This window comes from Drosophila teissieri, chromosome X (genome assembly GCF_016746235.2).
Source record: "Drosophila teissieri strain GT53w chromosome X, Prin_Dtei_1.1, whole genome shotgun sequence".
In the NCBI taxonomy this organism is placed as follows: domain Eukaryota; kingdom Metazoa; phylum Arthropoda; class Insecta; order Diptera; family Drosophilidae; genus Drosophila; species Drosophila teissieri.
The window spans coordinates 4,675,139-4,799,269 of NC_053034.1; the positions used below are offsets into that span (position 1 = coordinate 4,675,139).

Here is a 124,131-nt window from a genome sequence, read left to right on the forward strand (position 1 = left end):
TGGGGGTGTCTCTTAAATGGTTTTCCTTCACATCATCAAATTCGACTAAATTGCATTTTCGGCTGGCTGTTCGAACTGCGATTGGAAACTACTACTTCAGCGCGGGTCTGAGGAATTGGCTCTACTCCTGCCATTGACAGGTGAAACCATCTACTCCATACTGCGAATTTTTGCACAAAAATCGACATAGTAAGTACTATCAAAAATTGCAGATCTGCGGATATAAGTAAGGACCTTATAATGCCAAGTTTGATTGATGCCAGTTCAATCAGAATGCCATTCAGCGCTGACAAAACTTATCTAATTAAAGGCAATGTGTGACCGAGTAGGGAAACTACACAGAAAGAAAATGAAATGTTCATATGGATATGTCACATATAAGCGTAAATACAAATAATAGCTTATTAGTTCGATAGATTGACCAAAATAATATATGCGAAATGTGATTCGTCTGCACTGAATGTTTGAATTCGATCTTATTGAACAGACATTTGCGTTTTCCGTGTACTTATACTCGGTGGCGCCGTTGTTGTTGCACTAATTGTTTTATGCATGGCAAAACGCCATAAGGTCATAAATACAATAAGTCAGCTTGGGGAAGATATACGAGCGATGGGGGGCGGAGGATTGGGAGGGGTTGGAGAGGTTGGAGGTCGCTTTCGGCTGGCAGCGACATCGGCTAAAGGCATTGGCTAAAGGCAAGGCGCTCATTAGGATAATTGCAGGCAATTAACTAAATTGCCGCCGCATTTGTCGCTCCTCGCTACTCGCGCATCCGAAAAGGAGCTCGGATCGGGGATTTGGATTGCGTTTCTCCGGCGCGCTGGCGGGGATGGGCGACACTTGGCGCTAACACAAATTATGGCTCATAATTCGCGCATGGGTAGTGTGACGACTATCTACCACCACCCGGCTACCCAATCCATCCCATTCGAAATTTGAAACAGTTTTGGCCTTTGTATGCCACAACACGCCGCAGCTCTTTGCCTCACCCTCACCCTCATCCTCAACGAGACACGAGACATTTTGCAGCCGCTTTAGTGCGTTTTAATTAGCTGCCATCGGGCCAGGTAGCGGTAAGGATATGGATAGACACTCAATGGAGCCGGAGAGGCGGCACGTTCCGGTGGCGACCGCCGTTCCGTCCGTGATTAGATGACCGCTGAATTGGTAATCAATGCTGCTACGCTCGACGGGCTTAATAAAAGCGTACGTGCCGCCCAGCTCTAAGACTTTTCGCACACACTTCGCCCTCGCAACGATGCACTTGAAGAAATACTAATGGACACATTTCAGAGTTGAAAGAACATAGATTTTGTGAAATATACCAAGTAGGTATATAGCAATATAGCAAAGTAGGTTACTCAGTGACAGAGCAACCTTACCAACATATGGATTTCGGAATTTAATTTCTCATTTCTCACAGTGCAGCTGGACGTGTCTGGTAATGAAATCATTTCCTTTTGCTCTTTTCAAGTTTTCACCAGGATTATCGGCCGCAACCGAGGGGCCAAGGCAAGCCGAATGGCAATCCCATTCGCAATCCCAGATACCAGTCACCAGTCAGTAGTTCCCGGAGTCCAAAATCTCACCTTGGGCTTCTGGTGCATGATCGCATTAAGTTCGGTTCGTGCCGAATGCTCCGTGTGTTTTTGTGTGTTCGTGCTCCACTTGCCAGCGATTGCCAGCGGAATGCCAAATTAGTCTTAGTGCTCCCACATCCCCCACAACGCCATCCCTCAAAGACAAAGGAGGAAATGTAATCCATAAGGCAGCCATCAGCAGCCATCGTACTCATTATGGATCTGCCAAGGAGTTTTCAACCCAAAATTGCCCAAAAACCCTCTTGTAAGAATCATACAAGTCTTAAATCCTGCAGCAAGGATTGCTGCAAGTAAAATAACCTCATCTCATTAATTGGTAACTCTTGAAAAAAGTGTTTCATTCACTTTATGTTTAATGTACTGGTAAACCATTTTAACATTGGATACATTTATCATCCATTTTTCGCAAAGAAATACCTTCGTTTATTAGTCAAATTCTTCGTATCTGAAAGTCTTTTGTGACAAACAGGAAAAGTTTGCAACTTTAATTAAAACAAAATGGCATGCCATGGCCGCATGCTATATGTTTAATTTCATTATGCGCTTTTGATTATTTTTGTTGGCTACAAATCAACCACATGGATGTGAAAACAAAAGTGGGTGGCATAAAGCGCTATGATGATGCCAGCTTAAGCCCGAAAAGCATCGATTTATCTGTTCTATTGGGCCGCAGGATGGTGTGATGGAGGCGGAGGAGGAGGAGCACCTACCACGATTCCACACACACGTCAGAGCGGAAGGACACCCCTTAACCCCTGACCTGCCGAGAGGGGGTGTGGAACCTATATACCGAACGCGTGAGTTGTACATAAAGTCGAGACCTACACCGATGTGGGTGGAGCCTCCGAATGGCCAGGATATATGTATTTGTGTGCGTGTGTGTGTGTGTGTGGGTGGGTGTCGCATGTGTGTGGGTGTCGCACTGATGTGTCCAATCAGAATCGAGGCACACACACATTCGCCAAAGTCGGGACTTTGGAGATCCCTCTTGCTCTCGTCCTTCTCTCTCTTTCAGTGCCGCAGGATATGTTTGTGTGAATGACAAAAAACACAACACACACACACACACACACACACACACACAGCCACAAATAAAAAAATTGAAGGAAAAAAGAAGGTAGCCGAGGGGGCCAAAAAAGAAGTGAAGGAAGAACGAAAAGAGAAACGAACTGGGGACCCAGTCAGCTAGAAATCAACAAAAGCCTGTCAGGATAATGGATATGGAAGAGGGGGGCTCGGCGGGCAAAAGCTGGGAAAGAAACGAAAAATTGTTAAGCAGCTGGAAAAACCAACAAGCGAATGTGGATAACACTGATGGCGATGCAGCTCAAGTGGCAGAAATGGAAATGGAGATGGAAATGCGAAGTGCAGTCAGCAGATGGAAACCAGGACTGTAAGGATAACACTCACATACACACACACATATGCACTCAGCTAGAGGTGGAATGGATCCTACTTGTCTGGCAACTTGAACTGCGGGAAAAAACTTGAAATGATTGGCCTCTCCATCGGATACAGTTGGGGTGCTATTCACTCGACTGAATATTTGCATATCCATCGCCCAATCAACTGATTTGGGCCTGGGCATAATTAACCACTTTTGGTAAAAAGTCATGCAAATATACTTAGCAGGAAATGCAGACCACATTTTAAATAGATTAGATAGAACAATGTGTTTAGTTTTATAACAAATTCCACTGTTTATTTAACGGGCTTACAATTTCTCCGTTCCGAACCTTTAGGACAGACTCCAATCTAAGGACGCCATTTGGTGCAGGACAACATCGTTTAGCGGCCACCTACATTAAAATCTCACCTTCCAGTGCAGCAAATGGCGCACTAAGGAATTCGGGCTTTGGTTATGACCCCCTTAAAATTTGTTAAGAGGGCAGGACACACACTCAAAAGAGCGTGCGAATTTTTGAAGGTGGATGTTTTTATTGCTTTTCGCAGATTTAGACTCATGTTGGGTATTTCAGCTGGGGTATTCAGCTCGTCCAAAAATCGTACAGCTTAAGGACTGAAATTTAAAAGTCTTGTAAGGAAGACTACCTTATCCATTTTAAAGTCATTATCCAATACCTAATCTAAGACCATTCTATATTATACAAATTTACATTTGTACCTGCATATTTGAAAATAGAATATATCTCTATAGACACACGCCTTGAAAAACGATTTAAACGAGTTTAAGCAATATTCTTGTTCAATCATTAAGAAGTGCGAAAATATAAATTTCGCCTAATGAAGAGCATTCGAAGTTCGCAGTGCTAGGCAGTTTGCCATTATTTTTCTTGGCTGCTTTCGCACTCTCTTCTGCAGCGAAGGGTGCGAACTTTGTCACTCCGTTAACGTCAAGGCCATGAATACATCACAGCGCCACTCACCACCCACCACCCACCGGCCCACCCACTGTCGCTACAATTCCAATTGGAGCCTTTCGTTCGAGTTGGAGTCTGCAATTGGGAGTTGGTTTTGCTGGGGGTATGGCATTTTTGAGGTGTTGTGCGGATTGCACAAATGCCATGTCTCCATGTTTACCATCATTTGAACCCGAAAAATATTTCACACCTATGCACACACGTACAGAGCGGGTTGATTTATACCCAGATATGCACAGTAGCAGCCAAGTTGTTAGCATTGCGAGTTTTTGAAACGTTATCGGTATTAGTTAATGTTAATTTATATATTTATCTAATATATATGACTTATATTTTTATTCGACAAAATATAATTCATTTACTTTTTTAGCGAAGTTACCCAGATGTGTGATGTACAATTTTGTATGTACATTTTATGCCAATTGTGAAAGGCAAATTTTAATACAACAGAGATATTCGAATGCTATTTACTTGACCTCTGCTGTATGTATGTGCTTCAGTGGATTGCTCGTTTGGCTGTCACTTTGCGCTGGCACTTTGCAGTTCGCAGCGCTCGTTGAAATTCATTATGGCAAGGCAAAGAGAAGCGCTTGTCATTGGCGGGGCGGGGCGGTGGGCGGACAAAAGGCGGCGTGACAAACGTAACGTAACGTAACGGAAGACACCAGACATGCCGACGGACAAACGGACGGACAGGCGAACGGACGGACACGTGTGACTGGAGCAGACATGCGAATGAAAAGGAAACGAACCACTGTTACCCATCACTACACTACACTGATTATGTTGTTATGACATTGGCCACTGAAAACCAGGCATACAACTTACACTGCGTACTGATTTTGATTCCTACTAAGGATTATAAAGATTCTTTCACTAAATAACTCCGAAACTTGTTCGCAAAACTGATATACCCCATCACAGTCATTCCGTCATATATTACGACAGTGCTGCTCCTTTTTGGAGCGGCTCCATGTCTAAATGTCGACGACAGGCCATTTTCTATAACTTATCTGATTTTAATTGCTTCAAACATGTGCGTGCCACATCATTGTCCTTTCTCCTGCACCCACACCCACACACACACTCACTCGCACATCTGTCTCTCTATCGTGTGTGCTTTATAAGCGTATATAAAAGTGTGGGCTAGTGAGTGTGTGAAAGTGTGTGTCTGGCATCCTTTTTGGCGCTGTCAACATTATTTCACGTTGGGAAAATCGGGGAACAGGAGCCGGGAAATAGTCGCCAAACGCTCACGTCGTCACTCCAGACAAGTTGATGACCTCCACTACCCAACTTATCCCCTCCCCTCCCCTCCCCAGCCTCCTTCAGTATCGCTTTTGTCCTCCTCCGGAGAAGTCTCGCATGTGAGCTTGTTTATCTCGCCAGCTCTCTAGCTGCTGGCTTCTTTTTATGAGCTTTGTCGGGCTTTGATGTTAATTACCCTGTAACAACGACGACGTCTTCCTCTGTCCACCCAAAGTCCCCTGCCCTGCCCAGCCTGCTCTTCAGTTGGTAAACAAAACAGCAGCTATTCCGCACTCCACTCCACTCCACAGATTTTTCTATCTATATGTATGCGCTTGTGTGCGAGTGTGGGCCACCGAGCTGCCCGAGATTATCTCCAAGGACCTATAAATCCAGTCATTAAAGTCAAAGTCACAAGACGCTGCTGCCTTATCAGCTGCAGGGGAAATTTCCAGCGAAAATCCCCACTCCAGCTTTGGTTTCATAATAAAATTAAGTAAAATTCTCAAACACACGAGCCAGCAAAGGGAACATCCTTTGTGGCAGTCTTTGGAACTCGCCCTCTTCTGCGCCCCCAAAACCCAAATGTCTTTATGGCATATGGTTGCACCTGTCCTGCCGTTTAAAGACAAATATTGAACTTGCGAAATGCACTCAGGAGTTTCCTTCGATGAGCTTGGAAAACGGCTTTATTAACCAATCATTTTGGCGAGACATCCAAATTGCAGCAGTTGAGACGATACAATGGAGATTGAATCGTGTTACTTTTCCTAGGGAAATTAAAACCACTTTGTGTTTCTTAGGAATGCTGTTAGACAATCGAACTAGGGATGCCAAATTTGGAACAGACCTTGGTGGCAGTGCTCTAAAACACTTGCGACCAATAGCACCCACTACATTGATCCCAATCCACGTTTTTTTTTTGTTGCCATGTGAGTGGCGTCAGCTGCCTTTGACCAAATAAAATCAGTGCCACGAAGACCCCGCAAATCTCTCGCCAAGCGATAGCTATCGACAGCAATCGAAATGAGTTAAGGACATGAGTTATTTATGGCTTTTAAGTGACAGCCAGATCTGCTCCGCATCCGAATTGGGCAAGCAGTGGGCCCCCAGATAGTGAAATCCCTATAGCATGCCATTCCCATCCTGAGCTGTCATCTTACATATGGAGATTTATTTCAGCTGCTAAGCGCATTTGTAAGCATTTTTAATAGAGTCCAAGTCCAGATAGCCGGGAATCGAACGATACGGTGGGGTGGTTCGTCTTCAGTAGGTTAAGTGGCCAAGTGGAGTGAAGTGGGTGCCCAAGCCTCCGGCAGTCAACAAATTTGGCTTAGATTCAACGCCGAGATTGCCGCATAACAAGATCTCCACGGACACTTTATAAACATAACCAATATCGGATGTTCGTTGGAAATAGAGCAGTTTTTAGAGTCAGCTTTAATAGGAATCTCTACAGATTTAATATCTATTTAAGTGTTCAACTTTTTTAGCTGCTGGGTGACTTTAATGCCGGAAAGGCATTTGGAATTAACTTGGTTAGTGGATGGAATGGAATGGAATGGCTTGGACGGGGTGTTACAGTAGCAGTTTTGATTTCACTAATTTGTCGTCGTGTTGACTGTCAAATTGGATGCCATGTGTGGGTGTCATTAATGCCAACCCCCGAGAATGAAGCGCGGATACACGGAGACACGGAGACACAGAGACGACTCATTAATGCCACTCATCAAAACTATAACGAATGTTGAAGGGTCCACCAACCCCCGGCCATCCCAAATCAGTCCGCAGCCCCACATCACCCACCAGCCCCTTCCCCGCCACCAAGTGCGTGAGAGACACATGAATATATCCTGGCACTATAAATTTGGGTTAGGTTTACCCCGAGAAACTGACACAGGCACAGACGGCGGCACAAAATGTGTGTTTTTGCGCTGATGACGCTGATGATGGCATTTGTCGCCGTTCTCTGGCCATTGCCATTGCCACTGCCATTCCATCTCCACTCCGTTGTCCTTCGGCTCGGCGCCCTCGTCCTTTTCGGGCCGTCAAATAGGCATTCAGCTATTTTCGCGTAAATTGCTGCTAATTTTGTTTATCGCAGGACAATTATCCAGGCGAACGAACTGACAAATGAGCCGCACACTTGCCGCCCCCAAACAAAACCCACTCACACGCACACAACTGACTGCCAAAAGGACATGTGTGTGTGTGCAGAGTCCTTTGTTTCGATGCTCCTGCCGTCAGGATGCCGATGCTCTACGTGAACGATTTTCAAATATTAATAACTTTCATAACCATTTCATACATATATCCTTGAAACTAGTCAACTCTGGCTTTTGAGCTACACAATGTATTTCTTGATTTTAACTATGGAATTGCAATTGCGTATTTGTCAAGTGGCCATGCAAGAGTGAACCTCCCCCGCCTCAACTTTGCACCCCTCCCCATTCGAGTTTCCACCAGCCGTTTAACACTAACTAAGCGGCTTACTTTCCCTGCGATTTTCTAATATAACAAAAGAAAAGCGCCCCGAAAAAAGAAAAGAAAACGATGAAGCGAGGAAAATAATGCCCTGTGTCCCTGGGAGCGACGAAAAAAAAAAAGGAATGTGGGTGGGTGGGTTTTGCTTGTTTGGTGGTTGCAGGGGCGACCAAGTTAAGAAATCAAACAGCTGACATAAATAACATTTTAATTTAAATACGGCAGGACACAACAATATTTTTTTGCCGTTAAGGTAAGCAGAAGGTACAACAATAACAACGATGGGGCAGCAAGGACAGCGGGCGAAAAAATACATATTTAAACAGGATCTCGCCTGAGAAGCAAACAAAATTAAACAGCGAAATGGGATGGGACAGGGATCGGGGGTTTGCGGGGTTCGCGGGGTTGGGGGGAAACGCAGTCAACAGTGGGGAAGTAAATTTTATTTTAAAATAAATTTATCGCCTTATCCGTTGTCCACGGCAGCCGCGGCAGGAATATCAGGAACAGAAACTGAAACAGGAACAGTGCCAGAGTCAAGTTTTCCAATACCCTGACGGAGGGTAACGCCAATTTCCCAGCGACTTCGCAATTCTCGTTCAAGGTAAGACTAGAAACCGTTTAGATGTTCTTGGGTTACTTGGGGTAGAATTTTGGGTGCGTTCCAACAAGTAACTTGAGATGATGATCATATCATATTTTCCACTGCCGTAGAGTATTCCATTGATCGGTGTATTCCTTTCAGAACACATCTTGTTTTGCTTCCTTTGGCTCTGGCTGCAGTGCCCCACAGCGGCGATTGCCGGACAGCCAAGGAACACATGAGACCGGAAGGTGGGCGGTGCTGGGGGGGCGGGGCAGTGGGCTAGCAACTGCCACCCGCTGGCAGCTGGACAAGGACGAGAACAAGGACGTTGGCGGGGACGAGGGCACCGACACGGATGTGGATTGCGGACGCGGATGCCGGAGCGGAGTCCCAGCACGAGAGCTTCATTTGAACGAAATGAAATCATAATGAGATTTTTGCGTTCGTTTTTTGTCGCCGCAGAGGGATGGGAATGAGAACGGCAATGGGAATGGGAATGGGATTGGGGATTGGAAATGGTAATGGGATGGCCTGCTTTGCTCTGGTTTGGGGGTAGTGCCAACCGACGGAAGCAGCAATTGCCATTGCCATGGCCATGGCATCGCATCGCATCGCGTAATGACAAAAATTCATAATTGGATAAAGAAGCAGACGTGTGCTGGGCCATCCATAAAATACAAGACCAGATTGAAATCCAACAGCTTGTAAAGTGAGCCACCAAATGGCCAATCAAACAGTGGAAATAGGTACCTATTCAGTTTAAGGTGTGTGAATGCGATGCATTCGATCTAACTGCTTGCTCATTACCATCAATTAAAGCGAAATCAAATATTTCGCCTTGTAGCTGTTGATTCCCTGACATGCCAGGCAATATTTGACGGTAAATCAAACCAAATGGCCGCCCATAAACCGCAATTTAATGGGACTCCCTGTCTCCTGGACTGCGTGCCCCCCTTTTTTTGGCCTTATGGCAATTGTGCACTTGATTGTTAGCGGCTTGTTGGGCAGCCAACAGGGCGGATCATCCCAGACCGCAATCCCCATACCCCCATACCCCCATACCGGCAGCCATATGGCCAACAATATGGTTGTTGGTTGCTAGCTGCTAGCTGCTCACTGCTCGCTGCTGGTTGTTGGCCAATTGTTGTGATTGTTGGCAATGCAAAATGCCAGGCATTCGAATGCACTGGCGCGTAATCCGCAGCCGGCAATCGAGAGAACGACTTGAGAATTCACTTGACTCGAAATGAAAGAATCTGAAAGGAGCACAGCGAAACAAATGGAAATAATATTAACGTGGGCCCCATGGCAAGGAAATGCCAGGCACCCCAGAGAAAAACAAAAACGGAAAAAACAGAGAAACAATAATCGCCCTCAAAAGCAACAATATATTGTTTCACCCAGAGATGAGCTCAATTATTTCGTAACAGGTAATTAAAAGCTATTTGAGATATTTTAGCTTAACAATTTTCGAAAGAGGCTCATTTCGAAATAGATCATTTGCAATATCGGATTAAAATTGCGATGTTCCGCCAATGTGGGTGCACTAGATTCGGACTAAACCAAGCTGAATAACTTGATTTGCGGGTGGCATTTCGCCTGTCTGCCGTTGGTAATTGTATTAGGTACACATGTGCTGGAATATCGGAGCGGAGTGTGGAGCATCAGCTGCCACAACTAATTAGACGGCGCCCACATGCATAGGCAAACTGCGTTAATGGAGTGCGTAATGGGTTAATTTTGGCCTGGCAATTCCGCACCCAACACCCACACACTCTCTTTTTGCAAGGCACCCATTTGCCCCCATTGCCAACCTCCCAGCCATGCCCATACGATTGCCATCCCATGTCGATACCCATCCCCGCGTCGTTAGCCGTCTGTCAATGTTTGCACTTTTGTTTAGCGGCAACGGACAGGAGGCTTGGGTGGCGTGGTGGTGGCGTGGTGGTGGCATGGCAGTGGATGGTGCTGCCTCCGGTTAAGCGTGGAACGTGTCGACGACACAGTCGGCGGGAAAACCAAAAGTCGGATTCAGATTCTCATTCGGCGACGGAGTCACCGCGTTGACGACAAGTTAATCACATCGTGTCCAATCAGGCGAGCTAATCCCTCTGACAGGCTTCGACATCCACATCCACATCCACACGCCTGAGCCCGACTCCGACTCCGACTCAGTAGCTGCTCTTTCCCTGATATTTTCTGGAGCATACACTAACCAGCGACGTGGTCAGGCGAATTTGGGCAAAGTCCATAGAAATTTAAGCGTCTGAGACCTTGGAAACTCTACATATCTACATATCGCTATGCAGATGGTTTTGAATAATCAACAATAACCAGTTACTTGATTAATCGGGGATGCACAGTGATACTGAGATCACTACCTCGCCAGTAAGTGTATTCAAACTTCTCGGTGGTTGGCCATTATCTCTCCCCGGTCTCTGATTATTATTACTATTATGGATGTAAACCTGGCAACATCTGCTGCATATCAATTTGTTGGCTCTGACTTGAAACGCTTAAACTGATCCATGTCAGGTCGCCTGGCCTAAGCCCACAGTCGAAGTTGCTTTTTTTTGTTTTTTTTTTTTTTTATCATATTTTGAGTTCTTGGACTTAGGCGACTAAGCCCGTTCCGGACATTGGCAATTTGCATTTCCCGATTCAACATCATCGACATTTCCTAGTGGCCAATTATCGCTTAAGCTCTCTGTTGTGCTTCTTTTTTGGATTTTGGGCGGCTTTAAAGTTGAGATGGGCATGGAAATCCTGACGGTGAGTGTGGGGTTGTGGGCGTTGGGAGTTGGAACTTGGCCTGTTTAAAAATTCGTTTAAATTCCATTGCCGAAAGTGGCTTGTCCCTTGTTGGCAAAGTCAAAAGCAAAGTGGGTAGAAGTAAAGGCTGGGAAAATATGCAGCAACCGCGAAATTGAAATTTTGGCTTCGCCTGCCGCGGCGGCTTCTTGGCATTGTTGGGAAAAATCGGCGATGGGATGAGTGCTCACCACCTGATCCTAAGTAAATACCAGGACAAGCCGGGCGGCAGCCAAAAAGGACACCCAGATATCCATGCATGTGACTGGATATTTATATTCCCTTTTCCCTCTTTTCCCTCTTTTCCGTTTTTTTTTTTGTTTTTGATATTATGCCTCGCGAGTTGGCTTTTCTTTTTAATTAAATGAAACCAGAGGAATTGACCCAAAACGCAGAATAAATAAATATTTAAGGAAGGGATGAGGGTTTTTCGTCTCGTCCGCCGGAGCATCTGTTGTTCCATGTTTGCCGCTTGTTTTTGTTAATAATTATTTCACTTTTTTTATCGATGGAGGTGGAAAGAATTCAAAAGATGCCGCATAGCCATTGTTTACTGTGGAAACAAAACCGAAACAAGGCACAGCAATCATATACAAAAAAGAGCGAAAAAAAAACAACAATAAATATTTCACCTTCAATAAATCATTTTCCATTTCGCTGTTGGGCAGCAAATCCCCTTTACACCTTCGCCCCAAAAAAAAGGGTTTCTTGTCAACCCCAAGAGCTTTCCCTCTTCCATACTTAACATTCAACAAAATTTAAATACAAAATTCGTGCAAATACAGAGTAAATTGCATGAAAAACGTGAAGGATTTTGGCGGAAGAATAAGAAATGGGTTTAGATCGATGTAAAATAGTGAAAAGCGAAGTAGTTTAAGTTCTTAATTTGATGCCTTGTAAGAAACATACTTCACTCGTTTAAATCAAAGTAAAGCAAGAAACATAATTGTAAACATCGTATTTTATTAAGGGGCTCGTATTAAGCGCATTGTAAACAGGTTTGGGGCATATTTTAAGGAAAACCTTGTCAGACAAGTCGGTCAACTGCCATAAAATACGTATACTCGTGCTTTGGTTGGATGGGAAAAATGAATTAGGTCCTCGAGCCAACGGCAGTCGCCACTGCCCATCGTCTACTTATATGCAGCCATATATAGTTGCTCGGTAGCACATATCAATTTGGTGTGGCTGGTTTGTTTGTTTGCCGGCTGATAAATTGGCACTCAAGTGGATTAAAATTGTTTGCAGCTAAATAAATCTGTGTGCCCGGTCTGGACATTTGTCAGGATGGCAAAAAGGTGGTGTCGTGGTGGTGCAGCACCGCATCATGTCTGTGTCGCATATTAGTTCCCCAAAAAAAAAAAAGGTAAAGCTCAAGTCAGGTTATGAATTAAAAAGGGTCTCCCGACGAAGGAAAAGTTATGAGCCATCCCGCTCTATTAGGAATTCGGCAGTTCTGTAATTTTTTAATTTTCTACCTCATCAGCAGCTCTCTTTCGTGGCAACTTCAAAGGGACCTATTAGCTCGATGGTATTTTTCGGAATGCAAAGGCATTTTTCAAATGCGCTTCTTCATATCGGGTCAGTTCGTCCCCCAGTCGCATTTTTATTCTGTTTCAACAACGTTCAAGTTTGCGCCTTTGTTTTGATTTATTTTTGTTTGGTGGGCTCGGCGGCGCATCGTCGAATATTTTATACGCGCATAAATATGCTTAGATGAGTTTGAAAAAATGTGAATTAGCATATTCGCTAATCGGTCATGCTCCCTCTCAATAGGCTTTCTCTACACTTGGAAAAAGCCAAGACGGTTGACATTTGAAATAACTTTTAAACAATTCCTAGCCATTCCATTCCGTTTGTACGACTCGAAAGCTTTAGCAAGTAAGTGGGGCTAAACTTATGGATTTTGCTTGTACTTTAGGACCGATTGGACCGACCCAAGGCCAAAATACGAACGTTATAACAACATTCCAAAGTGGGACGAACGTTATCTGCATCTGCTTAGAAATGCCATTAATACATTATAGTTGTAGTATCGTTCTCGTGTTCTCCACTAGATATGCCTTGTCATTGACAAGCCAATGTTGACCAAATTAAATCATTAAGACGGCAACAGTGGGTTAAGTCGAATTCAAAACCCAAAACAAATATCTGTATAACATCGATCACTTCAATATGACAGGGCAATAATAAATAAGAATAGATTATGAATACCTCTAACAAGAATAAAATTCCATTCCAAACAAGCATACAAATTCAAAGTATAATAAAATCAGAAATAATTAAATAAAGAGTCACTCACAGTTTCGTAATTTGTTGAAATTGTAGATACTTGTATGTAAGAGTATTTGCTATTCATTATGTTTTAGAACATGATCATTTTTAGTCCACGATTCATCAATCAACAACCTGCAAATAAGCAACGGAAATATAATATCATGATCAATTAGCATTTCACTAGCTAGAACCTCAATCACATCAATTCAAATGCAGTACACAGATGACTAAATGACACACCTCAAACCACGGTTTTCGGCTCGATTTGACCAAATTTGCGCAGTGTTCCAAAACGAAACCTAAACATCCGAAATTAATGTCGATGCTTGATGTTGTGCTGATGGCGACGTTGATGCTGATCACGCAGCTAAGTGGCAAGAAAGATATCGCTGCTGCACCTTGGCTTCTGCACACCCTTCCAGCTATAGTCATGGTTCCTGTAAATGGAAATACAAGAGTGATATATGTAAGAGACCGCTTTCCATGATAATTATACACAAAAACTTACGAAATAGGAAACAATAACGAGTAATTCAATTTGTACATCTGATTAATAGGTATTAAAAGGCATTCAACAAATAACAATAAGTACATACATATTGTACGCAGAGCTTTTTGATTGCTTACCATATTTAAAATACTCCGCTGAGGCTATGAAAATAAGCAGAATTAATGAGCTAAGAGACGGGCCGCTTAAAAAAAATTCGGCAAACAAGTTAGCTTCGGAAGCTGGCGCGCTGAGATTGCTGGCTTTATGATGGTGTTGTAATCTTAAAACTACGCGTGCTGTCCACCAGCGAAATCAGTCTGATCTCGGACTTCAAGCGCAGGAACACGATGTCAAAAAACGCTGGCCTTTGGTCGATTCGGGTTATTTTGTTGTGCATTTGCATCCAATGGAGCGATGGACGCAATTCGCAGTGTTTGCACGTGCGTTTATCCCACGGCGGATGGCTAATTGGACGCCATTTGACCACCCACAACGGCCGGCACATGCGGGCTTTTATGGGTGTCCCATATGCAGAGCCACCAATCGATGATCTTCGCTTTCGTCCGCCGGTGCCGAAAGCTCCTTGGGAGGGTGAACGATTAGCGGTCAAGGATGCACCCATCTGTCTGCAGCGAGATCCCTTCCGACGCGACATGATCCTGGAGGGTTCCGAGGATTGCCTCTATCTAAACGTTTACACGCCGGAGAGGCCGAAAACTAATGGATCTTTGCCTGTGATGGTGTGGTTCCATGGCGGCGGCTGGCAGTGTGGCTCCGGCATCAGCAGCTTCTACGGTCCTGATTTTCTGCTCGACCACGACATCGTCTTGGTTTCGGCCAACTTTCGATTGGGACCTTTGGGATTCCTTAGCACAGAGACGGTCGATTGTCCCGGTAACAATGGCTTAAAGGATCAACTGGAGGTGCTGCGCTGGGTTCGTGCAAACATAGCATCATTTGGTGGTGATCCAAATAGTGTTACGGTCTTTGGTGAGAGCGCTGGAGGTGCCAGTGTCACCTATCACATGCTGTCGGAAAAGTCGCGCGGCTTACTGCATCGTGGTATAGCCCAATCTGGCACCTATTTCAATCCCTGGGCACAGCCTGCGCATAAGGGAGTGGCCGCTGGAAGGGCAACCAAATTGGCCAACATAGTGGGCTGCGGCACCGCTGGAGAATGGCCGGAAAAACTGGAGTGTCTGAGGAAGAGCCCAGCCGAGGATATAGTGTCCTCCCTATACGACATGTTCGTAAGTATTTGTAGTCTGCAAAAGATTAAGGATTTATTACTAACAGGGAGACAATCTTGAAATTTAACGTAGTCATTTTCTTTTGTGTATGCAAGCTCTACACAAAACATGACATAGCCTACTTAAATACTTTTGTTACAATGAACAACAAAAAAACAAATATTGCCACCTGCAAGACTTTTGTGAAAAAGGCTGAGGTGGTATTGACCAAAAATGAGTACAATGCAGCCATTCAAGCTGTTATTAAACAAATAAGGTGAAGGGAAGGTTAAGCTTTACCTTTGACTTTTTATTGCAGGTCTGGGACTTTGATCCGATGATACCATTCCCGCCCGTGATCGAACCGGAGCACGATGGTGCCTTCCTCACAGTGGCACCTCGACAGGCGGCCAAGCCACATGGACTGGAACTTCCACTTATGGTGGGCGCCACCGCCGAGGAAGGTCTCCTGAAAACCGCCGCCCTGCTCAACCTGCCCCAACTGTTGGCGGAGTTTAAGTCTCAGTTCGAGCAGGTCCTGCCAGTCGTACTCAACTACGATCACCACGACGATTCTGTGCGACAGAGGATTACGCAGCGCATCGAAAGCTTCTACTTCAAGTCGGGCCATGATTACGATAAGGTCAACCACCAGAATTTGACCGACGTGAGTGGGGAATCGGGAATCTATATGAATTAAAAGTTCATGAAACTAATCGGCATTGCACAAACTACTTACCATTTCAGCTGATCTCGGACGGATGGTTTGTGGCCGGAATCGATGAGTACCTGCGCCTCCGGATGTCCCAAGAGGACGTGGCCCCCACTTATGTATACCTCTTCGATCACAAGGGAGCCGCCAGTTTTACGGAGATTTTCAAGGGCGGCCGGAACGAGTTCTACGGAGCGTGTCACGCAGAGGAGCTCCAGTATTTGTTCCCCATTGGGCGGGAGCTATTCGTGAGTGCGGTGCCGACGCAAAAGGATCTGGAGCTCCGCGAACTAATGCTCCATCTGTGGGTTAGCTTTGCGAAGACTGGGTATAAGCCATTTAGAACAACTTTGTGAGCCGAAACTAATAGCACTTTCTCCTCAGCAATCCAAATCCCACGAATGCCAGCATCCATCTGCCGAACTGGAGTCCCGCTTCCAGTTATCCAGTGGAATATGCCCGATTGGGCACCAAAGTGGAGGACTCCGCATCCATTTTCCGACTTGAAAACGAGTTGATGCAGCATCGCGCCGATTTTTGGAGGGACCTGCAGCCCCATTTGCCTGCCAGTCACGCCCACAACGAGCTGTAGTGGTCCCCCGAATCATTGTTCAATTCACATTTTGTCTCAATCACTTGATGTATTTCACCACAAGATATAAACCGGCCAAACTGTACTTAACTGTTTTGCACATTTACCGCCAACTTAACGGAATTTCAAAGCTGCCGGACGTGGCCAAGCTTAGGCGCTGCCAGACTTCTGGAAATGAGCACTTTGGCTAGTATGGTTTTAGTCTCGTTGATAGTGTGGCAGCGCTTCGCACGTCCTTGCCGCATCGGTGGAAAAACCTGAGAATGTGTAAACAAATCAATACAGAAAATAAAAGAGCTTCGCCCATATATAGAAAAGACAACAAAGGCTAGGACAGACTATGCTTCTAATATAAATTAAGGAAGTGAAGTCAAATTGGAATTAAAATAGAAACGAGTACGAAATTTTGAAAGAAACGCGAACGAACCCGTCTATCGATAGTCGCCCAGCTGATTGGGTGATTATTTATGGTCATAATATTGCTATCAGCGAAATTTCATTTGAATTTCATTAGATTAGTCATGTACGTCGTGGGCCAAAGTCTTGTGCGGTTATCTATATAAGTGATTGCGCCGCCGTGATTTGGGCTTTCCGTTTCAATTTCCTCTGCGAAAGAGCCGCAATACCACGTGCTATCTCGGCGCCCCCCGCGAATTCTTATTATTATTTGAGTATTCCGAGCCGATCCGGATTAGCCCGATAACGAGTTGGCCAAATAATCATCAAAGGCACGGGCTGTTAATGGATTTTCTGTTTACGCTCCGGAACGACACCATCCGACTACCCAGTGATAAGGCGGCTTCGCAACCGGCGCTTCGCAGTCCATATTTCCTATATTATTACTATATTACTATATAGTAGTGAGCCATGTCGTCGAACGGAATGGCTATTCCCGTCCTAAAGACCAATGGTCACGAGCGGCTGGCCTCGCTGGACAAAAGTATGCCGCCGGCATCGCCCACTCTGCCGAGTCCCACGATCCGCAGGAACAAAAGTGACGGAAAACTAATGGCGCAGGATGTGAAGGAGGCCAAGGTGAAGGTTATCTACACTGGCGGCACCATCGGCATGGTGCGCAACGAGCGGAATGGTAAGCCACCCACGGATCCCCAAATACGGAGATTCATTGGAACTTGAGAGAAACCAATGTCCTTTGCATTTCAATAGCGTTCTTGCAAAGAATCTAGAAACCACTGTCCAACTAGACAAGATAACATATTATATGTGTTAGTTTTACAAACAAGGAGAGTCCCGAAATAATAGCTAATAAACAGATAAGATAAATGATATAACAGCTTTGCAATGCACTTAAAAATATTTTATTTGACAAGAAATGAGAGTTGATATTGTTGAAAAGTAAACAACACAAATATATGCCATAATGCCCACAAATAGGCACTTAATATTGAAATCAAGTGGCAGTCAACAGATTGTTGATGCTTACAAATATTGGCTTATATTACTTATTTGTTTGGTATTACGTGTTCTTATCAGGTATTTTGGAAAACATTTCACACACTAGTAAACTACTTTGCGATGAAGTTTTGACTTCCAAAAATATTACTCCTTATTTTACCAAATTGCATAATTATTCCAGCGCTGGCCCCCATTCCCAATGCTCTGGTGCGCAGTATCCGGAAATATCCGAACATCCACGATGAGGAGTACGCGCTTCGCCGGTTTGGAACATCTGCATCGATGGCTCCACTGGTGCTGCCCATTGTTCAGGGAGTGGATCGCAGGGTTATCTACCAGATCACGGAGTATACACCGCTGCTGGACAGCAGCAATATGACAATGAACGATTGGGCGCGAATCGCTAGCGATATTCAGGTATGTACTTAGAACAAAAATGTACATTAAAAGTATTATTAATTCTTCTTGTTTTTGGTTAGCAATCGTACGAGTTCTTCGACGGTTTTGTGGTGCTCCATGGCACCGACACACTTTCCTACACAGCATCTGCGCTATCCTTCATGTTGGAGAATCTGGGCAAGACGGTGATCATCACGGGCTCCCAAATCCCGATCTTCGAGACGCGAACCGATGGCAAGGACAATTTTACGTCGGCCTTGATAATAGCCGGTAACTACATCATTCCGGAGGTGTGCGTCTTCTTTGGGCACAAGCTAATGCGCGGCAATCGAACGGTGAAGGTCAGTTCGAATGCCTTGGACGCATTCGATTCACCAAATGTTCCACCGCTGGCAAGGATCGGCATTGATGTGAACGTGGACTACCGCCTGATATTCCGACCCTGCAGTATTGAAAGGTTTTGCGTTCACTTGAATCTCGATGAGAACGTGGGCTTGTTGCGAATCTTTCCGAGCATTTCGCATTCCACATTCCGGGCATTCCTGGCGCCACCGATTCGCGGCGTAGTTCTGCAATCTTTCGGATCTGGAAATATACCATCGAACCGAACGGACCTCATCGATGAACTGCGTGCGGCCGGCGAACGAGGCGTTATCATCATCAATTGCACACAGTGTCCCAATGGCACAGTGGCGGAGATCTATGATACGGGCAAAGTGCTCTGCGATGTGGGTGTAATTCCCGGTTTCGATATGACTCCCGAGGCGGCACTGTCCAAACTGGCCTATGTCATCGGCAAGGAGGAGTGGTCACTTGAGGTGAAGAAGCAGGTAAGTTAGACCTATAATAAAACACATACATATGGGTTATTCACAATGTGCATATGCGTTTTAAGATGATGCAGTCAAACCTGAGGGGCGAACTGACCTCCTTAAAGGCTCCCAAGATGGAGGACTACGACTTGGTGGATGCAGTGGCTCGATCTCTGCACTTGTCCTCGCCTCAAGAACTAGACCAGCTGGGCGAAACGCTCTTTCCGGCCATGATCAACGCCGCTGTGGCCGAAGGCGATCCCAAGAAGATCAACAATTTGAAAGCCTATGGCGCCGACTTATCGGGAACGAATCATGACCAGCGAACGGCCTTGCATTTGGCATGTCAGCTGGGAAACGTGGAGATCGTAAAGTACCTGCTGCAGAATGGAGTATCCGTGCATGTGCGGGATCGCTATGATCGCACTCCGCTTCTGGAGGCTGTCTCCACCGATAGCCACGAGATCATCCAGCTGCTCATGAACTGTGGTGCCCATTTGACGGGATCTTCGCGAGCGATTGGCGAACAATTGTGTGCGGCAGCTGCTAGGGGATCGATGGTTAGATTGAAGTCCTACCAATTCGCCGGTGCTGATCTCGCCCAGTCGGATCCTTCGGGCAGGACGGCATTGCACGTGGCTGCACTGCATGGATTTCCGGAGGTGGTGCAATACGTCCTGCCCTACTTCGAGAATCCTCACGAAAAGGATATGTTGGGCCTGACCGCCTTGGATTATGCGGAGCGCGGTGGTCACGCGGCGGCTATAGAGGCCCTAAAAACATAGAAATCTCTTCCGAACCATAACTCGCTTTGTTCCTACAGCATGAAGAAAAAACATTGGAGACAAGAGTTTTTTCTTTAACAGAGTTTCGACCCTTTGTACTTAAGTGTTGCATCTAGTCTGATGGTTCCTTATTAACAGTTTTGAATAACTCACACATTAACAATGCTAGTTTTTATTTTTAAGTGTCCAAATTTTACCTAATCCTTGACCTGTTTTAATTTGTGTTTATTACTTATTTATCTATTGAATGCAATACTACTATTAGCCAAAACTAAAAGTTTACAAACTGAAAACAATTTAATGTATAAAACTAAACATCGAATATTGTAATCGGTTATATAAAAAGGTATATACAAAATAGTGTAATTTGTTGTATAAAATAAAATAAATTGAATTTTAAAGTTATGCCAAGTTTTTGAATTACCTCAGGGAAATAAGTATATGTGGATGCATTTTTTTTCCAAAAAAGTATACTTTCAACAAAGTGAATCCGGTCAAGCTTTTTTTTAATTTATAGGCCTTTTGAACCGCTAACAGAATATATAATAATAAGACATAGTTTAATGGAAACTTATAAATATATTTTATTGAATTTAACAAGTCTTTAGGAAATAAGTATATGTGTATTTTTCATTTGGTTCTCTTAATCTTATTAATTGTTTCTGTATTCAATTATTGCTTTTTATTTTAGTAATTTATATGCTTTCCCTTAGCCATAAGAAGCTTATGAATGCGATTTGGCATAGAGTCTGCTAAATTTTGGAGAGTTTCATTGCTTATTAGCTCCCACTCTGCAACCAAAACGTCTTTTAATTGTCTGATATTGTCAAACTGCCGTCCATTCTTATAAATTCTTGCTGAAAGAATTCCCCAGAGGTCCTCAATAGGGTTTAAGTCCGGACTAATCGCTGGCCACTCCAGAAGTGGTATAGATTTTGAAGAAAAAAAGGTTTTTGTAGCACGTGATGTATGGATTGGAGCGTTGTCCTGCTGAAAAGTCCAGTTATCGGCGTAAAGCTCCGTTGCAAAGTCTATTAATTCTTCTTCCAGCAACTGGGTATAGTATATCTCGGAGTTTGTTTTGGTTGGAATAAAACAAATGCGAGACTTTCCTGCATATCCAAAAGCAGCCCAAACCATCAGTGATCCGCCGCCAAAGTTCCTTTTGTGTCGTGTCTCTCGGGGATGTCGTAAATCACGCCAATACTTATGACACACATCTGGGCCATCCAAATTCCACTTTTTCTCATCCGAAAATATAACACTGCGGAATTCTTCGGTCCAAAATTTGTATTTTTCAGCAAATGACAAACGTGTGCTTATGTGACGTGGTAGTAGCATTGGTACAGGCACCCGAGAGCTATATTTAACTGTCTTATTTTCTGCCAAAAGCTGATGAACCCGTCTCCTAGACACTTTGAGCTTCAAATGGCGCTTAATGTCGTTACAAGACATTTGCTTGTTAACAGCTAGACGCTTAATCTCGCGCTTGCACCTCTCGTCGATGGTACTGGGTCTGCCACTTCGTTCGGCTTTTCCATAAGATTCCACGTTTTTTAAGAAATTTGCAACCGTATTTGGATGTCTCGAAACTCTGGAAGCTATTTCAGAAATTTTGGCGCCACTTTCGCTCAAACTCATAATCAGACCGCGCTCTTCGGCAGACAAGTGTGTTCCACGAGGCATTCTTAGAAAAAAACTGCATTTTTTATAGTGTTACATGCGATTAATTGATTACTTACATATTATTTTTGTGTAATTAATTTATTTTCTTTAGAATACAGTCAATTAACACCAATTTACTCGATCCAAATAACACGCTGATTGACAAATGCGCACAAGCTTTTGTGTTCACATATACTTATTTCCTAAGAAAAAAAATCGCGGCACACAATTTTTCTATAACGGTGCTACGAATTGTGAGCAAAGAAGAATTTTGCATTTGCATTGTAAGAACAGAAGGCAAGAGTAGAGTATTGCATAGCAATAATAGATTAAAAGCTACGATTATAGAAGATATAGGCTCATAAACAGTAAAAATAATCATACACATACATATACTTATTTCCCTGAGGTAGTTGGGTATATATCGATTAAAACGAAAGTGTTATCGAGCAATCTGTCATTCGATAACTTACCAGGGCAATATGACCCAATTCAGTTGTTGCGCAGCCCTGGTTTCGCATTGTTTTTACGCTGGCATTAATTAGAATTGGTAAATATATGTTTGTCAGCGTGCATATAAGAAAGCTCTTACGTTGCAATCTAGTGCTTAGTGGTTCGTAACTCAGAAACCAGCTTAAAATCAACAAGAGTTTGAAAAAACAGCAAACAAAACACACACGCAGGGATACACGCAGCCCCACTCACACAAACACACACACATACACATAAAGAGGTGCACACGTCAGTGCCACGAATTCCATAAAAAAGAACAACAAGATAACCAAAATTAAAACTATAGGCAGTTGGGACCGATCGGAAGCGGATGATATATGCTAGCTATATGGTAAACCCTCTCTCGTTCCAGTCAATGTCGATAGCTAGCGCTGCGCAGCCACCGTGGATATATAATCGGTCCTTCAGATAGCCAGTCCGCATATATATTCCCGATTCCTCGATTAGTGTTTTTGTTTGTTTCTCTCCCGTTTTTTGTTTGTTTTTTTTTTTGTTGCTGCGTTTGCTCCGGTACACTAGGATAGTTAGTAATATTTTGTATTTGAAACGACAATGGCGGAGGATTCGGCTGCTTTGGAGAGCTCCTACGACTTCTCCATCGTTCAGGTGGGTCTTACTTGGTGCTCCTTGTACGTACATGGATGTATACTGATCATGATCACTTGCAGCCCGACGATCACGAATATGGTGAGGCGGATATACGCTTGGCGGGCAGCTCCAACGATCTGTCCTTGTTACAGGTTGGTAAATCTGAGCAAATTCCAGGAGTAAAGCAGTATCCATTATAATATATTTAATCTACCCCACAGAATGTATCCGCCAGCTCAACGAGAGGCAGCGAAGGCAAGGGCCGTTTGGACAGCCTTAAAGAGAATCTGTACAAGCAGCAGGTGAGTTAAGAGTTGTGAGTTAGGTGATTCATTCAAACCTCTATATAACTTCAAATTGTTGCTTTCAGGAGCGCCTTACTGCCTTAAAAGAACGCGCCTTAAGGAAATCCCAGGATGGGCGACACAAGTCCAGCATGAGTGACTCCATGGAATCGCTTAAGACACTGGGTCAGAAGCTCACCGTGTTGAAGACGCGCTCCGGCGACTCCTCCACTCCACTGGTCACACCCACTAAGGACAACGACCCCGGGGATATCTCTCTACTCCAAACCAGTGGCAGCGAGAAGCTCCTGATGCTCACACAGCGCACGGAACAAAATCGTGCTTTGTTGGAACAGCGCAAGAGGGATCTGGCCAAGTCTCTTCTTTCGGTAAAGTCGAATATTGGCTATCAAACTACAACCGAGCTGGGCTCTTCCATGACGGACCTACGACAGGCAGCGTCTACCTCTAACCCTCCCGTTTCCCGTCACCGTTCTGCCTTGGACTTGGAGGCCCAAGGTCAGGAGGCCGTGGACGAAAGTCGGGTGAAGTTGCTCAGGAATCGTATGAAGTTGACGGAGCTTAAGCAGGGCCGTCAGGAACAGGAGCTGCAGGAACTGCGCACAGAACTGGCCAAGCGCGCTAATCTCATCGAGCAATTGGAACTTTCCGGTGCGGAATTACAGCGCACGCTCACCCAGCGAAACGAGGAGTTGGAGCAATTGCGTCTGGTCCAGGTTAAACCAGAAGTAAAGAAGGAGAACGAGATCGAGGTGCCGGAAGGTGATGACCTGAAGGAGCAGGAGAACTCCCGCCTCCAGGGAGAAGTTTTAGTGCTAAGAGAACGACTAACAGAGCTGGAAAACATCAACGACCTGTTAGAAACGACCCGCTGTGAACTTCAGGAAGAGCTGACCACGGCGCGCGAAAGGCAACGAGATCTGGAGCTGGAACAAGAGCAGGATAAGTCTTCCAGCAGTCTGCAATCGGAGGCAGCGTCCACCGATGCGCAGGTGAGCGCGGAGCTGGCCAAACAGCTTCAAGAACTCACCAACCAGCTAGCGGACCTACAATCAACTAATGAGGAGTTGCGTCAGGAAGTTGCTGCCCAAAAGAAGCTCCAGGTGAGCGATGACAGTGTTTCCCAGCGTCTCGAGGAACTGGAAGCCACCATAGCGGCGCAGCTTTTAGAGCTGGAGGAAAAGAAGTCGGCAGTGGCTGCCCAAAGCGAAGAACTCGCAGAAAAGACAACGGAACTCAATGTGCTCAATGTGAATCTGCGTCTGCTTGAGGAGAAACTGGCGCAAAGCAGTCGCAGTAAGCCCCTATTCCTGGATGACCATTTGGAGGACAGTGCTGCCAGCAAGCAGATGCATGAGGATCTGCAGCAACTGAAGCAGAAGCTGGACGAAACTAACAAGGCCAACATAAAGCTAAAGCTGAAATGCAAGCAGACGGAGAAGCAGCTTCAGAAATTCCAATCACAAGATGGTCAGCAGCAGTTGGTATCACTGGCAGCTGAAAACGAGGAACTGCAGCAGAGGATCGCCGTCCTCGAGGACGAGAAGGGTCAATGGCAGTTAGCCAACATGCAGGAGGATGATCGCCAGCCAGAGCAATTGCCGGAGTCCAACCCTTTGCAGCTGGAAACAATTCGTTTGCTGGAAGAGCAGAAATTGGAATTGCAACAGGCCCTGGAGGCCTTACTCAGTTCATCCAGTTCGGCGGAATCCATCGAAATAGTGGAGCGCCATCACTTAGAGTGCCTAGGCCAACGACGTCCAGCCAGCGAGGGCGACGCGCAGGAGCAGAAGCAAGTGCATCCGCCAGTGCCTAGTCACGTGAGCGAGCTCACTCAAACGGAACACACTGAGGAAGAGGATTCCTCCGGCGAAAGTCTTTCCCAGCTTAGAGAACGCCTTGAACTATTCACCCAGGAGCGCGGAGAGGTATTGGACAAGCTAGAGCAACTGTCCGCTGAGAATTCGCAACTCCAGGCAAGATTGGAGGAAAGTTCCAGTTCCCTGCAGCTGCTGCAGCGTGAACGAGAGAAGGATCTGCTCTCCTCCACGTCCACCTCTTCCAACCTTTCGCAGGAGCTCAGTTCAATGCAGCGTTCCTCCGAAGTGGTGGCAACACTGGACGCTGGCGAAGGAGGACCCGTGCTCTTTGAGAAATGCGAGAAATCCCTGAGCAAACTGAACTCTGAATTGGAGGCCTATCGCAAGGCAAACGATAGGCAGGCCAAGTTCAATGTGTCCAAGAAACTGGCCAAGGAGGCCAAGAACTGTCACACCCAGTTGAGTGAGCTTCTTCACAAGGTTAAGGAAGCGAGCACCGCGGTTGAAACTGTTACCGTTGTGGAGACCGTGGTGGCAGTAACCGCTCCCAATGGAAAAGCACTTGCGGAATACGAGCAGCTGAACGCACAGAACGCGGAACTCAAGGCGATAATCTCTCGCTTGCGCCAGGAATTGGATGAATTGAGGGAAAGCTATCCGGAAACAGAAGCGCCATTGGCCATAGTTGGTTCCGATTCTCAAAAAGAAGATGAGCTCCTCCAACTGCAGTCCCTGCTGGAGGACGCACGTTCCTTGCAGGCCGAGCAACGCCAGCAAATCGAGGAGCAGCTAGATCAAATCAGGGAGCTGCGTCAAACCGAAGCAGAACAGTTGCAATTGGTGGCCAGGCAGAGTGCCGAGATCACACAACTCCAGCTGCAATCAGAACAATTTGATCAGCTGCTCAATTCCAAGGAAATGACACATGAGAAGCAACTGGAGCAGCAAACAAGGATCCGTCGAGAGCTAGAAGGACGGGCCGAATCTCTGGAGGGCGAACTGAGTATCCTGCAGACTCTAGTTGCCGAGCAAAAGCAGCAACTCATCGAAAGTGTCAGCGAAAGTGAGCACGCTCTTAACCTTAAGATGCTTGAACTGCAATCCGCCCAAGAGGAGCTTCGCGAATTGAGAGCCAAAGAGGATCCGGATCAGCTCAGAGAGGCTCTGCGAGTTAGCAAAAGTCTAGCTGCCCAGCAGGTTAGTGAATTGGCTTCCAGCCAGGAGACTGTCGACGCTCTGAACCAGCAAATCCAGGAGTATCAAGGATTAGATCAAGCCCATAAGGAGGAGCAGCTCAAGAACCGCGAACTGCGCGAGAAACTCAAGAAGTATGCGCTTAACCTCAAGAAACGCACACAGGACAATGCCGATCTCGAGCAGAAGATCCAAGACCTTACTAGTCAACTCCAAGAACAGCAAGAGCTCTTCAAGCAGAAAGAAGAGGAGGAACGGGAACCCATCGTGGACACCCATCAAGTGGAGCAGTTGCAGCAACAGGTCAGCAAGCTTAACGAAGACCTGAAGGCCAAGATCCATGTCAACCTGGAAAATCGCGATGCCCTGCGTCAGTTAAAGCAGCAAATCCAAGAGCAGGAGCAACTAATCCAAGAACGTGATGCGGAGCTCCAAGAAGCCAATCTGGTAGGCAAGGAGCTGCGACGCGAGCGCCAAGAAGCCGAGCAGGAAGTCTTTCAAATGGGTCAGGAAAACGTCAGACTCAGGGAAGAAATCTCCAAGCTCCAGGAGAACATTCAAACTCTTGGACAGAGGGTAAACGAAGAACCCACGGCGGTCGAGGATTTGCGGCGTCAATTAGAGGCAAAATCAAAGAAGTTTGAAAAGTCCAAGGAGTTAATAAAGCTTCGCAATGCTACGATTCAATCGCTGCAGCGAGAACTACAGCAATTGCAACAGGACCAAGACAGCGAGGTGGAACATGTGCGAGCCAAGAGGGCCGCCCAAGAGCAACTGAGTCTAGAAAAGGATGCGGAGGTGAGTAATACATTTTCTGCCATATTCTTTGTGATGTCGCCGATTATAATCACCCAAAACAGATTACTGCTCTCCGACAAGAGATTCTTCAGCTGGAAAGCCAAAAGAGCAGGACTGCCGGTGAAGGCGATGATACCATTACCAAGACCTCACATCAACAATTGGAATCACAATCGGTAAGACAGCCCGTCATTTTGAACTCTGTAAACAGTTAATTCATAGACACAGATAACTTATTAAGACCTTCTAATTGCAACAAATCTAATTATTTTAGCAGCAACAAGCGGAATTCCTCCAAGTGGCAGAGAGGGAGCAACAGCACCTTCGTGTCCAGCTAACGACGGCCCAGGAGCAGCACTCTCTGTTGGCGCAGCAGTACGCCAGCGATAAGGCGAACTTTGAGATGACCATTGCCCGTCTGGAGACCCTTCACGAAGGTATTCAGGCCAAACTACAAGAGGATGCCTCTTACATTGAGTCGCTGGAGGCGCAGAATACGGAGCTGCAGGCCAGAAGCGCTGCTCTTGAGGAACAGGCCGCCAATCAAGCTAATCAACAAGCGGCGGCCCAGGATAAAGTGCAAATACTGGAGCAACAGTTGCAGAAACAGCGCGAGCTGGAGGAGCAGCAGACCCAACAGGATCAGCAGCTACAGGAGCGTTTGAATGAGCTTGGCCAAAGGGAGCAAGTTCAAAATCGCCAACTTGAGTTGGTCAGCAGCGATGCGGAGGAGAGCAGGCAGCATCTGGCTCGCCTGCGAGCAGACTACGAGGCCTTGCAGGCCAAACACGCTCAACTAACAGCAACCGCCCAGGCAGAAAGGGAACAGATGAGCAGCCACAGCCAGGAGGAGCTGGCCGATCTCCGACAGCAACTGGACGCCAAGGAGGCGGATCTGCACCGTCAGCGGCAGGTTTACGATGCCAAACTGGCAGCCAAGGCCACGGAGCTCGATGAACTCGAATGCGACCTCAATGGCCATGTGGAACGAGCTGCTGCCGATACGCGAGAGCTTGTTCAGCAGCTGGAGCGGTCCCAAGAGCTGGTAAACCAACGTACTGAGGAACTTCAGCGACTCAACGAAGAGTTCCAGGAGGTGGAACGCGAGAGATCCACTTTAAGTCGAGAAGTGACCCTGCTCCGTTTGCAGCATGACAGTGCCGAGCAAGATGTTTTGGAGCTCCAGGAACTGCGCATGCAGGCCATGCAGGATAAGACCGAAATGGACAACCTGCGCACCCAGATAGATTCTCTTTGCGCCAATCACAGCCAGGAGTTGCAGGCACTACAACAGCAAATCGCTGAGTTGGACACTCTGGGTCAGAATCAAACCGATGATCAGGTCTACATCGAAACGGAGAACAAACGGTTGGCAGAGCAGCTAAGCGAACTGCAAGCTCAACTGGCCAGGCAGCAGCAGCAACACCATCATCATCCTGCTGTTCAATCTCAGCAGCATCCGCCACCGGCATCTCTGTTCTTTGGTGGCGATGCTTTGGCCGCTCCTTCGCCCTTCGATGAGATTGCCCAACCGCTGAGGGTTTCTTCTCTAGCGGCAAGTGCAGCGCCACCCATTTCTCCACCACCTACAATCGAGGATCTTCAGCGAAACGTTTCTGATCTGGAGAAGCATGCGCAGGATTTGGAAACGAAGCTGCTGGCACGAAATCAGAATCTGGCAGAGCAGGAAGAGCGACGTTTGCAGTTGGAGCAGCGCCTTTCGGAAGTGGATCGCCTGCTAAGCGAACGGACTCGGCAGCTGGCCGACATTCAAACGGCCAACGAGGAACGTGATCGCTTGGCGGCGCTGGAGAAGCTTATCCAACCGGCGGCAGCGCCTACATTGGACATGTTCTTTGGCGTTCAAGCGGAGGAAACAGTGCCCGATGCCGTGAGTCACCATTTGGATTTGGGCCTGCCGCAAACGGAACCAGTGGAGGAACCACTGATTCAGCCCAAAAAGGCATATTTGTGCCAGCCAAAGCAAGAAATTCCAGAGCCAACTGCTCAATCCATTGATTGGGGTGTTGATGAAGATCCCTGGGCAAGTGCCGCCAACGAGGCTCCGCAAACCGATGTGGAACACCTGCATACGAGAATCGCCCAATTGGAGCTGCAGTTGTCCAATGCCGAGCAGCAAAAGACCGAACTCCAAACCAAAGCCGCCAAGCTGATGAAGCGCCTGAAGGAATACAAAACGAAGGCCACAACGACCGCCACGCCCACGGTGACAGTGGATAATGATCTGGACTCGACCATAATAGAGGAGCTGAAGCATCAGCTCCAGTTGCAAGAGTCCCGACTGAGCAAAGCGGAAGAACTAACGCAACAGCACGCCCTGGAAAAAGAGAAGCTAGCGAAGCGCATCGATGTCCTGACAGCAGGAAACGATCGTATGGCGGAAATGAAGGAGCGTCAGGACATGGATGTGCAGATGTACCAGGCTCGCATTCGGGAGCTCCAAGAAAAGCTTAGCCAACTTGATCAGTGGGGTGAGCCTACCACTACTGTCTCCTCTTCGTTAAGCGGCGATGAGGCGGCGAGGATTGAGAGCCTGCAGCAGGAGATCCAGCAACTGCGCCAACAAGTAATCGAACTGGAAGATTTACGCAGAGGCGATTTATCCGAACTGGAAGCACTGCGACAGAGTAGCGAAGGAAAACTTGCGAACCTCCAAGAAGACAACCAAAAATTGGAACTCCAGCAACTTCTCCAACAAGTAAGCGAACTGGAAGCCCTGCGCACACGCGACCAATCCGAATTGGAAGCACTGCGTCAGAGCAGCCAAGGTCACGATGAGGCTGCAAGGATTGCGACCTTGCAGCACGACAATCAACAACTGGAGCTCCAGCAGCTGCGCCAACAACTAAATGAACTTGAAACATTGCGCACACGCGATCAAGCCGAGTTAGAAGCACTGCGTCATAGTAACCAGGGTCACGATGAGGCGTCAAGGATTGCAGCACTGCAGCAGGAGAATCAACAACTGGAGCTTCAAACACTGCGCCAACAACTAATCGATCTGCAAGATCAGAGTAGTCAGGGTCAACAACTCTCGGTAGACATGGACTCCAGAAATGATGAGCAAATGGCTCAACTGCAGGAGAAAGAATCAGAGATTGTGCACTTAAAGCAACGCATCGAAGAGCTCATGCGCGAGGACCAAACAGAGAAGCTTGTCTTCGAGATCCTGACGAAAAATCAAGAGCTGCAGATGCTACGCATGCAGGTCAAGCAATTGGAGGAGGACAAGGAAGATCAGCAGGTGTCCGCTGCTTCTTCGACAGACGATGGAGAGACCGTTGAAAAGCTGAAAAACCAGTGTCAGCAACTCCAGCAAGAAAAATCTGACATGGAGGAGGAACTGCGTGTGCTTAACAATCATGTTCTTAGCAGCCTAGAGCTGGAGGATAGGATGAAGCAAACGCTGCTCCAGCTGGATACCAAAAACATTGAAATCACCGAGCTGCGTCGTTCTCTAGAAGTCCTGCAAAGCCAAAATCTTGGTCAGAATCCCGCTGCACAGCAAATACCCGATCTGTCAGCTATCAATCAGCAGTGGGAACAGTTGGTGGAGCAAAAGTGTGGCGAGGTGGCCAGCATATGGCAGGAGCATCTCTCTCAACGGGAAGCTGCCTTCAAGGCGCAACTCGAGGAGGTTACCCAGCAGCAGCAGAGAGAACTGCCACCAAGTCAGCAGTCCACGCAAGGCGATGCCACCAGCGACATAATGCTAAAGATGCAAAAGGCACTGGAAACGCAGGAAATGGAGATTGTGACACTCAAGGAACAGCTGGCAATTCGTTCAGCCGAGTACGCTCGTCTAGCCGCCCAATACGATCCGTTCCGGCTGCAGAATCGTGGAGGACCCAGTGGAAATCCTGCCTCGTCAACAGTCTCAGCTGGTGGACCACCATCCTTAACTGCCAACGAACCACTGCCCGAGTATGTGCTTAAAGCGGATCTAGACTACGCCCTCATGATGCTCCACCAGCGGGACATGCGAGTCGAGGAAATGATTGTGGAACTGGTGCAGTTGCTCGAGGAACGTGATCACCTGCAACTAAAGTTGTCCGACACGCTGCGTCAGTTGGAAACTGAGCGGAGTCGCGTTAGCGATGAACGTGAGTCGGATTGCCACCTCTGAGCATTTTTATTATACATATATGGACCAAATCCTAACTTTTGTTCTTCTCTATTCCATTGTGAAGCAGCAAGTGCCACGGCATCCTCATCAGCCGCCTCGAGCAGCAGTCCCAGCAAAATCAGCAGTGCTGGCAGCAACAGCGAGCTTCTGGGAACGACGAGTGCAGCGGGCAGTGACCTTAAGCAGAAGTGAGTGGTGTCCCACAGCATAAAGGAGCAAAGACTTGATATTATTATTTATCTTTTTTAAAGGCTAGCTGAGTTGCAGACGGTGAAGCATTCCAAGGACAAGGTCATCGTAGACGAGCGTGAGCAGCGCCTGCAGCAGATGCTTCAACTGCAGAAAGACATGGCCAAGCAGGGCTCGGGATCGCAATCAGGACCAGGAACAGGGACAGCAGCAGCAGCAGCCACGGCACCAACAGCAGCACCAGCACCAACACCAATAGGCGTGGATCTTTGTGAGTGGACGCTACTGAAACGTCAACAAGTCTCTTCCCTAACCGAATCCCCCGAATCCAATTCAAATTAACAGCTCAGTCGGGATTGCGTTCGCCATCGATGATGCTCATGGACTGGATACTGGGCAACAACAACAAGGAGGAGGAGGCAGGCCACCAAACCTCTGGCTAACCCATTTCCACTTCCCGGCGAGAGCGACCACGCATCCAGAAGCCTGGACTCCTACGACTAGCTCTTTAATTACAAATCATTAATTAAACTTTAATTCGGGCCTTCCTTGTGCGGACAATGGCGATTAGCGTTAGAGTTCTTTATACGATATTATGTACCTTGGCTAGCTGAAAAGCTCTCCACTTAACTGTTCGAGCCGTATTCCCGATTTGTTCCAAGCGCGTACGTTTTATGTTGTAGATATGTAAAAATTGTAAAAAACAAAACGAAATGAAACGAAGCTGAAGAAAAACCAGAAAACAGAAAACCCAACTAAAGAGAATTTAAGAACTAAACCAAATGTGTTTTTCTAGGGTATTCTCAACAAAAGCATAAATAACTGGTGATTTGAATGGATTTATAGCACAAACCAAGACGACGGATGTATAATAAGCAACCATTGCGTTTTCTTTTCGTTTTATTTAAATTTATTTCAAATGATATTTGATGTTTAATTAACAATGTTTCATTTTATTTTTCCATTGAGAAAAAAACACTTAGTTTTTAAGATTCATGCTGTAAATATTATAATAATTGTTGTTCTCTTGTGTGTGTGTGTGTGTGTGTGGGCTGTGATCTCCTGCATCTCGCGATATCCGCCAGCTGCGACATCTACATCGTTCTTTGATTTTGCGCCTATGCCTATTTTGCGATGAGACTTTCGTGTGTGTGTAAAGTGTTTGTTGGTTGATTTCAATTAAATAATGCAATTGATGTTGTTATGTATCGAAACAATTTTTGAATGTTATGTTCCGTTTCCACATTTTATTATTATTATGTTCATATATATTGTGGTTTGTTTTTGCTACAGCTGACATCAAGTACAATTTGCTTATGATTTGCTTGTCTTTATCATTTGTTTATTTTTATTTTCACTTCGCTTTTTATTTGTATTTAGTTTATTTTTCTGTATTTCTAGTTAAACATTTAAATACGAGTTTTTCCACATGCATATGAAAATACAGCGATCATGCATGTCGGTGAATATATATTCATGTATAAATCTATATACCCTTTCCAATGCTTTGCAAACTATATAAAAAAGTCGTAACCACGAACAATAGCAATGAAATGTGTTGGGAAATAATGGTGTGAAACAAGTTGCCTCGCCAGTTTGATGCCCGGACTCTAAAAATATTAGACTCGCGAGCAATTAGATGGCGCTACGGAAGGAACCAAGTGAGTGGGTGTGCCGGAACTATATCTATGGATCCACGGGTGCAGTGTAAACCATGAACAACACGCGTTTGTTTAGCTTCTAGTAAACGTTTTTTAAAAAAAAATGATTGATTTGCTTTGCACTTATTAGATCGTATATATCGGCGTGTCGGATACAGTTAATGGATTTTCTCAATTTCGGTGCCATTAGGCTGGAAATCGTTCAATTCGACCTTGGCAAACAACAAAAATTACGTAAAGGTTTGCTTATAGAAATTCAGTATATTCATATAATATATATATATATTATTATATATATATATAGCGTTCATTGAGTGGTGTGTGTGTGTGTGGGTGTAGTAGTGTAACCACTGAAATGACTAAAACGAAACTTAGTAAATGCAAATGCCAACCAAAACAATAATGATTCTATATAAAAAAGTATATATAGATCTCGTTTAGAGAGGGACAAACGGACAATGAGAAATAGAGATAGGACGAGGGGTGAGGTGAAGCAACTTTTCTTTTAGAGAGCGTCGGCCTTGCAGAGCATTTTGTTTTTCTTTTATTTCTTGAAGCTTTTCATTGATTGGTTTTCCATACAAGTGTTTCTTTTTAATTTTTGTTTGCATTTTGCTAAAGGTTCTTTTCTTGACAAATGCTTTTCTGTTTTCGATTTAAATTTGACATCTAGGTCTATGTGGTTGCAAAAAAATAAAGCAAATAAAAAATAAATTTTAAAAAAACTGAAGTTTATTCTCGCACTCAAGTAACAATTTGGTTTTCCATTAAGATTCGTCGAGAAGGTATAATTAATGATAATTTTGGTTATTCTTTGAAATACTTTACTTTTCCGGGTTGAAAATGCATCAAAAACGAATAAAAGAAGCATTTTAAACTAAAATTCTTAATTAATAATAGCGAAAAAATGCAATCGAAAATCTGAGCAATTATACGTATGGGATCTTAGCGGATTTTAAATATTTCTTGAGAGATTTTCCTCTTTGCGAAAATACAATTTTTACGTCTCTCCTATTTTTCCCTTTCTCTGCTGTTTTTTTTTTTAGTTCAGGGACCAAAAGTAATCATTCGTTATTATTCCTATTTTTAAGTATTGATTATTTTGTGAGAGATTCGTATTACTCAAAGTCCGGTTGCGATCATTCCCAGCGAAATCTTGTAAATACAGCTTAAAAATGTTGCGGATGCTTTACATTTAAATCATGTTAAAATTCGTATCAATATAACTGCAATCTGACTTTGAGCAATATTTTGAAGTTAAACAACAACTCTCACATCATAATCATTACTCTGAGCGATATTTGCTTCACTAACAAACAATGATTATTTTTGATTTTTATCATATCCGTATATATACGGTCCCCGGTTTAGTCAGCTTAACATTCGTCTCTGTGGATTGCTTCTTTTGCCGATTATGGATCTTAATGCTCCTGCTGCTGCTGTTGTTCTTTCGTTGTGGTTGCTGTTGTTAGTTGCTGCTGCTTTTGCTGTTGCTGTATGATGGTGTTGCCGCTGTTCTTGCTGTTACTGTTGCTGCACGTAGCATGTAGCATGTTGCTGGCGTTCGTTTATGGCATTCAGAGAAAGAATTTACCCAGCAGGAGGCTAACAATGGCCGCAGCAATGGCAATTGCAATGTAAAAGACCGGAATCTGCTTCTCAGCCAGGACTGGGGCATAGGGCTCATTCACCTGTTTGATGGCCGGCGAGCTCCGGTAACGTGTGACTTGATCCTGGAAAACGGTAAGAAATTAAAGTGCATTTAATAAAAGAATTCATAACATTGACTATAAATCTTCATGTCATTCTTTTAACTTACCTTCAAGTGAAGATTCTCTTTTCGTAGTTCGATGTTGATTTCACGCAGCTCCTTAATCTCTCCGGCCATTGCCTCCAAATTCTTTGACACATCGGGCAAATTGGATGGCTAAGGTTGGGTAATATTTGGTCGTTATTCATGATTATGATCGATCGAGGTGCCTGTTCGGCTTAACTTACCTTGTCCACAAAGCTTTCCAGCTTCGGCTTGCTCTCGAGCGCTTCGCCGCTGGCTGAGCTAGTATTGACCCCCGCGCTTCCGCCTCCGGCAACCCCGGTTCCGGCGGCAATGGTGCCACTACCGCTGGTGTTCTCAGCATTTGCCTCAGCGCGGGGCATCTCGAAAACGCACTTCAGTTTGGCGTCCATCAGCTGATCGGGCTCCAGTTCCTTCCACTGCGGGAGTAGAAGAAGACACGTTGATCAGAAAAAGTCCTATTCTAGTAGGATACAACTTACCAATTTATTTAAATCGGTTAGATCAGCATCGAAGGGTGCAATGACGCTCTGCACCATGAACTTGTGCTTGTTCTTCTCCTGCTGATCGTAGATGAATGGCTGGAGGCAGACTATGTACATGCGGACGGGGACGTACGTAATAGTAACGATATTATAGGGATTTAATTTGAGAAATACTCACTCTCCACCTGGGTCGATCGAAAGGGCATGATCTTGCCGATGTTTGGACGCACGCAGTAGCGCTTCGGGGCGGTTGTCTTGATCTTGAAGACCAGAGGCAGACCCTGGTTGCTGCGCAGAGTCATGATTGTGACAACGGGTCGGTTGAAGGGCCCTGTTTAAGGAAGAATAACAAAAGCAAGCCGTTGAAGTTAGGAGCTAGGATAACGATACATCAAAATATATGACTTATGAAAAAGTCTTATTTTATGATAAATATATAGCTTACATATTTCTCAATTTAGCGCTAAGCTTTCAATCTGAGCTAATGTTTCTTATTAGTTTCTGATTTCCCTATGATATCTATGATAGCTATGGGTTGAAATGATTTTCAAATAAAAGAGGCATTATCGCACTTTCAGGAATATCTGCAGACCTTATCGCCCTTTTTATTGAATGCACCCGATTAGTCACACTCTATTGGCGATAGCCCCACCCAACCGAGCCACCCAAGAGTCGCACTTTCCCTGCTTTTCCCACATTCCTACATTCCTACCTTCCCGATTTTCCCCACTCTCCCTGATTTTTGTGTCACGTCACGCTCATTGCGTCATTGGCCGAAGCAAGTTCAAATTAATTGAATTAAAAGCAAAACAAAATCGAAAATGGGCACAAATGCCGAATAGTAAAATGAATATCGGGTAGTCGTACTTTGAGTACCCTTCATATTGAAGTTGGATTCACTACCAAAATGCGAAACTTATTTTTGAGTTATGAAGTGTATTCTTATCTTTACAAACTCATATGGTGAATTACTTCTAATTAAATGGCATAATTTTAAAAGGCTAGTATTAATCAGAATGTTACTTTTGGATCTATTGGAAAGAGAACGCAAGGTCTTTCTAACTTTCCCAAATCGTTTTGTCCAACATTTTTAACGGACACTGGTGGAAAAAGCAAAACAAACCAGGAAAAAGGCAAAAACAAACGAAATACTATAAGGAATTTTCGTTTTTTTTTTTTTTTTTTTTTTTTTGTTTGTTTGTTAACATGGCGTGTGCGTGTTTTCCTTTGGTGTAAGTGTGTGTCAAGGAAATTTCATTAGACAAAGTCGCGTCATGCATGTGTTTTCCACCCCTCGCCACCCACACCCTTCGCGGTCTAACGCGAAACGTGGGCGAAGGGGGTTGCAAAAGAATGGGGCTAAGGCTCACTCACACACATACAAATATTAAAATATTTGCGCACAATGGAAGCAAAAGCTAAATACTTGACTAGTTAACTCAACTTTTACAATTAGATATTTTGAAGGGATAGAACGAAATGAGTGACAAAATACAAATGCAAGTAATACTTGTGCATTATTTCTGACCACAACCAACATGATTGGTCACTTAGGTAAACATTGCATTTTGCAATTGAGACTTTGATAAACCAAGAGCATACTTCGCAGAAAAATGAAATGTTTATGTACTGGAAAATGCAGCTTGGCAACAGGAGTTTAATAACAATGTGATGACTTTGCCACTTGTCGCACCCACTGTGCGAGCTCTTTCCCTGTCACATTGCATTGTTTTTGCCACTGCTGCTGTTGCTTTTTGGCCAAAATTCAAGGAGCGAAAGACAAGAAAAAATTAAAATGGCCCATGACAAGTTTTTGCGTATAAAAATATAATGCTAGCCAAAAACGCGAATCGAGCAAGCAAGAGTGAGAGGGATGGCGAGTGCAAGTGAGAAAGAGAGCGACGCCAGCTGCCGGCATCAAAAAATATAATACATTTAAGAGCTAAGAAAAACCGGAAAGAAGCAGAGCAGTGAAACACGTAGACCCCGAAAAGAACAATAAAAGGTGTCCAAAAATCGCATGTACAAGAACAACAAAAACAACGGAAATTATTGATAAGCGAAGCGAAAGAGATGGGTATAGAAAGCATTGAGAGAGGGAGATGAAATGTGTGCGTGAGAGAGAGAGAGAGAGAGAACAGGGGAACTTTGCAGTTTGCTCTTTGCAACAAATTGGAGGTGAATTGGCTTTTTTGGTCGATATGCAGCGACCTTCCCGCAAAAACGTTAAAATAACGTGCATAAACTTACCCACAAAACGCAACTCATGCTCTGGGGTAATGGTCATCGGAGGTTCAAAGAGTTCTGCATCGCTCATTGTGGATTTGATCATTTTTGTTGTTGCTGCTGCTGCTACTTCTGGTGTTGTTCTTGTCGTTGTTGAGAATTTCACTCTCTCCGCTTAGCGCCTCTCTTCGTTTTGATTTTATTTTTTGTGCGTCCTGTTTTTGCCTGGCTATTTGTTGTTCCTGTTTGCTGTCAAGAAAATTCACACGAAATTGTATTAGAATTCACACGCACGCAGAGATATGAGACACAGGCACACACAAGTACAATAAACGAGGGATTTAATTTTTTCGCTTACGTTTGCGTTTTTTAGACCAATATTTCAACAAAACTGCTGTTTTTCTGCCTGTTTCGTTTTACTTTACTCGCCTCTTTTTTTTCTTTCGTTTTTCGCCCGTTTCGCTCTCACAGGCGAAATATCGGTAAATTTATGCGACCACACACACACGCATGGACTAAAAAAAAGGAAGAGCGAGAGAGACTCACACGCACGCACGGTCTTTTACCAGAAAATGTCGAGAAAAAAAAACAACGATCAACGTGCGATTTCTTCACCGACTTGCAGATGCTTTTCTGTCTATTTGTTTGAGTTCTGTGGTTTTCCACGCTTCGGTTTATTCGCAAACTTCAGTTGAAAACGCAAAATGCAAAAAAAGCCAGATATTCTGCCAGCTAGTGATGTCAAAAAACACCGATGCATCGGCTATCGATATTTTTCGATTTTTTTTTTTGCTATAAGAGCAACGCTTAGGGACGTATCGATATTTTCAAAACATCGGTCGTTAAAATACCTTTAAAAATATTGTTTTTATGAATATTTCTTATGTCATATCATTTTTTTTTATTTAAGTAATTTCAAAATGTTATTAATAACAATTTGAACCATACTTTAAAGGACACGTATACATTTTAAATTCAACGACCTTTATTCCATATCACATCCATAATTCTGAACTTAATGCACCAAAACCTATACTAATTTAAGCCTTATCCAACAAGTTTTTAAAATAATGCGATTCGCATGCGCCACTTGAGCTTGAAATCGATAAATGTATATTATATCGAAGGCTTTGATTCTATTCGGTCGAAAATATAACATGCAAAACTATAAAAAATGTAATCTAAGGCATTTCGCTGTGCTGTCAAAGCATTTATTTAATGGACAACAAATTTTTGTTGTATTATTACATATGTTATGTACATAAAGTCGTCCTTTTAAAGGACATACAAAGTTGTAAAATAATTTGATAACAAATTATTACGGTGTTCAAGAATCACGAATGTAAGATTATACATTCAATCCTTTCACAAAATTCTTTTACATGTTAAACAAGCGACGGCGTTTCGATTTGGGTTAAGAATATGACTACCTTAAGTCATCTCCTTATCGCCCAAACACTTGGCTCCCTGCTGTTCCTGGAGATCTATGTCGAATCGCACACCAAACGCTTGACTAGATTGCTCCATAATCTCGCTGCGAATGCAGAATGGAGCTTTGGCCGCAACGGCCATCAAATGATCCCAATGCTGGCGCTTCGCGAACGTCTTATTGATTCTGGTGTGGTTCCGGAAGGCGATCAAATATTGTCGAAAAAGGAATTTGAAGGCCCTGAAAGCGGAGTCGCTGTTCGCCTTCACCACCGCATCGCTTAGTTCTCCCACAAGAGCGCAATCGGTGCGGTTAGTCAGGACCTTGGTAAAGAGTATGGTAGCCTCCGATGCAGTGGACTGAGTCAGCAATCTGACAAAACAGCGGTTGTTATTGAAGCTATCTTCAGTAAGGTGGACGATCCAAAAGTCCTTGTGCGTCAATTTGCTCACTAGATTCAAGACTCTCTGGCGGAATTCTGTGAAAGAGCAACAATTAGTAGGCTACGACTTGGATTTATATCTACCAGAACGCCTACCCTCGCCAAGGAATGTCAGATGGGACATACCGAGGCCCCAATACCGCACAGCCAATTCTAAAGTATTCACGCGGACCTCTTCAAAGGTGGCCAAGTCCCAGCGTAAGGCATCAATGGTCTTCATAACCTGCGAGATGAGCGGCCAGTGTTTCAAACGCCACTCTGGCAAACAGGCATGCATAAATATGTAGTGCTTGGCCATCTTGACCTCGTCTGCATCGTCTCCGGCCTCCGATTTCGGGTGCTCCTTTTTGAGTGAACTTAATTGTCGGTTGCCTTGAAAGTTTAGCTGCTTCTCGCTCACAGTAATCTGCAGGAGCACTCGAAAGATTATCTGCAGGCTGGGGAAATCCATGGACTTTGTAAACTTAGCCAAACCTTTGGCACAGGCCTCTAGGAACTTATTTTGCGTCTGCTGGAGCTGCTCCTCTCCGTAGGGACAGGTTCCGTCTTTCAAGCAAACGCGCATTTGCCGCGGTGATATGTACAAGCCGTTGAGGATCTGTCGGTGGCCATATAAGTAGAGTAGGAACCGCAAGGCATTCGGCTTTTGCAGCAGTTGCTCGTCCAGCAAGAACTCCTCGGCACAAGCGGAAATATGAAAGGCTGCAAGCTTGGGGCAAAACTGAGCAGCCAAGCGCCAGAACAGCTGCATGAAGCGAGTATGCGTTACGGCCAAGCGGGAGAAATCAACCCAAGTCTGTTTTGCGTTCTCATAGCAAAGTCCAAGAAATTCGTCTATCGGGAAGCTCTTGTTCATATCCAAACGATTAAAGAAGCGTATGCGACGCTCCTGGTGATCGGGTGCCTCAAAGTTAAAACCTTGGGTAACGTTTTGCTCATCGCGCAATAGCAGTACTTCGATCTTATCCGTAACATTTAATTGCATAAATAGGGGACGCAGTACCATGTTTAGCAGACCTTCCTCTTCGTCCGCTTCGTAGGACGTGGTCTCCTCCTGTTCGTTCATTTCATCGTCCTCCTGCTTTATTTCCGTAATGGATATGCCCTCGTCCTCGGGCACCATTTTCGACAGCACCACCTGACCCAAGTAACTGAGTATCATCTGGGCATGCTTCTTGGTGAGCAAATTTAAGTGATTTGCCATAGTTTCCAGGCACTCGTCGTTGCCAAAGGCTATGAAGCGGCTAAAAAGATTGTCCAGACCAGCGAGCGCCTGCTCATTGGTGACCTGATCGCCCAGATCGCCATCGAGAAAGGCCAACAATTCGCCGATTGTTAGCTCAGCAATGCGTTGCTCCAATGTTTTTGCTGCCTCCGCAAAGCTTTTCATCTGCGCACAGACCGAATGCTGCCTGAGCTCCTCATCCGATTGGACAAGTTTTAGCAATTCTGCTGCCTGGCTGCAGATTAGCTCCTGGTAGCTATACAACAAACGCTGTGATGGCATCTCAAGCCAGTGCATAAATGTGTCGACGCTGATAAGCTGAAAAATACGCTGCAGAGCGTCTAGCAGTATTAGGGCGAAGAGTCGCAGATCAGTTATGGGATCGTTTGAGTAGCTGGCACTAATGTCCACGCTCATCTGGCTGTAGATGGCAAAGCACTTCGGCTTCCCGCGCTTCTGGGGATCATTAAGAGTATCCATAAGGACTTCCAGCAGTTGCTCCATAACCTTAGCCAGGTAAATCCTGCGATTGGATGCACGCGGCAGCGTCTTGAGACGCCCGTCAGAGTCCAAGAGATGACGCTGCAGCATGCTGGCCATTTGACGTAACAGTCGCTTATTTTCTTCGGGCAAATTGTGATTGATAATTGCGCGACCGGCTGCCTTCAAGGCGGAAAAGAATGGTGGTAGCGCATCCAAGTAATCCGGATGAATGTGCGACAGAACCTCATTGAATGCCTCAAAATACTGGAAGGTGAGCCAGCGGGGTCCACAAGCAAGGAACTCCTCCAGCGGCTGCTGGACACCGCAAATAAGGGCTATCGCAATGGTTATGAACTGTGGAATAGCTGGCAGCTGGTTGCACAAATGGATGACATGGGCGCTCCACTGGGATTCGCCCAAGATCTGTTCGTTGGCGGTATTCAGCACCAGGTACACCAGTAGTCCACGCAAGTGGTTCATAGCAGCTGGACCATTTGGTCGTGCAACCTGATCGGAGTGCTTGGCATGTGGCACCTGGAGGATCAGGTCGTGCTCCAATAGTAGGCCCATCACTTCGTCGCAGATCTTCTTAATGTACTCTTCGTTTCCTGAGTACAAATAAAGTTCATATTTTGGCACTAACTTCTGGCACTCCACTTACCACTCCAGTAAATTATGTTTTTCAGGCTCTTGGCGTTCTGGGCGTAGTCGTGAAAGAACTTCCTCAGCTGGACAAACAACTGGCAATTGTCCAGCGGGTGCTCCTTCTCAGTTATCATGGTGCTGGCCCGGATTTTCGTAGTTTTGTCAAAATTGTTCCGAAAACGAATTCAATTAATGTGCGTCTTGTCATCAAGTGACTATCGAAAATCGATAGCTAGCCGGTGAGAATCGATAAGCTTCCGTGCTAAGAATTTTTGAAAATGTCTGTGGATAATAAACCGACTTGTTCATTGTACGCTATGATTTGATGCTTAAACTTTATTTATACAATTTTTGATTATTAATGTTATTAATGATCTTAGCCGTTTGCCGCCAATTCAAACATCAGCTGTTCGGTATCGATAGTCTTGCGGCGGGGGTGGCGGGCGATAGACGCGGTTGCCTATCGGCCGGCGAAGCAAAAGCTAAAGTAAAGTAAAATAAAAGCAAAGCAAAAGCGAAACAGCAGGCAAAAGGAGGAGTCGCTGTCCAAGGAACAAGCGAAACTGGGTTAAACCATGCCCATGCAATAGGCCAAATTATCTACAATATAGGCCACACTTTCCGACAAAGACCGTGTGGAGGAGGAGGAGAAGCGGCGGCAGACAGCTCATAAATTATGGAGCTACGCGAACTGCGCGGTGGAAATGGTGGAAGTGGAGGAGGCGTAGGAGCAGGTACACCCGGAACCTCTGGGACGTCGACAAATGGATCCCCAAGTCCCGAACTAGGCGGCATCTGCATTGGAGGCGCCGCCGGAGGACAGCGTATGCCCACCAGAGCGGATATATTCATGGAGCAACTAAACGCCACCAATGCCAAGAAGGTGGCTCTGCTTCTGGTCCTCGGCTTCATCGTCTATCACGGCCTGCTTAACTGGAATTACGGTGGGTTCACGGTTACAAGATCTTTAAAGATCTATATACTATAACATTTATAATGTATGTGGACTCAAAAAGCATACCCATTTTAAGCACACAAACGTATTCCAATAGTCATGTGTATATTCTCCTTAAGGTCTCGACAAGATTTTAATATATACTTACAATCTTCTTCATTTTAATACATTTAAATTAGTAAAAAAAAGCTTTAAAGGAACACTTGAGCTATAAAGTTTATTTGAATAAAGGAAATCATGTCGAGTTTTAGGATCAGTTGCCATATTTTGCAGTTATTGTTTCTTCAAATCCCATGTAAAGTTCATACTTGCGATGTTGGTTGACAATCAAACTTATTATTGATATTGATTTGTTTTGTTTTCTTCTCCCGCAGGCAGTGACTCCTGCCAGTGGCTGCTGTCCAAGGGCCGATTCAAGGGCGACAACGAGTGGCAGCCGTACGGTTGCATGGTGCACAAGTACTCCCTCACGTGAGTAATCAACGCACATTCCCCGCAAGATAAGCTCCCATTAATGACTCACCCAAACCCAAATTCTCATTATTTACAGTGACACAAGGCGCTGTTTGCGTTACCTCGCCTTCTTCGACAACAAGAACAACTTTGTGTTCATTGGCGACGATAGTATCCGGCTGCTCTACAAAAGATTTGTGGAGCAACTGCGCCTGCCATTGGCCGCGGATGAGGTGGCCGACGAGGAGGACAATAACGCCTCTGTGACTGATGGCTCAGCCCGTTTCGAGGACAAAAAGCTGCATATGCTGGCCCAGTACATTCGGGCGGAGGAGGTGAGTCCGTTGCTTGTGGAGCAACTGTACCGTTTGGAAGCCGAGAAGCAGCTGTCCTCCGTGTACGTTGTGGGCTTCACCTATACTGGTTTGCTCGCCGGCAACACCACAGACGATGTGCTGCGGCAATATGCCGCCAATCTCACCCTGCTGGTGGCTCCGTTTCATCGCCTGGTGGCGCAAACGTCGCGGGTTCTCTGGAAGTTAGCAGACCGCGTGGACGAGGAGAAACTGCCTCCGCACTGGAAGCTGCTCCAGAACGAGCACATCGATCGTTTAAACCATGTGGCCAGGGGTGTTTTCCGCTACACGGAGGCCAGTGTTTGGGAATCCGCCTGGCACATAGCCAATGGTTTGCTGGACAACGCCGTCGATGGTCATCAACTGTGCGCCCATGGCCAGCGACTGGAGGTTCAGCTGCTGTGGAACATGTACTGCAATGACTACATGAACTACAATGATGGCACCTGCTGCAGCAGCTCTGAGCCATACACCACGCTGCAAATAGTGGCATACGCCTTTTTTGGCGTCTGCATGACGCTAGTGTGTGGCATGTGTCTGCGCAGATGGTTGCTTCATCTGCGGGGCCAGACTTTGTATGTGCCTTTGCAGCAGCAGCAGCAGCAGCAATCCCACGAAGGCGGAAGAGCAGGCGGAGGATCACCGAGTAATGCCTTATCCGCTCTGATAACCGACTATGGCACTCCCATGGTGGCGCTATCATTGCTGGGCCTAATTTTGGCCTATTTCTACCTCTGCGATCGCACAAACTTCTTTATGAAGGAGAACAAATACTACTCTGAGTTTAGCTTCTGGATACCAGTGGGCTATGTCTTCGCCCTCGGACTGTTTTTTACGGAGGATTCGCGGTTCACTAAGGTGCTCAATCGCGATCAAACGGATGAACTGCGTGGCTGGATACTGCTGGTGGTGCTTATATATTACATGACCGGGGCACAGCGCGTGCTGCCCATTCACATGCACATCAAGCTGTTGATCTCAGGATACTTCTTCCTTACCGGATACACGCACTTCACGCACATGTGGCAGACGGGTGGCAGTGGCTCCCTATTCGTGCGCTTTTTCCAGGCCATGTTCCGGGCAAACTTTCTCAGTGTACTGCTGTGTTTCTGCATGAACCGGCCGTATCAGTTCTACTACTTTGTGCCACTACTATCCTTCTGGCTGTGCATCGTCTACTTTGTGCTGGCCCTGCCGCCACGAATTTCGTCCGCCTCTGTGGACGCTAATCCGCTGCACTATCTGTATTTGGTGTGCAAGTGCATTGGTTGCCTCGGCGGCATCACGGTGCTCTTCATGTCGGAGGTATTCTTCGAACGGATCTTCGTGACGCGACCGTGGAAGGCGCTGTTTGTGACCACTGACGATGACCTGCACGAGTGGTGGCATCAGTGGAAACTGGACCGGTATACGGTGGCCTTTGGCATGATTTATGCCGCCTGCTTTCACATTGCCCAAAAGTACAATGTGTTCGATGACAACAACCATGGGAATCTGTTTTCACGGAGGACATCAATATCCGTCACATTGCTGGCACTGCTGGGTGTCGGGGTGTACACTTCGTTCACGTTCCTTTGCCGCAACGTTCAGAACTGCGAGGAGATCCATTCGTATATCCTGTTCATCCCGATTGTGGGCTATGTGGTCCTCAGGAACATCTCGGGTATCCTACGTACGCGATACTCGGCATTCTTCGCCTGGTTTGGCCGCATCTCGCTGGAGCTGTTCGTCTGCCAGTATCACATTTGGCTGGCCGCCGATCGGCATGGAGTTCTGGTGCTGTTGCCCGGTTTCCCCACGCTCAACATGATCATTACATCGTTCATCTTTGTGTGCGCCTCGCACGAGGTACATCGCCTCACCCAAATCCTGCTGCCGTACGCGGTGCCCAGCGACTGGCGTCTGGTCATGCGAAACTTCGTCATCTTCCTCATCGTGCTCATACCCGTCGCCCGATCGGATGGCATGTTCTGATCCTGAGCGATTCGCAATCCAATTGCCGCCCAGGTATTGACCCAAAGTATTCGATAGATAGCATCCCTTCGTCAAAAAAAAAGAGCGAACTTAAGTGTTTAACTTCAGGGTGGAACGGTTTTGTATCTTAGCTTATGACCTTAAAATCCTTCTGCAATATCTCAATACTTTCTAAAAGATACTTAACTCTAAGGCCATAGGTCAAAAATTTGTTTTCAGTTTCCTTAAGAAAACCGGGATTTGGCATTTTTGCCAGATTCAGACAAGACAATAATTTAATTTGTTAATGTTAGTTCATTATGTTTATTCGATTATAGTCGGGATCAGATAACTTTCAGTTAAAGTATATTTAATTTTGCATATTTACCAAACGATCCACCCTAGTTTATAAAGTGCGTGTCATAGCTATAAGAAGAAAATTGTGGTCATGTCTCGAAATGGGATGTTAAACTTTACTTAATCGATTTGGCCATTTGCTAGTGTGCAAGCGCCACTTTATTTAAGTTGTTGAAATTATTATTGAACTTACACGTAACTTAAGTAGCTTAATGCAATTTCATTTTCTAGATTAAAGCTCCCAAAAACTATTTGTATATTTGTTTTATAAGTTAAGTCGCTAGCTAGCGTTTTTTATTCCCACGAAACATCAGCAAATTACAGAATATATGGCTTTACCTAAACTGCACAGTATTCTTATAGTTCTGAAACGCACTACAGAGACACATAGTGAACTATATATATAAAAACATGATATATATATGCGTACATATATGTAGTATATGTGTATCGAAATAATTTGCGCCTACGTATACAACCTAGGGTTAACATAGCTTTAATTAAATTTTGCACAACTTACTTAACAACTCACCTAACCAAACACACTCATTCAAACACAAGCAGCGGCAAACCAAATGTATGTATAAAGCAAGAGAATAAAGCAATGGATATACACTTATTTGACACACTGTATGCCACTGTATGCCGCCGGTCGGAAGCCATTGGCCGGAAAATTTATCACACTTTTCGAGAAATATGCAACTTGGGACTGGCGGCCACTGAACTGGGCATCCTCCAATGCGGGCACGTGGAAGTTGGAGTGCTGGCGTTACGCGGGGCAGGGATTGTGCTAATTGACATGCTGCAAACAAGCTGCAACTAAGTCCGAACTGCACCGAGAAAAACTATCTGCCGGTAAGAGCTCTTCTCTTCTATCACTGTGGACGTAGTTCAAAGACTGAGGGCAGCTAAGTTGCACGGTCATAGGCCACCTATTGTGAATGCAAAGATTTTCATTTATTATTTCGAATTATTTCATTTGTGTTCCTAACATTTTTCTCAGTGTGAAAGCGCGGATGGTGGCAGAACATACTTTCCATTCACAAAAGCATTCATTCACCTCGCTAAAGTAAAAAGAGTTGTGCCCCTCGGGATGTGAGGATGTGGATAAGCACGCGGCTGAGGATGAGGGGCAGTTGGGATTGAAACTGCGACAGCTCCACGCGCCTGCAAAGGTACATATTTGCATACATAAGTAGGCACACTCTCAGTTAATGAAAAACTTAATTCGCATCACAAACAGAAGTTGGTCCCCTTTAATTGGGAAATGTTTCGGTTTTATGGTTTTAAGGCAGGCGAACCGCACGAAATCTATTGGGTTTTTCGGCCTCTAAATGAAGTTTATTTTTTCTTGAAAGTCTTTAAATTGTCAAGGAAAAAATTCGTAATTAATTTATTTGTGATTTCGCTTTTAGTTACTTTTATAAAAAAGCCTTTTGATATTTTAGGATATTTCAAATATCATAACATACGTGGCTATTTTAAAATTCTAAATCATATTATATACTTTTGATTTAGTAAAAGCTCACTCGGCGATCAGCTTTGGGCTTTGATTGATGGCTGCAAAGCTCCGGTTGGCGTCAACAAGTGGCTTTTCCACCCCCACATCCGGATCCATGGAAGCCACCGCTTTTCTTGGCCGCGAACCAGGTCAGTGAGCCGCAAAGAAACGCTTTTGAGTGGGAGCTGCCAAGCTTTTCCGAGCCGCCCGGACTCGGCTTTTCCGAGGCACAGCTCGCCGGGCCGAGGAAAATGCTTTAAATTCATTCGCTCAGCAGCGGCGGCTCCCAGTCATCGGCCGAAAGTGTTTGGAAACGGTTCGTTGGCATTGCGACAGGAGCATTTAGAGCCACAGCAGCCCCATCGCCACCCAGTCGATTGGGCGCCAAAAAATCGGTTGGGCGCCAAAAAATCAGTTCACCTTCGGCAGTTGCCCCCAAAATTAGAATTCAAAATAAGCATTTGGCGCCCAACAGAAGAGGAGCATGTAAAACTTACACTGCTGTGGTTTCTGAACAGTTTTGAATATTTTTTTGTCGTGTTTGAAGTGCCAAGGAAGCGTTTTCAGTGCCTATGCCGAGTGTTTTGTGTTTTCAAAGTGCTTTCATTTAATCAAAATTATTGAATTTTTAAATTTTTGTCTTGTTTTTTCCTGTTGCTGCAGTTAACATATCAGTTAAAACATATGTACTTACGAAATTTAAAAGTGAAAACCATCCGAATTGAAAGGAAATCTTGGAAATCGTTGTCGAATTTATATTCAGTGCTAAACATCTGAGAAGGAAACCAAGGGATTGAGGACTCTGAAATCAAACAAACATCTGAATTTGAGTTTACCATCATTTACCATCAACTGAACTTCACATCAGTAGCAAACATTATATAATCCATATAAGTAATTAATGTTTTGGTGTGAATCACATATTTAATCTCAAATCAATATATCTTAAACTAAGTCTGCAAAATCTTTACGATCAAGAGTGTCAAAAGATCGAACGATGCAAAACTTATTCACCATTTAAATATATCAATGTTTAATTAAACATAAACCCATGTATGCAATCAACTTGATTGAGACTAGAAAACCAATAATGAACTAAGTCAAAATATCAACACTTTAGACAAGTATAAGTACACACAAGTATATAGTTCTGTACGATCTGTTGCTTAGTACATCAATATAATCGAATAGTCTTAACGAACCCATTTGAGAAAAGCTATTGAAAGTACGCTGAATATTATTAATTACAACACTATTGATATCAATGAACACACCAAGAAGAGCTTAAAAATGCATCCCATACTTGATCGTTACTATAGTGATCGATATCAGATCAAGCTTATCACCCGATATTTGATTGAACTCCTTCGATTGAAAAAGAAGGCAAAGCGCGCTTCCGAATTATCGCAGTAATCAACTGAATTTAAAAAAAGGACAACGCTACAAGCCACTGTTTAAACATCGGTTTCAAGACACCCTCCAAAAATCCCAAATCCATACCGCATCGAACCAATACTTGCATCGAACTATGATATAAACTGTATTTCCGAAATTGAGAACATTCGAATTGCGATCGCATCTCGCAATCAAACCGATGTAGCTTCATAGATGACTTGTAAGCAGAGCGCGCACCTGAAGCCAAAAATATTCATCAGGAGTGTGCAGAACCACCCAGGACATGTGATCTAAGGACGTGGAAAGTCGCAGGTGAGAAGCCTTGGGACCAGTGACTGAAATTCAATTTTGTTGTCCTTAAGTTGTTGGCACTGCCATTGGTGTGTTGTTGCTTTCGTTGTTATCGTTGTTATCATTATCATTATCATCGCTGTGCAGCTCTTACTTATGTCATTTGCAATTACAAATGCTATTGCGATTACAATTACTGATGAGTACATGAGTAAAAGTTGCGAACCCAAGGAAGGTATGTGCCTTCCCGCCAGTTGGGCGGGAAAAACAAGAAGGACACTTGAGGATGCTGGCCTCTTAATGCCTTTTACTGCGCATTAGTGAGGCGAGTGCTTAGGACGTTGGCAGAATAGAATAGAGTGCCGTAGCCATCGCCAACTTAGCGTCGCCAGTAGTTGGGTGTCTTGTTTTCTACATTTTCGAGCTTTCGAGGTTTCGAGGTTTCGATTTAATTTGTGGATTAAAAACGCAGACCTTCCATTTACCATCCTTGGTTGCTTAGATGCTTAGATGCTGGGGTGTGCGAGTGTCCTTGTGTATCTGGCAGTTAATTAGAATTGCGTTGGCCCGGTTGACGGCTCCTTGTTTTGATTGTGCCAGACAGACGCTTAGACGACTCACGACTTGCCTACAATTTGGTCTTTTCTCCCCACATACTCGCGCCCCATCCATCTCACTTCTGTACACTGAGGGAAAAGCCCAGTCTGCTATGATATCACATCCAATTCATAGAGAGCCTTTTACTTGAGATATGGTCGCTTTTTTTTTGTGAATTTCAAAATTGTATGGTTTAATGTCGACAAACATACGTTACTGATACGATAGGCGATAATAGATAGGCGATTCAGAAGCTAAGTTTCTGTAGTTTTTCCCGGTGCCACGGCGCACACACAGTTTGGTAGGGCCCGAGGACATCGGTGTCCTTGCATTTGCTAAGAGGGTACCATCTGCCTGGTGGCCTCCCCTTGTGCACATCCTTTTCCTATTTTCCTTGGCGCCCTTTTCGCTTGCTTCTTGTTTTTCACGAGTAGATTTTTCATGGACTTGGAACCTTTGCCTTCGTCGTCGTTTCGCTGGCGGAATAATATGAATTTGATTGTTGCTATTCGCCTGGGAATTTTGTTTGTAACATTCTGTTCTGCCAGAACATATGTAGGTTACGTTGCAATAAACATTTACAAGATAGAGGGAAATTTATACTATCTCCATTGACATCACTTTCCCCCAATTATACATAGTATATATACGATTTCAATTCGAAAATTAGCAAACACATTACCTGCGTAACTAGCGACGCTGTTTGAGGCTTTGAAGTGTTTAGTTTTGTTCCTGTTTTCCTGTTGGGTAGCCTGGCACTGCAGACCCTCTAATGTATGCTACACTTTTGTTTTCTCCTTCGTTGTCGTTTGCCCCGGAAAACTGGAAGGCGAAAAAAATGAAAAGTGAAAAGGAAAAGGAAAAGAAAAACCGACAGAAATATGAAAAATGCCAAATGTAAACAAAATCAAAAATGCCGGCCATGTCCTTTGGCGTTTTGCTCCACATATTTTCTTTGTTGCTCCCACTAATATATACAAATATTTTGATGGCAGAGGAGCAAAACTGGTGGTAGGTGGAGGGGCCGACAGTGGGACATGGGACAGTGGGACTGTTCGAATCTGCTGGGCCTGGTAATTGAATTTCCCTCCATTGCGCTTCCACTGCCGATTTCGCAGTCGGATGTCCTGGCCTTAGTGGGCAGGATATTGCGAATAAAACAAGTAAAAAATGTAGAAAAATGTAGAGGAAGTGGTGCTGGTAATAAAAATCAAAGCTGACATGTCAGAGCCTGCTTTTAGATTGAATTCACTTAAAATGCTTTCTTTTAACGATCTTAGGGCATTTTTAACAACAATCTCGAAATCCCGTCGCTTTTTCGTGTCCCGTAAATAAGTCGTAGAAAATGTAACTTGATTTTGGGGCGCTAAACATATTCCCATTCTGATATCAGATATGATAGATATTAGCCATGCTGTTCACCTGGAATTTAGTATTTCATCTCGTTTTCAATTGGCACTGAGGCATTAGCTCTATGAAATATCGCCACATATATTCTTATTGTAACTCTTGCTGTGGTTATTCCGATACATATTCCATTTCCCAATTTAATTTCAATATTCACTTCAGTTGCATGCGGTTTATACTCTGGGTTTTTTCACCCCAGTTTGACGGGGGGTTTTTTTTTTATGTTCGCCAACCATTTTGCTTGTTTGCTGTTTGTTTGTTGGTTTTTCATTATTTATAACTGAAATTTAAAAGCTGTTGTTAATGCCGACGATGCGGCCTTTTGTTGTTGTTGCCGTCGTTGTTTTTCCTATTATTTGTATTCATATATGTGCATATCTGTTTATATATGTGTGCATATATGTACATACATATATATTTTTGGTTTATTTGGAGCTGGAGTACCCGATTGTTTGTTTTGCTTATTTGATGTCCAGTTACCTACTCCTACTACCTACTACCGCTTTCACTTTCCCTGTCTTTTACCCATTTAATGCTTTATCCTTTATCCTTCCCTCGATTTCCATTTCCGTTTCCGTCCCGCTATTTCCTCTTTTTATCGTTATGTGATTTAAGTGGCAGCGCTTTACTCGTTGCCCCCATTCACTTATTGCAATTTGAGTGAAGGATGTGTTTGTTAAATACATGCACCTTTGTTAAAGGCAATAACCTCTTGAAGTTTTCAGCAATCAATGCCACTTTCCTCCTGCAAGAGCCCGGATCCCCCAGAAATCTGGGTAAACGGATTTCCACCTCATACGCTATTCCGCGAAATTGAGATGCCCAACAATCTTGCCCAGGATTTCCTTCCTTTCTGAATGCCGCAACGAGTTTTCCCCCGAATCTTCCTACGCCGATTGACCCACAAAAGGGGCTTAACATTTTTTCCGAAAACAGAAAATCAACAAAACACGGCATTGGCTTGGCCAAAGTTCGGGAAACAATGGGTGGAAGAATGGGGGCTCCGCGGATATGTACACATCACATGGCCATAAAGCATGAAAGCCTCTTTCAGTTCAGTTGTTTGCCTGCCTTTTTCGGGGCGTTTTTGGCGATAAAACGATCAATCTGATTGAAGTTTATTAGGAGACCATCGTTCGTGATAAGGATTCTAATTGAATGGTTGAACTGATTATGGAAATATTTATATTAGGAAGTGACTCATTCGCAGCTCAGTCGATAATGCCTTTATCTTTACTTACTGCACGTTCGATACGTTGAATTTCGGATGGGAGAAGTGTGCAACTGGAACCCGCTGCCAATTCAACAAATTTACAATTCACATTGAAAGTGCTTGGGGGAAAAATCAACAAAGAGCGTGCACTCAAATTTCATTCGGTCATAGAGTCAATAAACAACTCGGACTTAAGTTTTTCTCATCTGCATTGCCTGCCCGAAATGAAAACTTTAAGAACTAGTTTAAAGGAGTTCCAAGGCAGGCAAAAAACTGCTGTTTTTCTTTTTGTTTTTTTTTTGTTTGTGGCAGCTGTGCAATCGCATTAAAAGTCTTCGCCCACTGGCAAAATGAAAAATTGCTCACATTCGCATATGAAAAAGTACGCGAGACATGCTGAATTTTCAGTCGTTTACACGTAAAGAATTGTATCAGTTTTCCTTTTGAATCCACGCAGATTAACTAGTAACTTTAATGCAAATTATTTAATACAAAGCGTGTTATGATAATGTGAATATAAAGAACAAAGACGTACAGCATTTACAGGGCATTAAGATGATGAAAATTCAAATTTCCTTTTTTTTCCCTCGTGTATTTACACAAAAAAGTGTATTGTTTTTGCACATGTGTGACTACACCTCACTCCGTATCTGTCTTGCGTTTGAAAATTCATTCAACTTGACGCTTCTTTTTGGCCCTGTAAAATGTCGAAAAGTTGGGTGTTGGTACAAAAAAAATGGGAGCCGTTGGGAGGAACATATGTGTTTTATATGCTAATGCGTTTAAAATCATTCAAATCGTCTCTATATCATATACCGCACACGAATATAAGCTGCAAACTTTGCGAACTGCCGCACTCCCCTGGAAAAATGTGCAAATGGCAGTCAAATTTGGTCGTTGTCCTTGTCGCCGACTGTGCGTATAAATATTTATGCTTCGCACTGTATTACTCCATAAACAAGTGTGCGATTTACAAGACAAACAAACATCGTCGTACAAATCTGTGCGTATGAATTCCGAATCCAGAATGCAGGCAGGACTAATGAAAATTCCAATATCGTTTTGAGCCCACCTGTTTACGATTCGCTAGGGAATTTTACACAATTGCTTTACCTGGGAAGAAAATAGATAAGCTAGAAATGTACGATAATTTTGTTTAAGAAATATTTAAATCTCGTTCGCAGTCTGCAGTCTGCACGAAATAAGGACACTCTGTGCAAGGTCATTAAAACCAACGACCAACCGAAACCGCTTGCTGAAAAACATTTCGTTCGAGTAGTCGAGCAAAGTGAAATAAGATAAATGAGCCAATTTGACTTGGCGTGCGTGTCCCGGCCACAATAACAAAATACCAAATGCCAGAACCACCCACCAGCCACCCGGCGAACACCGAGAACCCCGAGAACCACGAGAACCCACACCTGAGTCACACCTGCCGCCTAATAGGCCAATCCATATGCAGCCAAGTCAAGCGTCGAAAAAGGCGGATTCAGTTTGTCAATCACAGCGCGAAAAGCGAATTTTTGACTCGGATTTATTTATTTACTTATTTTTATTTTTATTTTATTCCTCGTGTTCGGTCGTGTGCGCCTGGGAATCTTCAAATTGGCATTTTGGTGTAATAATTGATTTTGAAGAAATGATCGAAAGAGATTATCCCCTCCTTTGGATAAGAGCCTCCTGGCATCTACATATGTACATGCATACGTACGTATGTCTGCACGGGGAAAATGCAGAAGATTTTTGAGTTGGTATCTGTACGCACTTTGCCTTCTTAACTTTGAATTTCTTAACTTAAATTTATCTCGTTTTACTTAAATGGCTGTTCAAATCAACCTTTCTTCTGCTGTAGTTTCTATAGATTTCCTAATTTGTTGTTGAGGTAATTATTTACCGTGGGACTGGCTCTATCCTTAAATCACCATTGTGATTGCTGTTGTTGTTTTAGGGACCTCTGCAGTCCCGTTTTTGGCACAGGATTTTGTGAAGCGTGTATTCAGCTTGTTGTTATTTGCCTGTCAGTCGAGGAAGCGCGTTCATGTGTGCTGTTACAGGGAGTTTTCCACCAGGCTCCACCATTTTCCACGGCTATTTTCCACCTAGCGTCGTCTGCAGAAATACAAAAAACCAAGTAATACAGAAAAAATGCAACTGAACTCAACTCGAATCCAGTCGAATCCAGTCGAGTCGAGTCGAGTCAAAAAGCCATTAAGGCGTCGAAGTCAATGTACTCGAACGTGGGGCCAGGTTTTCCATCAGAGGCCAAGTGGCCAGGAGGGCTTCCCGCGGGGGCAGATTGAAAAGTGCCTGGATATTTATTGACATTTAAATGGACTGGCCGGCAGGTACGGGTATGTGCTATAAAATTGAGAGATTCCCAGCAAGTTGTGCCTTCTTTCCGCCGCTTCCGGTTTTCTATTGATCTAATATTTATGGATTAATCAATCATAAAATTAAGCCCCGGGCCTGTTGAAGGTACTCACCCGCTGTGGCCATTTTGGCCATTTCGGCCATTTCCCTGCCCTTGTTGTTCATAATTAATCGGTGGCCAACAGAGCGTATACTTAATAGGCTCAATCAACACGCATTTCGATTTCTGCCGCCTGCTGATACAATTGAAAATGCCATTGCTGATCGGCGATAAGAGCGTTCGGCAAGCAGCGCTTAAATTAAACCCACTTAAATCCAGCGCCCCCGCATTGTCAACTAATTATGAAGGACTCGGTCCTTCAGCTTCCGAGTAACTTTGTTTCCCCATTACCGAATCTTGGAGCTCCCGTGAAGCGAAAACCCTTGGGAAGATGGCTTCAATCAGCATTTCCTCACTGCAGGAAAACTCCTTCTCAATTGTGCTGTTCGGTTTTTGTTTCTAGACCTTGGACATGTACATGAATGGCCAAAAGTCAATCGCAATATATTCTCATTTCAGGGACTACTTTGGAATTTAATTGTTTTGTTTAGTTGGGGAAAAGTCTTGAAAGCATAATCCCCCAACTAGCAGTGTACGTGGAGCCACTCGAGCGTTTCGATCAGGCCTTTGTTGCGCATAGTATGTATATCTTATCTTTTGGCAGCCAGGCAGGCATTTTATCTAAACCAGAAACTCGAGTGGGGTTGAGGTCCATGGTTTCTGCAGATGTGGGAATGTGGCGCTGTGGCGATGTGGGTGACACATGTAACCTCTCCACGGACTCGAACGCCAGGTTTTAGTTGCCGGAAACACAACAAAACTCGCGCAACTCGAGAGGCGAATGGAGTACTGAGTGCGAGGAAGGGGTTTTCGGTTGGCCCCCGAGTTAAGTGGCTTCCAGCTGGGGGATAAAGTGGTTGTAGGGCCAATATTTGCTCCGGGCAAATATGAATACACGGTTCGACTAATTACGCGCTCGCAGCCCTCCAACAAAATAGTACGAGTAACTAACAAAAATGCATACACAGAAAAAGGGCCCAAAAATATCACAATGACTCATAGAATACGGCGGTATTTGAGCCAGAGAAGCAGTCTGTTTGAATTAGGTTGATGGAGAATGTTTCGCAGCTGGAATCCGTATTTTGCGTATGCGTGGGTTTAATTTAATAGTTATTCACTGGATACCTGGACAGTGGACAGTGGACAGTGGACACTGGATACAGGTGTAAAAAGCATTGCAAATCATCAGTCGGTCCGATTTGCTCTCTGTAATCAACCCTTTGCGAGCTGTCAACATTGGCTGTGAACTCAGTTGATAAATGCCATTTGTGCCTCAATTAAAATCATTTTAACACCTGTTACACAGATTGGCAATGACATTTCGGCGTGGGATTCGCCGTAAATTGAAATATGAATGTGACAGGGAGCGATTTTGCAGGTGCGTGTGCCACATCGAAGTGCGAAAACGTGTAAGTAAGAAAATGAATTTCCTGTGACAGCAAACTGCAGCGATGTGGAAAATGTGTTCAAACTAATGAAATCCAAATCTCTAATGAAGTGCAAAGCCAAGGTGTCCGGATAGAAATAATTGTCGATGCACAATACCAAAAGAAAAAAAATACATAGCTCATGTTGCTGAACATTCGTGGGAGTTTTTATAATTACAAAATGTTTATCTGTCAGTCGCAGGCATTTCCCAGGTCCGACAGACCACCGCATTCGTTGTTCAATTAATAATTTCAATTATTACGAAAATAAGTCATTCGTGGCCCACCTAAAACCTAGAATTACATGTGTGTACAGTATCGTTTAATCTGGAAAATTAAATCCAGTTCCATTGCCATCGAACATTTTTGAGTGACAACTTTGGCTAGGCACGCAGCGAAAATGTGATTAAAATCTTTGTTTCTCCTATTGTATACATTGCTGATTTCGGTATTATTCACGGTCGGTCTTTTGTTTACTCTGCTTACACCAAATCCGCCTCGCATTTTCGAATTGGCAGGACTCACCGAATTTTAATAGAGGCCCATTCAAATTCCACCGGCCACCTGTCTGCTGTTCACAATTTCGCCCGCGGCGGTGGCAGGCTTCACAAAAGCGTCTAAACTAATCAACAGGAGCAGTTTGGTGCCGTGTTTGCTGCCCTGCCGCCTGAATTAAATATGAGTGTGGGTGCATAAATTGCGAGCAAAATGAAAAGGCTGCTTTCACATTATCTTTTCGGTGCGGCTAAGCTCTTCACTTGGGACTCCATTTCTCTCCATTTCTCCATTTGCAGCTTCATTTCATCCAAGCCACCTTGCACACATACACACACACACTCAGACACACACGGGCAATATCGATTTAATGTAATTAAGGTAAAGCAGCACTATAATAAAAATGTGTCGCCGGCAGCACGCACCCAGATACATCAGCCGCCATACTTAACCGTCTTGTCCACGTCTTTCCACGTCCACGTCCTCGTCGCCGTGCGGCAGCCGAATAAAAATCAATAATTAAAGTTACTTCCTCGCAGCTGTTGATATTGTGACGAGCTTAGTCCTTAAAGTCGAATCGCAGAGAAAACTGGGAGTTGGCTAGAGGGAGCAACGCTGGCTCGAACCGGTTACAACGATAACGATAGATTCCTTGACACTTTGCAATGACAGTTTTTGTACGTGCGAAAGTACAGTTGGCCCAAAACAGATAAGCTAGCGAAGAAAGTGCAGTTATGGTGAAAAAAGATGCTATAGGTGCTTTATAATGTTGGTTTAACTGAGTGGCTTGCAACTATTTAGACTAATTATGCATTCGATAAATGTGTCAGTGCCTTAAATTCGCAGGAAAATCGTTCACTAGTCTGTATGCTTACCGCATACATGTTTTCCACTTTGCAGACTGGCAAATGTAAATTGTCAAAGTACAAGCCACTTAACTCGGCATGAAGACTTGCACTTGTGGTTGGTTGGCAATAATACTTCCCTGTCTCGCAATGTGGTATTGTAAATTGGTAACTTTCTCGTCAAGGGTTTTGACGTAGAATTCCTGCTCATGTTCAGTTTGTTCTGCAATGTCACTGCACATTTTGGTTAAGTGCGGATATATGTTTTGGGCAGATAAGCAAACCCAAGTAGGCTGGTAGGCGATTGCCAGATGACCAACAGCAGAGCGCAATAAATCATAATTCGTTAACCTCACTAGTCCTCCAATATGCAATCACTGCGATTTAAAGCTACTGTGCTCGCTCTCTAACCAAACAAAAAGAAAAAACCATCACAAACAAAAAAAAAAGAAAACCCCGTAGGCGTCGCATTGGTCTAGTTTAATGGTGATTAATGATCCAATTTTTTGACAGGGACAGCTGGAGCGAGTGAAAAACAAGCTAAAATAAAAGTGTAATAATGTTTAATGTGTGTCATGCTAAGTAATAATACAAAATCATTTTGCGGCCCGAAAACAACCAATCAAAACGAGGACTAATGGTCTCATATCTGCGATACATATTTTGCCCCCTACATGTACATACATACTGCAGGCTATCTCTGTTGTTAGTTACAAGAAATTCGTAATTTCACTTTCAATTTAAATGGGGACTTTGAGGCTTCCGAAATTTAATATTGGATGTTCGTTGGAATATTAATTAAAGTGCATTTGAACTATGCCCTGAAAATGTTCTACCCTTTGGGAAACTGTAGAAGTTTTTGATAATTGAAGACCCCCAATGTTGTTTGTATCTGTTTCTCTGTGCGGCGCAATGTGTGCAATTTATATGTGTGTGTATGCAGTTGGTGGACCCTCAAGGGCTGGATCATTTGCATGAACCGTATCCGGCTGCTCTCGTTGGTCCTTCTGGATTGCCAGATCCAGTGTCAGTGTCCCGGGCTCAACGTACTTGGTGGTTCAAAGCGGCACCAGGAAGACAGCCATCTGCCGCATCCTTGGCTTCGTCCCGGCAATGGTGGGACACAATGTTGAGCACCTGGAGGCGCATTGCGGCTAAGTTGATTCCAAGGAGCGAGGCTTTGTAGCCGCATTCCCCTTCCTCTTTAGCCAACCCCCCGCTTCCATTTCCCATTTCCCCCCCGCTCGAAAGAAAAGCGTCCAGGCGAGCTGGCGGCATCGTTCGTCCCCCATCTTCTACACCAAAGAAAAACCATTTTTTTAAAAGCTCAGCTCAAGTTGTCCAGAGTTTCTATGAATCGCGTGGACTTTACTAGTAATGCATTTCGCAATGTTTTGTTTTTTGTACGATCTACTGAGGTTGTTAATTCACTTTTCTGACTAGTCCTGATGCAAATGCATTTTCACAGATATCAGAATTTTTTTTTTAGTGCACTCTGGGGAAATGTGCACGAAATTGTTGCGTGCAATAAAAGTAAACCGGGAGTCGGAGCTGAAATGCAACGTGGCTGATGTTGCTGGTATTTAAATGTCGTTGAGGTGGGTGGCTGTGGGTGGTGACTGCGGGAAGTGGGCAGGGAATGTGGGTGGCAAATTGTACAAATGAAGTGGCACGCCAGCCTGACAGTCGCTTGAAATGTTTCACCTACCAACTGCAGTCCTCTGGTCCCCCAAAAATCCCCCGCAGTTGGCACTTCAACTGGTGCACTTCATTATGTGAAATTAATTTTAATTAAAAATATCTCGAGCCTTCGAAGTGAGCGCGGCGGGCTTAGAAATTCAAAATACTTTAGACCTGTACCAATCCATGACACTTTAATAGTTGAAAAAGATTCCTACCATTTTAAAATCCTCTTTTTCGTTATACAAGTTCATGTGTACCCATTTTAAGCTTGTTTTAGCTGCCATGAAAAGCTGGTAACTGCTTGGATATTATAAATAGATAAAACTATCCGTAATATTTGGGACATCTATTGGCGCTTTGTTGCGGATTGCGAATAAATAAAATTCCCCCTTTTGCATAGAAATTGGCGGCGGGAACGTCGCGATAATGATCCGGCCAGCAAGTTGACAGTGATGAAGCCCTCGGGTGACAGGTTTTGGCTTTTGGCTTTTGGCTGGGGCGCCAATGGCCTGACAGATGCCTGACAACTGATTACACACCCCACTCGTCACCCGTTGGGCGGATTGGAATACCGCAGAGGGTACATATAGTATATATGTATATCCAGCCCGATTCCCAATCCCATTCTCATTCCCATTCCCCATAGTCATTCCCATCGGTGAGCTGCTCCTCAGCCCGATTGTAGGGAATGCGAAATGCACGGGGATAAATTTTGCAATCAACACTTTGGTTGGCTTTTGTGTTCGCCGTCGCTCTTTTGGATTATTCAATGTGCTTGGCAGTCAATCAACCGTGTCTCGAATGCATTAAGATGGTGGAAAGGAGGAAGATTTCCCCGGCGCACTGCTATACGCTATACATTGCAATCTGATCCAGTCGGTCGGTCAGTTCAGTTCGTCGTGATTTATCGGAATGGGGCTCCCCGATTCCATTGTTGCCCGACTCTACACTCTGCACTCTGCACTACACTCTGCTCGTTACCCAGGGTTCTTTTGTCTTCCCTTTATCTGCTTAGCAGCTACAACGCTGCTTCGTTACGCGCTGGGATTGTGTTTCCTAAATTTTGTTTTGTTTGCACTTGGAGTCCGAATTTCGGCAACAGGCATTAGGAAGTACCATTGGGATGCAAAAGATGGAATGTGCAATTGAGTAGAATTTAATATAGCTGCCGTTGCAATTAAAGTTCTGTCCCGCCAACCGCCAACCAATTAACCCCCGCGAAGCCATTGAAGCTGCACGGCCAACTATTTATCATCCCTCGCTGGCTTTTCGTACCCCGTCCATGTGTTCAATTACATCCAGAGGCATCTTAATGCGCCCCATCCAACCCGAAGTGTCTGTAGTGGAATCAATTAATATCGGAAATGGGCTCCAATTAGCGTCTGATTAATTGGAATTGAATGGCAGAGTGGAAAGTGATTTCGAGATGCTTCAGTTATAGGGAATATGCACTCACTTCTCAGCTGTCGAACTTCCGCGACTTGAAGTCCCCATGGTATTCTTATTCAGCTGGATATTCTTTAAGGCTAGCGACCTGAATTAGTTAGTTTCACAAACTAAAAACTGTCAAGAACAAATACTCTGTCAGATTCGAATGACAGATTCACTTCCGGTTGAAACTATGGCCGTTGTGCTTCTATTTATAACCCCGGTGACCCCTTTGGAGCTGTCGGCACAATACATCCGCTGGTCACCAGAGGAGGCAATAATAGAGCCATAAAACGGAGGCATCCATAAATAAATGCAAGTAGCAATGCAAAGTAGCAACTTCCTGGCCAATCGGTGGCATTATGGTTTAATTTGCCAATTTATTTGCCCTGTTTTCACATTGCTGAAAGTCCCATTATAATGGTCTCTATTGCATTGATTTATTGCATTCGATAGCGGGAATTCGGTGCCGCTTTTTGTTTATCCCTTGTTGAAGGGCCATTGAAGGCATTGTTGGCCATTTTGCACAATGGAGAAAGGAATTGCAAAGTTGCAAGCCGAGTTGTAAATTGCAATAAGTAAGAAGTGAAATATTTTTGTTGATAAAAGCCCCCGAATCAGCTTTTCAATTATTGCACAAAGTAAAATTTAAAAATGCTCGTAACAAAAATTATACAAACGTCGTTTGGTCAGAGTCAACATTATGGTCGAGCACATGGTCAGTTATTAAAAACTCATTTGATTTCGGTTACGTGCACAAAAAGACCTGAGTCTTTGACACAATTTCCATACCATTGGACTGGGCAACTTAATATGTCCTGAAAACACATATCACATATTTGTTTAAAACGACTTTCCGAGCTGCCCACTTGACATTGAAACCGTTCGCAGACTGTTTATTTACTCATCTCGATTTCTGGGCACCAAAAGTTAACCTACGCTTATGCATCTGCCTTAGCTCGAATCTCAAATGTTTTGGCATAAAAGGTTCGTTGATTGCCCAGTTGGCTGCAGGCCAGTGCTACCAACCGAGCAGCTGGATTATGTGGGTGGGTTAAGGATACGGAGTCCTGAATATGAACCGAGAAATCAGTGGAAGGTGAAAGCCAAAGTTTCACTGCCCGGTGGCTGTTGTCATAAAACTTTATCCCTGTCATTACAAACGCCTTAACAGCTAGATCAACATGCCGCAAGTGGCCTTCTCCCTGGATAAATATCCAGCTCCCAGCTTTCAGCTCCCAGCTTCCAGCTCTTTGTCCCAATTGAATGACGAGCAAATGTAAAGGGCGAAAACAAATTCATAGAAAAGCTCAAGCGTGCAAGGCAGCACTCTGAGAAATGCAATAGTTTGTATGGCCTTCAAGTGATCTCCAGTGATATGAATTGCAAAACCGGAACTAAAGTAGATGAAATATTGCAAGTTATGATAATTTGTTCTTTGGCATTTAAAAGGATCAATGATGTTTCTGAAGTAATCTGCACTTTTGTCTTGAACCTGTTCCGAGAATTTGCACAAAGGACAAATTTCTTTGCAAAACTTGATTGATGCGCTGGACACGCACAAGCACAAGCTCATTTCCAACAATTTTTCCTTGTGTATCTCGATTCCCTGGGAAAATGTGTGCGTAGTGCCCCTTGCTTTTTGCTGTTATTCTTTTCTCCTCCATAATTTTTTGCCTGTTTTTCCTTTTCAATGGGAGATGTGAAAAGGCAAAGGGGAAGAGGTTTATCTTAAACATTTATAAGGTTCAGGCTCCTGCTGTCCGCTCCCGTTGCTCCATTCATTCATTTCATTCATTCCGATGGAGCCCATTCATTTTCCTTACACTTTCCCCCACTTTCCCGCACTTTCACCCACTCTGCCCACTTTCCCGCCATGTGTTGTAGTTGTGCAAATCCAATTTCATGCGCCTTTTTATTTATTTCTGGTTCCTTTTGGCCAGTTTTATGTTTTGTGTTAGTTTGTTGCCCAGCGCAACGCCCAACGTCCAATGTCCACGTGCCACTCCACGTCCAGTTGCCCTTTTTTTTTGTTTGTATCGTTCCCTCCACTCGAAGACGTTTCTTTGCGACCTCTCGATTTCGGGTCGGCTAGGTATAAATTATCAGCCTTCGATGGGATCGTTCCTTCATGGAACTCGGGTGCTGTCGCGACCTATGCAAACAATCAGCGGAAAGTTTCGATTCCGAAAATTAGAGGTTAAAGTGGGGCGAAGTTTGGGTTACTACAAAAGTCAAGCGATCTCTATTGTGAAAGCCTGCAAATTTATGCAACGTTACTTTATTTCAATGCATATAAATACTGAATTCAACTTTAGGAAATAATTATTTTAACTTCTCATCCAAACACGGCTTTTTTGTTTGACTTAAAATGGAACTCGAATCGATTGTCAGTATTTTACCAGTGCACGAGTTTAAAAATGAAAAGTTGACAAGCCTCTAGTGTTGTGTTGTGTATACTCGTACACACTCACAGTGTTCAAGTGCTGGGAAATGGTTGGAATTCGGAAGGGAAGAATGGGAAAAAGGTTGTTTATTTGCCACTAGAATTGATTGACAAACCGTGAAATTATTTAGGGAAATGAATATTTAAGCAGCTGCAGTTGAATGTGTCAGTGAACCGCTCGCTTTTCACTGGCTGTTTTCACAGGACAATAGCTTCAATAGCATATTTCAGCTTTAAGGCAGTTGCTTAAGCAACCTGTTTCGATGGCATTTTCATATCAATAAGCGATATGACTTTTGGGGCAGTTCAAAGTAATGCTGCACTCGCATTGACCTTAGATACAGGTCCTAGCTAACCGCAACAACCTAGTTTCATTCAGGGCTGCTACTTAACCTCCAGAAAGCGGCGGCTGCAACATCTTCGTGGCCCTACCTACGCCATCGTCTCATATTACTGCCCTTGCTCTAGGAGCCCTCAATTGGTTCGCTTCTCACGCTGCTTTCTCCAGATTCTGCAACCCCCCCTTCTCTGCCCACATTTGCCCACATTTTGACCCCATTTCGCCCCTTTCTCTTTGGCCGCAGGCTGTGGTTCATTTGCCGTTTCGTAGCATACCTATTTGGGCAGGCCATAAATTCACACAAATACTCGTATGCATGCAACTGGGGTTCAGCGAATGTAATATAAATCTACTCGGTTTCGCTGTGTTCTGGCTATTGTATATTCAACATTAATTGAACCTCAGGAAACTATGTATCTCACAACCAGAATCTTCAGTAAGCATCGAGTGGTTAATGAGGACTAGTAATGAGTACTAGCTTTTATGCTTTTATTGCGATTATACTTTTTACAACAGTTTCAAAATATTGCCAAGTAATTTGTGGCACTGACTTCGGTTCCATGCGTCTCTAATATTGTAACCGCGACTGTGCGCCTAACCAAAATGATGGACAGGAGAGAAAGGGGAGTGCAATTTGCTACTGAAATTGGGGACGTTGCCTTTTTGGCTCGATAAACTCTTGTAGCTATGTTCTGGCGCCTTCAACTTCACGTTCACTTAATACATTGTACATATGTACGAGTATATGACTGAATAAACCATAAGACAGAGAATAATATGTTGCTGCCAGCAGAAGTCTCAAATCAGAAGCCTTCTCCTTAGTTTGTGGAAAATGTACAATTTACATACGGTTTGCTAATTAAAAAGGCTGCAGGGATGTGGAATCCTGGGATATGGATTCTAGGCCACCGAGACAGAGACAGGATGGCACTGCATTTGAGGTATGCTCATATTTTTTGAAACGCTGTCCTTGTTTCCGACAATCATTTGAGGACACTAAACGCTTTGCAAAACCCTAGCCTATACCCTTATTACATTTTTTTCTACACAGAGACGAATTATTTACATAACCATGGGTATAATAATATATCCACAAATGTAGATTCATATGCACTACATGTGATATTTTAGGCGTCGGTCGTTAGGAAGTTTGCAATTACCGAGAGATATCTGGGAAAAATGCAATGAAGGTGGGCGACTTTTCTCTCGGTGCACCCACCTACACTCCCCCAAGAGCCATTCACTGTGTCCGCAGCTTTTTAATAAGCCCGACGCGAGAGTCTGGGCCAGGTTCCCACTTGACATGGTTGAGCTGGGGACTTGACGAAAGAGGCTAACTTTTTTCTCGTTGTTTTACAGCCCAGAAAAACGAAAAAAAAACAAAAAAAAAAGAAAACAAAAAACAAAAAGGTAGGGAAATGGGGGCTGCTTTGCTTCCGCTGACGCCTCGCAAATTGCCGAAGGGAGGTTCTTTTGGGGGGACTTCTGAGCCCCCGCCCAATAGAAACTTTTCCCACTGCAAATTGGCAGCAAATTCGAGCTGCAGTGGAAAATTAGAGGGCATTATGGTTATTCGTTATTACAGCTCGGCAGCGGTTAGATCAAACGCTTGCGTAAAGTGGATTAGGTTGGGATTAGGTTGGGAAATCCCTTCATTAGGAGAGCACATACTTTTCCCCAAGCACTCGAAATAACTTAGCTTCTCGCTTTTGCACATAGCAAATCTTAGTTATGCGCTGATGATAATCTAAATTATTTACTCAAATGTTAGACAAAATAGTGTGAATGTTTAAGGATTTAAATTGAAACACACCACCCATTCCCTGGCACTGCACTTTTTGAAGTGTGTTTGCATTTCAGCCAAGTAACTTGTTGGCTTGCAATTAATTGTTTTCCGCGACCAATGACCCCTTCGTGGCAGGGAATCTTGGGCTTGGCACTCCAGTCTAGACTGCAACGGCCACGCCCATAGCGCCAGCGAAGCATAATGTCACGCCCTGGAAACTGAGGCAACTTGTTGAGTCAGTCGATGTGCAATTGAATCGAGGAACTAACTCAATGCCGCTCTGCGAGTGTAGCAGTGAAACTAACAAAGAGTTTAAATTTGGGTTTGGCCTCCGTTTCTACTTTTCACAACTCGGGAAATTCGGAGGCGCGTTGGAGTGTGCTAAACGAATTTCGCCAAAGTTTCAAAGTGACAATGTTTTTGTTTCCTTTTTTTGTGGGACGCACATCTGCACCTCATTTACATGGCCGACGGGGGGGTTTTGTTTTTTTGTTAGACAGAAGAGGCGGTGGGGTTAGTCCATTTGCAGTGCATAAAAGTTAAATAAGTTGTTTGGCGTCCAGTCCGAAAAAACCGCCATTAAATAACTTTTTGTCCCATGCTTTTTCGTGGAGTTCTCCAGATGGGGGTATATACATATATATATATATCTGTTCCGGGGTGTATATATTATGTATACACATATTGGAGTGACACCTCCAACGTCAACAACTTGAACATCAGTTTTGCGAGACGCGGCGGTCTGATAACTTTTCAAATTTAGCCGCTCGGAAAAAGGAGTGTGAAGGGGCCGCGGAGGAAAAGCCCAAGATGAAGTGGAAGTTGAATGGGAGTTGGCGGTGTGGTGGTGAGGGGGTGTGGCGGCGAAGGGGTGCCCAAAAAGTATGCTAAGTATTTCCACAGGGTGGTGGGACCTCCACCCTGTTCACCACCCACTCACTTACCCTTGAGTTGCGCTTGAAAGACGTTCGCTTTCAATTAAGGTTCAACCGCTGAGAAAACTTGTGTATTGGCCTTAATCTAAATCTCGAAGTCCCTATAAATGGTATGGATTGTGGCTGCTGCATGAATGTTTATACAAAAGGAACTGAGTTTTACTTATGCGAAAGCTGAAAGCTGTAATCTGAAAACTGAAAGCTGCGAGGATTAACAGTATATGCGGCATATTTCCATTTGAAAAGGAACAATTTTAAGCTGCCAATTCAATTCAAAAGAAAACCTCTATTCGCAGGAGCAATTTTCGTAGGGGCAAGCTGGTAAACATTTTCTAAGGTTTCTCAGATCTCCGGAGGACTAGGCTGCGATGAATTAATAAAGTTTTAAATTAACATATATTTATTTATTTATTATAAGTTCTTTCCGCACGTCCAATACCTATCGCTTTCGCTGTCCCACTCTAACCTTGATGCCTGTTCTCTTCTTGCATGTTACTTGGTTTGCGATGACGATGGATCAAAAAAAAAAAAGTTGTTCATAAAAGAAAAAATTAAAGAAAGAAGGAGAGAGAGAGAGAGAGATAGAGAGAGTGAGAAGGAGAAAATATATAGCAGAATATTGAGAAGAGTTGTAGACGCGACATGGATACCAAGTTGGAGGCGCGTGGCCAGTTTCCGGCCTCGTTTCCGGACACTTTCAAGAACTTCTTTGCCATGATGAACGAAGACGAGGATCATGTGGGGCTGTTTGCCAATCTGCTGGAGGACAAGGTAGCCCACGCCCCCGGTCCACGCCTTGTTGGACGACTCTTCGCCGGCGCGCACGTCCTCGCACAACAGTTGCACATTAATCATTTCCCTTTCCCTCTTTTCGTTGCTTTTCTCTGCCCCTTTCCAGGTGATTCCGCGGCAGAACAGCCCCGTGCAGCCCCAGCGGCAGCGGTACGGCGGCAGCATGCGGAGTCACAGCGGCGGCGACCGCTCCGATCGCAGGGGTCGCGCCGAGCGGCAGTACCAGCAGCAGATCCAGAGTCAGCAGCAGCAGCAACAGCAACAGCAGCAGCAAAACGCCCAACAGGTGAGTGCTTTTGTTATGGTTTCTGTTTCAATACACATGTGCATACACCTGCAGCAGCGCGCCTTTCAGCCGCGCAGTCGCAGCGGCAGCGGCAGCAGCGTTGACCTTTACGCGACCCGAAATGTAAGCTTCACGACCCCCACCAACCGGGTCAACTCGCTGCGGAGGAATCGCTCGCGAGGATCGCTGACCACCCTGAGCAGCAATGGCTTGAATGCCCTGGGCCTGGGACCCGTGACCCTGGCACCGAATGTCAGCTCGAGCAGCAGCGGTAGCGTCCTGGACTTGACCTTGCCGGGTGGCAACGGGCCTGGTGATGGAGGAAGCGGCCCGAATGTGTATCCCTCGCCCGCGAAGTCGAACCTGAAACCTGCTCTGAAGGCAAGCAACTCGTCTGTGGACCGTGGATCCGCTCTCTTCCTAGGAGTCGGCGGTAAATTGCTTTGCGATCGCATTGAGTACTGTTGTCTGCACCATGATCATTCCGCAGATGACATCCAGCAACGCCAGCAGCCGCTCAAGAATCAGCAAGTAGGTCCTGGACAGAAGCACGTGACCATGGCCTGTTGCGAGTGCGTTTGTGGCAGTGGCAAGGTTCCCCGCTCCGTTCCCGATGGCGAGGACAACTGTGGGGCGAACTACCTGATGGGCTACTCTGGCGGATACATGCTGCCACAAACGCCGAAGGGAAAGTCCATCGACAAGACGAGCACCTTCACTTCCGCCGAGCTGGCTGCCTCGAAGAACAAGGATCTGCAGGAGCGACAGGAGCGGCAGGAGAAACGTGGGTCGGTCATCCTCGAAAGGGCTTTCGACTTCGGTGAGTTTTTACAAGATATGTATATGAAAATCCATACTTTTTCTTTTCGGTGACCCATAAAATGAGTTGGCTAAAAAATGTTTGTTTAACATTGAGTTTTCCTGGCCCAGTGGCCAAAGCTACATTTTAAAATAGAAATTCTCTTTGTTGCCATAATTTCTACTTGATTAAGTATCCGCACTGCTTATCGCTTGACAGTGTTGTAAAGCGCAATTAAAAGCGCACGCTATGCAGACCTTTTCACAGCAGGCAAAGTAGAAGAAGTGAAATCTCGGCCATCTGGATTATCGCAGCGGAAATGCAGGCGCTGCAGGGGCTGGCTCTTGATTAGGGAATTAGTCACCAGTTACTGGGCAGCAAAAGGGACGACGCAGGCGAGGACGCCTTTCAAGGAGCATGTCCTGCCACGAAGTGCGGAAGTCGGAAGTGCGTGCCATGGGCGGTGGCCCCAATTGCAGAGCGAGCTGCCTGTTTGCATGCTGCACGTCCATCGGCTGGCAGGTTAATTAAGACTGCTGCCCGGACTTGTTTCCCGGGCACAAAGTGACTCTTTACGGTGACAATGACATGGGGCGCACTTCGTTCTCCGTTCTGCGTGCTTCGTGGTCCATGCTCCGGTTCTCCGTTCTCCGGTTCTCCGGTTCTCCGTTCTCTGGTCTCCGGTCTCCGGGCGGCAGACTCCGGATAACGAGGCCGCAAGTCACCTGCCGGATCGCAACTCCCTTTTGCCTCGTCATTGTTGTGGTGGCTGCCACATTGATGCAATTGCGGCTGTTTTGTGGCACCTGACAACAAGTTAAGGGACAAGTCCCACGGAGTTGAGTCCTTTGTGTTCGAAACACTTTGCTCCGGACGCACATTACACTAGTTGCAACATTTTTCCTTTTATTGCTAGTTGAATTTAGTCAATTTTACTTATTGGTACTTTTTCTATGTTCGCTTTTTCAGAGCGCAACTTTTTGCGTGCAAGCTAGTGTCTTAAAACTAAACCGTTTTCATTGATGATGTTAGCCCCATGGTGAGGGTAGCTGGGAAAATATTAAGCGAATCTTGCCCAAGTTGACTTAAATAAAAGCTCTTTCACTTAATTCGATTTGGCTGTAAATCTGCTCGGAGCATTAGCTTTAGCCACTTGACTTTAAAAAGTGTTTTCATTTCATCCGAAAATGTCGTTAAGGGAACTCCGACCCGACAATGGCTGTTTGTGTACATTGCAGTCTTCTCGGAAACTCAGCTAGAAAATGAAAATACACTTTAACTTGAGTTTCGTACCCGTGTCAGCGAGCGACGTGCGAATCAAGGAACTACGGATATTGGGCAAAGGATCAACCTTTCACTTGCTGCTGGTGAATGCGCTTTAAGTTCGCTTTAAATAATAAAACGGATAAGTCAAGGCCGCACCAAAGAGGCAACATAGGAGGCACGATCCGGAAGGGCTCCCTTTCGAAAAACGAAAATTAAACATCAAGTTAAAAAGTGGCAAATGAAGAGTATAAAGCAAAAAAGGTCCGACATTTACCCGTTGCTTGTCCTGAAGCCTTTTTGCTCTTTTTTCCCCATTTTTAGGGGGGCACAAAGGAGAGAGTGACACAAACGGGTTACATGGATAATCGGCTCCTTTTTTGCGTGGGTGGATGCCTGTTTGCCAGGTGAAGGGATTTCAACTTTAAGATACTTTCTGCCTTTGTCCACTTAATTGCATTTGGTAAACTGTTGAATGGAGCCGCTCGATAAAAGGTCCGGCGATTCATTCCTATAATGGATGGGCCCCTCATGGTGATTAATTTGATTGAATGCGGCTGAAAAATGTTTGAGCCTAAAAGAGCCTCAAACGTTATGATTAATCGGCGAGATCAACGAATTTGCTGGTTAAAATCATGCCCTCAAATGAACAAAGACAACTGACAAATACTTCGAATAGCGTGCTCATTAATCGAATGATTGAAATGCTAGTGGTCACAATACAAAGTTGCCTACAAAGATCCTTGAAATCCCATTTAATAGACTTCTAGCTCTGAGTCGCCGGCTACAGTTGCCAAAATTTAAACGATGGCAGCATCATAAAATTCTTAAACTCTGTCGACGGAGAAATGTGCCACACGCTAATTAAGAGAAAGCACCCAGAAAGTTTCCTAGGCAAACTCGGGGCCATGAAATTTAATCATAAATATGTTGAAAAAAATTTTTATGGCCACCCATTGGACAAGGATGAAATTTTCTGGGTATATTCCGCAGAGAAAATTAAAAAATAATGAGAATGTAGCTTGCTGAGGAAATTGTGCTCTGTGAAACGCATTTAATCGTTAAATCAAATGTTTTGGGGACCAAAATTGAGACATTTATATTAAGTATTTATTTGAACTGCTGACTATTTGGGTTTTATTTGGGCCTTGACTTAATTTGTGTAATTGCATTCTTTGCAATCCTAATTGTTCCCTTTGTGTTTTGCGTTTTTGGCAGAATATTTTCATAAAATATTCTGTAAATATTCTGTAAAATGTCAAGGTCCACACCTTTGTACGTCTGTGTAACGTTTGAGTGACAGGAGTTGCTAAAAAGCAATGAATATTAGACTGGGTATTTGCGGAGTCGAGTCTGTTGGACTGTCATATGTGGCCATATTTTAAGCGATGCTCCGGGTCTAACCGACAATTTTTATGGCGCCCACCGACGCACAAAGAGCCAAAGTTTATTAATTTTTTTCGCCCAGCAACAAAAGGAAACAGCAAAGAAAACTTAAGCTCGGCTATAAACATGTAAACAGAAAGCAAACACACACACACGCGTGCAAACAGAAAGTCGTTGGGAAATGTCTCGGAAAAAGTTTGCTTTTTGGGTTCTGGCAAAACATTTTCATATTTGACTTAAACTTGGGAAACATAATTCCTGGGAAAGACAGACACACACACAAACACACAACGCCAAAGCGATATATAGACACCCAGGCCCAGGCCCAGACACAGGTGCCCCAGGTGTCCTCTGCCCACATTTTTCCCATATCAGGAATGAAAAGCGTAGAGGACGTGGGATGGGTCCACTGGAACTGGCCATATTAGTTTGGACCACATCGTTGCGGTTTGTGTCTGTCAACTGGGCGATGGAAAGACAATTATGAAACTAACAGACGACTTGTTCACTTGTTCACTCAACTGCTGCGATTGTGTCATTTCCCAGCAATTTCCCAAGCTATTTTGGTGTCGATTTGGCATGAATCTATATTTGGCTTTGGAATCTTGTTAGATCAATTAGACCTCAGATTGGAGCTCAGCTGAATTTTAAGGCATACCGAAATGCTAGCAGTAACTAGCAGTAACTACACAGCATTACTTGGTTTATGAATTGGCTTCGCTTTTATTGTAATGAAATTTCCGACGTTCTATTTACTCTATCCTGATTGCTGCCCGTGGTTCCGGTCCGGGTGCTCAGATGCCAGCTGCGACGAGAGCGACAGCATTGGCAGCAGCACCCACAATCCCGTGCCCTCGCCGGCTCCCCACCAGCTGGCCTACAATGTGCTCAAGCCGATCCTTAAGCAGCCGCAGCAACAGCAGCAGAAGGCAATGATGCAGCCGCCACATCCACAGATAAATACCCAGCAACATCAAGGAGTTGCGCAGCAGCAATATCAACCGGTGCCGCATCAGCAGCTGGGGGGCAACCAGCAGCACCAAGTGGTGACCCATCACCCCCCACAGCCCCATCAACAGGTGGCCCACCAGCCACATCCAGGGGGCGCCCACCAGCAGCACCAAGTGGTCGCCCATCCGGCACACGCCCACACCCACGCACAGGTGAACCACCAGCAGCCCGTGTTGCAGGTGCAGCTTCCGACCCCCGGGGTGCACGTGGTGCACCGCCTGCTGCCCACGCCGCCCACCCACAGCGGAAAGGGGGCGTACCACACGCGCGAGGCGGCCTTGCAAAGGGTGCAGCAGCAGAGCGGCTTCTACAACCAGGGGCCCAGCACCTCGGCATCCGCCTACGGCTACAACCAGGCCATGGAGCACCAGCAGATGCAGCAGCAACTGCACTACGATCCGCACCAGGATCTGCAGTTCGAGCAGCATCAGCAGCAGCAGCTGCAGCATCAGCAGATGCAGTTGCAGCCGCAGCATCAGCAACAGCTGCAGCAGCAGCATCCGCAACAGCTGCAGCATCCGCAACAGCTGCAGCATCAGCAACAGCTGCAGCATCAGCACCAGCATCTGCAGCAGCAGCATATGCAGCAGCAGCATCAACATCAGCAGCAGTACGCAGATGACACCGAGCTGGATTACGACACGGAGTGGGAGTTGGATGAGGAACCTGCTCCTCAGGCTGTCCCGCCACTGACTACCTTCAACGACTTTGTCAACGCGGCGCAGAATCCAACTGGCAGTCGAGTAAGTATCGGCGAAATATTATCGTTGTTGAACATTTTCGTTCGATTTTATTATTATTTATTGCCACAAAGTTTGGTTGCGTAAATGTCTCATATTCATATCAATCGCGATTGGATGGCGGTGTCATATTCACGCTTTGTGCCCAACAGACACAATTTAAAACCAATTAGTTCAATAATTAAATGTGTGTGCTGCAATAAATATCTACAATCCTATAACACAAAGTTATTTTTCAGCGTCACCTCTAACCCCTTTGAACTTGTCTCTTTATTTTTGACCATACCACCATTCATAGCAGAGTCTACGCGCCCAAAAATCGCCGATTTTAAACAGGCGTCGCGCCTCATCCATAGCTGGAAATCTTCTGCACTCGGATTACACGTACACCCGGAACAGCATCGGTGGAGCTCCGATCGACTCCACCGACTTTCAGCGCATTTCGCACAGCAGCAGTGCCAGGTGGGAGTTGTATGCATTATCTTAGTTTACTTATGCCTAGGATCGCAGTTCACTACGTCAATTACGAACCATATTTTGCAAATCACTATTGGAGTAACGTTGTTAGAAGCGCAATTTGTGATGACTTTCGCCATGTTTTTCTTGCTCAAAAGAATATAAATACAACACTTCGCTTCGGCTCCAAGGAAGATTAAGCTGATGATAAAGTAGCAGCAGCAGCCTCTCAGAAGGCGTCCAAGTCAGAAGTCATAAACAAGTAAAAATGATAATTAAAAAGTTTGCAACAATGCTGGCAGGTGGGTGCCCACCTAGAGAAGGAGAAGGGCCACCCTAATTAGGTGACCCCGACCGCCTAGAGCCCTCAACTGTGACCTCTCGTCGCCTCCTTGTGGGCCACCAACTCGCCATTGTCTTGGGCTTCCCAGCGCCAGCGACCTTGGCCCAGTGGGTTTTTTCAAAACGAAAGCACTGCAGGTTTAATGCCAAAATGGCATTTCAAATGTTTCACGCTTTATTCCATTCACATTCGCAATTCACCAGCAAATGGCTTGTGAGAGCTTCAGACACAATTGCATCTGGCTTAAAAAAATACAAATAAATGCACTTTTGCAACATTTCATCCCGGAAAGGAGGAATTTTTTAATGAGTTCACAGTTTGCCACTTCTATTGCTTCCCGCCGGGGAAGCCAGAAGTTTCAAAGAAAATCTTAAAGCAAGTCCTCTGTCTCTCTCTCTTTTTCGAGCAATTTAAACATCAGCTGTAGGGAAAAGAACACAACGTCTACTGCTGTTTGATCCCAGTGCCACTCTGAATATCCTTTCGAATTTAATAAGAGTTAATTTTTCTCGCTGAATATTCGCTGTCCGCCTTAATTGGGCTAATTACACTAAAAGCGAGCGGGTCTGGGGCAATTTTCAATCAGTTTTCATCAAGCTCGCCAAGTAGCCTAATTATGAGCTGAAACGCAATTAACCTTAAGCCAAGCCATGACTATTGAACACACAATGGGTGTGGTGTGTAGATAGCATGAAAGTAGTTGTCATTCTCGAACTTAAAGGTATGTTAAAGGCTAAAGCTGTAGAGGAACCCCCAATGGAATAAGAGCCATTAAATGCAATGTACGAAATCTTCATTACTTTTGCTGCTTTCAGGGATCGCATGTCTCTGGCCGGAGTTCTGACCTTTCAGCAGGCCATGTCCGGAGCAGTGTCGCCACAGTATGGAACAGTGGGATCGCTGAATCCCCAGGCAACCGGTGCCGGTGAAAACATGCCGGGAATCGCGGGATCCGATGCCGTGGGTGGCAGTTTGCCTGGCGGATCTTCACACAATCTAAACTTGACGGTGGGCTTGGGGTTTCTCGGTGGTTCCAGCACCACTTTGGCTGCTGTCGCCGAGGTGACTAGTGGGCCAGATGGCAATGGCGACTCCACCGACTCCCCGTCCCCGGTCTCCATGATTCCCAGCAAGCAGCAAAAGCAGCAGCAGCTGTTGCAGCTGCAGCTGCAGCAGGAGCAACAGCACCTGCCCACCCACTTGCCAATGAAGCGGGAACGAGGCGTAGGCGAGTCCTCCGGAGCCAGCACATCCGGCACCGCCATCGCCGAACTGGCCTCCTCCGTCGTCCTGGCCTGCCAGTCCGGAAAACCCATGACTGAGCGGCAACGCCTAAGGACATCCAGCATGCCGGCGGAAAGTAGAAGGGTGAGTAATATAATTGTTTCACTTTGCAGACAATATAATTGTATTTCTGACAAATGGCCTATAAACAAGTAGTATTTAAACTCAATCGGGGGCTGCGATATAAAACATTCGAGTCACGATTATCCCAAGCATCCACAAAACTGGGCAGTCATGGAAACTATTTATTTTTGCCACAATTCGGCAACTGCATAGTCATGCGACGCGGGAATTCAGTCCAATTCAGTCAGCTAAGGCAGCAGGCTCATGGGGATTATCGCACCGACTTGGGACGACAAGTAATTGAAGCTCCGACCCGGACCCGGACGCGAACCCGGACCGGGGAACAAAAGCCGTTTAAGGACAGCCATTAGCACTCCACTCAGCGCTGAAATATGCTTAATAGTCGAATGCTAGACGGCAGTCGAAAGAAAAGCTCGATGTGTGCTCCAGACGAAGGAACCGAAGATTACACATGTATCTGGGGAGTCAACTTCTGCGGGTGTGGGACTCGGCCAAGTTTGCCACATTCAGCATGAGTAAGCATTTGATACATGGCTCTACTTTCGGTCCTCCGCTCCTCGGTCATTGGCTGCCCGAGATGTTTTCGGGAGCTGTAGGAGTGGCAGCCTGGCTGCCAAGCTTATCAGGCATCCACTTCCACCCCCCATCCCCCAGTGGCCAGATCCACTCCCACTTGTGCCTTCCTGTATCGTTTTTGGCACACTTGAAAAATCGCCACAATCCGCTGGCAAGTCAAGTGCACTCCCACTATATATATAGATACTTTTTGCTTGTCAAGGCAAGCTAGCATACTCATACGTCTTACTTGCATCATTTAAATATAACTTAGATTGTTCTTTAAACTTACGTTTGCGTTTGAGATTTTATTGGTTATTTTTCTTTGGCCAATTCCCAGTTCTTTAAATATTCAATAGGTGTATAAAGGTCGACTCATCCATTTGTCCCCGCGCTGTGTGTCATTATCTTGGATTTATGGCTGCGGTGGCGGCCCATGGGTTTCATAATCCCCGCGCTTCCTCGGCTGACTTGCAGTTGTCTAGGCGCTGCAGCTAATGTAATTAGTTTGTGAAATTACTCGAGTGAAAATTGTGCAACGCGTGCTGCGCGAACTACGTGCCACCTGGAATGCCTGCACCTGCCACAGTCGCAAGGGACTCAAAGCGGCAAGAAAGTGGGACAGTCTGGGGCAATGACCCGAAGTTTACACCTTTCCCCGCACAGAACCTTATAGATAGATATAGATACTTTATAGATGCGCCGTCTCGGCATTGATTTCGGTGCAATGCGCTGGCTGCTTGCAATTAAAGTGAGCGAGGAAACCTTCAAAAGGTATCAATGGCAAGCACATTGATGGGGCGCGGCGGCGAAAAGGCTTGGATTTGCCAGCTGGCCGGGGCTCAGCATTAAAGGCCTAATAGTGTCAAGTGTGCGCCGCACTCGACACCGAAAGGGGCAAACTTGTCGACTGCAGTTCCCCATCCATTCACACTTCACCGCCACTTCCGTCGCCTGCAAGCAAACAAAAAAGAAAAAAGAAATAAAAGCGGAGAGAGGCTGCAGCCCCCAAGGGAGCCGAAAATGTGCAGAAACTTTTGTGCCACCATTGCCGAAAAGGCCAACCGCAGATATGTGTGTGTGCTGCAAGCCCATCGGGGGCCCATCCACGCCATCCACCGCCATGCAATTGGCAGGAACAGAAGCCGGTACTTTGTGCTCGCCATTCGTATTGTTTTGGGCCGCCCAAAACTGCTGGAGGTGTCCTTGGTTCGACGTATGTTTTCCATTTGTAAAGGCCGTATTCACACCTTATTGGACAGCTTAAATGATATCAGGCATCGGTGCAGGAACTTTTCTACGGGCCAGCAGCTGTGGGCTTTGGGCCACAAATACGTTTCATTTCAAAATATATTTGAAAAATTAATTTATTAAGTTGACAAAATTGTATACAGTCAGTTATCAAAATGTCAATGGGGCGTATGCGCTATTTTTAAGCGTGTGACATTGCGTATACGCCTGATGGACAGCGCACATGGCGTATGCGTTATTTTGAAAATGTGATTATTTGTTATAATTTTGCTGTTTTATTTTTACCTTGCAGCCGCGTCTGGCGGAGATGCGACGCTCGGCCATTCATGCCGGTGATCCGGACATGACCTACTATCGCCTGCGGAGCTTCAGCATCACTTCCCACGGCATCTGCAACTTGGGCGATTCCCTGAGGCAAGTTCTGAACGCCCGGATAGTTTTTCAGGCACAGCCATTTATATGCCTTTTATTTTGTATTTTTCTGGAACAGAAGCCGCAGGTCACGTTCCATCAACTCCGTGACTTCCACCGGCACCTCGAACAGCGGCGTGGATCGACACAATAGGTGAGTTCAGTGGTTCAACGCACGACGTTCAATGTTCAGTGTTCAGTGTTCACTGTTCAATGTTCAATGTTCGGCGTTCGACGTTCGGCGAACAAAAGTGGCTGGCTGGCAATAAATTGTTTATGAAATGACAGTTCACATGGCGACAACAATGCGAAACGTGCGCCATTTTCGCGTCTATATAGACTGACTAATTTCATACAATTTCCACACCAAACACTTTCCGCTGCCATTAACAACGGAATCTTGAAGTCTGGAGTATGGGGCACAGAGTGTGTGTGGGGGCTCAAGATGAGGATGAATCGTAACAATGCCAAAGCGTTTTCCATCTCATTGACAAGGAAAACGCCGCCTTTTCTGAACAGTGGCACAAGTTGCTTGAGTTTGTAATTTCTTGTTTATTTTTTTAGTATGTCTAATGATACTTCGTTTTTGATGGTACAAAAGAGTAGTTCTTAGCTATTTAAATATGTTAATTTCCTTTTGAGTGTACATATATGTATAAGTATAAGGTTGCCCCACTGTGACTCGCTGACTCGCTGATTCGCTTATTACTGTTATTGCCTGTATATTCGTAGCAACGCGTCGGGGGCATCAGGCGAAGTCGTCGACGGGGATCCCAATGTTCCTGCCTACAAAATTGCCATGCTCGGCGCCTCCGGAGTGGGCAAAACCACCCTGACTTACCAGTTCACCACTTCCGATTACATATGCGCCTACGACCTCAGTCTCGGTAAGTCATTATTTACTCCACGCTCTTTTCAATTGTCACGTTTTTTTTATCAGGCAAATGTAAAATTATATTTATGTAACCAAATATCAATTGTATGTTTAGTTTTTGTAGGTTTTTTCAGCAACTGCGAGTTATTTGAGATGAATTGTTTCGCTGAGCCAAAACTACGCATTTAAATGCGCAAATTTGATGGAATTATAAGTGAATCATGTTCTAAATGGCTTTTTAAGTTTTGGGCAAATTTCGGATTTCGTTTTTGTCCAGGCACACGTTGGGCAAAGTAATTGAAAATGAAGCCGCCCCTTTCAGAATCCTCCCCCGCCACTCCACTACGCGGCTTTTAATCAAACACATTTGCATTTTAATTATGGCACAAAGTCATAAAATATGAAAACCGCCAGCGCTAATTTCATTAACTTTCGCGACCATATCACCGGATCCTGGAGTGTGGAAACGCTAGAGAATATGGCCAAGTTGGCTGCCAACCACTTTAATAGCGGCTTTGGAGCTTTTAAGTGGATTTCCAGAGTGAAGTGGAGAAGGATTTCCACAGCCATCGGCTTAGTGTCCCGTGTCCCGCTTCTCGTCCAGAAAATCGCATTAGACGCAAATAGACTGCGATGCGCTGTTTTCCAGTCTGTCCACTCTCTCCACTCTCGAGTCAGCACTTGACATGGTTCGTTTTGTTTCGTTGTCGAAGAACCTGGTAACTCCTATCAAACGTATTCGGGCAAATGCAATGATTTATATAGTTTCTAGACGTATGTACCTTATTGAACTAATGTGAATATGGGCATGGATAAGCTCTGCTTAAATCGGAAATCCGAAATCCGAAAACTCTTCCTCCTGCCAAGGTCAAGCGATAATTGACGCAATTAGTTTGGCCAAAAGATGCTAGTCCTGCATCTTGCAACTTGCATCTTGCAGCACCTTCCGTGAATGTGCTCCGAAGTTGAATTAATTGAATTGCGGCACTATCGAATTACCCTTTGAGCAGCGGACTTTAATGGACCACACTAGTGCTCTGGCACTGACTTAATTATGTGTGGGCTGCTACAGCCTGCTACAACTGCTTTAGTTCTGAGTTCTGGCTCGGGTAATCCGATCATTGCGAAAGTTACCGAAACCCAATATTTCATTAGCGCCGGATAATTGCAGCTGCAAGTGGCGCAACACGTGTGTCTCCATGTAGCAACAGTTGCCAGCGGATAACCTTGATGTTTGATTTTTGGCTGCCGGGCAGGTTATTCCATTTTAATCAACTTAACTTTACTTTCATGCTCGTCCCTGTTCGCCACTCTGGCATTTGCAGCTGCACAAGGCCAAAGGGCAGAAAGTGGCATTGTTTATGCAGGAATTCGCCGTCCTGTGTGGTGGAGATAATAAAACTATGTAGGAGCCTTAATTAGCCCACAAGGAAGGGCGAACTTTATGACAATCGTGTGTGCCAGTGTTTTAGGGGGTCTTTGCCCTTTTCTTGCAAACAACTATTGTTGGCAATTACCATAGATGAGTTGTCCTGCAACTGCTTACTAGCCTCGCAGCTGCAGGATGTCCACTGCTTGCACTGCTTACCATGTTGCGTGTGTGGCTTCGTTACTCGAATGATTTCCTGCTGCACACGCAAATTGCTGTGTGCTTTTGCGTGTGGGCGTCATCTTGGCCATATTTCGCTAATGGCTGCCAGCATTGCATGACCACAAAAATTTGTGGGCGGCGGAACTGCTTTGGCCACGCCCTCGAGAGCAGATGGTAAATTTATTACATGCCATGTCCGTTCGGAATAAATCTAAGTGGCTCCGATTTTGGAAAATAGCCCGGATTTCAGTTAAATGTTAAATGTATGCCAATGTTGCGGAGCAACGCTAAAACACTTTTTGCACACAAATGTACGCAACTGTACCTGTTGTATTTAAGCAAAAAGAGACTACAATCTATATTTGACTTCGTTTTGCCTAAACCGGAACTAGAAAGCCCTAATAATCCTCAGCGATTTCACCCACACACTTACTTCAGCCACCAGGGGATAATAATACACGCCCGAAAATGTTTTGCTTCGGCTACCGCGTGTAATCCCCCCAAAATCGCATGGGGCTTTCCCTGCTTTCCCTGCTTATCCGCTTTTCCTTGGCTTGTTTGCACAGGCGTTTTGATAATTGCATTGCAATGACTCCGCGGTTGCTGCTCGCCGCCGGCCAATTGCATGACTAATCGCCTAAGCCGTCGAAGGAGCCAAGTTCGCTGTGAAAAGGGGGAGGAGCCTTCGTCGGCCACCGAATTTGGCAATAGAGCACGTTTGCTTTTTCTATTCAATTTGTGCGGCACCGCCCACGCTTCGTAAATTACTTGCAACATGCAAATTTAAGACACGAAGTGTGTGGGCTTTTTGTTTCTTGTCATTTAACTATTTCACCATTCCCCCATGCCACCACTGGGATGCAAGGGGGGATCTGCAGATGCGGGTCGACTGGCGTCTAAATATTTGCCACAGCTGAACGCAAACAGAGTCGAACGCAAACTGCAGTCATTGTTTGCCTCTGCGACTCCTTTCCAGCTCCTTTCGTCCTTTTTCTGCTGCTCCAGCCACCCAGGCTGCCCCTTCCTTCCTCCTGCTCGCTAGTGTCAAACTGCTGACAAAGCGTGCATTGGGCGGTGCCCGTGCACTGGCAAAAATCGTGCTTAATTAAGATTTCCAAACTTGCAATATATAACGAGTATAGCATATAAATTCCCGATTTCGCCCGTTTGCAAACATTATTTCCAATAGGGAATGTCGTATATCGTCAAACAAGAAATCAAATGTCGGATTGCATAAATATAAGCTTAGGAATATAATTTTCTGGCAGTGCTGCAGTGACGTCGCACTTTCCGTGTGCACCAAGGGACAAGGAGGCTTTGCGATTCCGGAGCACCGAGGGTCGGGCCCCAGTTGCCATCACTCGGTGCCCTCCACTCCAAGTTCACTGTCTGCGTCCTTTTCCACGTTTCATGGCTGGGCTAAAAAAACAAGTCCAAGTAGACAGGGAAAAGGGAGCGTCAATTGCGACATTAACTTGCTGGGCAAATAAAATCACTTTGATTACGGTTTTATGGACGGCACGCCCCCCAAACGCCCACGAAGGCTTTCGCCACCCCTGGTGCAATTTGATCGATTTAAGACCTCTAGAACTGCATTTGGGTGCTTGTTATTTTGATTTCCGTGAATGTTTTCCGGGCTCAGGGCCTCCTTCCTTTCATTTTTTCCCATTGAAATACACGCTTGAACAATGCACTCCACGTTGGGTGCTTTGTTATATAATATAATGGAATATAATTTGCAATTATCTAGTTATTTGTATGCCCAAGAGGAATGACTGACGAAGGCTCACCATTTTGTATATATATTTCTTTTAGATGATGATTACGGACAGAAGACTGTGTCGGTGCTGGTCGACAACATTGAAACGGATTTGGAAATAATTGATCATCCCGCATGCGAGATGTCGGTGAGTAAGCATTCGAGTGTTGGTGGTGCAATGTGGCACCGATTTCCCTGTAAACTGCCCCTCTGCTCCTCGTCTGGCTGGGGAATTTTTTCCGACTTTTCCGATTTTCCCAGTCTGGTTAAGTGGATCAAGCTGTGGGCTTACACCCATCTGCCACTGACACATTTGCCAAATGTCATTTACACGTTGTCGACCGTCACTTTAAAGTAGAAACAATGTTATGGGATAGAAGTAAGCGCATTGACAGCAAAGTATTAAGCAGAGTTCACACTATAAATTAAGCAAATCCCTTCCAATTTGGCTTTTTTATGGAAGATATTTTCTAGAAAACACAACCATTGAAACCGAAACCAACCACGTCGGTTCCACATATGCGATTGCCTAAGCATTGCTTGCAAAGGAGCTGTGTAGGTCTTTAATCTGAGCAAGGTCAGCTGTCTCAGCTGGTACATCGTGAACTTGTTCACCCCTTCTAACCAGCCACCCAGCTCCTCGCTCGTCGCTCGACAGCCAGCATTAAATTCCATTAGAGCGATTTTTGTAGCCTACTTTTCTGCGCCAGATGGCTCCTCTCAATCTTGGTTTCTATTTTTTTCAACCACAAAATTGGTTTTCGCCCGCAGACGGAGGCCTTCTGCGCCACCTACAACATCGACCTCTTCGTGGTGGTCTACTCTGTGATAGATCGAAACACTTTTGCCGCAGCCGAGCGTGTCCTGCAGTATCTCAAGGAGAACGAGATGCTCTTGTCCCGCGGAGCCATCCTTGTGGCCAACAAAACGGATTTGCAACGACATCGAGTCGTCACTCGTCAGAGTAAGCATTCTTTATTTCTATTGTACCTTGATTGACCGCACCGCAAATCACAGCCATTTTATTTGTAAAACGATTTGGCAATAACATTTTCGTTTTGAACGAGGGCAAAGCACTAATCCAGTTGGTCACACATCATCCTCCCTCCAATTGCAGTGGGCCGCAAGGTGGCCAAGGAAATTGCATGCAAATTCATTGAGACATCTTCCGGACTGGATCACAATGTAGACGAGCTGCTGGTCGGCATTGTGGCGCAAGTGAAACTCAATCCGCAGCGTTTGCGATTGCTCACCGAACTTGAGCTGCAGCGCCTGAATTTGCAAAGCACTATCCAGAAGCACCGTGGCATGCACCTTCAAACCCGTCGGATGGTCCGACAAATGAGCGTTTGTCAGGATGACGAGGAGATTTTCGATGGCGGATTGCCGGAGAGGCTGCAGAACGGCGAGGCCAACAACGATCCGAGTGCCAACGACGGAGTGCCCAGCACTTCGAAGGCCGGTCGCTCGCGTATCGAGAATCCCAACCGGAAGCCCTTGAACCTGGAGAGCATATTGAAGATGGGCGAGAGCGAGGTGGACGAGGACGAGGATGTGGTCAAGTCGTCGCAGCTGAGCAAGTTCAATATGCTGGCGGCCAGCATACGTCATCGTCGTCCATTCCGCAAGCGTCGCTCGTTCGACGGCGGCGTTTCCACATCTGCAGCTGCGGATGCAGCCGCCGAACTGCAGCGGCGCTATCAACTCCGAGCCATGGATGACCTGCAGCTGGAGGGACGACTGGCAGGAGCGACGGAGGAGCGGTTTGGGGAGAGAAGTGGACTGGCCGACAGCGATGACGAGGAGGATGGCGAGGAGGCAGTGGACGGAGGACACCGGAATGCCTGCAACCGCAAGGTGGTGAAGAAACTGACCGCCCGCACCAAGGTATTCATCTCGTCGGTGCTGCGCTTCAAGAAGGCCATCAGCCTCAAGCGGCGCAACTCCTCCAGCTGCAGCGATCTCTTCGTGATCTAAACAGTTGGCGGCGGCGGCATAAGAAGTAGGAAGTAGGAAGCATAGACTGAATGTACATAAACGGAGTATAGGAGGAGGCGAAGTAGGAGCATCGAACAGGAAACGAACCGGAACAATCCATACCAGGAGATAGATCCAGAGACCAAGAACGCAGGCACAACGAAACAGCAGCGCAAACCGAGGTGGAGTCGAACACGGAAGTGCACGAGTGCACGAGTGCAGGACGTCAACTTATGAGGAAGTTTCCAGTTGCATATTAAACAAAAATTACAGGGACATTTTCCGTTTTATTGGCCAATGGGCGATTGCAGCGATTAGAGCCATACACTTTGCACTTTTAGATGGCAGCTGCAATTCGTCTGGCGAAGGCAAACAATTTCTAGAAATTTATAATCACTTGAAATTGCATTTAAAAGTGTGGTCTAGTTATCGGTGCCCGTGCGACTTGTGGACTGAACATATTTTGTGGACTACCTTTGCAAACATCTGTAAGTGATATTAAGCATCTAGAAATTTTTGACAGTCTAATTGCATGAACAAGCAAAAGATACACCCCTTTACTCCGAACCCAACCGGTAGGTGGCGCTGCAAATGCGGACAATAATTTTCTTACAAAAAATATTGATCAGCAAATTTTACAAAATCACAAAAAAAAGGGCTAAGCGCGTTTTATGCAAAAGCAAATCAAGTCCTATCCGCTTAAAAAAAAAATTTTAAATGCAGCAAAAAAATGAAAGTATATAAACAAATATCTGCATTGTTTGAGTGGCACATACTCGAAGGAAACAGGAAAAACCGCAAATGCAATATAAGTACATACATATGTAGAGATACAGGGCAAAGAATTGCACTCTATTTTGTTATGTCGTTTTTGTGGTTCCTTATATGTAATGATTAATCGCGTGGTTTCTGACGAGTTTCAAGAAAACAAAGAATTGACTTCATAACCTAATCCTTATGTGAACTTAAAGTGATGGCAAGAAGTTGAATAGTAGTGCAAATATGCAAAAGTTTTTTTTAGCCAATGTCATACATGTGAAGACAAGAAATCTGGCAAACAAAATAAAGCCAAAAAGAGCAGTACGTAATAGTCCAAACACATTTGCAATCTTTACATCATTTTTTATAGTGGCACGCATATTAATGGAATTCAATTTCATGATGCCAACGGTCCAACTTAATTGCTCAACTATTAACACACTCTTTAAACATTATTGTATACATTTAAATAGCTTATTTTACATTTTTACATTTACCCTCCTTTGTGATAGTCCTATAGTTGCTTCTTACCAAACCTTCCACCAACAATATAGGTATTAATATATTTTTCCTATATTACTGCAATTTACAACAAAGCAATGTGAGAGCTTTTTGTAAGATGTGCACCTTTGGAGCTGCTGCTCGTTTGGCTATTGCTGAACTATACATGCATACGTATATATTGATACATACAAAGTAATTGTCTAGCGCCGAGTATTTTTTGCGCGTCTATGATCAAGAATAAGCAAATAAGTATTTAACACTTCTAAATGTCGTGTGGTAAGAATACCGAAAATACACTGCAACCACCAGCACTACATAAGTAACACACGCATAATACAACAGTTACCATCTGAACGAACAAAAATGTTCTATATAAAGAAAGTTACAGCAAATGGCTTACTACACACAGAATATTCAATATTAATAGCTTACGAATGCTACCAACCAGGAAAAAAGCTAAAAAAAACTATTAATGTGAAATCTTCGATGACATCGTAGGAGGAGGCAACGTAAATCCAATACCCTATAAGTTTTCCCGATTGCTTTTGTAATTTCGTCGCTCGCTGGAACTCGAGGCACTCAGGCAAATACCATAATGACATAATGAGCTTACCGAAAGCCTGCAGGACTGTATTGAAATGGAACTGGCAAGAAATAATGGATTTGGAAACTTCTTAGCGGCTGCTATCACAAACTAAGAAAATGTACAAAAGGAATAGCGACCAAGCGACAAAGCAACGCGATTTTCACAATATTTTTTTATCACTTGTTTTTGAATATTCAAGTCAGACTTTTAAATTGCAAAGTGCTCTTTTTTGTTAATGTTAGTTCTCTATTACTTTGTGTTCTAGATGAATACAACTTTTCGAGCTACGCTAAGTATATTCACTGCATTTTAACAGATGGTTAAATTATTTATTGGCCTTGTTATTTTTGTTGGCAACCGCCTTTAACTGACGTTGTAATACCTGGCAAAGTTTTTGGTAGGAAGGCGGTAAAAAACCAAATACAAAAGAAAACAAAACAAAGAATAAGTCATACATTCCACCACAATTTTTTGGGCTGCACAAGCGGCAGCAACAACAAATATCGTAGGTACACAAAGTCAAGAACAAGAAAACTTAAACAAATTGAAAAAAGAACACACTCAGCTCAGCCACACAAACTCCCCATGCTCACTCTCCTGTCAAACATTTGAACAATATGGAAAATGCCGGCAAGGAATGTAAGAATTGAGAATTGTATTGCTCAACACGAGAAGACATTGGATGTATTCGGGGGAATGAGACGATGAGTTGTGTGCCAGCTATCTAAGTACTTGGCCAGACTTGATCGAAGCTTTCAGTAAACGGGAGCGCTAGAAATCGCAAAAAATACAGAAAGTACAGAAAATACAGAAAACACAGAACGGAACGGAACAACGAATCGTGAATGACCTAAGTTGGAGATTAAGTGCAAGTAAAGCGAAAGCGTATGACACCACATCAAATACCCTGAACCTCTTTCGACCATAACTCCAAACCAAACGAGTGCGCTGAACTCAGCTGAAAGTCCAGTGGCCAAGAGGCTTAGGGAATATATATTTAACTGGATGAGATTTAATGGGGCAACGAAATCGATTGTCGAGAGGCAACAGAAACTGGACATAAGCTGGGTCAAGGGAAGGAATCCAAGGACCTGCGGACACTCTAACGGACAGAATCACTTCGGAACTTCACCCACTACCTACTACTTCAAAATCGAGACTGATTTTACTGCTCCCCAACAGCACACAAAGAAAGTATACTTACATACAAAGTAAACATCCCAAATCGGAAGAGTATCACAACCTGACCACATGAATTTCAACTTTCCTAACCCATTTCGCGTACACTATCAACACGATAATTTAAGATTACATTTACAAGTTACAGGACCTATCGGTTGAATAAGGTCGAATATACACAAAAGAAAACTACTTGAATACAAATATATATCTTATATAATTATATACCCCTCTTATATATATACATATATGTATACAAAATATATACCATGAAATATTTACACACAAGTTTTACTCCGTGCCATTTGAGTGCGATAAGTTAAGTTGAACCAAACTTTATACGAATTTCGGACAAGTTCAGCGGCATTTTTATGGGAATCCATTTGACTAATGGTTAACTTGTTCTTATATATCATTTAAGTGTGATACGCGAACGGAGGTTTAGTTATAGAAAGCCAACTGGAGCTCCCTACAATCTTGTCATTTATTTTGTGCCCCTCCCCCTTTCACTCCGTTCGAATCAAATCAAAATCAATGTTCCCAAATAGTATAATTTGTTCCTTACAAAATTGTTTACAAATCAAAAGACGCCGTAGTTGTTTCTATTATACACGAATATACACTATGAATACTTGAAATTTTTTGATGTGCGTTAAACATTTATGATATGTGTGTGTTTGCAGAAACCTCTATTTGTAATTGATATCCATATATATGTATATATATAGATATATATAGAACGACAATTTGCTCCTTTCCTGTTTTAATTCCGAGTGATTTTGAAGTTTCCGAGCAAAGCAATTGGTTTAGGTGAGCAAAGGCAAAATGGTTCCACGTGGAAATACTTACAAGTATATTGAATACCACGATTTAGTACGTATGCGCAAGCATTTGTATTTCTTATTTTTTTTGCGTGAAACCTTCATTCAATCAAATTGAATGGTCACTTTTAACCATAAATAAATATTTTACTCTATGTGTAATTAATTACAGCTTACATTTCTGCGTTAACCGCGAGTCTTTCACTGGGGGACATGGGGAAGCATGGCAATTAAGGCGAAAGAGATTACGGAGTCGATCCCTACCCATCACGCCCATCACGCCCATCACGCATCCGTCCACATAGCTGCAGCGCATAGTTTCCAATTAAAAGTTACTCCATCCCGGAATTTGACAAATGGTCCGGCACTTAATCAACGCAGCACCACGACCTCCAAAAATGCTGTTTTCTGCGGCTTAGTCGGGATTCCCGAGCCGAAAGTTATGGCAAGGACCAAGGACGAAGGTGGCTCCCATAAATGACTAATCAAAATGCCAGCGATGCCGAGACCCCGGAAAGAGTAGGAGAATAAAAACTTGGATAATGGCTGGCTGGAACAGTGATTATGTTGCTTCGATGGTGGCCAACTTATATTGGAAACGGAACTAAAAATTCCTCTAGTCATTCCTAACCCAGGAAAGAGGAGTACATTTCGTTGTAATTAAGTCCCAGATAAGTTACAAGAATGGGAGTCGACTGTGTCGAAAGGTTAAACTATCAGAAGGATTGCCTTTTATCTTTTGTCCCATTTGTTCTCCAGAAGTTTTGTAAATCTAACGTGAAGCCCCACCGCCATATACATAACTGGAGTCACAAATGCAACTCCTGCGAGTTGTGGCGAACTTATGTAGGTTCTAGCCAGGAGCAGCTTCTATTGTATATCATGTCAACCCCTTTTGCCTGCGGCTAATTCCACTGTGCAGCTGGAATTTCGATGCGAATTAGTTCTGATCGCAAAACGTGCCACAGGAGCGAAATCAGCAGAGACTGCAAACCTCAATCAAATCAGAAATGTTGGCCGCAAAAGCCCGAAAAAGGCCAGCATTCCGATTTGGATGTAAATGAAGTCCAGGAGCGTAGTGGGTCACTTCGCAGAAAAAAAAACAAAACAACTTCTGTTGGGTAGTACAATTTTCATTTTTATTCGTTATAAATTTAAAATAAATTATCGGATCGAATAAATAGCTGAAATAAATATGTGAAATTTCGGGGGCCCTTAAGCGCTACGACCTACGAACTACGAACTACTTTGATTTGTTTCGACCAGCTGCGGCGGTACAAGGTATTTACACTGTTGCCCAGCATGTTGGCAAACTCGCGCTGGCCGCTCAGTTGAAAAAATCCAGGATGCCGTTGAGGAGCTCGTAGGCGAATCCTGTCTCGTCCTGCGCCTCCGCGACGGCCTTCTTCTTCTTGTTCTTTTTCGCCTTCTTGGACTTCTTGGACTTGGGCGTGGTGGAGTCCTCATCGGCTGCGGCAGTGGTGGCCGGAGTCACCGCTGCGGCCACTTCTCCCTCAATAGGTGCTGCAGCTGCAGCAGCAGCAACCTCGCCGGCGGCAGGAGCTCCCGTATCATCCTTGCTCTGCACCTGGTCGCCGTTCGTGGTAGTCGCGGTCGCGGGCGCCTGGCCATCGGCAATCACATGCTCGCGGGTTTGGTCGGCAGGCGCAGCCGCTGGCTTCTTAACCGGCTTCTCGTCCTCGTCATCGTCGAGCTCGTCCAGAAGTCCGGCCAAACTGAAGCCGCCGTAATCAGCATCCTCGGGCGCTTCGGCCTCGGCCTCGTCATCATCAGCATAGTCCTCGGTGTCATCGTCGTCATCGGTGTCCGCATCCGTATCGCTGTCATAGTCGTCCTCCTCATCCTCATCATCGTCGCCACCAGCTATTGAAAAACAAGTAAAAGAGCACGGAGGTAAATAAATATTTTAGAATGCGCTAGAGGAGTTCGTCCAACCAGGCGGATACGCAATATTATGTATACGTATGTGAACAGGCTATCTTACCGGCAAATCCGAAGAGGTCATCGTCGTCGTCATCATCGTCATCTGAGCTGGGCTTCACAGGCAACGGCTCCGCCTCGGCCACCCGGACTCCTTCCGGTCCAAACTTGAAGCAGGAGACGCGCAGGGAGGCCTCCACCTCGTCGTCGGCGCGCAGTTCAAAGGCCAGACAGGCCTTGAAGTCCTTGGACTCCTTGGAGCGGGACAGACCATAGACCTTGCCGCAGAACTTGGAGTAGCCGCCGGGGAGGCCCACGCAAATGGGGCGAGCCCGCTTGCTGGAGATGCGGCGGGAGGCCAAGGTGATGTCTCCGTACTTGAGAGACACGCTCATCTCGTCGTTGCCCACATAGGCTATCTTGGCGCAGCCAGGTCCGCTGGGCAGCAGTGGCAATCCGAACTTTCGGCAGCAGTCGCAGTGGCTCTCCGAGCACTTGCAGTACTTGCTGATGGGATTCTCCGGCTTGGCGGTGGTGGGGGCACTGGTGGGCTTGGCCGCCAGAGTGGTGGCCACCGCCGGAGCAGCTGCCTCTGCGACCTCGGAAACGGCGGCGGCTGGGGCGGCAGCTTCTGCAGCGGAAGCCACAGCGTTCGGGGTCTCCACATCACCGCTGGCAATCTCATTGGCACTCTCGTCGATGGGCGAAGCAGGCGTTACGGCATCGACCACCTCATTCGCCACGTCCTCCACCTTGGGTGGCTCCGATTCCGGGGGCGCCACATTGGGATCGATCTCCTCGGGCGGCAGATCCAACTGCTTGAAGTTCTCCGATATCTTGTCTGTGCGCCGGAACACGGTCTTGGCCTCCAAGGGAAGTATGGAGGCACTGGCCACCAGGAGCAGCATCAGCAGCATGTTCCTTGAGCTGGTCATCTTGTCTTGGGAATCTACAAGCAAACACGAAAATCGAAGTTAGTACGGTGGCCTAATGGAAACAACTGAAGTTTGTATGGTTATTACCACAAAACGTTTGCAACTAACTTTATAAACGAATTAAACTAAAGCACTCTTGTTGACTTGCTGTAAGCCGCATTTTAGGGGCAATAAACATTTGATCCCAAAACTCACAAAATAAACTACTCGTACACTTTGTGAATGAATATAGTGAAAAATATAGTACAAAAAAACGAGCACCATTGCGATTTGCTTTGTTTTTCTGTGCGTAGGCAGAATCCGATTCCGATTCCGAATCGGAATTCGAAATCGGAATTGAAATGGAAATGGAAATCAGAGTGGAGCGAAGAGTGAGGAAGGTGGGTACAAAACCAAGAGGTATTCCAAAAGTCAACAGCTCGGAAATCGCTTTCAAGTGGCCAGCGATTAAATTTCACCGCATTCTTCCGCCTCGTTTTTGGCCGCCTCGTATTTTGCAAAAGAAATGAATTTAAATAAATATTGACATAATTTCTTTCACTTCTCTTTTCATCTCAGTTTCGGTCTGCTCTTCTTCTCTTCTCTTTTCCCCACTTCCAAATGCAAAGTAAACAAATTAACAGCGAAACCCAATGGCTTTGAAAACTAAAAGCCAAATTTAACAACGCATCGCGAAGAGACAAAAAACGAGAGTGAAATTTCTCTGCAGAGTTATTTAATTGACGAATTGGGTTGGCTCATTAGAATAGCCTCCATATATACTACCTATACATATAAATGTACCTATGTATGCAACGCACCATCCATCCACTCTGAAATTCATTCATTTCCTAAGAGCCAACAAGTTGGAGCTCGTTGCCAACTCAAACTGGGCTCTTTTCAGTTTATTTTATTTTTTTGTTTTTTGAGTTTTTTTCGGGCGGCAGGGGGAGTCACCGATGGCAAAGTGAAATTTCAGCTATTGACTCATTTACCTCAAGTGCTTGGCGGCGGGGGGAATTTCAGAGCGCCCCAAGATGTCCAAATCAATTAGCGGCTCTTAACTGGAGCTCAACCGCCGGAGAAACCCGAAGGGCTCGGACCAGAGCCAGAACTATCTCAAGATAAATATGCAAAACGTTTCGGATGGGAGTTGGGTGGGGCAAGACCATCCGACTGGGAATATTTGGCTGCCCTAGAAACTAAACAAAGTTTCGTATAAAAAAAAGGCGGTTCGTTAAAATGAATATTGAATTATAATTTCAATTAAAGCGTTGAGTGTGATGATGCTTGAAAAAAGCTCGTTTGTTCCATGCTATTAAACACATTCTTTTTCTTGGGAGAGCTGCTTTTCATTGAGTCTTTATTGGTTTGACCGATTTGGACGCATATTTTGACCATTAACCTACTGTGTGGATTATTGTTTTCCTTTCCTATCTTCCTATCTGTTTCTGTCTGTTTCTTATCTTTCACACTGTTCTCCGAGGACAATTTGTGTAATCCGGATGGGCCACAGGGGATAATGGTAATTCATTTTTCCATAACCGGCTTATTACCGAGTATTATCTGCGATGCTTGCCGCCCATTCTAATGGTGCCCATTTCCTTACATCATTTTCATTTTCATATACATTTCCACTTCCATCATTTGTCTGGTCTGGAAACGGTAAACAACGCACAGAAACCCAGAAATCTCGACCAGCTGAACCTGCTCCACAGCTCCACAGCTCAACAGCTCCACATTGTGTTCCACTTTCATTTTTCTGGGCACCGCCTCCTGCTTCTCGGTTTCTGGGCCCTCTTCAACCGTACGTGGCTCGCAGCGTGATATGTGGCATCTGGCATCTGGACATTCCATTCCATTCCATTGATGACCTTCCGCTTGGGCGGAACAACAAACACCATTTGTGACCCAGTTGGTGGCTGTTTGGGCAAAGAAAGTGTGTGCGGCTAAATATGGCAGTGGCCAAAGTCCCATGCCGAGAATGAGTGTCCGTAATAATGCCCACTGGCAGTGGCAGTGGCAATATGTGACCACAGTCGAAGTAACTTGGTCGTAATCGCAGGTCGACTTGGAACGGACCGATTCAATGGGCAGGAAAACAGTGGACACTCCCGACTCCCACAGGCCAGCACCTATAACTGGCATTTTATTCATCCCAAATAATTTGAAATTTATTTATAATATGCCTCAATTGCGAATAACACACCTAAGAATAAACCTTGTTAAGTTAAGCACAGCTTATAACTATCATAACCTTTAAGTACTTGATTATCGCTAAATTTGCCTTTTAACCACTACTGAGATTGGGTTCGCTTCAGGCTGGACTCACTGTACCCATTCTGCCGACTTTTGGCACACATTGCTGCGTGTGTGAAATGCAATCTGCACTTTGGCGTTGCACTGGCTTCATAATAATTTCACCGAAAAGCCGGTCAAAAATTCCAATACGTAATCGAAACGCTCGAAAGTTCAGTTTGGCATATTGCATTTCAAAACGAACCAAAACGAACAAATTAGAAAAAGCCCACGTGTGTGCCCTCCTCTCACTCCCACTTGTTGTTTGTTTTCGAGCGGTTTCGAATTTTGTCAATAAATTATAACGGTTGTGAAAAGTTATTAGCATTAATTAATTATTAAACGCATAGGAAAATAGAAAGTGAGACAGTGGCTAGCTGCGTCTGGTGTTTATGTGTGTGTGTGTGTTTTTTTTTTTTTGGAAATTATCATAATACAATCAGATTTTTTTTGGGTGGAGGGGAGCTTGCTGATCGAAATCGAACTGTTAATTATTCAGTGCGGCAGCGAAAGTGTAAGAGTGATGCAAAAATTTCAAAAGAAAAAAAACTGTTTTTTATAATGATATTTCTTGTTGTTGCCTCCCATTTTTTGTTGGATATTTGATGCCACGGCATCTGTGCTTCTAAGCCACGTTCGGTGATTACGAAACCAGCGAGCTGCGATTATGCTAAACAGTTTGTCAGACTTTTACATCCTTCGGTGTGGTTTATATAACCCCATATATGTTTGTACATATGTACATATGTAGATATGTATGTACGTAGTCGCTAGACCCCTAAGAAATTTGCATAATTTCGTTCGGCCTTTGTTTTTGTTTTTTTCGACTGCTGTGAGATTTTCTGCCTGATTTGTGTTATTTCTTGGCTCCCTGTGTTCATGTGTGTGCTTACCACTTTCTTCTGCCTGTGTGTGGGTGAAATCGCTGGGCAGAGAGCAACAGCAACAACACAAAGCAAAGAGGAGGTAAAATCAAAGTTACCATAATAATGATGACCATGTCGAGAGACCTATGCCAAAATTAAGGTTAAGTTCTTTAATGCAGCCAGCGGTGAAATTTCTGTTCGCCATGGGCGTGGGTAGCCCAAGCAGAGTGGGGGCGGAAAAAGAGTGGAGAAGGGGCAGGGGCAGGGGCAGGGGCCGGGGAAGCGGTCGGCTGTCGGCGGGCGGCGGTCGGCATTTACGGTCAAGGCTGACCCAATGGACCAGAAAATAAGCCCGCTTCGAGCCGTAAACCTTGGATTCCCACAGTTAATGATTGCTGTTGGTGCCGACTTAAAAAATATGCGGGTTGTATAGTTCTAAGTTTGAGTTATGGAAATGTGAGTATTATCACCTGCTGTAATCATAGAAAAATATGTGACTTTTCTATAACTTTTTAAAGTATTTGAAATGAGTATGAATGAATGAAGGAATGAACTTGATGTGTACGCAGTATAGTGGCTCTATAAGAAAAAAACCGAAAAAAAACATATCCCTACGTATCTGTTGAATAACACTTGGTTTTTCTTGTTAGGACTACTTCGCCTTTGGAATTTGTGAACGAGAACAGATAACCATCTATATCCTGTCGCCTTTGATTATCAATTAGCCACTAAAGGAAACTGAGCCAAAACTTGGTCTTTGGGACTGCGCCTGTGCGGCGATCGGACAAACAGTTCCACTTTCCAGCACCTGCGACTTTGGACACGGGACGTCGGACGGCGAAGAATGTGGTTGATGATGATGGGTTGGTTGTAGAAAGTAAAACGAAGAACACGAACGCTCGACGCGTCTCTTTTGTTTTGCCAAATTCAAATGAGTTAATGACAAGGCAAGAAGAACGCACAGCAAACAGCAAACAGAAGCAAACGCAGACGCAGAAGCGGATGGCCAGCCACATATGTAGGTACTACGTAGATGGAGATGTGGGGAGTCGGGTCTTTGAGGGGACGTACTCGCAAAGTGGGGGCCAAACTGGTTGACACAATTCCACAATTCCACAATTCCGCGCCGACTGGCGGGTTTTACGTGCAATTGCCTCTTTGGCCGTCTTTGGCGTTGGTTTTTCCAACTCCAGCGGTCATCATATTGGCCCACTTCAGTGCCGACCGCATTTCACCTCTTAGCGTATATCATTACCTATGGGTAGGTTATCCTGTTATCCTGATATCCTAATATCCTGCTGTCCAGTGCGCTGTAACTCCAGCTGCTGGTCAGACACACTTCCGCCGTATTGCACTTGGAACACAAAAAAAAACTTTAGCACTCCGTGTGTGAAAAAAAAAAGTTGGTAAAATAGTTTTGAACTTGGCTTGGCGCGCGTGACGGTTGGTTTTCCCGGTCTGTCAGGAAATCGGATGCTGCTGCTCTTTATAAGACTGAACTCAACGCTCGGGGACGCGGAACTCGACTGCGCGGACTTAGAGCCACCAGGCCGAGTTATGGGCGATTCCACAGGTCGGTCCCCAGCTGATCGAACCAACAACAGCAGCTTTCTTTTCGCATCGAACGTGTTCGGGGTTCGTCGGCTGGTCGGTTCTTCTGCTCGTCGGCGGCACCTGCTCCACAGCGACTCCATACGCACTGGGCCAAGATCCGAAGCCATGGCAAAGGCCTAACGGGAATGCACCAATCTACGGGCACGTAGTATGTAGCATGCTGCATGCAATTAACCCACGACACAGAAAGAAAAGCTATTGATTTCCTATTGACTGTGCATAATTAAAGCCGATCTGAAATCCCATCTGCGGCGCATCACAACTTGGCCAAGCGCAATCATATATTATGCCCATCCAGCTCAGATCATCAAAGATTGTATGTATATACCGCTTTTTGAATATTTTAAATGACAAGAAATGCACACACTGTATATTCTGTGTATGGTGATGGTGATGGAATACAAAGCAGGATTTCTTTGTCTAGCACGAGGTTCCCCGGTGAGTAATACTGTTGTAGACGCACCCTGGAAGTACTGAAACCTTGAACTCCGCGAGCAGACAAAGAATATCAGGGTATCCTTGAGCACCCACGCCCTGTAACAACTGTCTTCTTTATGAATCGAGTGACATATGTGACGCCGTCAATGCCGACAATCATTAATACTGACGTTTATCATAAATATTCCAGCTCTTCAGACCTTTTTTGAAGTGACTCAGAGGTATTACCCAGAATTAAAGAAAATAGTACCACAAGTCAAAGTTATAGTCTGGCTTCCCCCCTTAAAAACCATATATGTATATGGACTGATTAAAGACAAAAGCCCATTATATTATACGTACAATCATTCTGCAGAAAACATATTTTTAGAAATGCTTTCTACGACAACAAACTTGAAATCATTCGATAGCCAATAACTTGTTTGACGTCTTATCCAATTTTTATGTAACCCCAACACGACCCGTGATAGTTTGTCCCAACGATTGGCATTTTAAGTTTGGCTACTTAAGCATTCAAAAGAGAAAATATGTATGAAAATAAGATCAAAAGAAAAATGCTTTTAGATTATGCAAAAAAAAACAAGAAAGTTGGTATCAATGGTTATCGTTTTGGTAAGAGCTATTAAACATAGCTATCTTTTCACTAGTCTCTTCTCTTTGACTTGATATTGGCACAATGAGAGGCAAATAACTAAGTTATTAGACAGCGGCATTTAAGGGAATGTTTGAAAACATGTTTTAATAATTGATTTATCATTCACATATGTAGTTCTTGTATAAGTATGCATTTTCTATATAGTAGTTAACATATGGTGCTGATGTTTCTTTTCTCTACATTCAATTTGAACTGTTTTCGTTCCGTTCGATAATTATACATATGTACACAAACACGAAGCCCTGAAGGGACACTATGGGTCTCCCGAATACATATTATATAGTTATCTATGGGGTCAATGCTGATAACAATGGGAGGAGCAGCCACGGAAACTGAGAAATCTAGGCTTGGGTCTGAACACTTGACAAAAATTTGCCTGGACCGGCAATAATACTCGCTACATACAAACATACAGACTCGGTATCATAATATAATATACATTAAACAATTCAATAACAAGGGTAGGGGACAAACAAAAAAAAACGCATATCGAAAGGCAGGAAAAAAAAACATGTAATATTATTTGTATGCCAAATGGTTAGCGATCATCTAGCGCGCTTAGAAAATGGGTATGTAGTTGTCGATCTTTGCGCGGTGCTTCTGGGCAACGCACTCGGCGATCCAGACGATGTTACGGCACTCCTGCTCCTTCAGCTTGAGGTATGCGTAGAAGACTCCGAAGTGGAACTGCTGCAAGAAGGCGTACACGTTCAGCTTCACCTCGTGCTCGAAGAACTTGTCCTCCAGCGTCTTGTCGCCGGGATTGTTGCCGGATCCGTCAAACAGGGCGGCGTACTCCGCGTAATACTCAGCCACGGTCTTCACCTGCTCGTAGTCGTCAGCCCGCGCCAAAGCGGCTAGACCATCAGGGTACATTTTGCCGCAGTTGGGGTACAGCTTGGCACGGTCGTCCTTGGACAGCTCGGTGCCGAAGGAGTTGATGGTAATGATAATTGCACGACGATCGGCCTCAAACTGAAAGTTTTTATTTTGCAAAGGAAACAATATATTAAGTAAATGATATATACGCTTATTAATTTATTCACTTACAGCCAGGATCTCGCACATGACGTCGGCGGTGGCGCCACCCATGTTCTTGCAAAAGTTGTAGAACGCCTCCAGATAGGCCTTGTAAAGAGTGTTACGGATGATCTCGATGTTCATCTCATCCAGATCCTGCTCGGAAATGCAGTCGACGAAGAAGGGCGCCAGAGGCGTGTCCACGAGGACGGCATTGTAGAGCTCAGCGGGAGTGGACGCCACATGGATGGCTTCCATCTGCTCGAAGCTGCCCAGAGGATGGCACTTGGGGATCAGCTCCGAGATGGGTCGCTGGTGCAGCGTGCCAGTGATCAGCAGAATGATGTTGTCGATCATATAGCCGTAGGTAATGAAGTCCAGGAAGTTGGACAGCGGCTCCACAGCGTGGTTCCTCATGTGCTGGAACTCGATGACCAGCTTTTCGCGCAACTTGTCGTCGATTACGGACACCGACAAGGGCGAGGGCTCGTTGGCCAGGAAACTGCCATAGTCCGTTCCCTGCAGATGCAGCTTGAGATCTGTAAAATCCAAGTAAAATCAGGTTTAACAAATCATGCTCTACAAAATATGGTTTACTGAAATACATGTTCGGCCATTATATTGTCGTAATTAGAAAATCATGCTTGTTCCCTAAATTCAAATAAATATGGAATGGTAAAAAATTCAGCAGTGGTTCTAACTATGAGTTCCAATACTTCTGTAAGGTGTCCATGGCTCGCAAAATGGGTTAGATACAAGAAATTGAGCGGCGGTCAAGTTGAAAATCGAGTTGAAAAACGTCAACAAATCACAAGACAAGCTTACACACACCGGCGCAGAAATACATTAACAGCCGTACATGTATACCCACACGCACGACTCTGTTATCGCTGGTCATGTGACCCAGGGGCGTGTGGGAAAATGGGGTTTACGCTTGCGATGGCGCTGCTACTTACCCTCCAAGGTCTCGCACTGCACCAGGTTAAGATAGTCGGCCTGCTTCAGGATGCCGCACTTGAAGCCACGGCACAGACCCTCCAGATATCCATTATCGATGTTAAACATAAAGCCCGAGCTGTTCATCTTGATGACACACGCACACACAAACGCAGAGGAGCTGGCTGGAAGTTGAAGAGGTGGCGAATTTCACTGGATTCCTGCACTTCTGGATTCCTTTATATGGGGCTGCTCTCACTCGACCGAAAGTTGCGCGAATTGTGTGGTGAAGGGCGTGCAGTTCGATACGGAGCGACGGTGAAAATTCAACCTTTTTTCTCTATCGATCGACAAGTCATATGATTTTCAACTCTTCCTCTTCTTATATTTTTCTCGACCAAATGTCAGCGCAAAAGGGCCTAAAAATGGCCAAATGTCAGGTGACAGCGTGCGCATTACAGCACGCTGTTAAGTCATTTGTCATCTGGCAACTCCGCGCAAGCTTGAATATTAGTTACAGTTATATTAATATAATAATACATTTTCTATTTTAATACTATAAGTGCAGTGGACGCGAGCGGTAATAAACACGTTGAGCGCTGAATAAATGTAAAGGAATGTCGATAAACTAGATGGTTAGTAACATTTGATCAATCCCCTCAATATAGCAAATTACAAAAATTCAAAATGTCGTCTTCGAAATAGTTTCTTCTGTTCTTTCATAGATCGAATATTTCGCCAGATATTAAAAGACTTTGTTCTGCAGTATTTGTGGAATATGTATTTCGTATCATAAAGAAACTACACAAAAGGTTATGTATAATAAGCAGACAGTGTGTAATATTATTCTTAGTCCCTCTTGAATCGGTCGAGGTCCTGCCATTTCCGTTCCCGTCTAGCCCTTACCCTCTCCGCCAAGGCAGCCACCTCATCATATGGCTTATAGTAGTAGGCCACGAACATGAAGACCAGCATGTCGACGAACATGAGTCCGGCGAACAGGAAGAACTCGCTGGCCTGAGAGTCGAAGAACTTGAGTTCCGCCACGACCACGACGATGACATTGCCGAAGGCCACTGTTAGCAGCCAGCAGGCCTGGAGGACACTCTTCATGCTTGGCGGCGACTGGGAGTAGGAGAACTCCAGTCCCGTAACCGAAAACATCACCTCGCCGAGGGTCATCACCACGTACTGCGGCACCAGCCAGAGCATGTGCATCGAATTGGGGCTGGTAACCTCGATGAGTCGCGATACGAATGTCCCGTGACTCTGGCCGATCAGCAGGGCGTAAACTCCCCCAGCTCGCAACTCCATGTGTGTAAGGTTTTGATCCGCCACCTGAACGCTGTACCCGCCCGTACTTAGCTCGTAGAGATCGTGATTGCGGGCGGGCAGGTCCAAGGCCACGGTATCCCCGGCATCCTCCCTCCAAACCACCCGCGTGGTGGCCAAGAGATTCGCCAGATTTCGCACAAAGGCCCACGAGCGATTCGACTTTTGCACCTCGTCCTCGTACCAATACTTAGTGATGGCGTGCGAAGGTCGCAGGAACAGTGAGTGGGCGGTGGCCTCATACAACTGCTGGGTTCCGCCCTCCAGGATTACGCAACCTAAGGGGTACACCATTCACAATAGAGTACCAATTGTGGTATAATACCCATTTTAACAAAGAGTTTTGAACGGAAATACTGCCTAAAAAAGTTGCCAGTAAAACACCTTTCGGTTATCAGACATTCTAAGATACTCTCAGCCATCGTATCTTTATGGGTATTAAAGTGATTCAATCTGTGATGTCAGACTAATCTCCAAAGAAGCGAATGGGCTTTAAACATATTCACGAGTTCTTACGTGAACATTTAGAGTTTATTGGTGACTTTTAAATGGGAGGATCGCGATAACGTGGTAACTTACCCTCAGTTAGACTCTCCACTGTGTATGTTAACTGGAATGTGCCGTCGGTGCTCGTGGCTACAGTACCCGAATAGTAGAAGTCCAGCCCCCTTAAGGTGAAGCTATCCCGAGCTCCGAGGTTCGTACTGAAGCGATAATCGCAGTCGGGAATACCGCTAAAGACGCGAAGCTGGGTATTACCACTGCTCGGGATCAATGGGTAGGTGTGCTGCAGAAGTGGAAGATATACGTGCAAGCTGGTACTAATATATTAGAACAGAGCATTACCAGAAATCTCCGGAATGATATTTTATAAGACTATGATACTGAGTAAAATCGAGGTCATAGATGGAGAGACACATTTAGGAGTATTTAAGCAGATAGACTGAAAGCAGGAATAGTAACAACAACGGATTATATTATTAATTTTCTTTTATTAGATTAACTAATTGGATGTCTTTTCATATGCAACAATGCCCGATCGCAGCTTCACTTACACTTAGCTTGGAAATGGACAACGGCCACTAAGGATTCACATATACACATCTACAAGTACAAATATATATAATACACAACGCGGGAGCAAGCAGGACTAATCGGATTGAGGTCTACTCGGTGATGTCCTTGCCCTTGTTCTCGACTCCGCTTTCAAGGGCGGGGATCTCTGTCTTGGCATCGCCCGCCGTCAGGGGCTGGGCCTCCTCCGCCTTGTTGGGATCGTTGGGCACATAGTAGTAGGCCATCACCATGAAAAGCAGCATGTCAGCGAACATGAGGCCGGCGAACAGGAAGAACTCGCTGGCCTGCGATTCGAATAAGGCGGCCTCGGCAATAATGACCACAATGACGTTGCCGAAGGCCACGGTTAGCAGCCAACAGGCCTGCAGGACACTCTTCATGCTAGGAGGCGCCTGTGCGTATGAGAACTCCAGTCCCGTCACCGAGAACATCACCTCACCGAGGGTCATCACCACGTACTGAGGCACCAGCCACAGGATGTTCATTGAGTTGGGGCTCGTCACTTCCACCAGGTTGGCCACATAATTGTTGTTGTTTTCTGTAATCAGGAGTGTGTACACGCCGCCGGTGTGGACATTGAATGTCCCGACAGGCTTTCCATCTACCTGGACATCGTACTCGGCCGAATTCACACGTGTGAGCAGCGTTTTGCTAGCCAACTCGTCATAGGCAACCTCTCCCTTGGAAACACTTTGCCAACGAATCGTCAGCTCCTGCGGCACATTGGCCACGTTTCGGATCAGCGGATGGCTCTCGCTCGGCTTGTCCACAAAGTCCTCCTCCCAGTAGTAACGACTATCATTCTGCGGGCTGAGGAACAGAGACCAAGCCGTCTTATCACTTAATGATCTTGATACTTGGTTGGCGCTAATGTCGCACGCTTCATTCGTACTACTGATGGAGTACTGGATGTCCAGCGCACCGGGTGCGTAAATATCCTTGTTGGTATAGGCATTTAACGAGGGAACCGTCACACTTTCCACTCCCGGAATGTTCGAGGTGAAGATGTAGTCGCAGTTGTCCGCGTTAAAGATGCGCAGCTGGAGGTTCTGGCTGTAGGGCAGGTCGGGATAGGTTTTCTAGCGACAGCAAGGCGTGCAACGAGATAAAAGTGGAAAGTGCAGGTGCAGGTACAGTACAATACAATATTTATAAGCACACCAGTTAAAAAAAAAATTCTCTAATTTAATCCTTTTAAAGCCTTAAAAGAGCAGAAATTGCTGTACAAATACTCACCTCCAAGTTAAGCTCCACCACTCCGGAAATGATGAAAGCAATGCCCGCAAGGATGCCGCCCATGGTGAGTTTCTGCAGCGGTCGTCGAATGCCCACTAGTCTCAGGACCGGATAGAAGGCCACATCGTACAACGGAATGAAGAGTAAGATGAGCAGAGGATTGAGCACTTGCAACTGGTCGGGCTTGATGTCCCAGGAGCCCATGTCGCCGTCCATTCGGGTGGCCTGGAAGGTCCAACGGGAGCCCTGCTGATCGAACAGTGCCCAGAAGACCGGAAGTGGCAGGTAGAGGAAGAGGACTCGCATTAGGACCTTCACATCGTCGATCAACTGGCGGTCGTACTTTCTATCGGCATAGTCCAGCCAGTGCTCCCTTGGATTTGTCTTCTTCTCCTTGCATTTGGTGGTAATGGCTGTCCAGATGGTACTGCTCACAAGCACCACCATATTGCCGGCCGGGGGCTTCATCTTGTACAGGGATCGCCCCAAAACGAAGATGATCACCGAGACAATCATCAGTACCGCGGGCACTCCAAAGGCCAAAGGATAGCAGTTAATGTCGTCAAAGCAGGACACGTCCTCGCGCAGTATCGGGGTTACCGAAGTGGAGATCAGCGATCCGGCATTGATCGAAAAGTAAAAGAGCGAGAAGAACGAAGTGATCTGCTTCACCTGCTCCGGCACCTTAAATTGATCGCCACCGAACGCCGACACACAAGGTTTAATGCCACCTGATCCAAGGGCAATTAGTGCCAGACCCAGCATCGTGAACGTCTCAATGGGCAGGTTAAGTGGTCCAATGGCACCTAGGGTCAGCAGCACCGATCCGGCTATGTACACTATCGATAAATACAGGATAGTCTTGAATTTTCCCAGCCAAGAGTCCGAAATGATGGCTCCAAAAACGCACAGGAAGTACACAAACATTGTGAAGATATGGAAGACCACGGTGGCGGTGTCATCAGAATAGCCCAGAACTCGACTCAGATACAGGACCAAAACAGCTGAAACGAGTGCGGGCGCTTAGCAGAGGTTCGATCCTTAAGATCCTGTGCAATTAACTTACTTCGCATGCCGTAGTAGTTGAATCGTTCGCAGAATTCGTTACTGATGATGAAGAACACGGACTTGGGGTAGGGCAGTTTCTGTAGGTGACAATGAATAGGTAAGGACTGTGTTCAGTTGGAATCTCGTTAGAGAGCACCAATGACAATTACCTTTTGCTGACCCTCAGCCTCGGAGACGTTCTTGAAGTCATTGGCCTCCACCAGTTCCTTGGCATTTTGGTCGGGCTCCTTGCCATTCTTCTGCGGTTCTGTGGAGCTCTCGGGCAGCTTCTTGGCCTCCGTCAATGCCTTGCCGTTGCTCTCGCCAGACGGTGTGCTCTCAGCAAGGACTGCAATCGGAGTAGTGTCTTCAACGGTCGCAGCACTTGGAGTGATCTCTACTGCAGCGGCAACACTTGGAGCGGAGTCATCGGTCACCGATGTTCTCGGTGAGGGACTTGCAGGAACTATTTCGGCCGCGGGAGCAGACACGGTTTCGGCCGCAGGTTCAGCCGCAGGCTGTATTTCTGCGGACGAAAAAAGGATTCAGGTGAGTAATTCGAACTACAATTATCGAAAATTCGGAGAGCCCACCCAACAGGGGTACTTGCTCCACCGGCAGCTCCATTTCATGTGGCCACTGAGATTCGCTACTGATCTGTGGATCGGCGACATTTCATCAGAAACCGAAACCGAGACTTGTGGCCTTGTGCTTGACACCTCCGCCGCAGATAAGGATTGTTCTATATTTGGCCAGGCCTTTACTTCAGCTGTGGGCGTGTGAATTCGGTGGCCCGGCATAAATTATCCAGCATTAGGTGCGGAGCTTTTACGAGGTTTACGGCGGTGGCGGGTGGCAGATAACCCAGCTAGAGAAGATAGCTCTCTCGGGGATCGCCTCCACTTTGACAACCTGGCTGAGAGTATGGCTTTCCACGCCATAAACAACATGCTGATTACTGACGATGCTGCGTCTAAATGTCTGCTGGAGCTTTAATGGTCATGTCCATGTGGATCGAATGGTAATTGCAGCAAGCGCCTATAGTCATGGTCATGGCCATTTTCGGACAACTGGATCTGTATCTGTTCGATGGCTGATGATTCAGGAAGCGAACTGCGAAAGTCCCGAACGGCTGCCAATGAATGGGCCTTATCTAACTGCGATATCCAGAATCGGTTCGCATTGTCGGCTAATCCATCGATGCTTTATCAGCGTTTATGACCGCTATTTGAGGCAGTAATGTAGCCATCACATGGCCCCATAAACCGTGGAAACAACGCTTTTGCACGCACTACACTTCACATCAAACATCCATTAACATAAAGCGCGTTATCGCAGGGAAACAGAGATATACAAGTACCAGACGTGTACAGCATTGACCCGCTTCGGTGGCCGTTTGAAGTAGGGAGACCAAGCCTGCCCATCACATCCACACTCAAAACCACTTATTCATTAATTTCCAGCCACTAATAGCGTAGTGCCTAGTACCAGGGAACTGTCCAAGTGTCACCGCCGACGTAAAATTGATCTTCAGACGAAGGTACACTCGATTGAGCTCCATAAAGGGCGTAGACCAATCGGAGTCACTGATACTCCGAAATTTCCAACAAGCTAATTGAAAAAAAATGAGTGAGGGCAGTGAGGGCTTTACCTATAAATAATTAGATAAGCCTGGTATGCCTTGAGTGCAGTTGTAAAGAGTCGGACAGAAGTGCTGTGAAAGTGTTCTCAATTTCACTTACTCAATTTTCACTTTCTTTATTGAAGCTCTAGGAGCCCTGGGAGATATAGTTTGATTAGGTGGTTAGGATGTTGATGCGCATTGGACTAACGCTTTCTGTGAAATGCAGAGAAATTCAGCTAGAATTCGAAAACGGATGGAATAGAGTCTATACGACATGTCCACCGCAATCGGCATCGTTATCGTATAATCGTCGGTTTGTTCATCGATTGCCCAGCGAATAGGTTGTAAATTTCGCACCGACCCAATCACATAATCGCCATGAAGAGGGTCTAAAAGTTTTGCAACTGATTTACAAGCGATTAGAACGAGCGTTAGAACAAGTGTTTATTGGTCCAGCGAAATGATAAGCGGCGGAGCAGGGGCTTTGGCCCAGTTTTAATTACAAATGCTTTTTTCGGCGGTGAAGAAACAGAATTATTCAATGGAAGTTGTCGGTTAGATAAGTTTGGTGTTTTCGGTAGTGAGCAAAACTTTGATTGTCTTGTTCCGTTCGGAGTGGCAATTACGTCCCCATATCGGCACCGCCCCATCCAATTCGGCCAGATTCTGCTCCGCACCGAACAACCAAATACGAAATAGCAAATTCCAGGCAAACTACTCACTAATTGCAAGCAGTTGCATTTACTACATGCTCTCCCAGCGATTTGTCAGCAAGTGTTTTGTGTGGGGAATACCAAACGAAATCGTAATCGCAATTGTAGCCGCAGTTTGAAACACCCGCAATGGCAGTTGTCTATGAATATGCAAATGAAGCCGGCGACTGACATTGAAATGCAGGCACACACAATTATACAAATTAGAAGATATATCGGTGTAGGCAAGGCGAGTTTTTTTGAGATTTAAATTTTAATATAGGCAAGGTTTGTCCGTGCCAATTGACCAAGTTTGGCAGCTCTTTTTTGGAGGAACGTCCAAAGCAAATCCACATTTGGACCTGGTTGTTGTGATGGAGCCTCTCAAGTGGCTACAACCCGGGGCAAGCCACTCGAAGTCCCTTATCGGAGCGATTAGATTTGCGGACTGCACACGCAGCCACGGGAACCGATAATCGTAAATGCGAGCCTGTAGTTCTGGAAATCGTTCCTCCGTTGAGTCACTAATGCCAATAAGTGTCCCCAGATGTACTCCACCTCTCCTTACAACTTAAACGTTGCCCAACGGCCTCTAATTAAAATGGATGGGCTCGAATCGAAGAAAATATGCGCAATAAATTAAATAAAACCACAATTGCAATCTACGGCGGGGGAATTTTGTGGTGCTTAAATTGCATGTCAAGACATCGAAACAATAACTAAAAATCCAGGCTCAAGTGCACTTGAACGCCGGCACAGTATTTGGCCCAAAAAAAATGGTCCATAAATCTCGGTTCAGTAATCTGTATAATGGCCACCCCTTTGTAAAAACGATAGTTATGCATCTGTGTTTTTGTAATTAACAATACCATTTTCTTTATCCGTCATGTTGGGAATCCGGAGATCGCTTTACATCCGTTACGCGTCACTTGAAATCGAAGAAAAATATGACATTTACTTTAAAATCGTTACGTTGTAGGAATGTACATATACATATGTACATATGTATAATATGTAGGACGGGTTGCATAAACTCAGCTTTCTTTTTATTTAACGAAAAAAACATATGTGTACATTTGTTTTTATTTACAACAAGAGACAACAGATACAATAAAAGCAGAAAGTACTGATCCTCTACTGCAGTTCAATAAGACAAAAAAATGAACCCAAAAATATCGCAATTATATCAATAAATGCAAATTGATTTTGAAATCATAGAAAAAGGGAAGCTTTTTCTCTGGTAAATTGGTCCTGAATAACGTTATTGAATTTTGAAAGGACTATATTGTTTCGTAAGATTCCGTAATAAAGGCATCAGTGTTTTCATATTGCTTGTATTGTCGGTTTCTTCTCTGTTCTCTGGCAAAGCTATCTATCGTTATTGCTTTTATTGTTCATTGCATTCGCGCACTCGTAACTCACATTAAAACATTTAACAACTGCAAAAAAATTAGAACGCACGTCGTATCGGATGGGATCGGTTTTGAATCGGTTATGAATCGAGCAGGATTGAGCGACCACGTCCGCAAGCGGCGATCAACAGCCTCAGACTGAAGTCGACTGTCGGCGAACTTTGCTAAGAAGCCGTTGACGGTTTCGCCGCTTTACTGCTCTGCCCGCTGCGACTGCGCGCGTGCTCTGCTGCAGCCGCTGCCGCTGCCGCCGTCGACGTCGAAGGATGACAAAAGGCGTTAGAACGAGTGATAAGCCTAATCGCAGTGTTATCGTATCGACAGGCAAGTGGAAGTATTTACGGCCCGGTGTTCGCTTACCCACAATGAATGGAGCCGCAGTTTGCAGCTCTCGCGATTGTTATTTATGGCCCACTACCCACCGAAATATCCCATTGACTTTGTTACCCTTTCCAGTCCTTGGCCGCCTGTCAATTACAGATCGTTGTCCATCACAATTGCTCCGCTTATCACAGCTGCCACGCCCCGTCTGTCATCAGTCGGTGGGTGGTGGGTGGTGTGTAGTGTGTAGTGGGGGCGATGCAGATTGTGCACCATCATTAACTAAATATTTTTAACGCTCCAACGGTTATCTCCGGCCATTACTTGCAAGTCTGGGGGATGGGAGCTTCCCAACTTTACCCACCGTAAGTCATGAATCGATAAGTAGTCTAGTATATGGTCTAAAGATAATTGCTTAAAGAGCTACTACGTCTATACGCAGATAAAACAACGAAATAGAAAAGATAATGCTGGCCAAGGAAATTTGTAGGGTAAGGAGGGCGAGTCAGAATCTTCAATGGCTTGGATTGTGTGTTAATCGGACAATTAATCATTAATAAATAGCCAAATAGCTTACTGATATTGGTCAAGAAGTAACTAATCAGCCATTTCTTTTTCAAGAAAGTACTTTAAACATTTTTAGAGTTTTTAATACTAATGACTTGCATATTAACGAGCTACATGACTTTCTATTTTCACGCTTTTCCGTGGGTAATCAACGGACATACCTTAAGACCCAAATGATTGGCAGATTTTTGGCAGCAATACAATAAATTATATTAAGCCCCTTAAAATGATAGTAATAGGAAAATATACCATTACAAATCTATTAAGTTGGTTTATGGCCGATAGATTTATCACATTGGTAATAACTTTTCGCAAAATATACAGGCGTTTCACAAAACGTACGCGAATTTGCTACCATCAAATTAGTCATAATCTTAGTCATTTTAACGATGGAAAAGGGAATAAATCCAACAACCCTGTTGAGTACAAAGACTAAACTGGGCATAAATGACTAAAGTATAGCGAAAGCATCATTTTTAAATGTCGAAACTTATTATTCTGATTTACGCAAACTTAAGATCACTATTACGAGCACAACATGGAAAATAGTTGGCCTAATGTGAAACTTTATATCTCTTTGAACTCGTAACGAAAATTCCAATCCATTGGCATTCATACCCAAAAACATTTAAATTTAACCCTTTTTCGCAAAAAATCACGATGTAACCCCTTAAGACAAAATGCGGAACTTTGAAGAAACTTTATTTTTTCAACGCAAGTAACTTTGTTTAATAGTTGTGAAGATCAGTAGCAGAAACCCCGAACAAATTCACGATATAAAATGCTTTATATAGTTATTATACCACACAGGATCTTGAACGCGAAAAGTAGCAGATTTACGAATCCTGCGACCCACTTAAATAGGAAATCCGTAATGAAACCTCTACAGTCTAACCCCGTTTGGCTCACCGCTTTTGATAGGCATCTAATCGGCGGTGGTCGCAAAACTTGTGGCGTTTTTGTTTTATGAACTTAATCGCTGCGTCGATAGCTGCGAATAGTATTTATGGCCGCCTATCATTAATGCCATGCCCAGAAACAAGTATAAACATCTATTGGCCATAGCCAATCGGCCGATCTGCGATAGTCCGATATTGTTATTGTTATTGTTAACCATTATTGCTCAACGAGAGGCCCTGACTGTGCGACAAGTGAACTTTTTGTTTTGCTTCTTGCTTTCGATTTTACGATTGTCACTTGGCTCCAGATTGCATGGTGTCTAGTCTTCATAATGCCAGCTATGCGATCGATTGAGTAACACTTAATTAAAGCCATCAAGGCATTGGGGGTCTGTGTGTCGATTGAGCGGGTTGCGTGTTGACACACACAGACATCGAGTACTCGTATCCCCAGTTAGCTATTATGCATCCCGTATCCATGGATTGTGGCGTAGTATCTGGGTGAGAAACTCTTCGCCGAGCCTGGGGATTACAGTTAAGACCTTATCAATTAGCCAACTGGTGGTCAGGCGGCGATAGGGTATCTTTGATTTAATCACACCTACATATGTATGTACCTAATAGGTTGGCCAATCGCACAACTCGGCACGCGGCTTACCAAATCGCACTTTGTGCCGATTAAGTAATTAGGCTGAAAAGGCGAAGCGAAAGCCAGATATAGGCGATGTCCTTGCCTGAGATAGCCAGATACCCAATCATACTCATTCTTGGGGCAGTGTTTCAAGGGGCTCCGGTGTTCAGATAAGGGTACTTCTAGATCTCAAGTCGAAGGCCCGTAGTCCGATATCAATGATGATTGGCGATGAAGTGTTTGCCCAACTGATTAGATTTGTGCATCGAAGATATAAAGACTTAACGTCAATTTTAAAAATACAATTTATTATGCAGGATCTTTGCATTGCTAATCCAAACATACAATTTGGTATAACTAGGGTAATTGTCCTTTGCCTTAGCTGTCAGATATCCGGACTACAGCTCAAGTATGCTTCACAGACAACGGGATCCAGAATTCTCTAGCAGATCCACATCCCCTTGCAGTTCAAACAGCGTATTCAATCGCCTAATGACCGGCTCCGAATTCAGTCGGGGTAAGTCTATCACTAGTTTTCCAATGACCACCTACATACCTATGTACTTCCTGCAGCTCGGCACTTCACCCGCTACCAACCTGAGGAAGATCGGTTCCAGCACATCCACTTCGTCGAAGGTGATCGCAACGCTTTCGAAGAGGTGAGTCTTAAGTCTAGACTGAAATATAGTGCGAAATTGCAACCTTTTTGACACATGTATCTATATATTTCCGCAACAGTGCAACCTAGTAGTGGTGTAGCACGGCGTTTTCGTGAAAAACCTTAGCAATCTCGATCCGAAACCATAGCTAATGTGGATCATAAATCTTTACAGCTGGATAGATTTATGGCTGCCTGGGAAAGTCCAGCAAATTACTCAAAGCCGTAAAGAAAACAAACATAGATAACAGGCACTTGGCACTTGGCACTCGACCATTTTGCACGGCCAGGGGTTTGATCGCCAGATAGGGGATAGGAATAGGATCGAGATAAGATCGATCCGTACCTGTCAGTTAATTGGATCGGCTTAAAGAAAAGCGAGGGGATAACCACAAGACTCGGAGCAGATAACGTGCTGAGCACAAGCCATCGTTAAGTTATAGCGCATATCAATCTGTCTATAAGCGTAACACAAATCGGATAAGACTTCCTAGAACACCATTCTCCATTTGAGAACGCCAAACAGTTGGCACAACAATGGCTATGAGCTGTAATGAGCATTCCTTTGCTGAATAATGTGGGCGCACTGTGTCCACAAACAGGGATACACATTCCACAAGCTTTCTGAAACAACAGGAAACACTGCTCGCACAAATTAGGAGGAATACAGCTGTTCCCCGGCCGATTAGGGGACTCCCAGCGATAATGCCCATCGGTGGACGGGGTGTCCACTAATTCAGTCGTCCACTAAGTCGTCATTCCAACAGCATTGAACTTGACTGCCGCAGCTTTATGCGAAAGAGAGGGCGGTGGGAACTCCCCCACAGTAATAATAAGAGATCGTCGCTGCAGCTGCAATGATCTCTGCAAAGAGAGCTACACAGAAAGAAACAATGTCTACGAATACATATTTGGCATTACACTGCGCCTTATACTTTAACTGTTTGATGCTGTCGTTCTGGCTGAATACGTTCATTTCATTGTTATATTTTGTCGAACTCTAATTGCCTGGTTTTTGTTGACTAGACAGGCTTGTTTTTTTGAGTGTGCAGAGCAGAGCTTGAAGCGAGAGCAGAGCTTATCTTGCTCTCGCTCTCTTGCACCCTCTCTCTCGTTGACGGCCCCCCTCCCTACCACCCCATCCACCTGTTTATCTAAAAATTTAATTTGATTTTTGTTCTTGCTCGAATTGTGTTTTATTTCTTTTTTTGGTTTTCGGTGTCGCGACTGCGCTGCCAACGTAGCCGCCGACTGCGAGTCAAGTTTAAAAGCGCAGCTTGCAAATGGACGGAGCATCATTTATCGTCGGCCAGCGACGACGATCGTTTTATGGCGTCAACCTGGTGATCACCTCCCCACAACCCCCTTTCACCAGTGTCTTTTTTTAATGTAATACTCTGTACAACTTTTTTTTTGGCAACGCAAAACAGTGCAAAAACCTTTTTGTGTCAAAACGTGTGCGTGTGTTTTCCGTTTCTCGTTGCTGCTGCTGTTTCTCCGTTTCTCCATTTATTGATATTCGGGGGTACTCGGACAAAATTCCAAAGTGCCCAGCGCGATTAGGCGACTCTTGTTCGAGCTCATTAAAGCACAATTAAGAGGTAACCAAGCCAAGGCGAGCCAATGCCAAAATGGTAAAGAAAATAAGCAACGGTAAAAACGGACAAAAGGAGGAGCCCGATTCTGGCATTGCGGTAAGTGGCCCCACGAACAGTAATCGAAATGCTGACGAAAGGGTGTAATGATAAAAGAGAGTGTGAAAGTGAAGTAGATGATGTGGACGAGAATACCAGGATCCTATTCCTCCAATTCCCTATTCTTGCATCCCAATCAAAGGGAGTGCTGCAAGCTTGGTTTTTCTTTCGGTGTGAAGAGCGGAAAGCGCGAAGCACAACTACTTATCACATTTAGTTGTCAATTGAGAAAGTACAGTGCACACAAAGGCACACATCCACACATGCACACTAGCCCAAGTGAACGTGCAGTGGGTGTTTGAGAAAAAGAAGCGCACAAAGTTCCAATGACTTTTCTTCTTACTACTCTCTTCGCCACTTGCTTAATTTTCTTCTGCTCCAAGGCTATTGATCACAGCGGCAGCGCAGCTGACCTTGAACGCCCCCGGCGATCGATAAATGTGTGTCAACCTAAAGTGAGAGCAAACCGAGATCCTTTTATTGCCCGCAAATTGATTAAATTAATTGTCGTGTGTCAGAATCAAAACAAGAATCGAATAGGCCTTATTTCCATTGTAGCGTCGACCAATAAATACCCTTTAATCATTTACTAATCCAACTGGAATATTTTCGAAACAATTAACGGCTGTCAAGCTAAACGACCCACGAATTATTTTATTATTCAATTTGTACAAAGCACATTTTTCACATGAAACCCCATAATTAAAACTATTTACTGATGTTGAATAATTGAGGAGCTACCATTAGTAGTTGAGCTTTGATAAATACCACAGATATATGTATGTAATGGACGTTTCTCAGCAACTGGCAGATATATAATACACAGCTAATGTAGCTGTGGCAAAGGAGAGTAAAATCGATGGTGACCCAGTTTTGCTGATCGGGCTACACAACTGCATTTACCAGAGCTCTGTTATCATTCTTCGTCCGGTAGCCTACCCCAGACTTACCGGCGATAAGGTGTAGACTCTAGGGTCTAGACGAGCCAGAGACTATCAGCTGTAGCTTTGATCTCACCATCTTCTGTTCGAGCCCCCTTTAAACCCGCAACCCTTTTAAGACTCTCTGGCGATCTTCTATTGTTTGTTAATTTATTTGCCTATGCTTAGTAGTAGTAGCAGTTGTACTACTCGGGGGACAGGGGCAGCGACTGGGAGCGGAAGAAAGGCCGAGAAGAAAGACGGGTGGCGGATCGAACTTTAAAGCTCGGGGCCAGCTCCGGAGAATTCTTAGTTCGATACCAAACGTTGCCTCCGACAGACGGGAGCTCAAGACCAGAAGATCTTCGGGGGTCAAAAGTATTGGGTGCACAGTGAAGTCTGGACTAGATTTGAGTCGAAGTCTGACTATAACTCGAGCCAAAATCAGAAACCCCCAGTGGAGCGATCGTTACGTAAAGCTCGTTATGGCATTTGTCGGCAATGCAGTTGTGGGCCCAGAGAATTGCAAATCGGCAACGGTGAGTCTTGTGAAGAGTGAGAAGCGCTGGGGAGATCGAAGGGAGCGGAAAGGTGGATGAGGAGAGGTACTTGGCCTAGGCCGTGGTGTGCACAGAATTCTCAATCATCAATGGATAACTTACCCACTGACAAACGGAGACACTGGTAGTGGCACAAACCCGTTTGCGTTCCGTTGCTCACCTTGGCCAAGAGACGCGGCAAATCACAACAGAAAACTAAATAGCCAAACAAAACAAATTAAGCCCAACAAAATCGAAAGCCAAAACGAAAACAAGACGTTGTGACGACAGAAAGCAGCATTTCCATGAGAATGAGCTTAGAAAACGCCAAGTTAAGGGCAATCCGAAATACAACAAAATTACCCTAGTGAAATGACCTCATCGTGACACTTGCTACTAATTCCACCAAGCCAATATCCATTAAAGATACTGTAAAGTTCCCCCTTCCTCATTATCAAATGTTGAAAGCGGGGATTTCTTCCCCATAGGCAAATTCTAAGTGCCATGATAGGAAAACAATTTAATTTTTTTTTTTATTGCGAACGATATATCTCACATCTATTGAAAACTCTAGTTAATTTGGTAATATTTTGTCCATATAACTCTATATTAAATCGCATAATACAATAAGTAGAATGTACAGTCCCCTGTTAGTTGGAGACTATTATAAACAGATTAAGAGTTTCACGCATTAAAAGACTGCTCATATAATAGTTAATTTATGACACTGCTTTGTTAGAATCCACAGAAGTTTCCATAAAAAAAGGTAAACTAATAGAAAGTTTCTTCAGCCTCTTTGCGATGGAATGTCTTTTACGTCCAAATGCACCTAAAACCCAAAGATCTTTTTACGTCGGGTGTTGTATAAATTTCTATCGACATGGGTACTTGGGGGCATAATTGGCAAGTCAGCCCATGAAACGACATATTCTCAATGGTGGGACATCGATAAAGAAACGTAGACGAGATAGGGCGCTGGGATCTGATAAAAGAGAGTGCTACTAAGGGCAATCAGATCGCGAAAGTTAAATGACAATTCTTCTTTTCTCGACTAGCCATCCATTCCGTATCCCAAGTCTGTGGCCTTCATCATTAGCAATGAGTTCTGCGAGCGCTTCAACTACTATGGCATGCGCAGTGAGTAACCACGAGGATATTTCCAAGTTGTCCCCGCTAACAAATTTGTTTTTTTTCAGCCATCCTGGTGCTGTACCTCACCAACAAACTGGGATACAATGAGGAGACGGCCACGGTACTGTTTCACACGTTCACCATGCTGGTCTATATCTTTCCCCTGATCGGAGCTCTTATTGCCGATGGCTGGATGGGAAAGTACAAGACGATATTATATCTATCTCTGGTGTACAGCCTAGGGGCTATGGTGGTATCCTTTGGCGCCGTTCCGATAACGGGGATGCCAACGAAGTGAGTATATAGGACATAGCATGGTTGTCAGGTTTTAATGCATCGTCTTTAGAGCTGTGACCGTTGTGGGACTCTTACTAATAGCAGTCGGGACCGGAGGAATCAAGCCGTGCGTTTCCGCCTTCGGTGGCGACCAGTTCTCGCTGCCCGCCCAAAGCCTCCAGCTGGCCAAGTTCTTCTCGCTGTTCTACTTTGCCATCAACGCAGGATCTCTGATCTCGACCACATTCACCCCGATCCTGAGGGCCGACGTCCATTGTTTTGGCGATCAGGATTGCTTCTCGCTGGCCTTTGGCGTGCCCGCCATTTTGATGATCGTTTCGGTGGTAATCTTTATGGCCGGCAAGCGCTTGTACAAGTGTCAGCCACCGGCTGGCAACATGATCTTCGGGGTGTCGCGTTGCATTGCGGATGCGTTCAAGGGATGGCAAAAGCGCAGGCACTCGGAGCCGATGGAAAGCTTTCTAGATTATGCCAAGCCAACGGTGGGTGCGCGGATGGTGCGGGAGACTAAGTGCCTGGGAAGAATCCTGCGACTTTTTCTGCCCTTTCCCGTCTTCTGGGCCCTCTTTGACCAGCAAGGCTCGCGATGGACCTTCCAGGCCACACGAATGGACGGCATGGTGTTGGGATATCAGATAAAGCCCGACCAGATGCAGGTGGTCAATCCCCTGCTCATCCTGGGGTTCCTGCCACTATTCGACTATATCGTTTACCCTATTCTGGCACGCTGTGGAATAAGGAGACCTCTGCAGAAGCTCACCATAGGTCTTCTTCTGGCTGCCTTGGGATTCTTCCTCTCAGCGGGTCTTGAGATGAAGATGGAGCAGGCCGCATACAGAGCCACGCCTACGCAGCCTGACATGTCCCATTTGAGAATATACAATGGCATGCCCTGTCGCTATGAAATCTCGAGTGCAGTGGGTCAAAAGACTGAAACTCAACGCTTTATAGAACCTCTGAATGTGTGGGAGGATCTTTCACTCCAGATGGCCAAGTCCAATGAATACGCTTTTAGGGCTCAGCCCGTATCCGGAGACTGCCCTGCCATCACCGGCAAGTTGCGTTTGCAACCAGGAAAGTCCGTGAGTTACTTCTTAGCCCAGGACAAGCTCGTCGAGTTCGCCGATGGATTACAATTGGCGGCCACTGACACTGGTCACACTTCTGTGAGAACTCTGCTAAACACACCAGATGGCGAGGGACCTATACACCTATTAACTGAATCAGCCGCATTCCAGGAGTCGCCGCTTTCCCTGGACAAACGCAATGTGTCGCAGCTCCACAGGATCATACCTGGCTTTGCTCGGGTAGACATCAATGGTACAAAGGTGGCCAGCTTCGAGGCCAAAGGAGGTGGACTTTACAGCCTTCTGGTGTCAGGAAATGCCCGCGATGGTTACCAATACAACGTGGTTGAGGTCGTAGCCCCCAGCACCGTGTCGATTCTGTGGCAACTGCCCCAAATTGTCGTGATGACGGCAGCCGAGGTGATGTTCTCCGTGACGGGGCTGGAGTTCTCCTACTCCCAGTCGCCGCCTAGCATGAAGAGTGTTCTGCAGGCCTGTTGGCTGCTTTCGGTGGCCATTGGCAACATGATCGTCGTGGTGATTGCCGAGTTCAAATTCACCAGCTCGCAGTCCGGGGAGTTCACCCTGTTCGCCAGCCTCATGCTGGTGGATATGCTGATTTTCTTGTGGCTAGCCCGCAGCTACCAGTACAAGGATCAACGCGAGGACCTCGAGGACGACGACGATGCGGCAATCGAGAATGTTATACAGTCGAAACCGAAGGCCACTGCAGTTGATACTACCCCACGAAAAGCAGGCGGCATTGAGGCGGAACCGGGATACGGGGCCTACCGCAATCACGCCTACGACAACGATTTCTCGGAGGCCTAGATTCCCGATTTTCGTACTTAAAATCCATATCCATATCAACAGCGTCGCCCGCATTCATATTTAGTCGTAGCTAGCTCTTTTATTTATTTTATTTGTGCGCATTTATTTATGTAGTTGGCTGTAAATACGTTCGTTTGTACGAGTGCATTTTTTTTACCCAATTGTTTTGTAAATACATTTTATACGTTTTATTACATATGGCATTTCAAAAATTACTGAATTAAGTCATACAAACATGGTAAATTAGACGCTGTTTACACTTCAGTCGACCTTTTAAAACGACAAATCGGGACGTACAAGTTTAATATGTTGCTAACAATATATTAATAATAGTTAAAATGCCTACAATCTAAAACTTCAGTTAGGGTTTGAAACTAAACTGTATTCTACATTTGCTGTTAATGTAGGCTGTTATTATCAATATAACAGAAATGCAGTTGGATGGCGTTACCACCTTGTTGGAAAAATATGCTGTTGTAGGCTGTTCGTTGTAGGCTGTATCTAGTAGAACATTTACGTTCGAAATTGAAAGTGAAAAATAAGTGAAATGTCAAGTGATCGTTAATAGTAAACTGTTTAATGCGTTCAAGCAAGATTGTAATCCCATTTCACAGCAGTTGTAGGTAATTTCAATCTTAGACCAGGGCTCTACACTCGAAAAGCGTGCTGATATTGCTGATAGAAAACAGGGGCGTAGTTTCATGTACGAGCAGTCCCCTTCGGCTTTTACGACAAGTGGCAGCCCTAATGGCCGTCGTTTTTTCGCCGACAAGCATTTAATGCGTAGTCACCGAAGAGAAGTGTTAGTTACAGGGCCTGCCCTTTAAAATTAAAATTAAATTGAAGGAAAATTACTTAAACATCCAAATTGTCGGCTATTTCATAAGGCAAGATGTAGCCCCTTAAGAAAATTCATTGAACGGCATTGCCATCACTGCAGGCAATTCCAAAGAAGCCATTTAAAATGCAAGCATCCAGGCAAAAACCAGAAAACGTGCCTGTAGCAGCTGCACTTCGTGGCCTTGACGACCCCGGACAAGAGAGACCCTGGGAACCTAACCCAAATGGCTTATAGGGGTTGGACTGGACTCAGGTAGGCGAAGTCCCAGAAAACCGAGACTACATTCTTGCCACCGCTGCTAAATCGATCATCAGTCGTCGGCGGCATGGCGTAGTGGAAACTCTTCGTAAGAAACTCTTCCGTAAGGAGTTTTTGGTGTGCAGTTTTTTTTTTTTTATTTAAAGTGACATTTTTTTAAGGTGAAATTAGCTAGAGAGTGTACTGCTAGAACTAGGGAGACCTAACGCAACAGCACCGAGATGTGTTCCATCGGGCAGTGACAACTTCTGGGCATCCCCAGCCCCACCTTACAAATCCGACTCCTCAATTCAATACATGTGACCAGAAACACACAGCTTCAAGCCCAATACTCGCTCCATAGAACCATTAAACCTTGATGAAGCAAAGAAACCATCAAAAAGTAAGAGATCCTTCACCTGAGCTGCAATTCTTCCGGGTGGCGTCTTCGAGGCATCGAAGAAGCGGCTGTCTGAAAGAGCGAAAGTGGTGCGAGTGGTGCAACTTGAGCCACTGCCAGCGGAGTGGATGATTCCCATATAAAATTAACCTTGCAGACTTACGAAGACCCTATGGCCCATAAGTCCGGGGGGAGCAATACTCCTGCCCGGAAAGTAAGGAAACGAAAACGCTTGAGATGGAAAAGTCTGACTGGAACGAAAGAGACAAAGGAGCCCCAGAGCATTCGCTTGGCGCCACCTGCGTTCCGAGAAGACGCGTACGCATACCTCTATCGGTCGCATGTGGCGGTACGCGGATGCGAGCGAGACAACGATACTGTAGACAAGGAGAGACGGCTCCCTCTCTCCATCACTCTCTGTCGCGCTGGCCAGGCGTTTGCATCGCAAGCGGGTGAGTGAGACGGCCATAGGGCGGACTGCAAGGCCCGAAAGAGAGCGGTGAAGCAATATAACCCCGATAAACACTAATCGACGCATCGAACGAGGCGTATAACAAACGGGCATCCCTCGGAAAGCAAAGAGTTCAGACCGCACTCACGAATACCGCTCCGCTCTAAAGGACCGGCCTAATCTGCAAGAAATGCTGGGTCAGGAGTGTAGAATCGCCATAAAGCAGTAAACAACTGCCCAAGCAGCTATAACTCATATCAAAGCTGACAAAGCAAGAGCTATGCGCTCTATTAAAGCCACATAAATTGTCATCGTAACGTTCACCACTCTTCACATTCCATCAAAGTCCATTTCTGGTCCGTACAAAGCAGTATTGTAAAGGTTCTCTTCCATTTGTGGTATATGTATATTTGTTGGTTATCACTGCCCTAGGAACTAATCAATTTTTTGGGATTATACGGACTGATGTGTTTGTTATGAGGAACTTGTAGAATTAGCAGCCATGCCGTCGCTTAACTAAGATCCAAAAGCCGAGAAGCTACGCCCAGAAGAAACTGCCGCTGCATAGATTCTTGATGTGAGAAATAAAGCCGAACTGAAATGGTTATCCACCAACTGAAGGGCATCTAAACTATAATGTTTTACCCAAGTCAGCATTGTTCAAAATCTCAAGCTAGGCCACAAAACGAACTCATCGAATTCATCACAAAAGCCGCAAAAAATATCGACTCAAGAATCAGTCTAGCTCATCTGTTCCATTGCTTAACCATTTTGACAAGTACTCAGAAATCGCTCGAAAGAGGCCATTTTGATTTTGCTTTATGTGCCTCAGTTTTGAACTAACCAAAATATTGCTTGCAGAAATTAATCAGTTATTAGCTGAAAAAGCCCTTAAATTAACTGCCAGGAGGTGAGTTTTTGTCTTCGATTCTTGGAAAACGTTGAGTAGGGGCCCAACTAGAGGAAACAGGCCAGGCAAAGCCTGTATAAAAAACCTATAAAAATAAGTTCCAATAAAAGCCAATGTGAAACTGTTATACAAGCTGGTCAAAAGTTATGCGAAGATAAACAAAGAAAAGTGAAGAAATGTTTGCAAACGGATGACAAAAACATGCGTTTTGTGAACGAAAGAAGTACACAAAATATTAAAAAGCGAATTAAGTGCTGTTCAATCGTTTGGCTAGCAGTTGATTTGCGAATGGCTGGAAATATTCGCTTAAACTTTAGTCAAAGCTTGTTAGAATACAAAAAAAACATCCTTATACTGGGCACCTACAATGCGTTTACACCCGGGATTTAAGCAAAAGCTATTAGTCTATTGGTCTTAATTATTAACCTATTTCTATGCTGTGTGTTCTTTCAGATGAGTTTTGAACAGAGACGAAACTTGAAACCTCGCGGAGCCAAAGTTTTCAATTGATTTTTTTTTAACTGCCTGTACTCGAGTCGATTTCCAGCACCCCCTTTCATAAGTTTTCTTAAACATTCGCTGGCTAATTCTTGAATCTAAATTTCCATTCAAAAGTCATATTTTCTTCGTTGGTCCCTGCTTGAGCTGAATCATTGTGCCAAGTAATTTTTCTGTTCAATTGAACATTTTCTGTGCTACTGTCCTGCAGAAAAGGAAACCCATTACAGGATTGTGCTTTCTCCTGAATGTGATATGCAAGCAGGTGTAATAAAGCCTATGAAATTTGGTCCTACCCCACATCAGGCCACAGCCATGAAGCTCCGCCTAATACAAGAGAAGATTATACTAATCAGATTGCTATCTTTCAGATCTGACCGGAAGTCGATCCTGTTCTATGAACTAACCCCTTCTGTTTTCAGCTTCTCGTCAGTTGTTCTCAATCGTTTATTTTATGTGTGTTTTACCCAAGAATTTCAATTTGTTTAACCTGTTGCTGTTAATTTTCTTCTTTTAACATAACTCCGTATCCCATTAAAATCACCAAACATACCTTTCCCACCTAATCTAGGTTCGTGTTTCGGAAAACGCACCAAAAGGCGTAGTTTTGAATCGTTTTCCAAAATGGGAATCAAATAAAGGCAATATTTTGAACTGCGTAAAACGAATAAATGAAACGGTATTGAAGGCCCACGCTTTCATTACGGTTCAAGAAGTATAACTAAGAAAAGAAAAAAAAAAAAACTAAACACATTTAATAACAAATAAAAACTTGCTGATCAACGTTCTACGCAGTTCTTAAAAACATGTTAAAATGAATACAACCAATGCAAGTAAAAATGTGTGGAAACGTTATACGAATCTTCACCAAGTGCCCAAATTACGAAAAGAAAATGGAAATCGTTATACGCTTGAGCCGATTCATAAAGAAACAAAATATGTTTATTCTGCGGAGCACAATAATGTGAATGTTATGTGGATTTCTTTGGGAATCGGCTTGAGATTCAAAGTGAAGCTTGCACATTTTTGAACCGTTTAATTAAACAAGAGATTTTAATGAAGTAAAACGTTAATTTTTTATTGGGTTTGGGAAATTCGTGCTTGCGTTTATTTGAAATTGTTCAGGCATTTCTAACATTTATGGAAATTCACTTTTTTATTACCATTAAGGTTTACTGGAATATTCAGCTACCCCTTTGTGTCCTTGAAAACGGTCCATAAAGTCCACAAACATAGGTTTAGGTATTAATGGAGCTGATGGCGAATAATGGTACAAGATTTCCAGGATTAGATCTCCTTCTTGGGCACCGGCAGAAGGCAACGAGGACATCATCTAGCGAAAAACCGACGGGCGGGTTAGAAATTGACGTATTATTATTTCAATTTCAGATAATAAAATATAAAAAAACCAATAAACATGTGCGCTTCTATTTTATTTTCGCCGCAATCCTGTTGCTGCACATCAGCTGATCATGCATTTTTCGCTGTATACTTCTGGGCTGCTGGAAGAAATGATTGCATTTTTTGTAAGGGGTACCATCATCAAAATTTGCAATAAATGTGAAAAAATAGAATTTCAATTTTTGAGCACAGTTCGATTGGAAGTTAAAATACGAGTTCAACGAGGTATCATAGAATGAGACAACTAGCTTTGCAACATTAACCGTTAATTTACCACAGAACTTAGATCAGAGATGCTCAGTCACATTGTGAACTTGGTGCTTCACGCGTTTTTCACGAAATTTGCACGACAATCACGACATATTTAACATATCCCATGTGGTTGTTGGGAGCGTGACAAAAAATCTGTTACACGCGGGCATCTCTATTTTAGGCAAAAAAAGGGATCGTTGGCTACCTACTAGGATTTTTGTTCGCCTGGTATTTAAAATCGGAAATCTCTTGAATTTCTTTAAAATTTCAGCCGCCCTTGAATCATTTTCGCTGCTAAATCGGCCAGTTTTTCGTTCCGCACACCAGGCGAACAGAAATCTCAGAATGTGGCGTCAGGTGGCAGCAGATATCATAGAATGAGACAACTAGCTGATATTTCCATGATGGCCATCCCTTTCATGCTTTCAGGCGCCCCTTGACAAATAAGGAGTAAACCGTTACTTTACCACTGAAGGCAGATCAGAGATGCTCAGTCACATTGTGCACTTGGTGCTTCACGCGTTTCTCACGAAATTTGCACGACAATCACGACATAATTTAAATATCCCATGTGGTTGTTGGGAGCGTGACAAGAATTCTGTTACACGCGGGCATCTCTATTTTAGGCAAAAAAAGGGATCGTTGGCTACCTACTATGATTTTTGTTCGCCTGGTATTTGAAATCGGAAATCTCTTGAATTTCTTTAAAATTTCAGCCGCCCTTGAATCATTTTCGCTGCTAAATCAGCCAGTTTTTCGTTTCGCACACCAGGCGAACAGAAATCTCAGAAGGTGGCGTCAGGTGGCAGCAGATATCATAGAATGAGACAACTAGCTGATATTTCCATGATGGCCATCCCTTTCATGCTTTCAGGCGCCCCTTGACAAATAAGGAGTAAACCGTTACTTTACCACTGAAGGCAGATCAGAGATGCTCAGTCACATTGTGCACTTGGTGCTTCACGCGTTTCTCACGAAATTTGCACGACAATCACGACATAATTTAAATATCCCATGTGGTTGTTGGGAGCGTGACAAGAATTCTGTTACACGCGGGCATCTCTATTTTAGGCAAAAAAAGGGATCGTTGGCTACCTACTATGATTTTTGTTCGCCTGGTATTTGAAATCGGAAATCTCTTGAATTTCTTTAAAATTTCAGCCGCCCTTGAATCATTTTCGCTGCTAAATCAGCCAGTTTTTCGTTTCGCACACCAGGCGAACAGAAATCTCAGAAGGTGGCGTCAGGTGGCAGCAGATATTATAGAATGAGACAACTAGCTGATATTTCCATGATGGCCATCCCTTTCATGCTTTCAGGCGCCCCTTGACAAATAAGGAGTAAACCGTTACTTTACCACTGAAGGCAGATCAGAGATGCTCAGTCACATTGTGCACTTGGTGCTTCACGCGTTTCTCACGAAATTTGCACGACAATCACGACATAATTTAAATATCCCATGTGGTTGTTGGGAGCGTGACAAAAAATCTGTTACACGCGGGCATCTCTATTTTAGGCAAAAAAAGGGATCGTTGGCTACCTACTAGGATTTTTGTTCGCCTGGTATTTGAAATCGGAAATCTCTTGAATTTCTTTAAAATTTCAGCCGCCCTTGAATCATTTTCGCTGCTAATTCAGCCAGTTTTTCGTTTCGCACACCAGGCGAACAGAAATCTCAGAAGGTGGCGTCAGGTGGCAGCAGATATCATAGAATGAGACAACTAGCTGATATTTCCATGATGGCCATCCCTTTCATGCTTTCAGGCGCCCCTTGACAAATAAGGAGTAAACCGTTACTTTACCACTGAAGGCAGATCAGAGATGCTCAGTCACATTGTGCACTTGGTGCTTCACGCGTTTCTCACGAAATTTGCACGACAATCACGACATAATTTAAATATCCCATGTGGTTGTTGGGAGCGTGACAAGAATTCTGTTACACGCGGGCATCTCTATTTTAGGCAAAAAAAGGGATCGTTGGCTACCTACTATGATTTTTGTTCGCCTGGTATTTGAAATCGGAAATCTCTTGAATTTCTTTAAAATTTCAGCCGCCCTTGAATCATTTTCGCTGCTAAATCAGCCAGTTTTTCGTTTCGCACACCAGGCGAACAGAAATCTCAGAAGGTGGCGTCAGGTGGCAGCAGATATTATAGAATGAGACAACTAGCTGATATTTCCATGATGGCCATCCCTTTCATGCTTTCAGGCGCCCCTTGACAAATAAGGAGTAAACCGTTACTTTACCACTGAAGGCAGATCAGAGATGCTCAGTCACATTGTGCACTTGGTGCTTCACGCGTTTCTCACGAAATTTGCACGACAATCACGACATAATTTAAATATCCCATGTGGTTGTTGGGAGCGTGACAAAAAATCTGTTACACGCGGGCATCTCTATTTTAGGCAAAAAAAGGGATCGTTGGCTACCTACTAGGATTTTTGTTCGCCTGGTATTTGAAATCGGAAATCTCTTGAATTTCTTTAAAATTTCAGCCGCCCTTGAATCATTTTCGCTGCTAATTCAGCCAGTTTTTCGTTTCGCACACCAGGCGAACAGAAATCTCAGAAGGTGGCGTCAGGTGGCAGCAGATATCATAGAATGAGACAACTAGCTGATATTTCCATGATGGCCATCCCTTTCATGCTTTCAGGCGCCCCTTGACAAATAAGGAGTAAACCGTTACTTTACCACTGAAGGCAGATCAGAGATGCTCAGTCACATTGTGCACTTGGTGCTTCACGCGTTTCTCACGAAATTTGCACGACAATCACGACATAATTTAAATATCCCATGTGGTTGTTGGGAGCGTGACAAGAATTCTGTTACACGCGGGCATCTCTATTTTAGGCAAAAAAAGGGATCGTTGGCTACCTACTATGATTTTTGTTCGCCTAGTATTTGAAATCGGAAATCTCTTGAATTTCTTTAAAATTTCAGCCGCCCTTGAATCATTTTCGCTGCTAAATCAGCCAGTTTTTCGTTTCGCACACCAGGCGAACAGAAATCTCAGAAGGTGGCGTCAGGTGGCAGCAGATATCATAGAATGAGACAACTAGCTGATATTTCCATGATGGCCATCCCTTTCATGCTTTCAGGCGCCCCTTGACAAATAAGGAGTAAACCGTTACTTTACCACTGAAGGCAGATCAGAGATGCTCAGTCACATTGTGCACTTGGTGCTTCACGCGTTTCTCACGAAATTTGCACGACAATCACGACATAATTTAAATATCCCATGTGGTTGTTGGGAGCGTGACAAAAAATCTGTTACACGCGGGCATCTCTATTTTAGGCAAAAAAAGGGATCGTTGGCTACCTACTAGGATTTTTGTTCGCCTGGTATTTAAAATCGGAAATCTCTTGAATTTCTTTAAAATTTCAGCCGCCCTTGAATCATTTTCGCTGCTAATTCAGCCAGTTTTTCGTTTCGCACACCAGGCGAACAGAAATCTCAGAAGGTGGCGTCAGGTGGCAGCAGATATCATAGAATGAGACAACTAGCTGATATTTCCATGATGGCCATCCCTTTCATGCTTTCAGGCGCCCCTTGACAAATAAGGAGTAAACCGTTACTTTACCACTGAAGGCAGATCAGAGATGCTCAGTCACATTGTGCACTTGGTGCCTCACGCGTTTTTCACGAAATTTGCACGACAATCACGACATAATTTAAATATCCCATGTGGTTGTTGGGAGCGTGACAAGAATTCTGTTACACGCGGGCATCTCTATTTTAGGCAAAAAAGGGATCGTTGGCTACCTACTATGATTTTTGTTCGCCTGGTATTTGAAATCGGAAATCTCTTGAATTTCTTTAAAATTTCAGCCGCCCGGGAATCATTTTCGCTGCTAAATCGGCCAGTTTTTCGTTTGTGTTCACAAATTGAAATTCTATTTTTTTCACTTTTTTTGCAAATTTTAATGATGGTAATGATGGTTTTTTAACTTTCCGACCAAACCGAAATATTTTGATAAAATTAGTTATATTCCAACGTGATTT

At 44.8% G+C, this 124,131-nt stretch overlaps 11 protein-coding genes and 1 long non-coding RNA gene across 25 annotated transcripts; 7 read left to right on the plus strand and 5 right to left on the minus strand.

The window, feature by feature from the left end:
* Nucleotides 1–14,046: 14,046 nt before the first annotated feature.
* LOC122625204 (venom carboxylesterase-6) lies at nucleotides 14,047–16,716 on the plus strand. Its single transcript, XM_043805195.1, has 4 exons — nucleotides 14,047–15,131; nucleotides 15,430–15,777; nucleotides 15,858–16,150; nucleotides 16,207–16,716. Exons 1-4 carry the CDS (start codon nucleotides 14,229–14,231, stop codon nucleotides 16,412–16,414), a joined length of 1,752 nt encoding a protein of 583 aa, XP_043661130.1. The 5' UTR covers nucleotides 14,047–14,228; the 3' UTR covers nucleotides 16,415–16,716.
* A 166-nt stretch (nucleotides 16,717–16,882) lies between these two features.
* Nucleotides 16,883–20,104, plus strand: LOC122625203 (L-asparaginase). Its single transcript, XM_043805194.1, has 4 exons — nucleotides 16,883–17,504; nucleotides 18,012–18,247; nucleotides 18,310–19,059; nucleotides 19,125–20,104. Exons 1-4 carry the CDS (start codon nucleotides 17,282–17,284, stop codon nucleotides 19,824–19,826), a joined length of 1,911 nt encoding a protein of 636 aa, XP_043661129.1. The 5' UTR covers nucleotides 16,883–17,281; the 3' UTR covers nucleotides 19,827–20,104.
* Nucleotides 20,105–21,981: 1,877 nt separating this feature from the next.
* On the plus strand, nucleotides 21,982–31,809 carry LOC122624929 (protein lava lamp). 3 transcript variants are annotated; one of them, XM_043804708.1, is made up of 10 exons: nucleotides 21,982–22,041; nucleotides 22,357–22,610; nucleotides 22,673–22,744; nucleotides 22,814–22,894; nucleotides 22,963–26,709; nucleotides 26,772–26,885; nucleotides 26,984–30,833; nucleotides 30,924–31,044; nucleotides 31,108–31,316; nucleotides 31,391–31,809. In XM_043804708.1, the coding sequence occupies exons 2-10, from the start codon at nucleotides 22,557–22,559 to the stop codon at nucleotides 31,486–31,488; spliced, it is 8,346 nt and encodes a 2,781-aa protein (XP_043660643.1). In that variant the 5' UTR covers nucleotides 21,982–22,041; nucleotides 22,357–22,556; the 3' UTR covers nucleotides 31,489–31,809. The 3 variants fall into 3 exon arrangements, with proteins under 3 accessions (XP_043660643.1, XP_043660642.1, XP_043660644.1); XM_043804707.1 differs by having other exon boundaries at nucleotides 21,999–22,610; XM_043804709.1 differs by having other exon boundaries at nucleotides 21,999–22,610; nucleotides 26,987–30,833.
* Nucleotides 31,810–32,237: 428 nt separating this feature from the next.
* LOC122624930 (vesicle-associated membrane protein-associated protein B/C) lies at nucleotides 32,238–37,957 on the minus strand. The gene is made up of 7 exons (XM_043804710.1): nucleotides 37,571–37,957; nucleotides 37,237–37,461; nucleotides 35,165–35,317; nucleotides 34,984–35,093; nucleotides 34,705–34,920; nucleotides 34,526–34,633; nucleotides 32,238–34,439 (listed from the first exon to the last, which is right to left on the minus strand). Exons 2-7 carry the CDS (start codon nucleotides 37,316–37,318, stop codon nucleotides 34,284–34,286), a joined length of 825 nt encoding a protein of 274 aa, XP_043660645.1. The 5' UTR covers nucleotides 37,319–37,461; nucleotides 37,571–37,957; the 3' UTR covers nucleotides 32,238–34,283.
* A 450-nt stretch (nucleotides 37,958–38,407) lies between these two features.
* On the minus strand, nucleotides 38,408–41,667 carry LOC122623526. The gene is made up of 3 exons (XM_043802732.1): nucleotides 41,453–41,667; nucleotides 39,180–41,399; nucleotides 38,408–39,119 (listed from the first exon to the last, which is right to left on the minus strand). Exons 1-3 carry the CDS (start codon nucleotides 41,568–41,570, stop codon nucleotides 38,644–38,646), a joined length of 2,814 nt encoding a protein of 937 aa, XP_043658667.1. The 5' UTR covers nucleotides 41,571–41,667; the 3' UTR covers nucleotides 38,408–38,643.
* Nucleotides 41,668–41,889: 222 nt separating this feature from the next.
* Nucleotides 41,890–45,761, plus strand: LOC122623061 (N-acetylneuraminate 9-O-acetyltransferase). The gene is made up of 3 exons (XM_043801976.1): nucleotides 41,890–42,380; nucleotides 42,766–42,862; nucleotides 42,942–45,761. Exons 1-3 carry the CDS (start codon nucleotides 42,113–42,115, stop codon nucleotides 45,172–45,174), a joined length of 2,598 nt encoding a protein of 865 aa, XP_043657911.1. The 5' UTR covers nucleotides 41,890–42,112; the 3' UTR covers nucleotides 45,175–45,761.
* Nucleotides 45,762–46,228: 467 nt separating this feature from the next.
* On the plus strand, nucleotides 46,229–86,493 carry LOC122623060. 5 transcript variants are annotated; one of them, XM_043801975.1, is made up of 17 exons: nucleotides 46,229–46,365; nucleotides 46,514–46,685; nucleotides 47,029–47,160; nucleotides 47,675–48,718; nucleotides 66,302–66,540; nucleotides 66,668–66,847; nucleotides 66,902–67,280; nucleotides 67,338–67,667; nucleotides 71,094–72,049; nucleotides 72,345–72,508; nucleotides 73,661–74,213; nucleotides 76,312–76,433; nucleotides 76,510–76,584; nucleotides 77,163–77,317; nucleotides 80,711–80,802; nucleotides 81,426–81,618; nucleotides 81,772–86,493. In XM_043801975.1, the coding sequence occupies exons 5-17, from the start codon at nucleotides 66,412–66,414 to the stop codon at nucleotides 82,629–82,631; spliced, it is 4,188 nt and encodes a 1,395-aa protein (XP_043657910.1). In that variant the 5' UTR covers nucleotides 46,229–46,365; nucleotides 46,514–46,685; nucleotides 47,029–47,160; nucleotides 47,675–48,718; nucleotides 66,302–66,411; the 3' UTR covers nucleotides 82,632–86,493. The 5 variants fall into 5 exon arrangements, with proteins under 5 accessions (XP_043657910.1, XP_043657908.1, XP_043657909.1 ...); XM_043801973.1 differs by having other exon boundaries at nucleotides 66,902–67,667; XM_043801974.1 differs by having other exon boundaries at nucleotides 66,902–67,667; nucleotides 72,348–72,508.
* Nucleotides 86,494–87,696: 1,203 nt separating this feature from the next.
* On the minus strand, nucleotides 87,697–94,013 carry LOC122624562 (nucleolin). Its single transcript, XM_043804200.1, has 3 exons — nucleotides 93,755–94,013; nucleotides 88,486–89,370; nucleotides 87,697–88,364 (listed from the first exon to the last, which is right to left on the minus strand). Exons 2-3 carry the CDS (start codon nucleotides 89,354–89,356, stop codon nucleotides 87,808–87,810), a joined length of 1,428 nt encoding a protein of 475 aa, XP_043660135.1. The 5' UTR covers nucleotides 89,357–89,370; nucleotides 93,755–94,013; the 3' UTR covers nucleotides 87,697–87,807.
* A 1,250-nt stretch (nucleotides 94,014–95,263) lies between these two features.
* Nucleotides 95,264–97,551, minus strand: LOC122623366 (V-type proton ATPase subunit d 1). The gene is made up of 3 exons (XM_043802486.1): nucleotides 97,183–97,551; nucleotides 96,257–96,765; nucleotides 95,264–96,181 (listed from the first exon to the last, which is right to left on the minus strand). The coding sequence occupies exons 1-3, from the start codon at nucleotides 97,307–97,309 to the stop codon at nucleotides 95,765–95,767; spliced, it is 1,053 nt and encodes a 350-aa protein (XP_043658421.1). The 5' UTR covers nucleotides 97,310–97,551; the 3' UTR covers nucleotides 95,264–95,764.
* Nucleotides 97,552–97,681: 130 nt separating this feature from the next.
* LOC122624909 lies at nucleotides 97,682–99,601 on the plus strand. Of its 2 annotated transcripts, XR_006326519.1 has the most exons (3): nucleotides 97,695–97,797; nucleotides 97,868–97,974; nucleotides 99,493–99,601. It is a non-coding gene; the product is annotated as an uncharacterized LOC122624909 (long non-coding RNA). The 2 variants fall into 2 exon arrangements; XR_006326520.1 differs by lacking the exon at nucleotides 97,868–97,974 and having other exon boundaries at nucleotides 97,682–97,797.
* Nucleotides 97,992–105,748, minus strand: LOC122624906 (peptide transporter family 1). Of its 5 annotated transcripts, XM_043804675.1 has the most exons (7): nucleotides 105,593–105,748; nucleotides 105,040–105,098; nucleotides 102,025–102,380; nucleotides 101,874–101,952; nucleotides 100,808–101,811; nucleotides 99,074–99,281; nucleotides 97,992–98,772 (listed from the first exon to the last, which is right to left on the minus strand). In XM_043804675.1, the coding sequence occupies exons 2-7, from the start codon at nucleotides 105,056–105,058 to the stop codon at nucleotides 98,012–98,014; spliced, it is 2,427 nt and encodes an 808-aa protein (XP_043660610.1). In that variant the 5' UTR covers nucleotides 105,059–105,098; nucleotides 105,593–105,748; the 3' UTR covers nucleotides 97,992–98,011. The 5 variants fall into 5 exon arrangements, with proteins under 5 accessions (XP_043660610.1, XP_043660609.1, XP_043660607.1 ...); XM_043804674.1 differs by lacking the exons at nucleotides 97,992–98,772; nucleotides 99,074–99,281 and adding an exon at nucleotides 99,467–100,650 and having other exon boundaries at nucleotides 102,025–102,320; nucleotides 105,593–105,746; XM_043804672.1 differs by lacking the exons at nucleotides 97,992–98,772; nucleotides 99,074–99,281 and adding an exon at nucleotides 99,467–100,650 and having other exon boundaries at nucleotides 105,593–105,746.
* Nucleotides 105,749–108,375: 2,627 nt separating this feature from the next.
* LOC122624907 (peptide transporter family 1) lies at nucleotides 108,376–115,333 on the plus strand. Of its 3 annotated transcripts, XM_043804676.1 has the most exons (5): nucleotides 108,376–108,517; nucleotides 108,574–108,659; nucleotides 112,867–112,948; nucleotides 113,008–113,236; nucleotides 113,289–115,333. In XM_043804676.1, the coding sequence occupies exons 1-5, from the start codon at nucleotides 108,412–108,414 to the stop codon at nucleotides 115,135–115,137; spliced, it is 2,352 nt and encodes a 783-aa protein (XP_043660611.1). In that variant the 5' UTR covers nucleotides 108,376–108,411; the 3' UTR covers nucleotides 115,138–115,333. The 3 variants fall into 3 exon arrangements, with proteins under 3 accessions (XP_043660611.1, XP_043660613.1, XP_043660614.1); XM_043804678.1 differs by lacking the exons at nucleotides 108,376–108,517; nucleotides 108,574–108,659 and adding an exon at nucleotides 109,940–110,352; XM_043804679.1 differs by lacking the exons at nucleotides 108,376–108,517; nucleotides 108,574–108,659 and adding an exon at nucleotides 111,624–111,811.
* Nucleotides 115,334–124,131: the final 8,798 nt, after the last annotated feature.

Excerpts from the sequence above, each read along its gene's own strand:
- LOC122623061 (XM_043801976.1), top strand. The coding sequence starts at position 42,113 with ATGGAGCTACGCGAACTGCGCGGTGGAAATGGTGGAAGTGGAGGAGGC. Across the intron at positions 42,381-42,765 it reads CCTGCTTAACTGGAATTACG|GCAGTGACTCCTGCCAGTGG; the intron begins GTGGGTTCACGG and ends CTTCTCCCGCAG. Across the intron at positions 42,863-42,941 it reads GTGCACAAGTACTCCCTCAC|TGACACAAGGCGCTGTTTGC; the intron begins GTGAGTAATCAA and ends CATTATTTACAG.
- LOC122623526 (XM_043802732.1), bottom strand. The coding sequence starts at position 41,570 with ATGATAACTGAGAAGGAGCACCCGCTGGACAATTGCCAGTTGTTTGTC. Across the intron at positions 41,400-41,452 it reads AAACATAATTTACTGGAGTG|GAAACGAAGAGTACATTAAG; the intron begins GTAAGTGGAGTG and ends ATTTGTACTCAG. Across the intron at positions 39,120-39,179 it reads TCTGACATTCCTTGGCGAGG|AATTCCGCCAGAGAGTCTTG; the intron begins GTAGGCGTTCTG and ends GCTCTTTCACAG.
- LOC122624907 (XM_043804676.1), top strand. The coding sequence starts at position 108,412 with ATGCTTCACAGACAACGGGATCCAGAATTCTCTAGCAGATCCACATCC. Across the intron at positions 112,949-113,007 it reads CAACTACTATGGCATGCGCA|CCATCCTGGTGCTGTACCTC; the intron begins GTGAGTAACCAC and ends GTTTTTTTTCAG. Across the intron at positions 113,237-113,288 it reads ATAACGGGGATGCCAACGAA|AGCTGTGACCGTTGTGGGAC; the intron begins GTGAGTATATAG and ends CATCGTCTTTAG.
- LOC122624906 (XM_043804671.1), bottom strand. The coding sequence starts at position 102,481 with ATGGAGCTGCCGGTGGAGCAAGTACCCCTGTTGG. Across the intron at positions 101,953-102,024 it reads AGGCTGAGGGTCAGCAAAAG|AAACTGCCCTACCCCAAGTC; the intron begins GTAATTGTCATT and ends TGTCACCTACAG. Across the intron at positions 100,651-100,807 it reads TGGTGGAGCTTAACTTGGAG|AAAACCTATCCCGACCTGCC; the intron begins GTGAGTATTTGT and ends TGCTGTCGCTAG.
- LOC122623060 (XM_043801971.1), top strand. The coding sequence starts at position 66,412 with ATGGATACCAAGTTGGAGGCGCGTGGCCAGTTTCCGGCCTCGTTTCCG. Across the intron at positions 76,585-77,162 it reads GGCGTGGATCGACACAATAG|CAACGCGTCGGGGGCATCAG; the intron begins GTGAGTTCAGTG and ends GTATATTCGTAG. Across the intron at positions 80,803-81,425 it reads ATCCCGCATGCGAGATGTCG|ACGGAGGCCTTCTGCGCCAC; the intron begins GTGAGTAAGCAT and ends TTTCGCCCGCAG.
- LOC122624929 (XM_043804708.1), top strand. The coding sequence starts at position 22,557 with ATGGCGGAGGATTCGGCTGCTTTGGAGAGCTCCTACGACTTCTCCATC. Across the intron at positions 22,895-22,962 it reads AGAATCTGTACAAGCAGCAG|GAGCGCCTTACTGCCTTAAA; the intron begins GTGAGTTAAGAG and ends TGTTGCTTTCAG. Across the intron at positions 26,710-26,771 it reads GTCTAGAAAAGGATGCGGAG|ATTACTGCTCTCCGACAAGA; the intron begins GTGAGTAATACA and ends CACCCAAAACAG.
- LOC122625204 (XM_043805195.1), top strand. The coding sequence starts at position 14,229 with ATGTCAAAAAACGCTGGCCTTTGGTCGATTCGGGTTATTTTGTTGTGC. Across the intron at positions 15,132-15,429 it reads CCTCCCTATACGACATGTTC|GTCTGGGACTTTGATCCGAT; the intron begins GTAAGTATTTGT and ends TTTTTATTGCAG. Across the intron at positions 16,151-16,206 it reads GTTAGCTTTGCGAAGACTGG|CAATCCAAATCCCACGAATG; the intron begins GTATAAGCCATT and ends CTTTCTCCTCAG.
- LOC122624930 (XM_043804710.1), bottom strand. The coding sequence starts at position 37,318 with ATGATCAAATCCACAATGAGCGATGCAGAACTCTTTGAACCTCCGATG. Across the intron at positions 35,318-37,236 it reads GCATGAGTTGCGTTTTGTGG|GGCCCTTCAACCGACCCGTT; the intron begins GTAAGTTTATGC and ends TTCCTTAAACAG. Across the intron at positions 35,094-35,164 it reads TCGATCGACCCAGGTGGAGA|TCTGCCTCCAGCCATTCATC; the intron begins GTGAGTATTTCT and ends GCATGTACATAG.
- LOC122625203 (XM_043805194.1), top strand. The coding sequence starts at position 17,282 with ATGTCGTCGAACGGAATGGCTATTCCCGTCCTAAAGACCAATGGTCAC. Across the intron at positions 18,248-18,309 it reads GAATCGCTAGCGATATTCAG|CAATCGTACGAGTTCTTCGA; the intron begins GTATGTACTTAG and ends GTTTTTGGTTAG. Across the intron at positions 19,060-19,124 it reads CACTTGAGGTGAAGAAGCAG|ATGATGCAGTCAAACCTGAG; the intron begins GTAAGTTAGACC and ends ATGCGTTTTAAG.
- LOC122624562 (XM_043804200.1), bottom strand. The coding sequence starts at position 89,356 with ATGACCAGCTCAAGGAACATGCTGCTGATGCTGCTCCTGGTGGCCAGT. Across the intron at positions 88,365-88,485 it reads TGACCTCTTCGGATTTGCCG|CTGGTGGCGACGATGATGAG; the intron begins GTAAGATAGCCT and ends GTTTTTCAATAG.
- LOC122623366 (XM_043802486.1), bottom strand. The coding sequence starts at position 97,309 with ATGAACAGCTCGGGCTTTATGTTTAACATCGATAATGGATATCTGGAG. Across the intron at positions 96,766-97,182 it reads GCAGTGCGAGACCTTGGAGG|ATCTCAAGCTGCATCTGCAG; the intron begins GTAAGTAGCAGC and ends TGGATTTTACAG. Across the intron at positions 96,182-96,256 it reads TCATGTGCGAGATCCTGGCT|TTTGAGGCCGATCGTCGTGC; the intron begins GTAAGTGAATAA and ends AAAAACTTTCAG.